This window comes from Alosa alosa, chromosome 2, assembly GCF_017589495.1.
Source record: "Alosa alosa isolate M-15738 ecotype Scorff River chromosome 2, AALO_Geno_1.1, whole genome shotgun sequence".
Lineage (NCBI taxonomy): Eukaryota > Metazoa > Chordata > Actinopteri > Clupeiformes > Clupeidae > Alosa > Alosa alosa.
In genome coordinates, this window is record NC_063190.1 from 26,581,802 (window position 1) to 26,706,801 (window position 125,000).

At 43.2% G+C, this 125,000-nt stretch overlaps 5 protein-coding genes across 19 annotated transcripts in view; 3 read left to right on the plus strand and 2 right to left on the minus strand.

Annotated features, from left to right (window-relative positions):
• The first annotated feature begins 17,492 nt into the window (after nucleotides 1–17,492).
• On the plus strand, nucleotides 17,493–26,922 carry LOC125311143 (FERM domain-containing protein 7-like). The gene is made up of 13 exons (XM_048268917.1): nucleotides 17,493–17,643; nucleotides 18,133–18,286; nucleotides 18,913–19,017; nucleotides 19,139–19,181; nucleotides 19,594–19,672; nucleotides 20,112–20,209; nucleotides 20,725–20,839; nucleotides 21,468–21,615; nucleotides 22,218–22,313; nucleotides 22,590–22,753; nucleotides 23,201–23,269; nucleotides 23,427–23,502; nucleotides 25,025–26,922. Exons 2-13 carry the CDS (start codon nucleotides 18,161–18,163, stop codon nucleotides 26,294–26,296), a joined length of 2,391 nt encoding a protein of 796 aa, XP_048124874.1. The 5' UTR covers nucleotides 17,493–17,643; nucleotides 18,133–18,160; the 3' UTR covers nucleotides 26,297–26,922.
• A 2,703-nt stretch (nucleotides 26,923–29,625) lies between these two features.
• stk26 (serine/threonine protein kinase 26) lies at nucleotides 29,626–41,571 on the minus strand. 2 transcript variants are annotated; one of them, XM_048268899.1, is made up of 11 exons: nucleotides 41,121–41,571; nucleotides 38,410–39,364; nucleotides 37,996–38,226; nucleotides 35,728–35,784; nucleotides 34,740–34,848; nucleotides 33,194–33,351; nucleotides 31,414–31,599; nucleotides 30,842–30,987; nucleotides 30,243–30,360; nucleotides 29,922–30,043; nucleotides 29,626–29,719 (listed from the first exon to the last, which is right to left on the minus strand). In XM_048268899.1, the coding sequence occupies exons 2-11, from the start codon at nucleotides 38,461–38,463 to the stop codon at nucleotides 29,704–29,706; spliced, it is 1,197 nt and encodes a 398-aa protein (XP_048124856.1). In that variant the 5' UTR covers nucleotides 38,464–39,364; nucleotides 41,121–41,571; the 3' UTR covers nucleotides 29,626–29,703. The 2 variants fall into 2 exon arrangements, with proteins under 2 accessions (XP_048124856.1, XP_048124863.1); XM_048268906.1 differs by lacking the exons at nucleotides 29,626–29,719; nucleotides 38,410–39,364 and having other exon boundaries at nucleotides 29,918–30,043.
• A 1,682-nt stretch (nucleotides 41,572–43,253) lies between these two features.
• Nucleotides 43,254–64,245, minus strand: map4k6 (mitogen-activated protein kinase kinase kinase kinase 6). Of its 2 annotated transcripts, none has more exons than XM_048268894.1 (32): nucleotides 63,515–64,245; nucleotides 61,260–61,317; nucleotides 60,815–60,905; nucleotides 60,646–60,710; nucleotides 60,020–60,075; nucleotides 59,797–59,844; nucleotides 59,367–59,409; nucleotides 59,123–59,195; nucleotides 58,307–58,438; nucleotides 57,405–57,467; nucleotides 56,900–56,981; nucleotides 55,530–55,640; nucleotides 55,033–55,111; nucleotides 53,655–53,713; nucleotides 53,500–53,546; nucleotides 53,169–53,204; nucleotides 52,858–52,903; nucleotides 52,253–52,556; nucleotides 51,574–51,686; nucleotides 51,294–51,335; nucleotides 50,829–50,913; nucleotides 50,180–50,259; nucleotides 48,987–49,047; nucleotides 48,635–48,758; nucleotides 46,986–47,044; nucleotides 46,409–46,512; nucleotides 46,104–46,281; nucleotides 45,680–45,748; nucleotides 44,379–44,465; nucleotides 43,893–43,963; nucleotides 43,600–43,655; nucleotides 43,254–43,486 (listed from the first exon to the last, which is right to left on the minus strand). In XM_048268894.1, the coding sequence occupies exons 1-32, from the start codon at nucleotides 63,650–63,652 to the stop codon at nucleotides 43,399–43,401; spliced, it is 2,748 nt and encodes a 915-aa protein (XP_048124851.1). In that variant the 5' UTR covers nucleotides 63,653–64,245; the 3' UTR covers nucleotides 43,254–43,398. The 2 variants fall into 2 exon arrangements, with proteins under 2 accessions (XP_048124851.1, XP_048124850.1); XM_048268893.1 differs by having other exon boundaries at nucleotides 48,635–48,785.
• A 9,157-nt stretch (nucleotides 64,246–73,402) lies between these two features.
• Nucleotides 73,403–95,334, plus strand: LOC125289799 (RING finger protein 145-like). Of its 4 annotated transcripts, XM_048236813.1 has the most exons (12): nucleotides 74,369–74,385; nucleotides 74,521–74,644; nucleotides 75,865–76,091; nucleotides 82,828–82,936; nucleotides 83,114–83,205; nucleotides 84,119–84,354; nucleotides 85,111–85,286; nucleotides 87,936–88,076; nucleotides 88,742–88,924; nucleotides 89,601–89,748; nucleotides 90,120–90,476; nucleotides 93,076–95,334. In XM_048236813.1, exons 3-12 carry the CDS (start codon nucleotides 75,908–75,910, stop codon nucleotides 93,535–93,537), a joined length of 2,088 nt encoding a protein of 695 aa, XP_048092770.1. In that variant the 5' UTR covers nucleotides 74,369–74,385; nucleotides 74,521–74,644; nucleotides 75,865–75,907; the 3' UTR covers nucleotides 93,538–95,334. The 4 variants fall into 4 exon arrangements, with proteins under 4 accessions (XP_048092763.1, XP_048092779.1, XP_048092770.1 ...); XM_048236806.1 differs by lacking the exons at nucleotides 74,369–74,385; nucleotides 74,521–74,644 and adding an exon at nucleotides 73,403–73,578; XM_048236822.1 differs by lacking the exons at nucleotides 74,369–74,385; nucleotides 74,521–74,644 and adding an exon at nucleotides 74,155–74,206.
• A 5,086-nt stretch (nucleotides 95,335–100,420) lies between these two features.
• The window catches only part of LOC125291196 (transcription factor COE1-A), a 151,436-nt gene continuing 126,856 nt past the window's right edge, over nucleotides 100,421–125,000 (plus strand). For all 10 annotated transcript variants that reach the window (XM_048237811.1, XM_048237815.1, XM_048237812.1 and 7 more), the window contains exons 1-6: nucleotides 100,421–101,146; nucleotides 101,747–101,903; nucleotides 102,893–102,956; nucleotides 104,544–104,599; nucleotides 112,905–112,978; nucleotides 118,759–118,827. In XM_048237811.1, coding sequence (XP_048093768.1) covers nucleotides 101,013–101,146; nucleotides 101,747–101,903; nucleotides 102,893–102,956; nucleotides 104,544–104,599; nucleotides 112,905–112,978; nucleotides 118,759–118,827 — 554 coding nt within the window. In that variant the 5' untranslated portion in view covers nucleotides 100,421–101,012. The remainder of the gene's footprint in view (nucleotides 101,147–101,746; nucleotides 101,904–102,892; nucleotides 102,957–104,543; nucleotides 104,600–112,904; nucleotides 112,979–118,758; nucleotides 118,828–125,000) is intronic.

Here is a 125,000-nt window from a genome sequence, read left to right on the forward strand (position 1 = left end):
TAGGATGGATACATGAGGGAGAAGTGGAGGAGCCCAGATGACAGGTAAATGATTCAACTACTGCATGGCTGCAGGTATAAGCAATTGCTACAGAAATTGTCCATTTTAATTAATGTCTGTCCCAGGTAACTTACTTTATAAAAAAGCTACTTTTGTTTTAGTCAGCCATTGTAAACATTTTCAGGGTATGTTATAACATGAATTTGTTTTCAATAAGGCATACTAATGTCTTTAGATTTGGAGTTGTGGGAAGGCTACGATTACATTTGGTTCAGTTTTAGTGGAAAGGTAGTACTGAGGTGATTGTTCTGAATTTTGAATGTTTATTAGCTGCAGATGGTTAGTTGACTATCACATAATGGGCCATTAAAGTGTTTTGAAAACTAGATAACTGCCCATGATAAAGTAAGCAGTGAAGTTTCATTAAATTAAGATACCAAAAAACGAATACACCAAAGTCTTGTCAAATCACCCTACTCAGCTTGAGAGGTCTTTGGGAGAGTGGAGAGCTGATATTTAGCCATTGAGCTGCTGGTCCAGTGTCTGGATTCGGTGTCATCCGAGGGTGTGACAGAGGGCGTTGGTATGCCACGCTGCGGTGACAAGCTGACGACTGGCACTGATACATCAGCTGTGATGGCCTCTGTGGCTGTCGAGTGCTTTCGTTCTCTCCATCTCTCTCTCTCTCCATCTCTCTCTTTCTCCCTCTCTATTTTCTCTCTCTCCTGCTCTTTCGTTCTTCCTCTCCGGTTCAGCCACCCTCGGCCCTGTCGATGCAGACCTTGACATTTGCGACGCTGACCCCAGTTAGAGCGTGACGGATGGGTTTACGACCAGACTGGGCAGAGAGTGACTGCCAGGCCGGACGGGTCAGAATACAGAAGAGGACCAGAGAAGGAGCGGAGGTGTTGAGGTCACTGTCAGGGTGGACAGGCAACAGTTCCATAAACTCACAAGAATTTCAGCTGTTGATCCTCAGATGATTAGATTGCTGTTTGACAAAAGTAATAGCACTCATTAGAAAAATAACAATCAGTATAAATAGATGCATAGAGAGATTTTTTTTAAAAAGAAAGAAAAAAGGAGGGAAAGAAGGAAAGAGAAACAACATTTCACTGGTTTGTGGCGATAGGAATTTTGAAAATACATTGTGTGTGGAGTTAACAGTAGCCATTTATTACTAGGACAGCAGTTTCTGGTGTGTAACACAAGCCTGTCAAGGGCATGGCTTATTTATTGGATTCTTGGCACAACCTTCAAATAAAGTTTGAATGAGTAGAGAACATCAATAAGCCCTGATTATTAAACGTCTCGACTACCTCCCTGCTCAGCCCGAGGAACGTGGCCGCCTTAGCATCTGACTGGGCCTCCCATCATCCCTCTCTCTGTTGTCCCTCAGTGTCCCACCTTCCTGAATGTCCCCCGGTCTGTCTCATTTAGGTGCTGTCCACATTAGGCCGCGTCAGTCTAAATAATTATTCTCCATTTAGCCCTTCCGTCCACATTAAAATGACACTGGGTACATTTGAAAACTCCGGGTTTTCACATTGTAGTCTGTACAAGGGAAACGAAGAGATTCAGATACGATGATGTGCAGTTGCAGACACCGGCAACAATAAACACTTCTATGGCGTTTCAGTGTTCTAGTGTCGAGGCAAAACTTTTGAAAAACGATCACGTGGACCGTGATCGTTAATGTGGACATGACCTTACTGTCTCTTCCCCTCCTTGCTGTTGCTGTCCCTGTCACCGATGATTATATCTCTCTTTCTCTCTCCCTCGGTGACTCCTTCTCCTCCCTCGGTGACTCTGTCACCTCTTTATTATCCCATTCACTTCTATGATCTTTTTCTGCAGGTCCCCCTTCCTTTTTATTCTGACATTGAGTAGCTTGTGGTCAAGGATTCATATGTTGTATTTATTTAAATAGATGTAAGTGTCTGCTAAACATCCCCCTCTTTCTTTTGTAATATTTCCCTCTCTCACTCCTACCCTGTCTCTCCCTCTCTCTTTCTGACTTTCTCTATCCCTCTCTCCCTGCACAGGCACATCTCCATAGCGGTACTCATCACAGACGCTTCGATGTAGTCCTCTGACACAAAGCAGCAGATACACTCCTCTGCTCTCAACCCACTCCACTTTACTGTGCTGTGCTGCGGCCTACGCATCCAGCAATCTCAAAGCCAGAGAGAAAGATCTAGTCAGAGCCTGTGGGGTCTCTCTCTTTCTCTCTCTCTCTCTCTCGGTCGGCCAATAAAAAGGCTGCACGCCACTCCTGCCGACCATGCACTTTTGTTGCCCAACTTGTTTTGCATTACGTCTCTCGCTCTCTCTCTTTTTTTCATTTTTATTTATGCCCCTGCTCTCTGTCGCCTGTCACATTTGTATGGATTCTTGGGACGTGTCCAAGGGGTTCGGCCGCCCCCGTATAACAACAAACCATCAGGGCTGATTTGAGATGTCGTTACAGTAATTTCAACGCAAGGGGCTTGCCAGTTTGTATGCTATAAAGTCAATTATTTGTGTGTATGTATGTGTGTGTGTGTGTATGTGTGTAGGTGCAAAGCAGAGGACAACAAGCTAACGTTACCAGTCGAATGAAAAGAGTAGGATGTTACTGATGCTGCGATTTCATTTGAAACTTGGTGGGTTCATTTTGAAGCAGCCCTAACGCCCCTGGTAACTGACACGCTATCTTCTTGTCGGCTGATTTAAGTGCAAGTTTTTCTCACTTAGTCAAAGAGGGCTGTCAGTCTGAAGTACACTGGATTGGGCCGATTTATCTCGTGGACTAATGTGTCAGAGAGGCTCATGTGGAAAAGGCTCTGGTCTGGGGAAACAAATCAGTCAGAGGCCCCTCACAAATTCACACGTGAATATTTCACACCTAGAGGAAGGGAAGAGAAGGAGGGGTGGGGTTGGAGAGATGGGTGGGGTGGGGGGTCGTCGGATCTAGAGTAATTTATGCTCATTAGGCGCCGAGAGCCCGAATTAATATTTGCGTCTTGACACGGTGTGGAAATGGAATATTACATGACCGCGTGACAAAACGTCATTAAATATTCAGACTATTTTTAATTAGCAGCCCCTTTGTAGGAATGACAGTGTGCTTGCATACGTGTACGTGTGTGTGTGTGTGTGTGTGTGTGTGTGTGTGTGTGTGTGTGTGGCCATGCACAGATGGAGGCGCAGGAGTTTTAATACCCCACCCCTCTTCATCTCCTCCTCCTCCTCTCTTTGGCAGAGAGCGTGCAGGACCCTGGTCCGTCTCGCTACTTTCTTCTTTCTGTGTTTTTCCACTGACTTTGGCCTGCTTAAGTCAATCCATCCGATTAGAGAGAGGAGTGGTTTCCCTTTTTTGCCTTTGCTTTTGAGGAGAAAGCTACGGCGCAGCTTAAAGGACATTATGAAAACACCCTCAGGCTTCATGTAACAGGATTAGAGTCATCCCATCGCCTACATCCAGACTTGGGCTAATAGGCTTTGGGATTGTGCAACATACTTCATTAGGAAAGTATGTGTGTGTGTGTGTGTGTGTGTGTGTGTGTGTGTGTGTGTGTGTGTACACTGAATGCATGCCTGGTCATGCTTTTTTCTACCTGTATCTGCATTAAATGTCACCCTTTTATGTCTCCATTTTTGACGTTGCAGGCAGAATACTGTATGTGTTATGTTTGTATGTATGGGTGTGTGTGTGGGTGTGTGTGTGTGTGTGTGTGTGTGTGTGTGTGTGTGTGTGTGTGTGTGTGTGTGGTGCATCCCAAAAACTTTGAATGTCCTTTCTGTAACTCTCTCTGTTGACCATCTCTCCACAGGACTCGAGTGGCCGTGGCCGTGTGCAGGTGGTGCAGTTGGCCTCCTCGTCCATGACCTGCGTGCCTGGCACCTGTAAGTCCCCTCCTTCCGCCTCCCAACTGCCTGACTGTGGTTTGGGGAACCGGTCTGCTCAGCTATCCCCATGTTCTCTATGTTCTCACTCTAACACAAAATCAAGTGCGTCACTGATGGATCAGATCCATCGGATTGGATGTAGAGGATTGATTCTAATATAATCAATATACTTTCAAAAGACCCATTTTAGACCAATGCACAAATTAGTTTAGTCTTAAAACTATAACAGCAGTTACTGTTTGTGTCTCCTTGAGTCAGTTTGGTTTTCTATTTGAAACTAAAGAGCCAAACCTAGTTTGCTTTCTATTTGGTGTCTATTCCCCTTTTATTTCCAAAGAGCCAAACTTAGTTTGGTTTCTATTTGGTTTCTATGTCCCTATATTTCCTGGTGGTTCAAAAAATGCCTAAAATGACGTAGTGAGTCGATTAATTTGCACAAGGGTGTGTCTGCTGGTGGGGGTGTCTGCTGGTGCATAACTCGGCTGACTTTTGGCCGCATGACTCGGTAGACTTCTGGAGGACAGCTTCATCACAATGGACGTTATACAGACGTTTTAATAATGTCCTGACATGGAGCTTGAGAAGGAGTTTGCACGCACAAATTATCACTGGTCCATTCAGCTTTCACAGGGCTTTTTCCCCTGACGTAGACCAAGTGTCATCTGTAAAGTATGGGTCCATTCACACTTTCACTATTAGCTTGTAGTTCACATATTCTCACTCTGTGGATTTCTTGCAAAATCACAGTAGCTTTTCCATCCCACCAGATACGCATTGTTCCCTTTATTACTGATGGTAAATCTTACTAGGAATGGACAAAATTGTAAGTCATATTTTCCTGAAATATTAAATTATATTTTTAAAAAATAGATGAATTTATATAAACAATTAACATATGCATGTTGATAAAATAACAGTAAATAATCAAAAATATAATCACTGTATGTTTTCAGCTTGGAAACACTTAATGCACATCTCAACTAAACAGGCTGGTCTTCCATATGAGACAATTTTGTCCCAAGACACGCTAGTCTGACTGCATGGTCATAGAAGGCCAGTAGGTCAGACAGGAGTGTCCCCAGACTTTGCCTTAGCTGTCCTTCAAAAAGACCCCCAAATCAATGCCCCACCCCCCAATCGCTCCTGTCATGGCTCCACTTCGCTCCGCTCCTGCGACATAATGATTCCATCATTAACCTCCAGTGTTATTTATGACCGTCATTGTTTTTGGTAACAGTGGTATTATTTCCTGTCTTCAATCATCATGTGTTTCTATATAGACAATGAAAGCTAGTGAGAGGATGGATTACCGGCTGCTTTAGATGAGGGTCCCAGCCAGCCATTGGGATATGAGGGGGTTGGTGGTGGTGTGGTGTGCAGGGTAGGGCGACGGGGGAGGGCGGGGGGCAGTGTGTGGTATGTGAAGGGTAATCAGCGGAACTCCTCTGCCTGGGAGTGGGGATTGAGTGGGGGATGATGGGGGCGCGGGGGCAGAGTGGGCAGCCCAGCCCAGCCCAGCCCAGCCCAGCGCGCTTCCCAGAGGGAGATGGATAGTTGCCGCTCAGCCCCGGAGTAATGCAGTCTCTCCTCAGTGCATTACTCCATGCTGATGCACCTGACACACACACACACACACACACACACACACACACACACACACAGAGTGAGAGAGAGAGAGCTGAAATATACATACAAACACAGTCGATGACACATATCATTACACTATAAAGAACTCTCAAAAGGTGGACCCATACACACACACACACACACACACACACACACACACACACACACACACACACACACACACTCATACACATGCTACACACACTTGCACAAGGTCACTGCGTGAAGAAGGGGCAGAGACATATTGATAGTCTTATGCATATACATTCGTGGAGGCTCTTTCATTGAGGAAAGGGAGGAACACCCTCCCTAAAATTTCTGAGAAAAATCAAAAATATATAAAGTGAATTACTAATCTGATAAATTACTGTTAATGTTATTATTTGAACACTTTGAATGAACAAAAATCGTTCCCCTAGGTCAAAATGCCAACAGCACCCCCTATTGCAATTGCTGTATGGAGGAGCTTCCTCCTCAAGCCCCTCATTAGAGTCAATTATAAACGCCTCAGACCCTGTGAGATAAAGAGTAAAATGAAATCAGAGGACATTGTCCATCTTTTATGGACCCTTTCAACAAGGTAAACAAAAACAATGCTTGAACGTTCTATTTGGGCCCCAATCTACTTCCTCTGCATTAAGATAACATATGGAATGTTAAAAAGGAAGCCTTGTGGGGCCAACTATGATGCTGATAATGGAACTCTCTTGAAAGGGTCCATACATTCAACTACAGTGCGAAGGTTAGGATCAAAGCAGCAGGAAGACCAGTTCCGATGATGCATTCCTTTAAACGTCTTCAATATTTCCGAAAAGTATAAAAAACAACCACTTTAAATAAATTCAAATAACCACATTTAAGGTGTATTTTTTAAATGGTAAACAGTTACATGGTTTTATAAAACAAGTGTCTATTTTAGTATAATACTTTTACTAATACTTTTTAGTATAATAATACTAAAAACTTTTTTGCAAATGTATTACATTGAGCAAAACCTCCTTTCCATAATTTTGCACATCTGGAAAAAACAGAGTATTAGACCTACATATCTTTCCTGACTTCCCAGACCTAAATTTACATTTATTTACATTTACATGTATTAATTTAATAGACACTATTATCCAAAGTGACTTATATATTTCAATTATATACAAGTCCATTGTCCCTGGAGCAATTTGGGGTTAAGTGCCTTGCTCAAATGCACAATGGTGGAAGCCAAGAATTGAACCCACAACTTTTCTGGCTACTGCATGGTAGCCTAGCTCCTTAGCTCAGACCACCCCTAAGAATGTCAGAGCAGCTTTTATAGCACAACATTACCAGTTAAAATACTACATACATAGCTTTTAAATGTCAGGCGGCCTACATACTCTATTGTTCACATATGCAACCTTTGCCACCAATAGCACAATGCCACCAACACCATCACTGACCCTCACATTTGCCACCGACACCATACCAGTTAAAATACAACATACATCACATTTGACACCATCACAACCCTCACATATGACACCTTTAAATGCCACCGACACCATCACAATCCCTCACATGTCTCACATATGCCACCAACACCATCACAACCTCACATTTGCCTCACCTACATCACAACCTCACATTGTTCACATTTGCCACCAACACCATCACAACCCTCACGTATGCCACCAACAACATCACAACCTCACATTTGCCACCAACACCATCACAACCTCACATTTGCCACCAACACCATCACAACCTCACATTTGCCACCAACACCAATCAAGCGCACCTTCCTTCCTCCGTTATTTTTATCACCACCAGCCGCCACTGGTATGTGTGTACACATTTAGACATAAAACAACATTAACAATCACATGCTGATCTGCATCTTTTAGATGTTCAGGCATTTTTTTAACCCATTCACCACACCTTCCCTCCCTCCGGTTACCCCTGTTTGAAGTCGGATCCTTTTCACTCGTGTGATTGTTGGATACTTCATGGAGATGTTTGAGTTATCTATTTGAATTCTGCACAGAAGCCTACAAGACTAAAGCATTTACATATTCTTGGCAACAAAAACAGCTGCAACCGGCACAAATGCCATTGATAATTGGTGTGCACCAAGCTAACTGATTTGGAATGGCTGAGCGTGTTCAACCTTACCTCCGTATTCCCATTGTGTGCCTCCCCACAGGCACCGAGTGGTATGCCACACACACACACACACACACACACACACACACACACACACACACACACACACCACAAACACATGCACACACACGCACACACACATTTGCTCTCTCTCAAATACTTTCTTTCTCTTTTGCGCTCTCAAACACACACACACACACACACACACACACACACACACATGGTTGATAATCTGTCTCTCTGGTGGTGGCAAATGGTGGCTGTGGTTGTTTGGGCCCTAAGCAGAGAAAGCAGAGCATCTCCTCCCTCTGCCCCTTCTCACCACATCCACATGGTTAGGAGAAAGACAATGATTTCCTGATTATTATTACTATTACTATTATTATTATTATTATTATTATTATTGTTATTACTATTATTACTATTATTATTGCTATATTATTATTATTATTGTTGTTGTTGTTGTTCTGTGTTGTGATGGCAATGTCCCCTGTGTCCACGGTGCCTTGGGCTGCGACTCACCTCTCGTCCCGTTGGGGAAGACCCTCTTTTGTCTTCCTTTTCTTTCGTTCCTTGCACCTCTCCTCTCGTCTGTTCCTCCCCCCGTGTCTCGCTGTGTGGCTCCCAAGGCTGCCGTGGGTCTCTCTGAACCGGAGAAAGAGCAGAAAAACAACAGAGAGAGAGAGAGAGAGAGAGAGAGAGAGAGAGATAGATGAGGGGCCTTAAAGAGGTGGCCAACCTCCAGAGGATTGCTTTGGGATGGCTCCACGGATCCCACCCCTGCGACTATTAAACAGGGCAGCCTAAATCCTTTCCTTAAGGCTTGTGACTCGCTGCTTTGATGGTAGTCTTCAGTGCTCACCAAACAAAATAAAAGACACATACTTTGTGTCTCATATGCATACACACATGTACACACACACACACACACACACACACACACACACACCCATGCATACATGGACACACACACACACACACACACACACACACACACACAGATATCTCAGCCCTTATCACAACGGAGAGCTTTTTGTCTTTGTCTCTAATCCTGGCTCCGTGTAACAGAGCACTCAACATCTAGACCCTGAGGAAGCTGACCTACAGCTCTCCAAATCTATAGCAGATTTCATCTCACTGCTCAAATCTGTGGGGTGGACCACAGGAGATTAGCACGGAAAGACCGACTAAAGTGGAGACAGACATCTTGCATGTATCGACCCAGTTTCAGCACAAATCACTGGGATAGAGTTAGTGCTGATTATGAATAGTGTCCTATCCAGCTGCTTTGTGTTTAGCTGATGGAGGTGATGAGATGAGAAATCAGGCTTTTTTCTCTTGCAGAGCCAAAATGTTAAATGGAGGGCATCACTGTCAATGTGTACTATCTGTGGCTCCATGTGACACCAGCTGACATATTTGACAAAAAAAAAGTCATGAAAACTTTATATTTTTTCTGAGTTCTGATTTCTGAGCAAAGGCATGCACTTTATCAGTATCCTTTACTAGTGCTCCCTGCCATTGAACCAATCATTGTGGTCTTGGTTTGACTTATTGCACCAGTGAGATGAGTGAAACGTCTATCATTGGTGTCCTGTTTTGTAATCTCCCGTCGTCTTAGATCTGGTGCACCTCCAGATCTTCTGGCCACAGTTTGAGACACCTCACACCCGTACTTTCCAGATTATACTATATCACCCCCAGCCCCAGAGAGGAACCATTCAAAGGTGAGAATGCCCCCCCAAAAAAAAAAAAACACCCCAACATCATCCCACCGGCCCATTTCCTCTGAGCGTCACCTTCAAACCTTAGCGTTCCGTACCCAGGTCTCGCCTCACCCCTTCTCTTCCGTAAATCAATTCTCCCTTCCCATTGGGAGAAATCAAGAGCGTTGCCCATGGTTACCTCGCAGATGCTGAGACGTCATATATTTTCCCCCTCCCCGGAGGACTTAACCAAGCCTGTCGTCTCTGTCACCTGGCCATCGTTTACCTTTTTCCCTCCCCTCCATCTCTCCCCTCCCTCCATCTCTCCATCCCTCCCTCCCTCCATCTCTCCATCTCTCCTCTAAAGAAGAAAGATATAGTCGGCCCCAGAGTTGGTTGCAGTGGCGGTGACATTCATCGGGCAGGCCGCGCGGAGACATTATCGGCAATAACACTGGTTGATATTGATGGTGGCACGGCGGGCCTGGTGTTAGGCACTTGTGCCATTGATCCCCATTACGCGCTGTCAGGCGCCGCTTGGCTAGCTGATAGTAATTTAGAGGCTGACCTCCAAGGTGACCCCACGCTCCGCACACGTATAAAAATAGCATCTCCAATTACCAGTGTGTGATAGGTGTTAGCGCTTCTTTGCATTGAGTTATACTTGTAGAGATTGTAGATGGATGTGCTGTTTATGTGTGTAAAGCCTAGTAAACATGGCAAGCCCCTTGGCTTTATATTAAATTTAGTAAGCGTATATTAAAGTAAGCTTGAATTGGAATATTGAGATGAGTGGATCAGAGATCTACACTAGTTTTCCCCTGATGTCCACACAGTGCAGGTGAGCATTTCTCCAGCATTCAAGAGAAACTGACTTGGCAGAGAGAGAGTGTGTGTGTGTGTGTGTGTGGGGGGGCATGAAATATCTTCTCCCCACTGTCTGTCAAAGAGACAAAGTCATCAGACCTCAGATGACTCTGAGATGGAAGCCGATCTCTCTCTTTCTGTCAAACACACACACACACACACAGTATTCCCTGGGTTACTGTTATTATTCTCCCATCATCCTCTTCATCTCTCATTCTCTCTGTTTCTTCTGGACTCTTTGTTCTCTCTCTCTCTCTCTCTCTCTCTCTCTCTCTCTCCCTCTCTCTGTACATCTGTGACTGTTTGAGCCTAGTGAGTCTAGCTCAGGTGGGCTGCGCTGGCTCGCCAGTGGACCATCCTTTCTATCACAGGAATGAGGTAGTACTATTTTAATTAAAATGTCAGGACAAGTACTGCGGGAGTTATCCAGGATGAATCGCCAGATAAGGGGAGCAGTCGGCCAGAACAGGTCAAAGAGACAAAGTCACCTGAACAACAGATCCACGCCCCCCCCACACACACACACACACACACACACACCTTGCTCCTGTCCCATCCATCCTCTGAGGTTGAGGACCGAGGGTGGGGGGACATTCAGACTTGAGGAGGGGGGTTGAGTGGTGTGTGTGTGGGGGGCATGACAGGGGTGATTGGGTTTGGGTAGAGGTGTCACGGATGGGGTGGGGCGCCGGCGCGGCACGGTGATGGTTTGGGAAAGATGGACGACACGCTGAGGGAACTTATTATTCTTTTTCCAATTTTGAAAAGGGGGAAAAAGAAAGAAATGTGCCCAACGGGACCCAAAGAGGTGATGTGGGAAGAGGCCCTGTCTGTGCTTTTGAAGCTGTGCATGTGTGTCTGTGCATGTGTGTCTGTGTGCGTGTGTTTGTGTTTATGTGATTGTCTGTTTATGTGTGTATGTGTGTGTGCATGAACTGGCGATGTGCCAGTTTGTGTTAGATGTGCTTGTTACTGTAGAGGTGTGAAGCTGTGGCACGGTGTTACGGTGTATAATGGGCCCGCCTGTATGATAATCTGACATTTCTCACGTGTGTTTTCTCTGTGTGTATATGTGTGTGTTTTGGGGGGGGTGGGGTGTGAGTGTGTGTGCACACCTTATTTGTTTGGCCCGGGTGTTTGGACAACTAGTCTACAGACACGCTTGTAAGCACACACACACACACATTTGTATTTGTGTTTGTTCACTCGTGAGCATTTGTTTTGGTGGAGTAAATGCCATGGGAGGACCCTTTGTACTGTTTCCACTCCAGATGCTCTATGATCGTTATTACCAAAGCATTTTATTTTTGTGTGAACTGTAAGTGCAGGAATCAGTATACCAAAAATCCTTCTGGACAGCATAAACATTTTGAAGCTGTGACCATGTGCTTATGTGAGCATTCGCCCTTAAATGCTGACCCCCTTCTACCACGAGTGAATTAATGTGTGTGTGTTTGAGTGTGTGTCCTGTGTGTGTGTGTGTGTTCGTGGGGCGGCGAGGTGGCCAGTTGATCTTCTTTTTTTTGGCGTAAGTACCGTTAAACATTGAGACCGCCACACCTCTGCTCCTCTCCAAATTAACCAAATCACTGTGCCACCCAAGCCTAGGGGAGGAACACGCGTTATAATTGTGTGACATTTTGGTAATGACCGCACTGACATTTCAGACTGACACCTTTTTTTCCCTCCCCTCTCTTTCTTTGCCTTTCTTTTTTGGGGGCCCTTGTACTTAAAGGGTAACGATACAGAGTGACAGATTTACACTTTGTGGAGAAAAAAGAGGGAGAGAAAGAGCAAGGGAGGAGCGAAGGAGGGGGGGGGGGCGGGAGCAAAAGATGCGTCGGCGGCAAATTAAGCGTGCCTTTTGTTTGATGGCACTTCCGATGGAGGTTGCTAACACATCAAGGGGTGTCAGACAGCGAGGGGAACAGGGCAAACAGTGCTTGAAAAGACAATGCTGCTCAATGTGTGTATGCGTGTGTGTGTGTGTGTGCGTGTGTGTGTACTGGTGTGCGTGCGTGTATACCACAAAAACTAAATGTCAGTCTATGAATACACACAAAGATATCTGTTGCATTGGTTCAAAATGTGTGCAATGATACGTAACGTAAACATACAGTATAGGGAAAAATAATATAAAAAAAATAGTGCTTTGATCATTGTTTTGAGTCTATCAAGCAGTTTTGAAGATAGTGGACAATTAAGTTCCAATGAAATCAGTGAAACACAAAAGATAAACTTTGTATTTTAACATGTGCTGTGTAGACGCTGGGGTGGTAAGAGTGTACCAAGGAGATTGACAACAAGCATAATGGGTTATTCTGTGACCTCTAGCTTTTATGATCCACCTCTAACTCAGCTGACCCCTAGAACCTTTCTTCCTGTCCGGACTCTCCCCTTTTAGATTACAATCTTGACAATCCTCAAATAAAAAAAAGGAAAGAAATGATATGTCTGATTGAGACACTTGCGACACCTCTGATTGCTTCTGTGCCGGCAATGAAAAGAACCAGTGGGCGATGTGTACCATCATGCTGGACACCTCAAGGAAGGACGGCAGCTGCTTCGTACGTCTGCACTGGGCCCAACACAAGCCTAGGCTGGGATTCCTCTATGAAGCTGATGAGCAGCAGCCTTCTTCGCTCCTAAATTCAGAAGGAATTGGTGTGTGTGTGTGTGTGTGTGTCTGTCTTTTACATTTCATGGAATGTCATGTTAGTTCTTCAGTGCTTTTCCACTACTGTAACAGAGATTGTTGTTCTTTTCATGTTGAATCAGCAGAATACCTAAAGGTGGCATAATGGTTACATTACATTTACATTGCGACCCTTACATTTGTGTGCGTGTGTCTGTGTGCATGTGTGTTTCTACAGGCCGAAACACATTTTCTCCGTCAGATCCTCCCTGATGTGAGTTCTGCCCACCCGCCCCCGGCCCTGATGACATCCTCTAAAAGGGAGAGGGGCCCTCGGGGGTGGCCGCTGGCTTCGAGGGGACCGCCCAGACCGAGTTGGGCTCGCCGAACAATAGAGAAGACGAGGACTCCAAGAGCCAACCAGAGGCAACGGACAAGGTGGTGGCAGAGTTGGAGGAGGGGGGGGGTGTTGCCACATTTAGGAAAGGGCCGAAGAGACAGAGCAGGAGGATAGCCCTCCATCTGAAGAGTGGACGTCAGACATGATCACCTCAAAGCTGCTCCTCCCAAGCCACCACCAGCCACCTGCAGCATCATTCATACCCCTTCAGCGTGCAGAAATAATGCCACCACTAGCTATGGTCAGAGACCATCATTTGATTTGATTTGATTTGCATTACGCTTCAAAAAGAGAGAACATGAACACATACCTGTGTCTCTTTCAGTACACATTATCACAGTAGTATTTGTGTGAAATGAAACCCGACACATTATCAGAAATGTTCCACTAATCCAGGGCCAGGACCTCATTTACTAAATGGTTGGTCTTTTACAATGATCTCCATTTTCATGGATGCTGGTAGTTAAGTTGTTCCAGAGTTAAATCACATCTCTTCAGTCACGCCTGGCTAACAGAATAATTGTCATGATACTACATCTTTACTTGACATTGGTTTATTCCAGAAAATTCTTAACTATGAAGTTGCATATTTCATTGTTCATTTCTAAATATCTTCTAAACATTTCATAAAGGTATGAGTCCCTTTTCTTACATATTCTTTTTAAAATGTATAATTCATGTGTTTCCCATTTATGGTCTCATTTTTATTTAATATATTTTCTCAGTAGGCTACTTGCTTTAAACTATTATTATTATTATTTTATTTATTTTATTTTCTTGAAAACAATGCACAGTTCCTCTGCCATGGTGCCTTGAGTTCACCAGAGTTCTGAAATTCCTACCCCCTGATGGATTATTCTTCCTCACAAAGAAGAGATTATGATAGTTCACTCACACGCAAATACTGTTATGAAATGTACAGTAACATTGTAATACTTGTGAAATGCCTTCAATAGACATCATGACAGTCTATTGCAACACTAAAAAAATCCATGTTGATTCAGTAAGGTGATTGCTATGGACTTGGACATTACAGACCTTATACTGTGATATTCCTTTTTCTCAGAAGATACTAGAGCAGCCTCACAACATGACATTGTGTTGAAACATCATTGTGACTAGTTATACTCTTGATGTTAGGCCAACCATTCCTCAAAAGCACAGACCAGTCAGTCCAAAATGTTCTGTTGGAGGATTTGATATAGGATAGGGAAGGAAGCTTAATGTCATCATGTGTAGACTACATACTGTGTGTTACCTTCAAAATATTTACTGAACACTGTGTACTTGGAACTCTCAAACAGAAGTATTATTTATTTACTTTATTTAATTTGAAATAATGTGCATCTTTGGTTTGTGTATTTCATATTGAGTATGAAAAGTTGTCTCAATTTTAACTGTTTATTGTGTCTAATTTGATTCCACTTTCCTTGCCTCGAATCGTCTTGTTAATCATGTAAAATACTGAATATGTGTCTCAGAAGTATTTTGAGAAAAGAATACACAATTTAAAAAAAAAACTTCGGAAAAAAAACTTTAACTGAGAAAAAGGCAAGGTGACAAAGAGCTTGTAAGAAAAACTGTTGTGAAATGGCACGTTGCTCTTGCAGCCAGGTGCAAACGAATCTCCGCATAGAATCGAATATAAGTGTAACGGCGCGCTCTCTGTCGCAGCAGCTGTTCGCAGGTGTGCCGATGTGCCGTGAAAGTTTCCTGAGTTTCCAAACAAACACTTGCAGTTTAGCCCAAACGACAGCAAGGCTGCATGAGAGACTATCGGAGAGAAAGGGGGGGGGGGGGGGGGGGCGTGTGATGACATTTGGTTTACCGTGCCTTTGCAAGGACAGATGGCTAATTATGGTTGCGAACGCGTAAGTCCCATACTCCCGGCTGAGCTCTTTGTTTCTCTGGAATTTGATAGCAGTTCTGTTGAGGGTATTTACTGACTCTGGCGGGGATGAATCGCTTAGGCCCGCAGCAGACTCAGCCCAAGATAGGCAAAACATGGACTCAGCGAGTGCAAACAGTGTCCTTTCAGGTGCGAAGTAGCCCCGATCACATAACCGGCAGCTGTGAGAATGAGAATGACTCAAAGAATTTGAGAATGACTCCAAATAGCCTAGTTATAGCCTAAATTAGCCTATACTATGTCGTCCTCCAAGTTTCTACAGACCGAGGCCATAATCATACAATAGTCTATACAATACCTAGTTAGTTTTGACGCAGGAAAGGACTTACACACATAGGCCTATAGTCTTATTTTAGATCCTGCTCTGCGCGCTGACAGGGTTTCAAATGACTGTTTCCATGGAGCTTTAAGACTGGTTATTACTGTAACTCGTTTGGCCATAGGGTAAATTACCTATGGGTTTCCTGAGATGGTGCTGACCACAGGCTACACAAGCGTAAACGTCACCCATGAGAGTCATTAATCATTAGAATATGTGAAGTTAGGTACTAGACCTAGCCTACTTCTGTATTTTCAATACTTCATAGATACAACATGCTATTGTGGATTAAGTGCGGGCTTAGGCCTACTCTTTCAACCAATTAGTATACAATTGTGACACATTTGCCATTTTCTTCATTTTTTTTTTTTTTTTTTCGTTTTAAAAACCTGACTCATATGCCTACTGTTCATGTGTGGAAGAATCATCTCTCTAATAATTTGGTTATTGTAGGTATTTGGCTGTTTTGTTTGGGGGGTTTCTTCTCTCCTGAGTGACCGAGCCGCTCATTGGTATCATTGGGAATCAATTTTCTGCATGAAGAGTCTTGACATTAAAACGCAAAGGGTAAGAACAGCCACAGGCAAGACACCTAGCGGGGACCGTGCAGCCACAGCTCACAGCAAGGGGCACAGCTGGGAGACTTGGGAGAATGCGTGCCAAGGAACGGAGAATTATGTGACAGAATTCCACACTCTTTTTCTAACAATCGGCCGTGACATGGCTTGTGTGCGTTTTCGCCATCTGATGAATCACGGAACCTCGGTTAATGGCGATTCATATGGTTTGTAATGGAATTGTATATTAATCCTATGCAAAGTTACAGGCCAAGTCGCATCTTCAGAGGAAAAGTTGTTACTTTTTATAGGGCTGGATTATATATTATGGGGAGCCTAAGTTGTAAAGCAAATTTTGGCCAAAGTCGGACAAACATGAGAATGATGATGGTTCTTTTAAAATGACGTCCTTATTTTGGCCCAAAATCTTGAGTTTCAATTAGGTTTTACTTTAAGAAAAGTCTTGATTTTATTATCATGTGCAAAATCTCTTACGAAAATGCGAGCACTGGCGAACGCTGATAATCAGTTTCACAATTGTATCTGTCCTTTCACACAGTAATGCCATTCTTTGGTGTGGACATTAGGCTGCTACATGATGTGACCGCCATCTAGCGAATAATTAAATAACCTGCATCCCCAGATCCCAAATATGTTCGACGTATTTCTGTGTCTCAAACAGCCGTAACTATATTTGGAGTAGACTATTTGTCTCTTTTGACACTGTAAACGTATTTTTATGCTAATTAAATTATGTTATTATGTTGTTAGTTCGCTATGCCGTCAACCTACACACAGCCAATTGAAACTCCATAATCAACATTTCACTTGGCTACCTACCTGCTCCATTAAACTAAGCGGTGGACTGATACCCAACGACTAGCGATCACTGAAATCGACAGTAATTGGCCCATATATGTATTTCTTTGAATTCCCAAGACCACATCAGACGCTGTTGTTGCAGGCCTGTGGCATTTGCTTCGTTTAAAACAGTGCCTTAGTATTGCGTAAACCTGAACCCCTGGCTTGGTCTCTGCGCGTCAATGACTCGATTGGTCTAACATAGCCACTAGAAATGATCAAAGTCTAAACGTTGGTAGTATGTAATAAGAGTAATATTATAATTTGACACGTAAAATGTATTATCACATACATGGTTTTTGCCTCAGATTTAATAGGTTAGCCGAAAATAGATTTCTGGTTGAGTTGCCAAAAGGCCTACTCGCGCGCGCACAGGACAGGGGAAGAAAGAGAGCGTGTGTGTGTGTGTGTGTTTAGAGATAGAGTGGTGGAGAGAGACAGACAGAAAGAGTGTGTGTATGCGTATGTGTGTGTGTGTGTATATGGGTGTGTATGGGTGTGTGTGTGTGTGTGTGTGTGTGTGTACACGTCCACGAGCACGTATGCATCTGGTCATCACTCCTCTGGTAATGACAGAGCGGAAAGCTCGCGTGGTAGTGATGATGTCCTCCTTTCACCTGCAGAGTTCAGTAGAGTCGAGACATTCCAAATCACGTTTGATTTGGATTCTTCACACAGACGCTGAAGACTGTTGCGGAAGCTTTTGGGGAATATGACTGTTATCGACAGGGGAAAAGTAAGTAGGTTATTGCACAGTTTATATTTTTGTGTTGTAGTCTACACTTCTAGCAATTAGCCTATATGATTATGTGGTAGCATAGCTGATTTTGAAATGTGCTGGATGAATGACCTTTTATTATGGATAGAGTAAGTAGCCTACAATGCGGAATAATAATGGGTTAGTTTAATGGCATTATTGCAACAATTTCCTAAATATAAAAATACATTTTCTGGCGCATATTTTTTGTCAGCACTGTCCTGTCCAACAATCTCCTCCATCTTACTTCAGGCGTTACAGTAAAGGCTATATGTGTGTCGCCCTTTCTTAAACTGATGTCCACAGGTGTTGTGTTTTCTGTGAAGTTAATTCAGGTTCCACGACAATTAGTTCAGAAGAATTCAGAAAATATCCAGTCAAGTTAATTTCCTCTTCAATACACCAACATCATTTATCATATGTGTAGCCGTCTTAAATGTTTGATTGATTTCTCACCGTAAATTCTAGGGTGTATTGTCGTGACGAACAGAAGAGGATGAGCATCAGGAGCAGGCTCGAGCCCTTCAAAATCACTGTCAGATCTGAAACCGCGCGCAAAGAGAGCCTTCTTCGCTTGCGTGTCATATTTCTCGATGACAGTGAGCATACTTTCGAAGTCGAGGTGAGACCAAAAGAGCAATTTAGAAAATTGAAACTGTGTCAGCCACTAATTACTGTTATAGTCATAAATAAACCAGTCAATTAATCTATACAGTCGAGATAAAGTTACTCATGATACAGTAGACCAACATTGCCAAAGCCTAGTCTGCTTGGGACAGATCTTAAATGGTGTGACAAGATGTACTTCTTGCCTCAGTTGCATGACAACAAAGGAGCTGCATTGTAAGGCCCCATTTTTTTATTGCAACTATTCTTCACCCCAAGCCATGGGGCTTTTTGTGCATCTTTGCATGAGTGGTGGGACAATAAGTGAATCAGATGGATAAAAGACTCAGCTCTCTCTTGAGTGGCTCAGAATTGAGTTGAAAGACTGACTGGAGGGTAAGAAGTCATTGGTCTGGATTTTAACTCAGTCTGACTGTCCTGGTTTCTGAATGGCCTTGGGGCGCTCAACATAAAGCTTAAACATTTCCCTGGCTACCTACATGTCCTCCTTTAAATCAGTCCATCTCTCAGACAGACGGCAAGGGATTGGTAAAAAATTTAATATAACAATTTAATTTGGAGACTAGTTATTTATAGGATATATTTCACAATGTAAAACACTGCATGCTTTTGTATATGTAGCAAAAGGCCCTTGGAAATGATTTCTACAACAAAGTGTGTGGCCAGCTGAGACTTCTAGAGAAAGAATATTTTGGACTTGAGTTTCGTCACCAGTGCGGTACTTTTGTGAGTGACCATTCGCATTCAAACGACTTTATGACTTTATGAATATATTAATCATAAATGTTAGTATATCCAGTTTGTTTGATTACCATGACAATTAATTACTTTATTTGTGGCACTGCAGGTATGGCTGGAACTTCTAAAGCCTCTTGTAAAACAAGTTAAAAGTAAGTTTCAGGTAATCTCTACAATGTTTAAGTGTTATTTCTGAACGTATATGTCTGAAGGGCCTTGTCAGGTGGTCATCACAAATGTTATTGTCCACAATGTGCTTTGTCGCATACACTATGGCATCTGTGACAATCACCTTCAAGAATATCGTAATACAGTTAAAACGTATCCAATCATAATCAAAGATATTAAAGAAATCCTGAATGAAAATGTCCTATTGAGTATACTCATAATAATTCCACTGCTGATATGGCCTGTAAGTTGCCTGAACATGTGGAGACATTTCTTTTGTGCTGTTTGAACTTGTGAGAAGATGCCCATAGGCTCCATATGTAACTCTATATATATATGCCACATGTGCAGGGTCCGTCTACTGATAAAAATACTTTTTTTTTTCTTTTGTTGTAGACATCAGTGATCTCTCCTTTCGTTTCATTGTGAAGTTCTTTCCACCTGACCCTGGGCAACTTCAGAAGGAGCTCACCAGGTAAGCGGCCATCTTTTTTTTGCCCCATGCAATGTCATGAGCCAGAACGTGGCGTAGCTTCATGACATGCTGTGGGTTCCGTCAGCGTGCGCTCGTAGCCAGGAATCTAAACCTGTTGCATAATGCAGATGCTCACCGTTGCAAAATGACCAATCCTCTCTTAAAACAGGACTATAGTGCATAGTCTTGATGGCTAGTGGAAAAATAGGTGTATTTATCTGCTCTGTGTATCTGTTCTTATCTGTTCACTTGGCCATGTACCGTCAGAATGACTTAGATGATTATGCCAGTTTGCCAACTTGTTAGGTATAAAACATACCCCAAAAAGTGGCAACTTGTGGTATAGTGATACTTAAGGGAGTTTCCAGTTGAATGACAAAACCATAATCCATATGCGCTGTAGCTCACATTTCATACCAATGTGGTTCTTTTTTTGTAGGTACCTGTTTGCACTGCAGATCAAGCAGGATCTGTCCAATGGGAGTCTGACATGCAACGATAACAGCGCTGCTCTGCTTGTCTCCCATCTGCTACAAGGCGAGTAGAGGTATAGCATGCAGTGAGTAATAGTAATTCTGCAGCAAAATAACCAAAGCATAATAATAAAGTTGTGTTATATATTAGCAATTTTCCATAGTAATTTGTACCTTACATAAAGGTACATTTGGGCAGCCGTGGCCCACTGGTTAGCACTCTGGACTTATAACCGGAGGGTTGCCGGTTCGAGCCCTGACCAGTGGGCCGTGGCTGAAGTGCCCTTGAGCAAGGCACCTAACCCCTCACTGCACCCCGAGTGCCGCTGTTGTAGCAGGCAGCTCACTGTGCCGGGATTAGTGTGTGCTCACCTCACTGTGTGTTCACTGTGTGCTGTTTGTGTTTCACTAATTCACTGATTGGGTTAAATGCAGAGACCAAATTTCCCTCACGGGATCAAAAAAGTATATATACTTAAAGCAGGAAAATTATATGCTTATGTTAATATGATACATAAAAACTTTTCTCCAAACATGTTCTAAACTAGTCCCTTTCTTTGGTCATTTGTGAACGTGCAGCTGAGATTGGAGATTTCGTGGAGGAGCTGGACATGCAGCACCTGGAGGCTAAGAAGTATGTCCCCAACCAGGAGTGCCTCCAGAAAAAGATCCTGCGCTTCCACAAGAGACACAGGTGCCCAGTGCCCCAGTTTGATCTGCTTTGACTGGGCACAATGCCCTAGAGAGAAACAGAGAAAAATATGTGAATAAGCGAAGCTAAATATATTAAGAAAAACATTTTGTAGGCACTTTTATTTTAAAAAAAAAGAAACTACAGAGCTAAATCAAATATGTTTTTCACTACTTGAGTCCCATAAGGGAATAGGGTTGTCTCTTAGAATTGCTTATAGACCCTTTCAACAATAAAAACAAAAACAATGCTTAAACGTTCTATTTGGGCCCCAATCTACTTCCTCTGTATTAAGATAACATATGGAATGTTAAAAAGGAAGGGTCTATATCCTACTCCTGCACCTGCAGGAATTTGTTATTTAAAATAAAGAGCTGTTTATGAGCTCAAACCAATTGCTCTGCACTTATAAGGATGGCTGCTAGCTTTTACAATCAAAGTTACAATCTCTATCAAGCAATTCTCAACCTCTGCTTCAATGCAGTAGAGTTAAAGTCAGCCTGGTTTTATTTCCATAGTAGTGTCAGCACTAGGCCCCATTAAAAATGCTTTGGACAAGGACCTGGGCATGAGGAGTGAAGACAGTGCCCCCCGTCATAACTCAGGCTGATGTGCTCTGCCATCCTCACAGGGGTCAGACGCCAGCGGAGGCCGATGCCCAGCTGCTGGAGGTGGCACGCAAGCTGGACATGTACGGCATTCGGCCCCACGCCGCCAGCGACGGAGAGGGCACCAAGATCAATCTGGCTGTCACGCACTCCGGAGTTCTAGTTTTCCAGGTGTCCGCCTCAGGTCACACCTACAGTAGGCCTATTTAAAGCAGCGTCAAGCAGAGGAAGAGAATGCAGCCTCTGTGCCTTTGCACGCACTGTGGCAGGTTCATATGGGCAATCAGTAATTCATAAGGGCCAAATTAATTACTGATTGCACATATCTTTAAGGGGCGCACACCATAAAGGCCAACACCACCTGGTCTTTATATGGCAGCAAATGAACATGTCAACTTCTTAAATGACATGTCAGGTATTCATAGATTTCATTAGCAGGACCCCTGGGTGGGTGAGTGGGTAGGGGGGCTGTGTTATTCTCTACCATAAGTTTAGGCAGTGTAGAAGTGCCTAGATAACTTTATGATGACTTTGGAAATTTGAACAATCACATTATTTGTAAAGAGGATCAGGCAGGGGATCTGTCAGGAAATCTTTCTGTGTTGCTTCTTCTTCTTCTTCTCCTTCGAGTGTGTCTAACCTCACTGTGAGTCTGGACGTAGAAATGGCTACAAATCCCATTACTGAATCCAGTTAGTGTTTGGCACGGACTCCATTCAAGCTGTATTTCTGGCACAGAGGTGTGAGTGTGACCTTTTTTTAACTGTCTCCAGGGAAACCGGAAAATAAACACCTTCAGCTGGGCCAAAATCCGCAAACTGAGCTTCAAAAGGAAGCACTTTCTGATCAAACTTCATGCTAAAATAGTGGTGAGTACATTAAAGCAAGTATATTTTTTGTGATGTTTGTACAGCCTCAATTGATAAAATGTTTCAACATGTTACAGTATTTAGATATTTTATAGGATTATTTAAACAGTAATGTGGATAGCATTTATCTGCTCCAGTTGAAACAATAACGGGAACAGCCTTGATCTGAATTAGTTTTTTTTATGTGCATGTATGTGTGAGTGTGTGTGTGTGTGTGCATGTGTGTGTATATGTGTGTGTGTGTGTGCGTGCATGCAATGCCCATGTGACCTGCAGCCTTCCCATAAGGACACCCTAGAGTTTGCGATGGCCAGTCGTGACGTGTGTAAGGCCTTCTGGAAGATGTGTGTGGAGTGCCATGCTTTCTTCCGTCTGTCTGAGGAGCCCAAGACAAGGCACAAGTCTCTCATCTACAGCAAGGGTTCCTGTTTCAGATACAGGTCAGGACTGCAGGCCATGTCTAATATAATAATAAAACTGTGTCATATTCAGATACGCATGTGCATGACCTGTCTAGAGTTTTTTTCCGTTGGTGTAAATGTCACTCCTTGACTTTTTCTCATCTATACATCTTCAGCGCTACTTTGAAGTAAACAATATGTTTTAAACATACCGGTACCTCTTAAAGTTTATGGTTTATGGGAAACAGTTTATGGTTCCCTTAAAAAAAAACATGATAACTGTCTGCAATATTGAGGTATTTCAATGTCAGGTATGTCAGTTTAAGGGCAGTCTGTTAGCAAATGCATTGGAAGTGCACGACTAATGTAATGAAACAATATTTTAGAGTAAGCACTAAGCAGTTGTGCAGCCTGCAGTGCCCTCCGGTTATCAGTCAGCTGTGATGCCAGTTGTGTCCAATCTGAAGTCCTGTTGTTGCTCCTCAGTGGTCGGACCCAGAGACAGCTGCTGGACTGTGTAAAGAGAGGGGAGAGGAAAAACCTTCCTTTTGAGAGGTGTGTGTGTGTGTGTGTGTGTGTGTGTGTGTGTGTGTGGGATGGGGAATCAAACAGTGATTTTTAAACCTTTTTTTAAACTGATGTGCTGATTTAACTGATGTGCATTGCTGTGCATTGTGCTTTGTGCTTCCTGAGCTGTGTTTTCACCATACAGGAAGTACTGTAAGGTGCACTATGACACCCGGCAATGCAGATCCTCCCCTGATCTCCTCACAGACGTCTCCAAACAGGTATCCTCTCCAACTTCAGTTTGGTATATCAGTGTGATGACACACAGTACTTCTTGGTATAGAAATCAACAGACCCCAGGCTGAGAAATGGACAAAATATGGTAAAAGGGGCTTTACCAGTAATTTCGCAGCCATATGATTTTTAATGAAATTTCGTCCATCTGCAGAATGTCAGGTAAACAAAAGCGAGGGGCTTTTTGCGAAGGCTGGTCATATTTTCAAACAGCTGGTGCCATCCTTCCCCGGATTTTTCCAGGAACTAATCCACAATATGACTACACAGCCACACCTTTGGCCAGGGGCCAAAAACTCGATTTGATGCTCCCTCCACCAATGCGACATGGCAAATTCAATCTGTGAAACAGCCTCTCTCTCTCTCTCTCTCTCTCTCTCTTTATCTCTCTCTCCCCTTCAGTCCGCTGTTCCTCCTCTATGTGCCTCTTTCGCTTGCCCAGCACAGCCCCGCCTGGTCCATCACTCTCTGCATCACCTCCATTCTCCTAATTGGCCTTCGCGCGTCGCACTCCACTGCCAACGGGGTTATTTATTGTCACAAGCTTTCGACACCAACACAAACATTTACCATGTACACGCCCCCCCCTCTCCACACACACACACACACACACATGCAGAAACACATAAACAAACACACACACACACACACACAAACACACAAACACACACACACACACACACACACACACAGCCACTCCTCGACTGCACTGTGTCCACTCTGCTAACAGAGTCTACTCTTGTTAAAGACTTTAGTGAGGCGTTATGAGGCGCCGTTATCGCTCAGCCTGCGTTCGGCGGGCAGATTAGACCGAGGTTGTGCTTTTAATGATCACTCCCTCCCATAAACCCCTCTGCGACCTGTCAAGCAGCAAGCCTTTTAAAACAGGAACCAGTTCTCCAGTGGTTTTAAATGGAATATGACTAAACGGCAAAGTCACTTAACATTGACACACGCTGTCATATGTGCTTGTGGTCTCCACAAGGCTGCATCACCAGGTCCATTTGCCCATGCATGCTCGTGAAATGGTGGCTTAAAAGCAGCGTTGGGTAACGCTTCCCAGAGTCCACTTCCTCTTTGAAGTCTTTGTAATGCATTAGGCAAGAGTGACATGGGTAGACTGTGAATGTCATCATACAGTAGGTTACCAAGATCCATGTGTTTTGAGTCACTGCAGTACACGTTATAGCATATGTAGTGGTTTACATTATGAGCCGCATAAATAATATTTCATATTTTTTGCTTTATACAGACAGATCATGGTTATTAAAATATAAAAAATGTAATTGAAAATACCTGGACAGAGCATATTTTCTCAGCACGATGAGGGGATTTGAAATATTTAAAAAAAAAAACTTTGGATGTCATAATGCATGATTCCAGATGTATTCAACTAAAAAAACATTCTAACTAGAACATTACTCAGTGTGATGCCCTAGCTGTGCAGTCTCTGTTTTCCTGGCAGAATTGCATTGTGGGTGAATGAGTGTACCTCTCTCTGTCCTGCAGGTGTATGAGCAGTCCTGTGGCTTCCCCCACGCGGGCTGCGCCCAGAGCGCCATGCGGAGCCAGTCCGCCACGGAGGTCCTGCTCTCCGCAGACCTGGACCGTCCCCCGACCCGGACTGCTGACCCCTCCCTCTTCGCCCAGTTCCGCTCGTCCTCCTTCTCCGGCGTCGAGAGCACGTCTGCGTCCACGGCCGCGTCGGCATCTGCCGCCCTGCTCCCTGGCATGGGCATGCTCCCTGGCATGGGCACGTTCCCACTGCGCTGGCAGGGGCAGGAGTGCCCGGGCCGCCACCACCACCGAGGCTGGGGCCCTGATGGCGGGGTCCCTCAAAGGGGCCGTCTACTGGGCAACACGCAGCAGCTGGTGCTGCTCTACCCCAACCCCCACAGCCACCCCCACGCCTGCCTGGGGCTGCCCCCGATGCTGCCCGTCCTACCCCTGCCCCTGCCCGCCCAGGCGGCCTTCTGTCTGGAGCACGTGCCCTGCGTGCTGCCTCTGCCCCCTAGCTCCTGCCACCACGTCCACCATCACCACCATCACCACCACCATCATCTCCACCCGCCGGCACCTGCGCACTCCCTGATAGCCGCCACCGACGACGTCATCCGCTCCTCCAGTTTCTCCAACGCCGGCACGCTCTCCCCCGCCAGGCGACAGCTCGCCCCAGCTTTCGGCTTGCCATCGGGGCTGTTTGCGGTGACCAGCTGCGGCGGCAGTCCCGGCGGGGGACGTGAACGCGGACGTGGACGCGCCGGCAGTGGCAGCAGAAGCGGCGGAGGTGGCGGACGTCTTGAGTTCCCCCGCGAGGAGCTGGGCCACTTCAGCGACGACTCCAGCTACCAGTCGGGCCTGCCGCGGCGGTCCTGGAGCCAGTCTGACATGAAGCTCCTGCGCCAGCCCGCGCCGGCCGCCGAGTTCCGGCCCCTGGGCCACTACCCGCACCTGTCCCGCCGGCAGGGCCCCGTGCGGCCCACCCACCTGCCCCTGCGCTCATCCTCAGGCCCTGAGCGTCCCACTTCCGTGTGCTTGCTGGGAGCTGGAGGTAGAGGTGGCGGTGGCAGCCACGCTGAGCTTAGCCTCAGCGACTCGGACTCGGAGGTGATGTGCCCGTTCTACTGCCCGGCACTGGCGGCTCTGGGCCAGGCGGGACCGTTGGCACGCATGAGCATCTCCTCAGGCAGCCTGCAGCTGGACGAGGAGGAGGAGCATTCGGCCAGGGTGAGGGAGGCAGAGGGGGCAGGGGCAGGGGCAGGGGCCAAACAGAAAGCTTGACGGGCAGGTCTGAGATGTCTCCTGTTGGAGCAAGGCTCAAGAGCACTCGAGCACAGCCAGATCAGCGTGAAGATGAGTTTTTGTGATGAAAACCCTAAGACACTGGTTTTGTTCGACTGGATACTGGTCACCTCAGATAACTCTCGGGCCAGGTCATGGCCGGTGTTCCTGGGCTGTGATCTGTTAGATGCTCCTTTCTGAGAACACGGAGATGTTAAGTGTTAAGTTCAGATGCTATTTGCATTGCACTGGGTTATCTTGATTTTGCTACTCAGAAACCTCAGTAAATATTGTATTTGTTCATTAATTGTACATGTCTGAATTGGTAAGTGTGTAGTTTGTCTGTAGGAATATGAACTCGTTGGGAATAACATTTGTCTGATTGAAGTCAAGGCTTCTGCAGGTTATCCAGCAGGGATAACAAGTGCTTGTGCAAATAGATATAAAAGATTAGTTTCAAAAAGACTAATTTAGAGAGCTGATTTTTGGTGCAGTGTACAAAAACTCTGACTAAATTATACAGTAGGAGAAAATTGTCTCACGTGTATATTACAATGTGCTCTTTATCTTGGGAGATGAATAATTTAAAAAGGTTATTCAGAACAGAACATTTCCACTAGATATCATTGTTTTATAACGGTTATGATTAAATTATCTTTATATAATGAAATAAAAATGTGTAAATTGTTCTTTGGAGAGAACAGTTTTTCCCCCAATAAAGGTCTTTTCCAGGGGCCAGTGCACCAAGAAGAAAACATAATGTAACTGTAGAAACCAGATTCAGAGTATCTCTCTGATCATTTATGCACAAAGTCATATGTGAACTATAATTTTTGCATTAAGCATATTGTGGCCAAATCCCAAATCAATGATTTCAGTGGACTGGTCATAGGAATGCTTTTCAAGTGTGTAATGATGTGAAAAACATGGGACATGGGAGACCTGCAGAGTACAAGAGAGGTAAGTGTGACAACTTCATAATTTACATTTTTATTTTCAAACCAAACTAAAAAGCTCTTTGTAACAGTTGAAGCAAAAACAACCAAACAAAAAAAGCCTATTGATACAGCTTTGCCAGATCCTTGTGCAGCAATTTCATTTAATATTTACTATATAAAAGCTCTGATAAAGAAAATGTACAAAACTTCAGCATCAATGAGTTGTACTAAAGAAATATAAAAATATTATACCAAACATCGGATTGCTCAAACCCTCCAGCCACTCTGGCAACGTTACGGATGCCTGTTAAAGCATTTTGAAGATACAATGACCATTACAAATATATCGAGTGGAACGATAAATATTTAGGCACTATGGGGTGTTAATGTCGGCATTTTTTTCTCCTTGCCAACAAGTTCCTCATCACCATCACCACCCAACCACAGATGGCACCCTTTAGTTTTTGAGCTTGGCGGAACAGTCCCTTCTCGAAAGACTTCTGATGTTAAAAAAAAAATACATAAAATAAAAATAAAAACATTGCCCCAACACATCCAAACTATAACTACACAACTACAACCTGTGTACCAAACTTACTATATACCCCAAACTAGAGCTATATATGCACTTCTGCTTAAGCGTGTCCAATCTCCTTTTGGTTCCTTTACTGCAGTGTCTTGTACAACGTCGCACAACTGGCCAGACAAAGGACACTCCCCCCGAGATCTACTCGAAGAGCGGGGGAATGTCTGGAATCTGATTTTTTTTTAAGTATAAAATAACCCCACCCGCAAAAAGTGTACGCAGTGCATATTTCCTTCAGAAGTACAGTATATCCCCCATGACTCCCAGAGAGAAGAGAAACTAAAGAGAGAGAGGGAGGGAGGGGGGGACAATGGCGTGAGAGGAGGAGGCAACATAGTCATCATAGAGTTCCATCAATGCACTTCTGCACAATTACAAAGAACAGAAAACAAAAAAAGAATTAAAACAAACATTTACACTAGTCTCCCACTGTCCACATCCAGCTGATGTGTTTAAGTCTGCAAAGGTCTGTCTTTCTGGTTGGTTGACTGTGGATACATGTGAGACTACCTTAGCTATTAAATACTTATCATAAATATTGTTGAATAAGTTGTCACCTGCAACTTTGCACTCAATGTACTGTAATTAGTTTTGGATTGACCAGTAACCAAACCTATGATTATGTTCTACATTTCTATTTACCAAGGCATTAATTAAGCGTGCTCTATTACATGATAGATTCAGGCATCAAGGCCTGTGAATGACTTAAGATTTATGCATTTTCTAATACTCAATTCAGACATTAACCTAAACACTTTTTGCACAGCAAAATATCACCCTTCTATTAAGACATCTATTATCAATGATCTTGAGACAATATAAAGGAAAAATAAAAAAAAATAGAAACAAAATAAAAGAAATACATCTGATGAAAAATCACTGATTATTTTGCCCCCTCTCAGTGTTGGATTGCTTGCCTTTGTGTGTGTGTGTGTGGTGTTGTTTGTGTGTGTGTGTCTGTGAGGTAGGTCATCCATATTGTCTGACGATATGCATGTCTCCCATACAGCAGTTGTGTAATGCTACAAGTAACAGTGTGTAAAGGGGGGGGGGCTGCTACAGTCAAACAGACAATAACTAATCTCTCTCAATTTACATATACACCTGTGGCCCTAAATATATATTAGGGCCAAAGAAAAAGAAAGATAAGCTATTTGTGGAATAAAAACCTACTGGATGCTCCTTATGCTATGCAAACCTTTTCCTGTGATGTGTACTGTACTGGAAAAGCATCCCATGAGTTCAGTTAAACTATAAAACAGGATATGTCTTCCGTATGATTTACAGGGAAAAAAATATATTATTGTAACACTACAATATAAAAAGTTATAGTAATTAGAGCATTATACATGCTGACATCTTGGAAAATAATTCCCTATTCTTGTTAAACCCTATTTTATGTAATTAAAACGGTCTTAAGAGCTGACTCTTAACTCCCAGTATCTTTTGTCAACAAGTGACTTAAACAACAGAGGAAAAAGAGAAAAGATAAATACACGTCCAAAAAAAGCATATCTTTGGGAGAGAAAAACTGAATTCCTTTTGGTAGTATGGTGGTGAGCCGTGTCCTTTCCTATGAGAGCTCGGAGGGAAGACGGGGTTTTGATATGACGGGGCGCAGGATCAGGAGGGAGACACTGCAGCATCCTCTTCCGGCCTCCTCACCGTGGGTGCAGCACGTGCACATGTGGAGAGTGAGTGTTTGTGAGTGAGTGTGTTCTCCATGTGGCCTGTGTGCAATCAAAGTGTGTTTGTGTGTGTGTGTGTGATCATGAGATCTAAGTGTGTGTATTTATTTGTGTGTGTGTGTGTGTGTGTGTGTGTGTGTGTGTGTGTGTGTGTGAGAGAGTGTATCTGTTTAGTAAAACCATCTGCACATTGCATTAACTCACAGAGAACCTACAGGGTAAGACAGACAGAAAGACAGATCAGGATATTTGCTGTCTAGCGAGCTACCTGTAGAGACATCAAGAGTAATATTTGGGTCAGCATGCTATTTGGGCTGGGGAACAGCAAAAAGATCACCCCCCACATCTAGAATGGCCCCTTCACTCATGATCCACATTTCATAGCAGAGGCCACTGAGCGTCCAGCCCCTCACCTCTTCACCCTCTCCAGGATGTGGTTGACCATCTTGTCTGTGAGCCCTGGGCACATGTCCTCCGCAGCCTGCAGGCTCCTCTCCAGCTCCTCCAGCACGCCTGGCCTGTGCTGGAGCTTCAGCTGTGGCACGCACATGCGCAGACACACACACACGCACACACACATGCGCACACACACACACACACACACACACACAGACCCAAACATACATGCAGACACAAACATTGTTACAATTAAATACACAATAACCCAACCTTACCGAGTAATGATGAACGCTGGTTAGTTACATCAAGTACATGTGTATAAGTAGTTGTTTTACCTCAGCTAAAACTCGGCTCACTGTCCCATTGGTCACTTTCTTGTCCGGTTTCTTCTTGCGGACGGTGGTGAATGACCATTCTGGCTGGGAAGAGTCATTCTCCTTGTTGCTGGACTCCCTGGTAACATGGACAGAGACAATGAGGTGAGTTCAGTGTGAAGCTTGATGGTTGGTGGTAAACACAGTCCCATGGTGTACGTGCCCCATAAATCACTTGGTAGCAACGTCAGGGCCATCGTAGTAATGGGCCCATTGTAGTAATGCTTGTTACTGTATGACTATGCTTTCTAAACCCACCCTAGATTTTAGAAAGTTCATAAATAAAAAAATAAATGAAAAATTATATATATATATAAATATATATATATATATATATATATATATATATATATATATATATATATATATATATATACAGAAACTTCATAGAAGAAAAATGTGCAGTATGGGATATGATACAAAGACTACGGATTAAAATATTTATGTGCATCTGGATCTATAAAATGGCTTTTGCACAGGCAGTTGCTGGGATTAACCACCAAGTCAAACCCTGAGCTCCCATCTCACGCGTGTTAGGGCCCTGTGATGGAAGCACTCACGAGTCGGAATCCGAGCTGGAGTCTCCGTCGCTGTGTCCTTCTGCCTTCCAGCGCTTCAGCCGGTCAATCAGCTCCGTGAGGTAGGACGTCTTCTTGGCGTTCTTCACTACGAACTTGTGCTTCAGGAGCTCTTTGGCAGTGGGTCTCTGCAGACAGAGAGAGAGAGAGACAGAGACAGAGACAGAGACAGAGACAGAGAGAGAGAGAGAGAGAGAGAGAGAGAGAGAGAGAGAGAGAGAGAGAGAGAGAGAGAGAGAGAGACAGAGACAGAGACAGAGACAGAGACAGAGACAGAGAGAGAGAGAGACAGACACTCAACCTACAAATCTGGTACACCACAGCATACTTAGCCCTACAGTATCCCACACATATAGTGACACACATATGGACACACCACTCTAGAGTCTTTTTACATCAATAGAAAAAAGCTCAGAAAAGACTGTGAGCTAAGCCAAGGGGTCTTGTGATTTGCAATCAATCACAAGGCATCAACGCATCCCAAAAAACATTACTGTAGGATTTGTGGCTAATCATCTCCACCAGTAATGAAATCTTCATAGCTGCATACTTACAAATGCAGGGTCTTTGTTCAAACACAGGTCCACAAACTCCTTGAAGGTCTTGGAGAACTCGCCGTTGAGGGTGGGTGGGGTGTTCTTGGGAATGTGGAAGAGGACGCGCATGGGATGCATGTCCGAGTTGGGGGGCTCGCCCTTGGCCAGCTCGATGGCTGTGATGCCCAGAGACCAGATGTCAGCCTGGGAGGAGGCGGGGGGGGTTTAGAAAGGGGTTACACTCAGAACAGTGCATTCACCTAACACAACACAACATAACATACAGTACCCTCCAGAAATATTGCCACCTTTGCTAAAGTTGACTTCAAACCTGTATAACACGTAATCTGTTGGTGATCTATTGTAATCTCACAATGTAAAAAAGTAGGAAAAATACAACTTTGAAGGGAAGCAAATTTATTTTGAGAAAAAGGAAAATCTCATAAAGAAATAAATATTTCACTTTGCTCACAATTATTGGCACACCTGCATGTAATACCTTCTTAAGCCTCCCTTTGCCAATAAAACAGCTTGTAATATTCTCCTATGACACCCTATAAAGTTGGAGAATACAAAGCAAGGGATTTTACAAAATCTCCCCAGATCGTCTACACTTGTGCATTCTCTTTGACTCACTCCACTGTTTTTCTATGGAGTTTAGATCAGGGGACTGATATGGCAGTGTCTGGAGCTTGATTTTGTGTTCAGCAAACCATATGTGTTTTGATCTGGACATTTGTTTTGGTTCATTGAACTGATGAATGATCCAATCATAACCAACTTTTAGTGTCTTGGCAGAGATTGATAGATTCTTTGAAAATGTTCAGGTTTTTCTTGGTGTTCATGAAACCATGCACCTTAATTAGGTTCTCAAGGCCTTTAGGAATAAAAACAGCCCCACAATAGCACAGCCCCTCCACCATAATTCTCATTAGGTATGGGATTCTTTTCAGTATAGTCATTCTTCTATGTATGCCAAACACACCTAAAGTGTTTCTAGCCAAAGAGCGCAATTTTCATTTCATCTGACAATAGACCACACTTCCAGACAAAGTCACTGTACCATTCAGTAACTCCTGCCGTTTACATTGGTAATTAAATGACTGGACAGGCTTTTACCTGGCATGCTCTCTAAATAATCTATTAGCAGTGAGGTCACTTTTGAAGATTTTTTGGGGGACTTGGTGACCCCAAGATGATACCTTTGTCTGTAACTCTCCAACCGTGGTTCTTATGGACTTCTTTGCCCATCTTACCATCATCCATACTGTACGTGGGGGCAAGATAACCATGGATCCTTGTCCAAGCATAGTTGTCACATTTCCAGATGATTAGAACCTTTTAATAATTGTTTCAACTGTAAATATAGGCATTTTCAACAAAGTACCTAGTTGTCATAGACATTCTCTGACTTACCAATGTCAACACACTTTCTTTTAAAGTTTTTAAATTTAGTGTATTCTCTTGTCTTTCTGATGAAAAATGGCTAAAGGATTTAGTTTCTGTGTGACTTTATATTCATACCATAGTGGAAAAGAAATTCATGAACTACTTCTGAAAGTCCACAGACACACTCTGATTAACTTAAATAAATTGAAATTAGATAGGAAAATGCTTCTGTTAGGTTTTGTTTATAAGATTTTTCAGGGGTGCCAATAATTGTGAGCAACGTGTTTTACAACAATAATCTAATCCCCGTCAATGTCTCAGTAGCAGACAGTCATATGAACACCTGACCTTAGGTGAACCAGTCACTCCTTGTTCACTGCCCCAGTAAGATTAAAAACGACATGCTTACCTTTGAATCATAGGCAGACTGCTGGATGACCTCAGGAGCCATCCAAAACGGGGTGCCCACAAACGTCTCGCGCTTGATCTGAGTATCTGTCAGCTGCCCTGCCACCCCGAAATCAGCCAGTTTCACCTCGCCAGACTCGGACAGCAGGACATTGGCCGCTGGAACAAAATCACACACACACAGATCTTCATTTATGCTGCAGCCATGGTAAACATGAAAACCTACCCAAACATGGGCCTCTCTGGTGGCAGTGGTAACAGCCAAAACATCCTGGATACTGCAAATTACCATTACTGATTACAATTACTGATGCTGTGAGTGTGACTTTCTGTGTGCAGGGCAGTTTTATTCCCATGATGTGAATGTATCCTGATTCATTTTATCCAGACAATCAGCCCGTAACAACCATGGCCATCCAGAAAAAAAAAATTTCAATGTAGGCAACCAAGTTAATTCTATTGCACAAAAAACAAGTCAGGCGAATAACAATGCTGAAAGAATGTCACGGCAATGTTATTGTACTAATTAAGGAGCTAGGTGAAAGAAGCTTTTTAAACAACCAAACAGCTTAGTGTAACAACATAGCCTATGCTATTAGACAGCTTAGAGTCAACTGCTGTATTTGGCCAAAAATACCCCAAGTATGAGCATTACTTTGTGCGCAAGTAATGAGGCACAATGTAAGGCTGTTTGCACAGCCAGTAGCCTAGTCTAACAAAAGACAGGGAGCATGCATTCAGTCATACAGAAACAGGAAGCTACAGGGTGCGACATATCAAGTAGGCTGTCAAACTGACCCCAGTAAATTGTTAAGTCTTAATTTCAACTAAATAGTTTAAAATGACAAAATTATTGAAATTATTAAATAAATGCTAAATCATTTTAATTTGTTTGGGTTTTTTTTTTTAACAAATATATGAATGCAGGCTATTCACTGTGATTGATTACACATGGTGACAAAAGGAAAGAGATAAATCCTTATAATGGATAAAATGAACAAAATGACTCAATGCTCAATATAACACCAAGTCATTTCACACGTTGGAACAGACCAACTGCCTGGACTGCTCCTGCCTCACTACTCACTGAGTCATATGGACTCCATTGTGTTTTTATCTAGTAGGGTGGTGCCATGGGTGAGGATAATTATTAGACGAAACTACTGTAATGATGACAGACAAAAACATGCGCTGGCCTACACCATCCGGTTTATTTACAGTGCCAGTGAGGGACAAGTCTCATACACTGCGAGGCACCATAAATACAACAGCACTCAAATTTGGGTGGCCCTGCAGTTTGTAGCTAAAGACGTGAAGATGAAATGTATATGACGGGAATCGTAAAAACAAGCACAGCTTAGTGAAGCACAAACATCTGCCACACCAACCGCCACATGACTGCTCAAAAACACAAGGCTGCTCCAAATTGCATCAAATAAAAAACTCAGACTTACAAACGCAGACTATTACAGCATGAAGCGTACACACACGTGCACACACATGCACACACGTACACACACCTGTCGTACACACACGTACACACACACCTTTGATGTCTCTATGGATCTTCTTCTCTGAGTGTAGGTAGTCCAAGCCTTTGAGAACTTCCTTTAACATGGTGGCTATTTGGATCTCATCAAAAGGACCTGCTCGCAGCTGCAAACACAAACACACACACACAGCATTTACCATGGGAAGAGGTTCCTGTAGAGGAGAGACTTATATCTGTATGTGCTTGCCTCCCCCAAAAAAGAGCATTTGCTGCAACACATCAGCTATAGTGAAAGCACTATGGTGCAACAGGAAACCACAACAGTATCATGTATGATCTTCATGCCTTCCATATAACCTCTGGATGTAGCACACTGTAAACAGTAGTGGTTTTAGTTTTAGTTTGCCTTTCCTGATGGCTAACCCACTTAACCTGTTAACATATCATTGAGCAAACAACCTCAGACTCAAACACTGCAGAATTACACATTTTCTGTCCACATGAAGTGAAAATATATTAGTTGTGGTTTTACTGTATCTAAAGTATATTTCAGTGTGTGGTCGCATATTCCATTCTGTCAGATGCCAACACTTCACTAAGCACCTGACACATCAGATGTTAAACAGCTGTGCTTATGTCTGAGGAAGTCCTTTATCTAACCTTTAGGATAAGGACGGATGTCCACCTAGGAACAACATGGCTTTGAAATTGGTGTAGTCTGGATCTTACATTTGACCTCAATTGCTACATTTAAAGAATGGCTGAGAATTGTGTTGAAAACTGGGTTCCTACAACCATTCCTCAAACAACTAATGGTTTAATTTTTCACCCAACAGTTTCTCCAATTGAGCTGACCACCAGAGACCTGGGCTGGTGTAATGTATGAGGCGATATCTAAGCGGTTCTATTAGCCTAATTATCTCTTTAGGCCTAAATGTTAAGACTGCCACAGATAGACTGATAAATGAAACATTAATGAGCTGAGCACACACTCTCTCTTACACACACACACACACACAGATGGTTTTCACACCGGCTCTTACCAGGTCTAGCGCTGATCCACCACCCAGATACTCCATGATAATCCATAGTTTGCTACCCTGTGAAGGCAGATGGGCAGAAGGTTACTCTTCAGAAAGCTGAAAATGATTCATTTAAAGGAACCGTATGTAAGAAATGTATTTCAATTAATCATAAAATGGCCCTGATATGTCACTAGACATTAAGAAATCATGTTCATTTAAAATCCTTATATCACTGACAACAGTAGTCCGGCCAGGATATTGTCATTTAAAAAGTGAAGTTGCAGCCCTCAACTGATGTTGAAGTTGTCATATTGTGTTTTGGCCTGATGCGCCACCCTCCACATATCTACTAATCACAAAGTCAATAGTGTTTCGGCATGCCAGCTCTGCCAGTCAGAGTGGAGGGGAAGGGGATACACCGCTCTACAGTAATTTGAAAGTGATTGTAGTATCAGTTTTGACCACAATCTTACATACGGTTCCTTTAAAAGAAACAAGTCTGCATACTGATTTGCATCTAAGTGCAAAGAGACATTTCTATATAGACATTTGCTTTTAAAAAGGAACTTATTGTGGGGTCAGGAGGGGTGTGGGAATCGCACAGTGGACAAGGACGCTCGGTCTTTAAATCAAACATTCCAATGAGATCCCCACACTAAAGGCTGGGAGGAATTAGCAGCAGCAGCAACAGCCGCAGCAGGGGCTAGGAAAGGCCTTCACGGGCAGCACAGAAGTGGCTGAACCTGACTGCCAGTGCAAACAGCACACTTGTCAGGGCCCTGGCAGAATTCACCAGGGTTAGTCACATCCCTGCGCCCTTCTGGAAATACTGGTATAGTGACATAGCAGAAGGACGCGGCAAAAGAGCCACCTCTACTCATAATGTCTGGATTATGCTGGAGGAGATGCAACAGGACATCTTTTGAACTACCCTTTAGCAGCACTATGGAGTTTTGGTCTAAAACTAGCAAGCTAGCTACCGAAAAGACATTCAAAACCTTGCAACCACCCCCCAGAGGCTTACTGGCACTGCTAGAAGCTTGCTAACATTCTAATAGGCGGCTTTCGGCGATATAGTCAGAAGTGTCGGGCTGCATTTTTTGCAGTGTGTTCCTACCCAAAACACAGAACTGCATAATGCACATCTTGAATGGCTGGTGAGAATGACACATGTGTTTATTTGTCGTTTTTTTTTCTTCTTTTTTTTAAAGGGTCACTTTAAGTCTCTCTTTAAGCATAACATAACATTTGCATAATGCCTCCCAATCTCTCAAGACAAGCCTGTTCTAAAGGGCTTCAAATACACTCAAAGGCCACATTAGGTAAACCGAGTTGGACCCCCTGTTGCCTTCAGAACGACATTAATTCTTCATGGCATATTCAACAACATGCTGAGAACATTCCTCAGATTTTGATATATATTCACATTACAGCATCATGCATCAGACTCGTCAGCTGCACATACATGATAACAAAAATCTGTTTCACCACATCCCAAAGGATTGGGAATCTCTATTGGATGAGACCTGAGGTGCGTTCAAATTTGGCGAACGTTTGTAGCTAGGTTTTCTCTGGACAGTTACATTTGAATGATTTGGTGTAAACATTCCATTGTAACTAACATTTCTCCCCACGTCCAGCTCCACTGTATGTTCGCGGAGAACTACCTCCGAGTGTTCACAAACGCTCGTCAAAAACTCAACGCAAACAGAAACCTGTTTGCAAGCGTTCACCTATGTTTTGGCGAATATGCCTCTGGTGACTGTGGAAGCCATTTGAGTACAGTGAACTCATTGTCATGTCCAAGAGACCAGTTTCAGATGATTCAAGCTTTGTGATATGGCGCATTATCCTGCTGGAAGCAGCCATCAGAAAATGGGTACACTGTGGTCATAAAGGGTGCACGTGGTCAGCAACAATACTCAATTAGTATGAAGAGGCCCAAAGTGTGCCAAAAGATCGCCCACATCATCAACATCCTGAACCGTTGATACAAGGCAGGATGTACAAATTCTGACCCCACCATCCTAAGGTCAGTTGTAGCAGATATCGGTGAGCCGCACAAATTGTAGTCTCAATTGCAGCCTCAATTGCAGCCTGCCATTTTATTGGCTGATTAGATTTCTGCATTTATGAGCTGTAGAACAGTTGTATCTAATAAAGTGGTCGATAGCAAAACTCCCTGATCAGAGGTCCCTCTACAGACATGGGGATTACAACAACAAAAAAAAAGCCACAGGAAGTTGAAGTTCAAGTGGGTCTTCCAACTCCAATGCAGCACTGTACCTTCAGGTAGGAGCCGTAGTACTTGGTGACGTGCGGGCTGTCGCACTGACTGAGTACAGTGATCTCCTGCTGGATGTCCTCGATCTCGTCCTCGGCCTCCTCCAGGTCGATGGTCTTGATGGCCACCACGTTCTGGGTGCGGTGGTCGATGCCCTTGAACACCTCACCGAAGGAGCCCTTCCCGATGCGCTCCAGCTTGGTGAACAGCTCCTCGGGGTCGACCCGGCTGTTCTGTGAAAGGGAAGAGGGGGATTATGGGAAGGCACAGAGCGGGAGACACTGGTATAGATCAAATATTTATATCTAACAGGTGCAGGATATACAGTATGGCAGATAATTGGCTTTTGGCATACTAAGATAATAAAAACATAAAATAATAATAATAATAATAATAATAATAATAGATTGTATTACATGTGGGCAATGTGCAGCTCTTTTGTTGTGTTGGCAACAGAGAAAGAAGGCCATTGTGTTTGAACAAGAGTGTGTGTGTGTGTGTGTGTGTTCAATGCTTATCTCTTTGCAGGCAGGTTACAGCAGGTGTGAAGGACATGTAACCGACCATAACTGAGGACCGCTGCAGAGAATTTCCTAAACACTCTGCAAATTATTAAAAGACCTCCTTGCACAAAGCCGTCATTGTTGCTAAATGTTCATCATAACACAGCTAATCAAATGCCTGGCTTCATACTAGAAGGCATGCACAGGGAAAAAATGGTTTTCCAAAATCTAAGTATAACACAGACAACACAGCAAACAGTGTGGCTTCAAATAAGCCTTCAGTGTCAACATTCAGTGCCTAAAGAACTAGAAAGCAAAGACATTCTGTCCTTTTATTTGGAAGGAATTCTAGCCCAGGCCATGATGAAGTTCGACTACCAATCCCAACCCCCACTCCTCCTCTCATTCCAACACCTGGCTACCCTCACAGGCCCACTGTTACCAGGCAGCCACCTGGTGCCCTGTTATCATATCACCACAACAACAAGGAACCAGCTCACTGGCCTGCCACTCCCTCCAGCTGCTGTGGTTACCATCTTGTCAACGCAGACCTGGGATCAGAGCTCGACTGCTGTTCGCTAGCCATACTGAAGCCTTAGCGCTGACCACACAAATAATTAGCCAGTCTTCAGATCAACTGTAAGTAATGACACTTTAAGAGGCTACATTGAAGGCCTTTTTCTGTTGCCAACGAGCAATGCACAGCAGGGCATACGGATGTTGTGGTGAAATGCCAGCCAATGCTGGTAAGTGGCAATGGCTAAAAGTCTGTTAAAACTTCCCCCGAGCGAGCCAAGGCTTGAATATTTTTTTCTGTGGCAATGACTGGCTGCATCCTGCTTCACTGATCATGCAGAAGCTTGTTCTTCTGATAAACAAAAAAAGGGGGAAGGGGGAGCAATGAAGCTTGTAAATTTGTCTTGCCGGCCAGTCAATCAACACATTTGTTAATAAACGTGATGCAACAAGTGTAATTTCAGTGGACACAAGCCCTCTAGCCTGTTTTGTTTTCTTTCTTGTTGTGTTGCTTCAGCATGTCAACAGAGAAGCAAAGGTCTGCTCATATGGGTATAGCGCACTGCAGTAGGCAACACGTTGACACAGAACTGGTGATCGATCAAACACTTAGTCACTTACACACACAGAGACGTCAGAGAGGGGTTTCCAGTTTCACTGTGGCAGCTGACACTAGGTGCGAGCTAGACTCAGGTGTTAGCCAAGTTATCAAAGGAAGTGAGTATAAAGAATACTTCCTCCATGACCACACCCTGACTGTGTGGGGCGAGATAGAGAGAGAGAGAGAGGTGTCTGTAGGCTGTGCCTCAGTCTGTCAGTCGCTAGCCTACCATACCATTACACCTGCCAGTACTGCACTTGTCACACAAACTCAGACTTTGGACCAGATGAAGCGAACAGGCTAACCATTACTCTCAGACCTCAAGGGTTGTAGAAAATTAGCCAAGATGTGCCAGCCTCTGGTTGATATAACCTCTGGGAAACCTATACAAACAAGATTTTTTTTTTTAAAGAGAAAGAGAGAAAAGCAACATGACCAACAAGAACTGGCTTGGCATAATACGGCCCACATCTCGTCGTTCTTGAGTTCTCAGACTTGAACTCCATATGGCTTTGTCCACTTCAAAGTACAGTGCTGATAAAATAAGGCTTGGTTATTTTCGTGTCATGCTTTTCCTCAAACGAGATTCAAGGGTAGGAGCAGGAACTCCCATGCCATATGATAACTGTTTTAAACTGTATTAGCGCATTATGTGTGCAGTAGCAGAACTCAGAATAACATATTTTCAATAATTACATCCATATCTTCGTCCGACACGGCAGAAACTTGCCTTTGAGTCCCTCGTTTAAGGATTTAGCCTAAACAGCCTGACGGCACCTTAGCCCGTGACGTCAGGAAAAGGACTGGATCGGTCCTGCAACAGCACATTAGGAACTTCCCATGCCGACTACAGTGGACTGTTTGCTAAATCGACCCTGTGATACCACAGGGCGTTTCACAAGCTGACCACATTACTGACAACATAGCGTTGAGTGTTTATAGTTAGTTACACTGACCACAACTAGCAAAAATGCTTGGTCTCTGCCTGTTCCCACGTAAACATGCAGATGTCTATCAGAAACTTTGGGTGTTACGTTATGTTTGGACCAGGAATAGCTCGACTGTCTATTTCTGAGCCAGTAAAATGATAAGGAGCACCCCATGAATCCTGAAATGGAACCATAGGACGTGTAAAAATAGATCCAAGAGTTAACCATGCTATCTTGGGGCTTTGGACCACAGAGACTTGCCAGATCTCTATAACAGCTGTACAACAGACAGTGGGACCATGTACACAAAGTTAACATACTTGACTTTTACGAACGCATTGTAACTTCAGCTAACGTTATCCTCGCTAAACCCATCGTAACTGACGTTAAAGTGAACTAACCCAACAACAATCACCCCAGTAAGTACATTACACGGAAAAAGTCAGCATGTACACAACGCTTCTTCTCCTGTTTCAGGTCATTGTGATAATTACAAATACCACAGGCACTGTATGTTATGCTTAATATATGTCGAGCTGGTGTTGATAACAGCAAGTCGGAGGCCTTCACTACCTTACCTGCATTCCAGGGACTTGCACGGCTACCGGTGACTGGGCCATGTTTTGCGTCCAAACAACTGAACCAAACAGCTAACGGCAACTATCAGAATCAAACTATGACGACGTCAACTAATAAAATTAAGTCTTAACTAAAAATATATACGTATATTGGACTAAATAGGCGTAAAATGTACGTATGTGATACAGGTTAGCACCTTGACTACCTAGCCAGCTGCATAGGTAGCCGGCCAGCTAGCTAGCTATTTCACCAAAGCACGCTTTCAAACTTGCTTGCCGGAGTATTTTTCCATGTCTTCGGTATCGACGAAGCCCACTATTGAATACTGGGTACACGTAGAACAGTTAAAAGTTCTGTTACATACTTCTTCGGATCGACAGAGCAAGTTTACGAAACTTTCATGAGTGAGACACAGACGCCATGCTCAACCTGCGCTGACTGCAAAGTTGTTTTCAGCCTACTTGGGTGGAGCCGAATATAGCGAACAGGCCGACAACGCTTGCGTCACTGGTGCCTGCTGCACAAAGATATGGTAAGCCTCCTAACTAATGATTCTTGAGTTTACCAAATCGCATTGTTGCGCTTTTGTATTATTTTAATTTAAAAAATCAAAGAATACAGAATAAATATATTCACTGCTCATGTATAATTGTTTTAACAGATGATGTCAATTTAAAGACAACTATTCATGCTCAATTTATGAACTGTTTCCTGTTCATTATACTTTAGGTCAAGGTGCACAAGTTAATTTAGTTCCATACGATCTATCTTCAGTCTTTAGTCTAAACGTAGATGCCTCTTCTGTGTTTGTTTATAATGCCCCCTACTGTTCAGTAAACCTACAGGAACGCCAGTGATGAATACAAACTAAAAGAACAAGTGAAGAAGGAAAACATAATACTCATGTGAACTCATAAATATCACAAAATAAGTCACAAAACATTCTTGGAACATAGATGTTTATTTTCGTTCTTCATCTTTGGCAACCAATACATTCTCAGGCAATTTGCTTTGTGTTTTCTATCGCTCAGTTTTACAGCCTTTTGAAAGACTGTATTTGTCTGAGCCCATGAATCACACAGTTGTTAATGGAGAGGTTCTTCCTTCACACTACCACAAAATAATCCCAAACTCTCGCTGGCTTACGTGACACTCTAAAAAAAGACAAGTCTCTTGAGGTTCAGCCCATTTCAACAAAGGGAATGTTGTATCAAATCTTTGGAACAGTCCCCTTTCCAAACTGAGGAGTGATGTCATAGGTGGCTAGCTGGCTGGTCTACCCCATGACAAATGAGCTCATAGCGCAAACAGAGGAAAGTTTCTCCCCCTCCACCCTCCATACACCTAAGATCTCAACAACTTAATGATCTACATTCTCGTCTGTTTTCCATGGCGTTAACATGTCCATGGGATAAGCAGTATTTACTTATTTGAGTCGCTAGTCTGTTCGTAATGACCTGTGCTCCAGTTCTCACACATTTCCAGAAAGGCCTGAAGTAATACAACTCATAAATATAAGTCACTCACGTGACCACAACATTGCTTTTTGGTTAGCATTTTGCTGTTCCCAGGCAATGGCAAATTATGTTCTATTACCCTTTGAGGGCAGAGTATGCTGATAGCTCTGCGGAAGTTGGCATGTGCTAACGAAAGGTCAGGTGACCGATTCCATGGCATACGTGTACATAACCATCAATGGTTCACTCAAGTTTTCTGCTTGACTGGGCTGGCTGCGATATGAGCCAGAACGTCTTTCCTCTGGCGACCAGTGAACATAATGAGTGGAAAAATCCCAAGAGCTCTGGGCGTCGGTGACCAGCCAGCAGTGCTCCTCCGGACTGTTTGCTTGCTTGTCTTGTGGCTTTTCTCAAGGTGTTGTCCAGCACCACACTTTCTTCTTCTTCTTCTTGAAGGAATCATTCAAGTCTCCCGACACCACAAGCTGCCTTTCTCCATCTTTGCCCACAGAGGGCTTTCTCACCAAAATAAATTGTTTTAAATAAATAACAAAAACTGACAAGTAAGTCAAGTCAAAAAACTCAACTCACTACACAACACCAGTCTCCTTGCAACCTTCTGCCAGCCCTCTCAACTGACCCTAGGTCAGCTAATGGGAGCTTTGCTCTGGGGATCTCTCTGCTGTAGCTCACAGCGTTGCTCCATCACTATCCCCTCTGCTTTCTGAAGGACGACCATCTAAGGGCTGGTCTTCATATCCTCCGTGGGTGTGTGGAGACTATGTCCCGGTCCCGAGTCCAAATCCCCTGTGTGTTCCTCTCAGTAGCTGCTCTCATGGCCTGTGAGGATGTACAGGTTGCTGGCAGCGGATGGATCCTCTGTGGGTGTGCTCTGGAGAATGATGTCCCTGCATGGTAGAAAGCGGTGTGAGGTTTACATGTTGGCCATCATGCGGAGGCTGAGTAGGTGTGTATACTACAATAGATATTAGTGTGGATACCAGAAGTGATGATAACATACCTATTTGTCCCTAAGACTTTGAATATGCGACTTTTGTCTGTTATCTCCTGCGTTACCTGTAGTAAAAACAAACCAAACAAAAAAAATATTAACATCAAGTGGCCAGACTCTGGTACAGCATGGGGAAAATACTGTTGAGATGTGGCTTGCAGTTTAATAAGTAATATGCATTGAACAATCTTTCAAATAGGCCGGTATAGTGAGAGGCGACAGAGGTGTATCCAAGACCCCTTATGTCAGTGTGCTTTCATTAACTTGGGTTTCACTGGAACTGAAGTTTCAAATGACATCACCTCATTCTTACAGAGGCTCCTCCCACCGAGTCCATGTTTCCAGAAGGCAAGGGCACTGTCCTGCAAACACACTAGAGAGCAAGAAAAGCCTTTTTACTATAAGACATGACAAAACATAGCAGAGCATTCCACTGTTTGAACATTTACAGATGTGGTATGTTAAAACCAAACTACGCGCCATCATCACTTCATATTGGGATCTGGGAGTACCAGGGACACGGTTGATGCATAGTGCTGCAAAACTGAATCTCTCCACACCAAACACGACACATTGTACAGTCTGTATTCATTATTCATATGGGGACAACGACAGTTGAAACAACATTATTCCACATCCTCTGGTCTGTGTAGCAGGACATGACATCTAAAAACACAATTCCCACGAGACATTACAAATTTGGCTCATAAAAAATATAAACAAACAACAAGAAGTAAGCATGCATGCGCGAGCACACACCACACACACACACACACACACACACTCACCCAAAGTCTCAATGGAAAAATCAAAGGTGAGCGCTGAGGCCATGTTTTTGATGGGACATCCCTGTAGATCCACAATTTTCACAGTTTCTGTAGGGAAGGGGCACAATACGAGGTCAAAACTGTAATATGGTTACGCAAAGTCATTGTATAAACAACAATGCAATAATATATCTATAAATAGATAAATTATTTTATAATTCAAGCAGAGTTGATGTTTTAACAAGGATTAGAATTGAAAGGGGCTGTCTAATAACTCCAAACTCTATTCTACTCTACTCTATTTTGTTCTGCATTGTTGCTCTCAGCAGCACAGAGAGTTCTCCAAATGCAGACACCCATGTCTATTCCTGTTCTAAGCCATTAGACAGAGCAGTGTTTACATACACAGACAGGCAAGACCGTGGTGCTAATCTCCCGAACTCGGTTTACGATGTGCCAATCCATCCACACAACCCCACAACTATGTCAACAATTGACACCTGTTGCACTTGATGTAAACATGGTTTATGCAGGCTGTTCTCTGAACAGCACTATGTTCTTAGTGACGGTTGTTCCCGTAATCCAAGCCATGGTCACAAACTCAGTAAAGTCCCTAACTGCTATAGGATTTATTTTAGGACCATTACCACCACTGGACACAAGAGGGCACTAACATGACTATACACAGATATTCCACCAAAGGCACTACATACTGTATTTAAAACAAATACATTTCACATCTGTGACTACCTGAAAATCTTTGTGCAAGGTGAACTACTGCAACATTTAGACAGAACAGAGTTCATAAAGAAATTATTATAATCTCTCTTAGGGTCATATATTTAAACAATTGCTCTTATCAGCAGACCCAAGTAGAAGCCTGATAAAGTCATATGTTTCAAGGATCAGCATAGTTCACATCAGAAATGTTAGGCTACTCTCCATATACAAAATGGTTCAGGTCAGCAAACCATTTGAACCACTTTACTTCACAGAATCAATCCATCTCAGTTTGCATTATGCATTATAAGTGCTGAATTTTCGTAAAAAATGAAAGAAATTCACTCAGATGACTGGGATCTAATGTTAAAGTTTAAAGCACTTTGGGTCAACCCTGTTGCGTTAAATGTGCTATGTAAATAAATTAACTTGACTTGATTAAAAGTGCTGTGTCTCATAATTCTGCCTCAGTATTCACAGCTTACAGGCTTCCTCCATGGTGTGCTACGCCACCATGGAGGAAGTCACAGGCAGTAATAGAGAAGGGTTGGCCCTCTTCCTGCTTGGGGCAACAGGAAATGAGGAAATAAAGATGAACTCACTTTCCAGTGCAATCAGAACGGTGTCTCTGTCCAGCTGAGTTACCTGCTGCACACTGAGAGATTCGCCATCTGTCAACACACACACACACACACACACACACACACTATGTTGCAATTTTATTCAAATTAGAAGGATGGATCTCTTTAAAGCACAGTGCTGACAACACAATGATGAATGAACTGAAGAAGAACACTATGATCATTGGGGAAAAAATAATTTGCATAGTCTACCAAACCAAAGCACCAACCTCCTCCACATTCCCCTACCAGGCTTTTTGTCATCACTGATTTGTTATGACTTGTGACTAATGACTCAACATTTTCAACAGGAACAACATTCTGAACTGACATCAGGAGTGACATGTTTGTGCAGCACAATAGTAGGGCCTAGTGGGACCATACACAGGTTCCGTGCATTCAGTACCTGGCTTGTCCTGAGGGGTATCGTCCAGGCGGATGAGGTCAAACTTCAGCTGCCCGTTAGTGTGTGCTGTGTGTGGCGAGTGACCTTTGACCCCTATACACAACAGCGGCAGCTCCTCGCTCTCCACCACCAGGAGCTCAACGATGGGCAGCGACTCGGGCAAACTCATCGCTATGTGCTGGGCAAGGGGGCAGAGATTAATATTTAGTCAACTATCTACACAGAGCTTATCTCTGTGCTTCATTATTGCTCTCGTGCCTGTTTGTACTGTTCCACAATACAGGTGTCTGTGGGTGGTTGCTTACCTTAAGTTGCATAAACTTCTGCAGCGGATCATACCACAAAAGAAGAACTAAACCAGAAGGCACCAAGGCACAAAGGAAGGTGCTATCTGTGTAGGGGTTACGCACTGAGAGAAAGAGAAAGAAAGAGAAAGAGAAAAGAGAGAGAGAGAGAGAGAGAGAGAGATTGGTTCATTATGGCATTGAGGGCATTGAGAGAGAGGACAGAAAGAGAGAGAGAGAGAGAGAGAGATATTGGTTCATTATGGCATTGAGGGTATTGAGAGAGAGAGAGAGAGGGAGAGAGAGAGAGAGAGAGAGAGAGAGAGAGAGAGAGAGGGAGGGAGAGAGAGAGAGAGATTGTTTCATTATGGCATTGAGGGTATTGAGAGAGAGAGAGAACAGAAAGAGAGAGAGAGGGAGAGAGAGAGAAAGAGAGAGAGAGGGAGAGAGAGAGAGAGAGATTGTTTCATTATGGCATTGAGGGAATTGAGAGAGAGAACTGAGAGAGAACAGAGAGAGAGAGAGATACAGGTGGTTGATGATGGCTGGTGTTTAACAACAAAGGCTCATTCTTTGATCCACAGACGTGCTTTCTCACCTACACGACACCCACGGCAGCCTTTAGTGTCTGGTATCTTCACAGACATGGAGTACTTCCTGCAGGGGCAGAGCATGCCACATGTCAGTGTGCACCTAACAGTGGTGGAATGTAACGAAGTACAAATACTTCGTTACTGTACTTAAGTAAATTTTCCGTATTACGTATTTGTACTTTACTTAAGTAGAATCTATAGTGCATACTTTTGACTTTTACTTCGTTACATTTTGCAGCATTTATCTGTACTTTTACTCCGCTACATTTCTACACCACCATCGTTCCTTTTTACATTACATTTTATGATCAGTTTTTTTTTCTCTTTGACAAACACGTTTGTTTCACCAGGGGGCTGGGTTGCTAAAGATCGTGCTACGTGCCCTGCTTCTAAATCTTTGAAACTAGTCTAGACCAGGCAAAGTGTGAGCTGGTAGCCATCTGCATTTGGTAGGCTATATTCACCAGACCCATGGCTATACTGGACATGCAACTGTGTTCTGTGCCCTGAGCATATGCTTGCCATTCTCTGTCTATTATCTGGAGCAGGGCCTCGTCTCCGATGAGATTGCGAGTCCGCGGAGCAGCGAAGTTACAGGCTATGCCCATTCGTCTGTCACACGTCTGATCATTTGCGGCACAAATAAATGGTAGACTATAGAACCGATGTCCAAAAAAAACTAAACATGTTCCGGATTAAAATATTTCTTAATTGTGTGATCAAATAAAGAGGCATAGCCTACATTTGGGGGGTAGTAAAGTGAGCGCTCATTCAATGTTTATGCGCGTCTGCGCAAGTGAAACTGAACCTTATCATAAAGACACCTTTCTCAACAACTTTTCTCTTCAATCTGGACCAGCAGAATTGGCATTATGATCCACTGGACGTTTCCCTTGTCTACCCCGATAAACTTCAGCCTCTCGTGTTTTGCTGAATGATACTTAACTCAGCAGATCACGATAACCAGAATTAGTCTCCAGAATTGTAAGTCAGAATGTAAACTGGGCCACGGATGGTAAGCACAATTACATCAGCTTAAAACTATCTAGCCTAGTATAACCTAAAACAGCTTTATTAAAATGCCACAGCTCATAGGCTACTGATTTTTTTATAGGCCTAGATTTTAAGATAATAAATCATTATGCAAGTACTTTTACTTTTAATACTTAAAGTACATTTAAAATCAGGTACTTTTTACTTTTACTTAAGTAGGGTTGGCATTGTGGTACTTTTACTTTTACTAAAGTAAATATTTCTCTGCTTATATTACTTTTACTTAAGTACTGAGTTTCAGTACTTCCTCCACCACTGGCACCTAACTACATTTCAGTGTGCACCTAACTACATTTCAGTGAATGCATTGAAGATGCATTTTCTTGAAGATGTTAGGATGGCCCGGTACAAAACTGGCTGACTATCTGGCTGAATGATTTTTTTAGGAAAAGAAACAATTATTTAAAATGAATTACTTGATGGTCCCTTTTCTTATGTCTTAACCTAACATATGATGCATCACATTTAATTAGCTTAATAACTCAATTTGTCAAAAATGTTTACCTGTACAATCTGTAAATGAACAGTGGCTACTACTACTGGTATTCTCTGACTAATCTCTGTGTATGGTGTGTGACTGTGTCCACGTGCGTCCACTCACTTGGAGTTGATCCTGGTGCTGAGGCGGTGTGCGTTGATGGACAGGTGGCCCTGCCTCCTCTGCATGTTTCGCCGCTCATCGAAGAGTGCCGGGAGGCTGTGGGAGGAGAGCTGCGAGGACTTGCCTGTGAACCAATCAGAGGCAAGGTCACCTGGGGTGAGGTCAAGAGGTGATACAGTCTGTGGCCTCTACTTACACAAAGTCTGAGTTTCGAATAACATACACAAGCTCAAACTTCAGCACAGAGCCAAGAATGACTACAGACTGAAAGCATTGCATCCCATGGGGCATTTTCCCTATATATTTTCATAGTGACACAAAAATATGTTGTCTAAGCAACGAGAGGAATTACCTGCAACAGACATCAGCACATTGTTCATGACATACAGCCAGGTGCATCTCTGGGGAAGGAGCTGTATCACAGGGCATACATGTGCACTGGTCACACATAATAACTACCCTATTACAGTCTTTGTCTTTTGTAAATGGACCCTTTCAACAAAGTAAACAAAAACAATGCTTAAACGTTCTATTTGGGCCCCAATCTACTTCCTCTGCATTAAGATAACATATGGAATGTTAAAAAGGAAGTCTTGTGGGGCCAACTATGATGCTGATAATGGAACTCTCTTGAAAGGGTCCATATGCTCATACAATCAAATTGGAACACTTCATACAGGCACATTAACTGTCTATTAGAACATAATTTGTAATAATAAAATGCAATGAAATGTCACAATAAAATGACAAATACAGTTAGGCTCATACGTTTTTGAACCCATGCTAAAGTTGACTAAAAAGAGGAATATAAAATCATCTTTTAGAAATTGATCTTAATGCCTTAAGTAAAAAAAATGAGGAAATATCCAACCTTTAAGGACACCAATTTTCTTTGTGAATGAATACTGTCTCATAAATATGTATTCGCACCCCTATATTAAATTCAAATAGAGGCAGGCAGATTTTTATTTTTAAAGGTCAGTTATTTCATGGATCCAGGATACTATGCATCCTGATAAAGTTCCCTTGGCCTTTGGAATTAAAATAGCCCCACATCATCACATACCTTTCATGGTGTTATTTCAGCTAGCCTATTAGCTGGTTTGATGCTCATTGAGCTCAATGCAAATCAAACCAGCTAATAGGCTAACTGAATACTTGTGAATATTTATGACCCCTATATTTTAAGGGAGAACATTTATTTAATTATGATTTTAATTATGATTAATTATGATTATTCCTTCACAAAGAAAATTGGTGTCCTTAAAGGTTGGAGTTTTCCTCATTTTTTTAAATTAAGGCATTAAGATCAATTTCCAAAAGATTATGCTTTAGCTTTAGCATGGGTTCAAAAACATATGAGCCGAACTGTATATACCTAACCCTGTGTGCTTACATACGTATGCCATATAACATTATTAAGTGAGGCTAAACTCCATACCAGTGACAGAGGGATTTAATATTTTTAATAAAAATATAGACACTAAGGTAGTTTGACCAGGGTGGCTTCAAATTGAAGAAAGTATGCATGAAAAAACGCTGTACCTTCTCCATGGTGTCCTCGTGGAGCTCGTGGAGGTTGAGGGTGTATATTCCCTCCTCTGCTCCCAGGATGAGGTACTGATCTGGGCACAGAGGAGGAACAACCACCACATCATAAACACAGTGGGAACTCATCTTTGTATCTCTATGTACTGTATGTTACTAAGTATAAGTATATATACTCTTTTGATCCCGTGAGGGAAATTTGGTCTCTGCATTTATCCCAATCCTTGAATTAGTGAAACACACTCAGCACACAGTAAACACACAGTGAGCTGCCTGCTACAGCGGCACTCGGGGAGCAGTAAGGGGTTAGGTGCCTTGCTCAAGGGCACTTCAGCCGTTCCTACTGGTCAGGGTTCGAACCAGCAACCCTCCGGTTACAAGTCCGAAGCCCTACTGCTACTGGTTATACACATGACCCAGACGGCCATGGCTACATATGTTATAGCCGTGTTATGACCCAGACATGATCCCTGTGTAATTATTATTATTATTATTATTATTATTAATAGTTGTTTTTTTATAAGATACTACAGGAATGCATTTTGATTGATGGAAAGATTGTATGGGTCTTCTGTTATCTAATATGGGAGTTACTGTAAAGTAGATGAATATAATGTTTTATTATTTCCTTCTTGGTGGAGTTTACCTTTGGTCTTTGGTAAAACCCACGTCACAGCACAATGGGTTTTCAGGGGACAACCGTTGAACACCTTAGAGAAACAGGCTCCCATCTAGAACACAGACACATGAGCTTTAGGTACAGTTCACTTGCCCTTATCAATACCAAACACAAAACACAAATGGAGGATGTGTTATTCATGTTGAAAAACTAGCACAATGAGTGAATATGATTATAAATCATTGAAGCTGCTATCAGCAGTAAGCATCTATTGCATTTCACTGACAGTTTGAAATATTAATCAGTGACTAAAATATTCAACAATGTCTCGTTGTATAACCAGACAGGGATCTTTTATAGACATGAACAATTGCGCTTGACAGTAATAATGCATATGCTCTGATAATGGTAACTATCAAAAATGCAGGTCTCACAAGCGAGATACTTTTGCAGTTTTGTTGCGAGTATTTATTTCCATAAAAGATGACTAACGTGCACGTGGGGTGTAGGGGGGAGCCCGTGGGAGTCAGACCTCTGTAGAGCAGAAAAAACATAATCACAACGTTACAACACTTAATCATAACAAACAATCAAACAAATAAACAAAAACAGACTTATTGCACAGCCTGTGTTTCTCAGCACCACAGAATTCATTCAATCCCTGTATTCTTAGGTCAGTGTAACATTTTGTATGTAATATTTAAGGTTTCTTTCATTTATTTATGTCTTCCTATTATTCCACTGGGAATACTTCCTGCGGAGTCCCACTCACCGACTCCTCGGTCTTCCTGCGAAGCGTGCTCCATTCTGGCGACAGAGGAGGCTGGCGAGTCGGAGGCGCGTCCCTCCCCGTTTTTCCCCCCGGCTCCTTGGGAACACCGCCCCCTGGAGGCACAAATGTGTCACTGCAATCCCACAGTTTCAAGTCTCCCCCACGCAAGCAGGGTTTAGACATTAGAGGGGGAAGGAATGGAAACACTCTGAGGAATGAGCCAGTCTTCTCTGTTCTGACCACAGCGGCATGCTCGATAATCACCCCTCTGTACCCTCCACTTCACGTCACTGTGGGCCAGGGTTGGGGAGTAGTTCAACTCCATGGCATTAGTGTGAGCAAGATTTTAGGATCAGACTTGACTGAATGTGAATAAAGCTATGGTGAAATGGAGTGTAAAGCAACAATGAAGTAATGAAGGACTGTTATGGAACTGCTCTATGATGCTGTGCAAAATAAAACAAACGATCACACAAGACCTAACCCTGCTTTAGACAAACATACAAAGTGGAGAACATCTTTGGAATAAACAGCTCAGTTCTAACCACCATTATTGTGCAATATAATCAAAGCCTATGCCTAGCATAGGGAAGGCATTCAGAGGAGGAGTGGGAGCACCGCAGTCACCGCGGTGGACGTGGTGACCAAGATGACCATGGTAACCATGGTGGTGGTTTACCTTCCGTGGGGGAGGAGAGCAGCGAGCTGAGACTCATCGAGGACTCGGAGAAGAGCGCCGAGTCGGAGAAGAGCTCCGAGCCGGCCAGCAGCGAGAGCGAGAGGTCACAGAGGCCCGAGCCACCCAGGAGGGGCGACTCGTCCAGGAGGGGAGCCGGAGCGCTGCCCGGGGTCTTAGCGTTGAGCGGGGTGGAGGAGATGGAGGTGATGGAGGAGGAGACGGAGGACGTGGAGGACAACTCTGACACCACGGTGCCTCTCTTCACAGTGCCATATTTGTCCTCATCATCAGAGCCTGGGGAATCCTGGGTTATCAAAAAACAGATGTGAGGAGTGTTGCTTAGCCTTTGAGCAGCTTGTATTTACTGTACTGGATTCACTCATGCAATCAGCCAGTCAAAGACGTTGTTCTAACTCCTATGTCTATGACAGAGTTTATTAATGTTTGAATGAAGTACCACAATTTCAGTAATTTGAGTTAAACTGCCAACGATAACTCTGCATAGCACCGTACTAAGCCTGCTAAAGTATCCAAATATCCTCCAAAGGTCAAATAAGTTTGACATTGTTTGTTTGTGTGATTCCTACCTACAGCCACAGACTTACATTTGCATTCCCTCCAGCAGGCAGAGCCCTCTTGATGGTTAGACTTCTGTAATTAAAATGCAATGCTCAATAGACATGAAACAACTACAGACATTAAATACAACATTTGAATGTGTCAGTGACTCAAAGTAACTTCTACTGAAGTATTAGTTAAGACTCCTAGTAGTCAAGGGACGTCATAAGTTGTTAAACATAAAGGGCCTTGATATACAATTATATATAATACTACAAATAAATGAAATCATAGCGGAAACTTTAGCTTTAGCACACTGACTCGTAGGATAAAAATAATGGCTTTCTGGTTTTCTTACCTCTGCAATGCCTCCTCAACACTTTCCAACAAACTCCTACAAAAAATCCAAATAGTTTAGCTTCATCTATAAACCTTTATAGGAACCATAAGAGAATATGTGCATGTACACACACACACACACACACACACACACACACACACCAGGGTTGTGCAAAATTCGAATTGCAATGCAGGTGAAATTGAAGAATTGAATTGGAATTTAAGAGCCAGCTTCAATTCAATTCTGGACTTTTGCACAACCCTCACACACACACACACACACACACACACACACACACACACACACACGCACACACACACTGACAGACAGACAGAGAGAGAGCACTTACGGGGAGTCCTTGCTGACCCCAATGGTACTCCATTCATCATACAGGGCCTGTTGAGAAGTCACACAGTTAACCTGACTTTCCTCCTTACATTCTCTTTACTTACATATTACTTTCAACAGAAAAAAATACCACAAATAATAAAACAAACATCCTACCAGGTCAGGGGTGGGATCAGTCTCTTTCCTTATGGGAGGTCCAAATTTCATGTGATCAACTAAAAAAGACCACAATGGAGAATTCTTCCATCTCATTTCATTGCTCTTACAATAAATACATTTTTAAAAATCCATTACCACAGTACTAGTAACAGACTGTATAATCAGGGACTTTGAACAGGCCCAGGACATCTAAAACGGGCTCAAATGTTTTCAAGGTTCAAAAGTAAATACACATGCACAAACAGCACCCTATAATTGCTCCCCTCAAGGACTTTCATTTTCAAAAAGATCTGTATGAGTATAAACCCTGTTACTTCTCCCTGGTAAACAGGAACTGAGCATGGTGCCTAAGTCTTTGTACTGCGTGTCAGAAAGCATGTAAGGCACGCACAACAATACAAGAGCTTTGCAAATGGAGAAAAGACTAGGAATGTGGCGCAGAGTGTGCTAATGAATGAAGTACCAACAGACAATAATTACTGTTAATTGAAAGCTTTAATGTATCTTTTGTTGACAAAGCTATTTTCATTTTTATCTTATGAGAGGTGTTGTTCATTCATTGTTCATTAAAAAAGGTCATTTCTGTTGTCAGGAAAACACCTGGCTAATGACTGCAATGTTTTAGTCACTATGCTTTGCTCACCATGCAGTCACTTCATACAGGGCGTAGCCTCTCCGGAAATGACACTTTCACACTAAAAATATCCTGTTAATGTGTTTTATGACTGCAGTTAATACAGTCCTGTACTACACCCCCCACACACACACACACACACACACACGCACACACACGCACACACACGCACACACACACACACACACACACGCGTGGCGCATACGCACACATAGCTGTCAACACTGCCCTCTTTCATGTTTTCTGGAGTGGCCTCTCATTGCTGCAGTGGCTATGGGTGCCCTTCTGGAACTGGCGTGGTTCCATGCCATTCTGGAACCCAGAGCAGTATCCAAACAATAGGCTCTCAGTGGCCGGCCCTGTCTCCCTCATCACTGCTGGGGTGGTCAGATTTACCAGAGAGCTCAGGGGCGCCAATTCAGTCAAAACTGCAATGCCAATACACTGCAGCACGAGCCAAACCAATAAAAGTGTAATCAATATGAAAAACAACCACCTCTTTGCTATGGTATTAAATGCAAAAGAATGGTGTTGTTGTCATGACACCAAAATAAAAGCAAGACCACTAAAACCATGAATGAGCTAATGTAGTCAAAGTTCTTTTGACATGCTTCCAATCCCACCACATCTTGCATCAACTTCACGTCATGCTATATTCAGCATACAAAATAAACCGGCTGAGGTTTTTGATGTGATAAACAATAAACAAGCAGCAGACTAGAGATGAGCCCCAGTACTTACACTGCTCCTCCGACTGGGTCCTCTGGACAAGCAGGTGTTTCCCCAACGACTGGATCTTATCCGGGAAGGCACTGCAGGTCTGCATACACACAAGCAGTACATAGTGACCATATGCATGGTATTTACACCAATATGTGTTTATGTTTCCAGATTTGTTGTAGATGAAATACTCATAAACACATGCAGATGAGTATGCTCATGTACTGTATGTATGCACTCATTCACACACACACACTCACACACACACACACACACACACACACACACGAGTGCTGTGTTTCATACTGCCAAATAGGGCAGATGCTTAAGATGACTTGCCAACAGTCCAAACAAAAAGTTGTCCCTGAGGGCTACGCTAGTTCTGACACTAGTTGGAAGCACTTTGTTTACAAATGCCTCTGTTGATAATCCAACATTAGCTCAAAGGCTTGGGAATGAGTTCTACTGCAGATTGTGAAAAAAAGGAGCAAAGTAACAGACTGCCGGCCTTTACTTACCTCAAGGTCACTTTCGTCCATGGTGAGTGTCGTCTGCAGGTCAGGGTTGTTGGCCATGTCCAGCAGCTCGATGGCCAGGGTCCGAGTCAACAGCTGAGTGACAAATGCATGCTGGGAAAAGAACACATTCACCAGGACAGGAATGTGTCCGAATCAACAGAGCGGGGCTTGAGTCTGCTGTATTTATTCAGTTACAAACCACACTTCCTTCCAAGTCAAAGTCACAGGCCCATAACTCAACAGTAAAAGACATCCCAGGGACATGGGGCTTGACTGCGCTTACATTTTACTTTAGAGAAAAAAAAGATAATTTTAATAAATCATTTCATGACAGTAAGGTAATGTTAGATATCAATCTACATTCAGATTATAAAGCTTTTATTTATTTGGTCTTTTTATGAAAAGATTTTCATCTATTTTGTGATCATGAATTATCAGTAATCAACAATCAGTAAACTTATTTAAATGTCCCTTGTGGGTTTCCCCAGTCAAGGAAAGCTCACTCGTCTCATTTATTCTGTAATTCTTGAGGCATCTGATCATTCCAAGATAAATTAAATAAATGTGAAATTTTGTCACACCACTGGCATTTGTGATGAACATAAGGCTGCTATGGTCTGCAATGTACAGACCAAATGTTTGTTTCAACACAAATACTGTATGTTCACTGCATTGGAGACTGCATCTGTTCCTGCTTATAAAACAAACATGATGGCAGAGCTTTTTTTGAGAGACATTTGACAGACCATTATAAAACAAATGTTCTGTTCACCACAAATAGAGACACACACACACACACACACACACACACATTTACTGTCCACAGAGGGGCAATTTCACATGAATTCTGATTTATGCAGAAAAAAGAAGGTCGAAGCAATTTACTTCCATATTAGAGTTTAATCTTCACGGAGGATGGCTGATGGGCCACTATTTGTGTATTATATTTCATAAGCATTGTCACGCACCACGACACCAGAGATTTAGAGGAAAATGAGGAGCTCATGCACCATCATGCTATTATCTTAAGAGCAGGCCGTTAGGCAGGGATTATGGGGCCTACTATATGAAAACAAAGGGAATGGGGGTCGCGCTGCATAATGCTGGCACGCTGCCCAAAGACTGCAACCAGAACTGTCCAGTTCATAACACTGGAAACATTTAAAAAAAACATTCTTTTAAAGTAGAGATCAGATTAAAAATGATTCCAAAACTTTCCATTCACACTGCCCTAAAAGTGATACAACCAAAATGCTCTGAGTGACTCCAACATGCATGATTAAAAGCCGAACGAGTTTAAACGTATATTTAGCACATGTGTTATATCTGCCATATATATATATCGGCAGATATATGTAATGTGCTGTTACCTGTAAGAGTTTTTCGGCTGTTGGTCTGCGGCGTGGGCTCTTGGTCAGCGCCGCCTTCACAAAATTATGAAACTCAGCTGACCTGAGAAAGCCATTTGGTGAGAGATAATGATGCAAGTCATCAAAACAAGCTTTAGATGAAATCACTCTAACATGTCTGACATCAGTCAGTCTTTCAACTAGGTCATGGTATACCAAGAGTATTAAAACAACATTTTCATTGCTACAGTATGCTGTATTTGTTGCTATGAAGACAAAGGGATAATTAAGATACATTTAAGCACGTTCTTCTTGCTTATATTACCAGTACTTCTCTATACTGTAGAGCATAAAAAACTAGTATCCACATCCACAATCCACATTTTCATCATTCAACATCAAGGAACAGCTGACAGTGTTTCACCCGTAGCAACACATTGGGTTCCCTAAAAGTTATGTGTCAGATGTGTGCAGAGGTCTTTAGTAGGGAGAGTCAGTGTGCTGGCATATGCAGTAGGGACATTACCATTTGGTCTTCTCCTTGAGTTTGGGTGGCTGGAAGCTGCTCTTGGACATGACCATTAAGGCTCTGGAGGGAGATGAAGGAGATATGTCCAAACGTATTAGGACATAACACCATTACATGGCAAGAAAACAATGGCTGACCTACACTTCCTCCATTTACTGATGCAAGAAGACACAGTTGTTGACACTATTATGTCAACCTCAAAGGAGATCACTTTGTATGTACTGTATAATCTTAGGTATCCCTGTGGTCTTACTTTTTTGCTTTCTCCCTTAAAAGCTCATGTTCCCATGTCATTCTTACAGGTCAGCCTGTTGGTTCAGTGCAGACAATTACAGAAGAATGTCTCACAGTAACTGGCAGACCGAGTGACGCGACAGCACACTTACACTGTTGACCCTGTCCCACTCATGACTCATACTGTACGTGATCCATATAATGACCTTCCAACTTCCTGTGCACAACATTAACTTCCTGCCCAAAGCACAGGACTCTTCTGGCAATAGGAGTAGTAGCAGTGGCAAGAGACATAACAGTAGTTATAACGTGCATATGCAGGCAACAGCAATAGCCTGCATAAACAGAGTAGATTTTAGATACACCTAAAAGTTTGTTGTTTATGGTGGCATTCCAAAACCTCTGCTGTCAGTAACACCATGTCATCTCTAAACTGAAAGGTCATTTTAACTCCAAATACATTAAATGATCTCTCCCTTTTCATAGTAAAGTAAGGACAAGCCTAACCCTTAGAAAGACCTTTGACTTCATTAGGTCTACTGAAATAACCTAATAGTCGATTACATGCAGTGTGCATGCATTGCTACCGGCCTGAAACGGCAGGCTCTGGAGTTGGGCTAGCTTTAGCAACAGCGCTAGCCACAGCACCACAGGCTCCAGCTCACCTCATGGGGTGCAGGTCGAACATGGGCGGCTGAAGCTCGGCCAGCTCGATGGCGGTGATGCCCACCGCCCAGATATCACACAGCTGGTTGTACCCTCCCTTCTTTTCCACTGCAGCCACCTCTGGGGCCATCCTGAGGAGAGACCAGCAGGAAGCTACTGAGCAAGTGAGGAGTCTTCCGCACATGTGCACAGGCTCATTGACTGGCTATGCAGAATTATATATACAGGACTACAGAAGATGTTTTTTGATAAAGCATAACTGGAAATAGGGTCATTGATAATGACAATGGCCTTGTCACCAATTGCTCATATTATTGGTTAATAAACTGTTTATGAACTGTAAATAATAATAAAAAAATGTAATTACAATGGTATGAGACTGTCGTTGCAATTGTTGTTAGCTTTGTCTGAGAGTTTAAATTTCTGTGCTCATAGAAAAACCGAAACGTATAATCTGTACTACTAAAAACAAAAACCATATCTGTCTCATTTCCCATCTCTTACAAAATAGAAGAAGTGATGTTTTGACCTGTTCTGTTCCTCCTAGAGCATACAGATACATTTGTTTTCATTTGTTCAACACTTTAGGTGGATCTCAAGCATGTACTTTCATAACCACTATGGTCTCTCAATGCAATGTTTCTGTTGAAGAACCTGGAAAAATGGCTCTTTTTACTACTATACCACTAAAATGTTACTGTTGATGTTAGAAATGTAATTGTTAGCTCATATATGTAGGTATGAATTTAGTGTGAGGCAGATATGGATTCCCATTAGATGATTTAGTGAATGCTAAATCTGCTAAGACTGCTTACCAGTAGGGTGTCCCAATGAAAGACTTCCTCTTTGAGACCGAAGCATTAATCTCAGCTGCTACCCCAAAATCCGCTATGTAAAGCAAGAAGATTCAAGAACAAAATCCGAAATGATCATTTTAAGAATGTGTGTGTGTGTGTGTGTGTGTGTGTGTGTGTGTGTGTGTGTGTGTGTGTGTGTGTGAGAGAGATTGAGAATGAGGGAGATTATATTTATTCTGAATGCAAGGTGAGTGTTACTGACCCAGTTTGACGTCTCCTCGCTCGGTCAGGAGAATGTTAGCTCCCTGCAATTGACACAAAGTGACACAATGAGCGCAGACACCACAGCCTCACATGAAGACAATTACATCTCTCTCTGCCTCACACACAGGCGTGAACACACACGCACACACACGCACGCACACACACACACACACACACATGCGCACACACACACACACACACACACACACACACACACACACACACACACACACACACACAGACACGCACACACACACACACAACCATTCTATATAAATTAAACCATTGAGAAATTACAAACTATACTATAACACGATTTTAACATTGGCCCAACGACAAGGTCAAATACTGGACAACAGGGTCAAAAACTGGACAAGATAGTACTGTAGTATTGTAGTGTGGATATAATAGAATGCTTTGACCATTACTTTAATGTCTCTGTGCATCTTTCCCATTTGGTGCAGATAGTGCAGCCCCTGTTGAGGGAGAAAGCAGAGGTAGAAATCCCCAATGAGAGATGGCAGACAGGAGAAGAATGATATCAAACAGACAGACACACAGTCGTGTCATAGTACAGCTAAACCTTTGTGTGTAGAGATACAAAGGCGCCTGTGATGCACTGTGTGTGGGTCGTGGGGTTTACACACCCACCTGTAGTGTTTCCCGACTCACGTACGCAATCTGTCTCTCCTTCAGGGGTCCAGTCACTAAGAGAACAAGAACAGGGAGCAAGAACATGGAACATTAACAACATGGAACATGAACAAGAACAGGAACATGACTAATAACGAGATAATGAACAGACTCTAGAACAAGACTCGATTACTCTTTTTTAAATTTAGATTAGATTTAGATTCAACTTTATTGCCATTGTGCAGAGTACAAGTACAGAGACAACAAAATGCAGTTAGCGTCTAACCAGAAGTGCAAAAAAGCACAAGTGCAATGTGAAAAGTATAGACAGGTAGTGCAGAGTAAACAATATATGACATATAGTGTAGTGTGGACAGTATTATATACAGTAAAGCAAGTGGCATGGTTCACAGTAAGGTTATGTGCAGTGTATTAACAGTAACAGTAACTCTGACTTATTAGACAGACACTGGCAAGAGACAGATCAAGATCAGGCCCAGACGAGCCATCTGCCCCGTCAAGATATAAATCCTCATTACTATCCATTTACTAACAGATGGACAGATCCAGTGATACTTTCGATCCCGATTGGTGCCAAAAAAACAAAACATGTAGGCTAATGGGTCAAGTTAGGTCAAGCATACCGTGGTAAATGTCTTGCAAGGACCCTCCCCCACAGAATTCCATGCAAATCCAAAGCTTGTTGTTTCTGTCACAAGAGAAAGAGAGAAAGAGAGAGAGAGAGTTTTGGCTTTATTTGGAATGGGAGTCTAATGCAGATGAAGCTACAGTGCTTTCTCAGCAAAACCCAACCTGTGATAGCTGCCAAAGTAGGCCACAATGTTCTTGTGAGTACATTCCTTCATCATGGTGATCTCCTGCTGGATACTTGATAAATCTTCCCCTGAAGGAAAGTCAAAGATCCATTAGAAGCACAATAGTGTCATCTGGCCAAACTAACACATACAACAACAAATGCTGTTCCCCAAATCCATAACTTTGCCTACGAGCAACATTAAGCACTATCCATCAATACAGAAAGCAGATCAGTTGCTCACACCACATGATTGTTTGCAGTCTGTGCTACTAAATTTATCGGGCTGAGGCAGCCATTTGCACAGTTAGAAAACACCACTGTCTGTCAGATTCTATGCACATGCATCGTCATCTTAGGCCAAACTACCACAAAAATGTGGGTTTTGGGCATAGTGCAAAAGAACCTCTAAGGCACAAGTTTGAGTAAAGCATGAGAACTCACCAGGATCAAGCTTGATGACCTTGATGGCTGAAATGACAGATGTTTTGACATCGCGAGCCTTTGAAGGTTGAGAGAGAATAAAAGAGAACATTTACCAAATCATCTCTGACCACCAGAAGCCTTTAAGCAGGCTAAAAAGGATTCATCGTAATATGCAACATTCATGTTACTTCAATCTAACCAAGAGTATGAACATGTAAACAGAGCCGCCTTAGGCATTGAACGCTTCATGCATTCTGAATTTAGTCAATTCTGACAATTCCTAGAGAAGTGTTTGTGAAAACCTGTGAAAACTAGTGCTTTTTTTTTAAAACACATGGATACACTTTACTTTTCTCAGACGTTAAAAAAGTACTTTCTGTACACCAGTGTGGCCTACATCTTTCAATGGGGCTTTGTTTTCAGTACAGTTAGAGGCATGTGCTTTCATTTCCTGCAGGAGGCTGAATACCAGTGAAATTAAAAGGATTACAGGCCCACAGGCTTGCTCTGAAGTAGCTTGATTGGGGGGAAGCTGCGGATTCTGCCACCTTTGTCTGAACCAACTGCAGTTTCAGTTCATTTCCTGTAGATTTCACAAAGCCACTTGACATCATTCCCGAGACACTCTTCACAACATTGAACTAAGTGGAAATGCAATTGACTTTTAGGCTGGAGAAGGTTAGCCATTCAAGGCTATCTATGTCTTATTGTTTATCTAGGTGGGGTTCATCTACAATACACAGGCTTTGCAAACATTGATTGTATGCTTGCATCCAACCATAGGCCTGTTGCAGAATCATTTCAGAGACTTGTGCCCACACCTATGCTAGGACCTGTTTATTTCTAACCAGTTGGCTGCTGAGAGATCACTTCACATGTCATTAGTCTGAGTTACTGCTCATCATGGCCAGTGTTGCAATAACCTGGTTGACATTTGAACAGGGAAACTGGCTGGATGAGCAACAATTAATTATACAGTCAAAATCTTAGCAAGAAAAGGCCAAACAAATAAGATTAATATTTCAGCACAGCAGTCTTTGGGGTTCGCCATTCTGACTACCGTTTCCGTGGTGAACGACGCAGACACAGCCGACGCAGAACTTCGAAAGTTCACGCCGGCGTCGAGGCAACGCTGTAGTCATTGCGAAGTTGACGCAGAAACATAAATCAGCCTTAAGACATGACATGCACTCATATGCTCTCACGAGCAGATACATTGTCACTTCCTCTATTTCTACAGTACATGAACCTTACAATTATATGTTCTACAGTTTACCAGGAAATGTGACATGATAAGAGACAAACTACTCTAACTTGGCATCAGATTTGCTTAATTTTGGATTAGGCCAACTCTGTATGTTTTCAACAATGTTGTGTTGGTGGCCTTGGCAGTTGGTACATGCCCTTGGAATGAAATATTGTTTAGCAGGTTACTATGCTGTTGAGTAGAGGCCATGATATCAGAAGGTAAAGATGGCAGCAGACATCTTTCTATAAAATGCAGACATCTTCAAAGTCAAGGCTACATAAAGATGATAAGAGACTAGCATATAGGCTAAGTAAAACCAAGTTTGCGAAAAAATGTAACCCTCATTTCCTGTTTTCTTTCCTGTAGTACCCAAAAGACATCCTGTGATGATGAGACACTGTTTCACTGTGAAATCACAGCATACCTTGTAGACCTCATCTGTCAATGACAAGTTAACTGGCAAAACTGAGGGTGTTGAGAGACACCTTGCCAAATCATACAATGCACCAAAGATGAGAATGAATTGAGAATGATATAGCCTAATATCTGTTGACTTTCACAGATTGTGTGTAGTTATCTCCAGGTTGTTATATTTGGCCCTCCAGTAAACATGAAGTATCTTCCTGTGTGACTGTCTGACTTTGTGTATGTGTGTGTTTGTGTGTGTGGTACTACTTTTGTACAGTTACAGTACATTACAGGCTCATACGCAGGTCTCATAGCCTACTTTAAGGTCAGTGTGAGATTACAATTTTGATGTGCAATAACTCAACAAAACGTGCATTTGGACAAGGCGTTCTAATCACTCTTAGCGATGCTGATCTGCTCACAAAATGGCCTGATAATAGTGTATAGCCTGCCCTATACATTTACCAATGGTAGGTAACGTTAGTTGTACCATGCACAGCGCTGGCTAAATTGCCAGCCTGTTTTGCAGAGAATACAGAAAAGCTGCCATCAACCGTCTGTTGACTGCATAAAGTTTCACAACAAGGACATTGAGTTTTAAAACCACATAAAATACCTTGAAAACATCACCGTATGTCCCACTCCCAATCCTATGGATCAGTTCATAGTCGTCTAGTGGATTCGTATACAAGACCCCAATAGCATCATCCATGGTAGCTTCGGCGTGGTTGTTCGTAGTGCTCACCATAGACATGGTTCTCACGCCTCGGGGAAGCCTTGTGCGTCTCAAACGATTGGTATCCGAGTGTCAGCACTTCCTCAACCTCATCACGACCGAAACCGATAAAATGGCAGCTATCTGACCACCCTTCGTGCTGCAGCGTAATCCAAATATGCTCTGCGATGGCACTACGATTAATACTGCAGAATTTAATCTGACGTTGCCATCATTCTCAGGCTGAATGCCAAAAATGTCTGTAGCCTATGTGATGAACGCGGCTGTGTTGTTTTTGTCTAGACTGACTAACTGACCGACTGACACCTGCTGAAACAAAAACATTAAAAACCATGTTTCACATACATTAATGTAGCTATAAACACTGAAGTTGCACCACTACTAGCCACATTTCGACGATTCTGATCGTAGTCGAATATAATGTTACTAGGAGACTGGTTAAGAGCAGAGCACATTCTAAAATAAAGGCACTGAAATGTAATAGCTGTAAAAAATGTAAAAAGATGAATGGTACCGATAGGAGAATTAATGGTACAAAGAACAATGCCTTTACCACACTATCCCACGGGAGATAACGCTGCGATGCAAGATAACCTGTCCTATTTTGAAGAGTTGTCTGTCACATCGCGCTGTCACTGGTTGGTCGGATGGAGCCAAAATGTTATGAGCCAATCAGAATGAAGACGCAAAGTACACTCTAACATCCAATCAAAGGCAGCAATGTACTCTGTTAAAATTCCAAGTGTAGTTATCACTTAGGCTGCAAGTGCAGACTTTTGCTTTAACAGTGGCGGGAGACTGACTGGTTAATATCAATGGCACTCAACTGCAACTATGTACAACACGTCCTGATGAAGCCTAGAGATGTATAATGTGAGATTTAAAGTATTTCTGAATGCTATTTTGGGAAAGCTAAATCACAACGGTCATTGACATGGATAATCAATGTGTGGATCAAGCCCTATAAAAACGACATCATGATATCATATCAGCATGAAGACGAACAATTTAGTGATTTATCTCTGCCACCTAGTGGTTACATGTCATAAATGAATAACTTCGAACATAATATACCAGAGATATGCTGAGAAACGTCATAGAAATTTGGTGGATCTATATCCAAAGTAATTTACACCTGTATTTGTATTTACAATCATATATGGTTATGTAATTTAGCAGACACTTTTGTCAAAAGCGACTTACACTGTGTTCCAAATTATTATGCTAATTGGATTTAAGTGTCATAAACATGTATTTTTTTGTTTTTCAATTAAACTCATGGATGGCATTGTGTCTCAGGTCTCTTTGGATCATTGAAATCAATCTCACACCTGTGATAATTAGTCTGCCAGGTGAGCCTAATCAAAGGAAAACTACTTGGTTATGGTTATGGTTATGGATTTAGCAGACGCCTTTGTCCAAAGCGACACATAAATACAAAACAACATAATAATATTTAAAATTGAACAGGGAACAGATTAAAATGTAGGTCAAATATAGTAAGGAGAATAGTTGTAGTACACAATAATATCAATTCAAGCAATAGCCTAATAAAAAGCAATGTAAAAAAGGGGAAAGGCAATAATAAAACAATAATGTCAATTCAATCAATAATATAAAAACAATGACATGCTAAGACTACATTAAGGAGAATATCAATAATAAACAATAATGTCAAATTAATTAACAGCCCAATTAAAATAAAACAACATTATATAAACCATAACACATAAGCTTTAAACAACTAAGTATATGTTGAATAGGAATGTCTTTAGACCCCTCTTAAACGACCCAAAACTACCACAGGAACGGAGAGCACTGGGCAGTTCATTCCACCAACATGGAACCACTGAAGAAAAGAGTCTGGAATTAGACCCAGTTTTCATGACTGGTTGACACAACATACGCTCACCAGAAGACCGCAGTGGGCGGTTGGGGATGTAAGGCTTGATTATTGAATTAAAATAACTAGGAGCAGATCTAGTTAGTGTCCTATAGGCCAAAGTGAGAGATTTAAATTTAATTCTGGCTACTATAGGGAGCCAATGGAGAGTAACTAGGAGAGGAGTTACATGTGTCCTCTTTGGCTGATTGAAGACCAGGCGTGCTCCAGCATTTTGAATCAGCTGTAATGATCTTGTTACACAAGCGGGTAAGCTAGCTAATAGTGAATTACAATAGTCCAGCTTAGAGATGACCATGGTCTGAACAAGAAGTTGTGTGGAATCTTGTGTCAGATAAGGTCTGATCTTCCTAATGTTGTAAAGCATAAACCGACATGATTTTGCAATAGAAGCTATATGCTCAGAGAAGTTAAGTCGGTCATCAATTACAACGCCCAAGTTTCGTGCCGATCTAGTTGGGGTCAGTGAAGTTGAGTCAAGCTGGATGTTAATCTGTTGGGGAATAGCTGTTTTAGCTGGAAACACCAAAAACTCTTTTGAGAGATTAAGCTGAAGGTGCCGATCTTTCATCCAGGCTGAAATATCCTTAAGGCATGCAGAACCGGTGGGAAACACTAGAGTCATCAGGTGGGAAAGACAGGTAAAGTTGAGTGTCGATCTGCATAACAGTGATAGTCAAATCCATGGGAGCGAATGGTATCACCTAAGGAAGTGGTGTAAATAGAGAAAAGCAAGGGTCTAATACTGATCCCTGAGGGGCACACCTGTGGTGAGGTCATGAGACTTAGATACCTGTCCCTGCCAAGACACGTTGAAAGAACGCCCTTTAAGGTAAGATTCAAACCAGTCAAGAGCTTTTTTATACTTAAGAAGGATGTTCCACATTATTAAGCATGCCACAGGTTTCAAGCAATATGGGAAAGAAAAAGGATCCTTCTGCTGCTGAAAAGTGTGAAATTGTGCACTACCTTGGACAAGGTATGAAAACATTGGATATTTCCTGAAAACTTATGAGTGATCATTGTACTGTGAAAAAATGTGTCGCTGATTCTGAGCACAGGTGGGTTTGTGCAGTCAAAGGCATAATAAGGAAGGTTTCTGCCAGACTAAAGCAAACTTGAAGCTGCTGCGCTGGAGTCCCGCGAACCTCAAGGTGTAGGATCCTCAAGAAGTTTGCATGTGCATAATATTAGGCCACCCCTAAACAATGCTCACAAGCAGAAATGGTTGCAGTGGGCTCAGGAATACATGAAGACCAATTTTCAAACGGATTAGTTTACGGATGAGTGCCGTGCAACCCTAGATGGTCCAGATGGATGGAGTAATGGATGGTTGGTGAATGGCCACCATGTCCCAACAAAGCTGAGACGTCGGCAAGGAGGTGGCAGAGTCATGTTTTGGGCTGGAATCATGGGGAGAGAGCTGGTAGGCCCCTTTGGGGTCCTTGACGGTGTGAAAATGACCTCGTGTATATAAAGTTTCTGACCGACCACTTTCTTCCGTGGTACAAAAAGAAGAACTGTGCCTTCCGTAGAAAATCATCTTTATGCATGACAATGCACCATCTCATGCTGCAAAGAATACCTCTGAGTCATTGGCTGCTATGGGGATAAAAAAGAGAAACTCATGGTGTGGCCCTGCCTCTTCCCCTGACCTCAACCCTATTGAGACCCTTTGGAGCATCATCAAGCAAAAAATCTATGAGGGTGGGAGGCAGTTCACATCCAAACAGCAGCTCTGGGAGGCTATTCTGACATTAAAGCAGAAACTCTCTAAGAACTCACAAGTTCAATGGATGCAAGAATTGTGAAGGTGCTATCAATGAAGGGGTCCTATGTTAACATGTAACTTGGCCTGTAAGATGTTTTTGATTGAAATAACTTTTTTTGATTTAATTTATATGATCTCCTAATGCTGCAAATTCAACAAATGACCATTTTTAGTTCTTTAAAACTATAAAATGTCTTTGAAAAAAATACTGTTATCAGTGGAAGGTTTGTTCAATAAAATTTGAATTATACTGTAATGGTTTATGACTGGAAAATTATGACTGTCATTTGCATCAACTATTTAGGAAAATCTGAAATATCATTTTCATAATTTGGAAAGCTGTGTAACACTGTGTAAATATGAACAGTAAACGGGTTTAAAAGTTGGTAAGACTACATTAGGGAAAATGGTAATAACAATGCAATATCAACAATCAATAATGAAAATAGCTCATAAGAACCACTTAATTGATTAAGTGTAAACTGAACATATGTCTTTAGATTTCCTCTTTCAAGTCAAGTTTATTTATATAGCGCATTTCATACACAGAGGTCATTCAATGTGCTTTACATAAACAAAACCAAACAATAATAACAAATAAAAGCATAGAAAGGCAATATAGTCAAAGAATATTTAAAAGGTAAAGATCATAATAAAAAGAAAACATAAAACACAAGGTAAAATAATTTAAAAATAAAGAATAATTAGTAAGCGAAAAACAAAGGCAGAAGTAGTAAAAAAGTAATAATAAAAGACAAAGAATAATTATCAAGGCAGATTCAGAATTTGTAACTCTGCACAGTTAGCAGAAAGCATCTGAGAACAGTTTGTCTTAAGTCTAGATTTAAAACTGGCTACAGTTGGGGCCTTTTTGATGTCATCCGAAGTTGGTTCCACAGCTGAGCAGCATAGCAGCTAAAAGCTGCTTCACCATGTTTAGTTCTAACAGTAGGTTTTACAAGCATGTTTTTCACCTGGGACCTGAGAGGACGAGAAGATGTGTACTGCTGAAGCATGTCTGACAGGTATTTAGGTCCTGCTACATTTACTGATTTATAAACAAGCAATAGTGCTTTAAAGTCAATTCTGTGACCTACTGGAAGCCAGTGCAAGGACTTAAGAATTGGAGTAATGTGGTCAGTTCTTTTAGTTTTTGTTAGAATCCTAGCTGCTGCATTTTGTATCACCTGAAGCTGTTTAATAGTCTTTTTAGGAAGGCCTGTGAACAGTCCATTGCAGTAATCAACCCTGCTGGAGATAAATGCATGAATGAGTTTTTCTAAGTCATATTTTGACATCAGCCCTCTGAGTTTGGCAATATTTTTGAGGTGGTAAAAAGCTGATTTAGTTATGGCTTTCATGTGGCTGTTGAAATTTAGATCACTGTCAATTAATACACCAATATTTTTAACCCTTCAACCCTTTTGTGTCAAGGAGAGTTGCAACCCTAAGTCTTTCTTCCTTTTTACCAAATATAATTACTTCAGTTTTTTCTTTGTTCAGCTGAAGAAAAGTTTGAGACATCCAGGTGTTGATTTGTTCTATACACTGACACATAGATTCAAGAGGACCATAGTTGTTTGGTGACAGAGCTAAGTAAATTTGTGTGTCATCTGCATAGCTACACTGTAAAAAGTTTAACGTAAAATTTACAGCAACTTGCTGGCAGCAAATAACCAGCAAGTTGCTGTATTTCACTCTACAGTACACCTAATGTATATGAAATCACAGTACCTATGCCTGATACTGTAAATGCAAACTACAGTAGTACTACCAGTGCTGTAATGTATACAGTATTGAATTGTCTACTGTATTTTTAATCACAGTACTTATGGATCATACTGTAACTTAGTACAGTAGTAATACCAGTGCTGTAATATTATATACAGTAATTTTGGGAAATTCATATCCTGCTTTATCTACAGCCAGGATAAATTTGACTAGGCCTAGGTATGGTTTAGGCTACACAAACTTGCATAAATAACCATTGACAACCTGTTATCAGTTTGAAAAGCAAGTACATTTATTCACTTTTTCCGCTTTTAGAAATTCTCGCGGTGCTGCATCCTAACGTTAGACCAATGGTTGCAGTCAGCCTGATCCACCACCAGTAGCAGAGTGAAGCAGCACCCAGCAGAAATAGAAAAAAAAAGATAAACAGTGTTAGATAACAATTTTCAACTGAAACTGAAGGCTACTTACAAGTGAAACTTTAGAATAATCATTTATATATATACTGTATGTTTTTTGAGTTTACTGTCAAAATGCCAGGCTGAAGATGGTGTTAGCATAACTCAGTTTCAAGAAGGTATATTTAGCTGCTAACGCTAGCCAGCTGGGTGAGCTCATTGATGATGTTTGCTTGCAGCAACACATTTGGCAGCAATAGCCATTCGCTGTTCATCCGAACAACGGTTAATGATAGTCAGATGTGACTTAAAGTTAACTTATATCAATATTGCTAAAGTTAGCCTATTAAACTCACAAAACCGGGCATACGATTTCGATGAGTTAACGCTACATAAGTTAGCTGGTAGCAGCTAAACCTCCACGCTAACGCGTTAACCAGCAGCACATCATCTTCAGCCAAACATTGTGACAGTAACATACTAGGCCTAGCACTACTAGCTTAATGTTTTATATAAAATTATATGAATATAATAAACTGTAACTTACTGAGAACTAAGGTAGGCCTAATATAAATGAGACTGCCAAAACGTTAACGTAACATAAAACATTAACGTTAATGCCACCTTCACAGCAACAGCAACTATGATAGCTAGCCTAACGTTACTTAGTTGATCCAACAAGAATGGATGAGTTTGTGTTAGACAGTACAACGCATATAGACTGTACACATGCCCGAATTTAATGTAGTACAATTTCACAATGAAACATTAACGTTACATAAATAAATGCTTGCTTACCATTAAGGTGGAGCTGCGAACTTGACAGTGCTGAACACCGCTGGTCTGACTGACTGAACTGTTGCTCAAAATGATCTACCGCCGACAGTTCAAACGCCGCTACGTACACGTTTCAATCACCACGCCAAAATTTCCCAGTAAAACCATAAATTCATGACTTTTCAATATCTTTTCAAAATGATGATTTGATGGAAAACAACATAATATCAATGTCACCTTGCTATCTGGGAGCTTAACTTTGTATTTATGTGCAAAAGAAAACAGAAAACCCCAAATGATTTTCTGCCATGTTTTTTCAAATTTTCAAAAAAGCTGACAAGTGAGGGAGGAGTCAGATTTATTACTGTGTTATGATTCGCAGCAAATTTTTATTACTGTAGTTTGACCATTTTGACCATAATTCATAGCTTAAACTACAGCAACATATGTATTCACAAATACAGTACACATTTTTCTCAAAAACAGCAGTGATGCTGTGAAAATCACAGAATCTTGTTACAGTGTATGATATGAAATCAAGTTATTTTGGATGATTTGTCCAAGTTGGAGCATATAGAGGTTGAATAATAGTGGCCCCAAGATCGACCCCTGGGGAACACCACAGGTCAAGGACGTTGGTGTTGAGGTACAGTTTCCGATGGCAACAAAGAAGCTCCTTTCTCGTAGATATGATTTTAGCCAGCTGATAACTGTGTCTGTAAATCCAACCCAGTGTTCTAGTCTGTGTAGTAAAATATTGTGATCAACAGTGTCAAATGCTGCACTAAGGTCCAGTAGCACTAGGACTGATGTTTTACCTCAATCTGTGTTGAGGCGTATGTCATTGGAAACTTTAATGAGAGCTGTTTCAGTGCTGTGATTTGCCCGAAAACCAGACTGAAAGTAATCAAAATACCCATTTATTGTTAGGAAGGTGGTTAATTGATTAAAAACTACTTTTTCAATATTTTGCAAATAAAAGGTAGATTGGATTTGGGCCTGTGATTGTTTAGCATGGAGGCGGTTATTCTTCTTGAGAAGTGGCTTTACAACAGCTGTTTTCAGTGACTTAGGAAAAGTGCCAGACAGCAGTGATACATTTACAATTTGAAGGACATCCGCCGCTATGAGATGAAAAACAGTTTTGAAGAAATTGGTAGGCAGAGTGTCTAAGACACATGTGGAAGAGCTGAGATTCTGTACCATTTTTTCAAGTGTTTTGTAGTCTATCAAGCTGAACTCTGACATCAAGTTTAGTTTCCCTCTGTTTGTTGCTGGAAGTTCAGGTTGTTGAATTTGTAATTGAGCAGATATGTTTAGTCTGATTTTGTCAATTTTACCTTTAAAAAATCATTTTCAGCTGGTTTTGAAATTTGGACTAATTTTAACATCACTTTTCCACCTTTTTAAATATATATTTTTTATTTATTTATTTGTTTTGTTGTCTGTCTTGTATGTCTTGGTGTCACGGGTACGCTGGCGACTACGCCGTCCCGTCCGGCATTTTTTGTTATTTTTTAAATGTATTTGTCGTGTCTTGATGTCATGGGTACGCTGGCGACTACGCCGCTCCATCCGGCATCTTTTGTCTTGTTGTTATGTGTCAGGTGGAGCGCTTTGGGTTGCACTATGTGCATGTTAAAAATAAATCTGACTTGACTTGACTTTAAAAAAGATGAAAACTCATTGCATTTATTAGTTGAGAGAAGTTCAGGCGCTAATTGTGAGGGGGGATTTGTTAATTTATCAACAGTTGAAAATATAATACGAGTGTTATTTGAGGAGCAAGTGAGGAGGAGCAATTTGAACTTGCCAAAAATTAACTGTAAAAAGTAAAATGCATAATGGCAAAGTTTCTCAAAATGAAACAAGAGAAAAAGTGTTTAGATGCTGTCTTTATATTTTGTTCTTTAAGGCATCTCAGAAATAATGTATTTTATTTTATTATTATAGAGAGGATAGGATTACATGTGTAGTCTTCAAATAGATAACATTATATTTTAGCAGAATCCATGACTTCTTAAGGTAAATTTAAAATAAGTATTGTATGGAAAGTATGTGATTTTTTCTTGTTGTAGGAAGATGACCACAAGATGGCAGTACATACCACATAGTATCAGATCCTGCATCGGCATGGCACGAAAAGGAAAGGTAACCTATTGATGAAAATTAACTTTGTTCTTTGGTCATTTCAGCCATTAAAACTGCACACTTGACACAACCTAGGCCTACATGGTAAATTCTAAACAAAGAAATGATGAAATGTTTTACCTGAGAACTTATTCCAATCCAAGTTCATTCTGTTAAATTATAGCTCAACAAGTAGGCTATATTTCATTTACCAGCTATTTACACGACAAACTCAATATTTTCCATTTCAGAGACAAAACATGGCTATCACTGTATGAAGTACATTCCTTCTCCACAATGAATGATAGCCTATTCTGCCCTTTCTCATAGGCTGATCATGGCATCAGTCTTCTACCTATACCTATACTGGCAGTGCTGACTTGGTGCAATAGCAGTTTGGGCTCAGGTCCTTTTTTTTTTAGATTGGCAAGTTTGCTTGCCCTTTGCAGTTACCCCTTCACCTAGCCCTTCTATCTAGACTAGACTAGACTGCCTTTCTATCTCAAATTGCTCTCTTCAAGGCTATTTGTGGTGGTGGCTTCTTCAGATAGATGGTCTTTTTTTCCCCATGTATGGAAGCGAAAATTGTCCATGAAATATGTTGTGACTGACTACATGGCCAGTATTTCAATATCAGTCTTAAAAATGTCATGAGATTGCCTTATTGTTGATTAGCCTACACTAATCTTGGGTGATAGAGAAACAAAGATGTTTTATGTTAAGATTTTTTTGTTGTTGTTTAACAGTCCTAACTCGATATGTATCTGAAGGTGATTGAGGATGAAAAAGAAGGCTGTTGTGCAGCCCTAGCATAAAATAGGCCTACCATTTTTTACTGTTATTAAGATTAAACCAGGGAGAAACATGGGAAGGCTAATCTGTCTGGCCCAGTCTAGATCAAGAGTTGTGGATACATTTGGCTCTGTAATGTTATTTCACCTGGGAATATATATGAATAACTAAAAACAATTCAACACAAAAATAGAGGCGCTACCAACTGACTGCTTGTCTTTCCCCTCGAAGCAACAACCGCTTCGATACTTTGCACATGCTCAGATTGACATCATTCTTGTAATGGCTCCTAGGCTAAATGGGTGAATGCCAACGTTCCGCTTCTCGGTGGATTTTCCATCACCGATGTCAAATGTAGCCGAAAACGAGTTACAATGGTTGATATTCGGCCGAGGTAGCAGCGCGAAACCAAACTTAACGGCACAAAGTGAATTAATATAACGTATGTATTTTCATTTTTCTGTTTTACGGCGTTTAAGGAATAACGTTACATACAGCTAGCTAACGTTAACCAACTTGAGTCTTTTAAGGCCAGCAGCACTAACGTTAGCGGTTAGCTGAAAGGATATTCTACAGTACTAATGTTACTAGCAATCACGTTTTAGTATGTTACTAATATTTCATTAGTGTTGCACCATTGCGATGTGTGTAAAGTAATTGTAGGTTAACATTAACTTTACTTTCATACGTCAACTCCATTAATCCATCTGGATGTAATGTTAGCGTTAGCTACAGCTAACGGTATTAGCTACCAGTCTCAGCATCAGCGAATTCAACAATGCAAAGAGTGATGTAGTCAGTCAGGTATTTTAAATTGCATCTTCAAAAAAATGTTTGTGTTTCTCTTTGTATGTGGACTAGCTTGTTAGTCTGCGAGTAGTTTCACACTTTTATCACAGCTAACACTAAAAGAAGTGTGTATTGGCTAACAGCGCAATGTGAACTTATCTTACAGTCGAATAGACGATGGGGTTACTAAAGTTCAAAGCTAGTGAGGCTGCTGGCTAGCTGGCTGCTGTTAGCGTTTTTGAACTGGGTTTTGGTCTGGGTGTGATGCTGCTGTAACGTTAGTGAGTAAGAGGATCAGTTTGCTAGATTATCAATTATTGGGGTTGTTAAATTGATCAAATTCTACTGTTTGTTGAATATCATCATAGTACATTCTGATAGAGTTACCGCGTTTAGCAAAGGGGATGCGGTCAATTTTGGAAGCGCCAAGACGGTGCAGAGGATCCGACGTTATGTAATGGTAACGTTAGCTGCGAAAACAATCACGGGGCCATGTTAGCAAAATGCATGGCTCTATTATGATTTCATCTAACTTTATTCATTAGTTTCAAGATGTTGTATTACAGTTTGTTGTCTTTGTCATTTTGGCTGTAAGCCTGTCAACACGTTGGAATGTTTTAGCTCCCCGGGATGCCAAACAAAAGAAACGGCGCGTGGTTCCCCCGTGTTTGTTGATGGTGGTGAGGGTAATCGAACGGCTTGGTCTGGAGTTTCAACAGGTGACGTTAGAATAGAATGTATTAACGTGAGCATTGCATTTCTTTACGAGATTATTCATATGCTGGATGACAATACTTTAGTGGTCAGCATGTATTTTTTCCCCTACACTGGCATTCTGTTTATTTTGCTAACGTCAGGCTACATACGTTCTAGACATGTTGGTTTGCCTCAAAGTAAACACGATGAGAGAGATTGACACTGAATGAGTCACTGGTGAAAATGACTGGAATTGGGTCTGTTGCATAAATGTACTATATCGGAGTGAATGTTGCGATAATATGGACAGTCTTATGGGATACGTCGAAACTAATCACATCTGACTTCTAAGCTGTGTGATGTAGGGCAGTAAGTTTGGCATTCGAATTGACCCTTTCAAGAGAGTTCCATTATCAGCATCATAGTTGGCCCCACAAGACTTCCTGTTTAACATTCCATATGTTATCGTAATGCAGAGGAAGTAGATTTGGGGCCCAAATAGAACGTTCAAGCATTGTTTTTGTTTTCATTGTTGAAAGGGTCTATATCAACCTCTACATGATCAAAACGCTGTGCTCTTAACTGAACTTTTCTGCTCTTTATGGGATGGTTTTTGTTAAGTCCACGTCTGCTTGGACAATGGACATCCAAGCTTATAACTTACAGATATATCTGATTTATGGTTGTACAGAAAAGCTGTGGAGTACGTTTTAGGATATAGATAGCTCATTTAGAAAAGTTGTACTTGGGTTTAACCCATTTCATACGAATAGTAATCTATTTACTTTACAGCAGAAAGGCGCTCTTAGCAGAATTAAGTTGTTTCGGTTTTCATCTGTCTTGTGTGCCTTTTCCTAAAGTCTTCAAAAGCGCTGCTATGATATAATGGTAATATGAACATGCCTGGACTTGGGTGGTGGCCTTCCAAGAATTAGCTTAAGAATGCTTAAGAATGCCCACCTTCTTTTTTTTCTTTCTGTTGCTACAGCTCACCAATCCCTGTAGTTGGAGAGCAGGTCACCTGTGATCTCACTGTCTTCAGCGTTTACACTGTCCCTCCCCTAGTAAAAACCCTCAATGTGCTCTGTACCTGGACCCATTCAAGTTTACAGGTGTCTATTTCTCACAGTTCTGCTGAACTGGAGCAAGGGAATTGATCTCCTTTTTCATCTCTTTCCCTCTCTTCCTTTAACCCCCCCTCCTCCTCCGCTCCATCTGTGCTTCCTTTCCTTTCTCTCTCCAGTGTTGCTCCGCCCGGCGTTTGGTGGGAGAACCTTGGCAGGGCGATGGCGTGGAAGGAGCGCCTGGAAGCGATGCTGAACGTGGGGCTGCGGGTGCCCAGCATCATGCTGCTGGAGGTGCTGTACCGGTGGGACGTCAGCTCCTTCTTCCAGAAGATCCAGCGCAGCAGCCTCAACAACAACCCCCTCTTCCAGTACAAGTACCTGGCCCTCTACCTGCACTACGTGGGTCAGTGTCTCCCGTGCTCACTCCTGCTGTATTCTCTTCTGTTTTAGTCTGTTCTGTGTTCTGTAAACTGGGTATTATTCCATTCTTCTGCACTTTTTTTTAACCCCCCAGTTGTTCTTTTTAATATGGTGTCCACTTGCGGTCTAACTTTTCCTCTTGTTTTCTCTGACTCATAGCTTCTACTTGTGTAAAACTTTTATTGGGTAATTTTCCATATTGCCGATGACAATAGATGAGTTCAGAGTACAAAGGCTTGTCTGGTAGGGGACACAATTGTGCTTCTGTTGGAATAGAAGCAGCTGTAGATCTTTCAAGAAATGTGGAGGAGAAAACAGGGAGCAAACGTAAGACTTGTAGCTGTGTCTTCGCAAACAGGGGGAGGGAGTGAAACGTTCAGCGTTCACTCGTGCGATGTTGAGTGTAAGGCCTGATTAATAGTCTACATAAGCTATGTGAACGCATCCAGCCAAGAAAGGTGGGTTTGGTGTGTACTTGCATTGGCCAAATGTGTTGTCCAAATTTATGTAGCACGAGTGCCATGTCATGCACATCGTCTGCATTGCTTGCATGGACTATGATGAGTAGGCACTTCAAAATGTGTCAACTGTTGCGTTGTCAACTGAGGCTGCATCTACACTATGTCGGATATAAATGTATCGCCCTCCCTTCCACATTAGATCAGCGTATCCAAAGTGGAGCAATTTGGATCCGCTAGAGACCCCGAACTCATTTTGCTCCGCAGTCTTATTGGACGAATGTGGACTGTGTGTGAGTCCGCATTGCTGCGTAGACTATTAACTAGCCCTAAGGATCACTTGAGGAGTGTTGCCATGGGTGGAGAAGTGCTCTCGGCTCAGGGAACAAGTGTTTGGACCACAGAGCACATTATACCCTCTTGCCCGGTGTCTCTTGCCCCCACCACCCCCTCTTTTGTTTCTCTCATTCTTTCCCATTCACACAGTATCCCAGGGCAACTGCCAGGGATAACTCGTTTTTTTTTATAAAGAATGTGGCATTTGTTGGAGAAAAAAAAAATACAATTTGTCAATCCCATAGTTCTGATCCAAGAACAGATTGGGACTTCCCTGTGAAAATGAAAAAAAAACCCTCATGATATAATTAAAACATCTGTTGTGCAGATTCCAGTGTGACTTTGAAGCCAGTTATAACATTAGGTCATAACTGAATTGTTTGCCGAGATCTAGACACAGCCATTTGTCCTTTTAAAGTAAGATGTCTTACTAAGCCTGAATGTAGTAGCATTATCTTGCCGTCTATCATTTTTATTGAATGGGAGACATTAGGGCCTTGGGAGGCAGTTGCGCTCTTAAAGGTAGTAAAGATGAAATCTTTCCCACAGAGTGCCCCTTCAGAGAATAGTGCTGCCCTCAGTGTTATGTCCTATTTATAGTCACACGTTGGTGTAGATCCCATTTTATCTCACTTTGATGTCTCATAAAAAAAATCCCTTTTTCCAGTGTTGTGTGACTAATGCGTCAACACAGAATGTGTGTCTGACTCTGTGTTGCTATAGCGATGGCATCATGTGCTGTGAACTTAACTAAACAATATTTGGCCTAATATTTAGTATTCAGTCATATGCAGGGCTGATTTGAGATACAACTATCTCTAAATGGTTAACTATACCCTAAGTGAAGTAGTCAAATTAGATAATAAGCCTAATAAGTAGGTTATATGCTTGTGGTCTGGATGCCAGTTGCTTTTGAACTGGTACTGCTGGTTTGGAAACTGGAAATCAACAGTGACATTGACTGGGTGGCGTACCGAAGGCCATGCTATGTCTTACTTTTAAGTGATTGAGTCGTCAGCCTTCATGGACATTGTGGTATCACATACAAGTTTACTTGGGTAAAAATAACACCGGTGTTATGCTGTTTTTACTTTGTCTTTTTTGTAGTTATGTGTTAACATAAAGCAGGAACCTTAAAGTTTATCCTTCCATTTGTGTGGTGTAGACCTGCCTCTGTAAGTGACATTTCAGTGTTATTCAAATACACAAAAGGAACTTCAAGCATCATAAAAAAAATAGGGCAAAGTTGTAAGTAATAATGACCATTCTGTCAACAGTTTATTAAGATGCAGCTTCTGACGCAGACTTCTCAAGGGGAAAGTGGCGGCCATTGTCCTGCTGTATTTCTTCCTCTGGGCGTCTTTCTCAGCAGCTGAGCGTCGCTTAACAGTGTGCTAGTGTGTCTGACTGTGCTGTGCAGGCCTAATGGAGTCTCTTCTCATGTGGGCTACTCCGGGTTACTGACCCATGTAATAGAGTGCAGGGAATGCTGAGTCAGGACATGCCCTATGGTGGTCGAAAAGAAGGGGAACAGTGAAGCATGTGGTTATTAAAAATAACGATTAAATGTGTATTGTGCTGTAATTTAACTATCGCACGGGCTGAGGCATCTGTTGGAAAAGCTGTGTCCTCTGCCTGCTGCTGCCTCCTCTGCCTCTCCCTCTCGGCCAGCCGGAGTCGGCAGGCTCTAAACGAAACGGTTTTAATCCCAATTTAATTACCAAAATGTGGAAAGCTCTCGTGTCTTTCGCTTTTTAACCTTTGTTTTTTTGGCCAACTGGGATCTGAATTTTCACTAACAGATGTAGAATCTAGATAATAGCCAGTGCTCTGGTATCTGGTATGATGGCCATGTTTGTATGAACCACACTTGTTTAACTTAACTGTTACCATGTTGTTAGTCGCTTTGGTTAAAAATGCGTCAGCCAAATGTAATGTAATGTAATGTAAAATGTAACTCGTGTCATAGACCTGTCAAAAACCCTTACAGCGCAAGTGTCTGCATTTGACTGACTGTGTTGTACCGTGTGAAAGCTGAACATTTTCTCATCCCCTGGAATGAATGGCAGCAGTCAGCCCTTGCTGCAGTTGTTTATCCTACATTGTTCCTCTAATCAGACACACCATTACTATTCAGTAGCCTGTATCCTAATGAGGAGCATGTCCAGATCTCTGCCACCCAGCTAGCCGCCATCCAGATCGTGCTACAGGCCAAACCCCACAAACGTGCATGCATATACACACAAGCTCATTTACACGCACGTACGCCCATTCAGATGAGACAAGTGTGTGTTTGTCGGGGCTTAGGAGCAGGGCTTATGGCTGCAGTGGCTAATGCAACCCTGCTATGTGATGAGGCGTAATGATATATTGAATACGAGTGAATTAGTAGTTAAAGAATAGTAGAGTATCAATTGGGATATGTTACACACCACTGAAGGCTCGTTTTGTTCCCCTGGACCTCACAAGAGCTCCATCTAGACCTGTATGTATTTATAGACCCTTTCAACAATAAAAACAAAAACAATGCTTGAACGTTCCCAATCGACTTCCTCTGCATTAAGATAACATATGGAATGTTAAAACGGAAGCCTTGTGGGGCCAACTATGATGCTGATAATAGAACTCTCTTAAAAAGGGTCTATAGAGTCCCGAAGCCATGACGTAGCGTTGCCAAGGCAGCAATTTCACTGGATCTAAACAAATCAATCTAACCATTGAAATCGCCATAGCGGTGGCTTTCTTAATCTATTTCAATAATTTTACAACGTTTTTAAGACGTTAGTATATTTTTTACACTGTAGGAATCACATACTACAACATATATTCATACCAACACTATCAAATTCGTGACTACAGAGTTTTATTTTAGCATGGGTTTCCTCTGTAAAAGAGACCTGCATGTAACTTCACAGCATGCGGTTAAAATCCTTAAATTCACGGACGTGTTTTGGCTTTATTTTTTTGGCAAAAAACGTCGCTCTTAACAGCCGCCAGTCTTTGAGAAGACGTGAAATATCCACTGGAATTTTGTTTCTTTCTATTACACCTGCCAGGGAATCCGTGTTATGTGGCTAAGCTGCTGCCTAGCAGGTAAAACACGATCAAATGGATATATTTATTTTTATTAGCTAGAAATGATGCCACATGTCTAAATTTAATGCTATTTATGCCACTTCGAAAGTTTGTTTAGATCCAGTGATTCTGCTGTCATGGAAACGCTACGTCACACTTCGGGAATCTATTCCTTTCTCTCTCATCCTGTCTGTGTCTGATCAGAGTGCCCAGATCCAAGGGTGGAACGTGAGGGCATGGCTGACTCCGTGGCGTTGGCCATGTACACATACTGGCTGATAGTCTCACTCTCTGGGTTTTAAGCACTCGCAAGTGTTGTACGCCTGGCTGCGAGACCATAGCAAACACTGGACCCAACACTGTGGGGGAAGTCAACGGACGTTATCTCCTCGCAGCCATATCGGACGTCTGTTTGGGAATGACACGGTAGGCCAGATAAGGCACACGTCCTGATAACCGCGGAGAGGCTGAATTTATAGCGGAACGCAGAGTTGACCACGGTCCATTTGCCTCGCCTCCTCCAGCTTGCAGTAACCTCAATTCGTGAGCCGTTGGTTTCTTAGCCCTTACTTGTGAGTTGCTGCCTGTCTGTGTGAACTTTTTCTGTCCTTGAGGAACAATGTGCGTTTGACCTCGGGCTCCGATGAGATCACATGGCTGGCGTCATGCGGATCAGTTTTCGCCTGATCTCCGTCATGGCTGCAAGTTTCCACTATTTCACTACACTTTTCTCAGGACTCGGGCAAGTCCTTATTTCCATCACAGTGAGATCGAAGCTGACTCTCTTTTATTAGAAGGAGGGTTTGGGATAATGAGGTTTTCTTGTTCTGACAGGCCCTCTCTGGACCGTGCTAATTGCATATAGTGTGTGAGTGTGTGTGAGCGAGAGAGCGCATAGAGAGTGTGTGTGTGGTTTTTTTTCTCCCCCTGTACTTGGCCAGTATTGGATTAAAGCTCACTAATGAGTTTGCTGTGGAGCTAAGATGCAGAATATAGCTCTGCAGGTTATATAAGAGCCATGGCTGGTATCTTTTACATTGCTATGGAGGAAGTTGGATTGTGTGTGTGTGTGTGTGTGTGTGTGTGTGTGTGAGAGAGAGAGAGAGGGAGAGAAAAGGGCAATGATGGGGAAATATGGGGGTTGGGTGGGAATCTATCCCCTGTAAAGATTAAAACCCCCTCTTGTCACAGTCAGCCATTCAGAGGATATTCTAGATGTAAACACACACACACTTTCCTCTTGGACACACAAACAAAAACACATTGAAACGAGTGGTGTTATTGTCGGTCACAGCCGGACTACACAAGCAGGCTGCCTGGCTGTGTGAAGGGGAGCCGTGTGTGTTAATTGGAGGAGCCAGGCAGGTAGGGGAGTGTGTTTCAGGCCTGTTTTGTTCTCCCGTCGGAGTCACAACACCCAGTCCCTTATTTTACATGTCCTGGGGATACTGTTGCTTGTCTACTCCTCCTTTTCTATGTTTACCTCCTTCTCCTGTTTATGCTTCTCTTGTAGCTCGGCAACAAGTTCTGTGACATGTTTAGATGTTTTCATAGTCATTTCAACAATCCAAAGCCTGGACCGGCGCCAGTTCAGGTTTGCCCGACTCTCGGTTGTGTGATTTCAACAGCAAGGATGTGCCAATTAGGAGACAATGCATCCGTTTGCCACAGAGAGTGTGCAGTAATATCATGGCGTTGGTTCAGCCCTGTGTTATTGTTAGCCGTGGCCACATGGCAGCGGCGATGTGGTAAATACGCTGTGGCCTGTGTGAGCCGTGCCCTCTGTCCTGTTTCACCTTTATATGGGTGATGATGACTCCTCTCCCTCTGGCGAGTTCACAGAGTGTGTTTCGCGGCTGTCGTGACACCCTCTGTCCTCGTCATGTGGCTGGGTTACCCTGGTCTGTGGCCACATGGCTTACCACGGAGATGGGGGGATTATGGGATGGACGTAGTTAAGTAGACAGGGTGTGGTGTGAACTCGCTCAGTAGCGCTGCGTATGCCTTGATGCTCCACTCTCCTCTAAAGCACCCTGAAGCAGACGCCCTAAGCGCAGACTGCAGTGTTTCAGTGCACCGCTGTTCAGGAGCCGGAGCATTGTCCTGCATTGAGAACATCCGAGGTATCTCTGCCCTCTAAAGTCCGCCCTGTGTCCAGACATCTCGTGTTCTGCATGTCAGGATTACCGAGAGGCGAAGGGGGTGGTTGGCTAAAGACTTGTCAGCCAGCAGCAAGACCCCAAGATGTGTGCCCAAGCTGCTTTAGTTACCCCTGTGTCAGTGGTTTGATTTGGCCTGTGGGGTTTTCTCTGCTGCTCACTCTGAAAATTACTAACCTGTCACAGTGGAACATTCTGCTAGCCAGGCAATCTAGACTGAGTTATTGCTGTCATTTTCACAAACCTGTCGCCATTTTCCTGGGGTAGATGGACACTTTGCATATTAACAACGTAGGCTCGATGTCTATAAGATAATCTCCCCTGGGCTTGGTCATCTGTCTCACTGCTCAATTAATGTATTGTTAGTCTACTACTTTGACTTGACTTGTGTAGTTCCTACACAGGCTATTTGATAAAGTCATAAACTCTTATTCAAACAGAAGCCACCGTACAATTCAGCTGTGCTGTTCTTTTGTGTTGGGCTTGATGCTTTTTTCACAGGAAGTGTGATGACTGTGGTTTTGATGTTCTGTTTTGAAAGCGTTTGTATTTCCTGTGGTCATAAATTCACACTGAGAAGCAAACTTGTATAGCAAGTAAAAACCTTCATGCTACTTCTGCAAGTATGCTACTTCTGTTTTGTAATAATATTATGTAATTTCTAAATGTACCTTGTCTCTTTTCCCCCCAGGCTACATCCTCAGCCTGGTGTTGCTGACTCTCCCACGGCAGCACCTGGTACAACTCTACTTGTACGTTCTCACCGCCCTGCTGCTCTTTGCTGGTCACCAGGTCTCCAGGTGTGTGTGCTCACACCCTTTCACACACGCACGCACATGACCCATGAAGATGCCACTTCTACTGCCATCGTATAATCCCATCAGTTGTAAAGGACTTTTTTCGGAATAGCTTGAGGTGAGGTGTTGTTTCAGTCCTCCAAACTGCAGGACGTGTTCTAATTCGCTGTGCCTTTGCAGGGATTATGTTCGCGGCGAGCTGGACTCGGGCTACGAGGGACCTCTCTATCTGGAGCCGCTATCCATGAACCGCTTCACCACAGCCCTCATAGGTGAGCGCGAGAGCACTGTCTGCCCCTGACCGCCACATCCTTAGCGGAGACAGATGCCTTTTGTCGGAAACCAACCGGTAGATCTTAGATGATGTGGAGACAGCCTTTGTAGTGAGACTACCCAAAGGGTTTGTTGCTACTTTTAAAATGCTTCATATTCACTCTGGATCACCCTTGTGGGCCAATGCATTCTTCCACATACAACCACTGACAAAAGTCTTGTCACCCTTTTAGAAATGTTGTTTTTTAAGCAAAATACACACACTTTTGGATTTTTTTTTTTTTTTTTTTTAAACTAACAAACCAGGACCATTTCTAATGGACAATAGACTCAAGTTTACACTCACTTTACATTTCTATTGGTTTCTATGATGTTTTCTCCAAGAATGTCCAAATATTTGAATGACTACACCTACCCCTTTATATGCAGCTGATTATCAGTGCCAGAGGATGCAAAATAGGCCTAGAGCATCACCTGCCCATGGCCATGCTTCACTTGGTGTACAACATGGTGCACCTTTTAGGGTATTCATCATACTTCCTCATCCAAGCATACTACTGTTCAATAAGAATGAACAAAACAGAATACTGAACCAAAGCCATAAATGAGTGACAATAGGTTTGGTGGTTAATTCTATGTGGTTAATTCTAAACTGTTTGGTGGTTAATTCTAAACTGTTTTTGTTACAATTTTTGTTAAAATGTAACAATTGTTGTTTCAGGTGTGTCGAACTATTGAAATGGTCCTGGTTTGTTTGTTTTCTCAAAAAAACTCAAAGTGTGTTTGCTTAAAAAAACTACATTTCTAAAGGGGTGACAAGACTTTTTTGTGTGTGTGCGCGCGCATCATTTACACTGCTCACGTGCGTGTGTATTGATGCTGGTGTGCCGTGCTCCACTCTGCCCCCTGCAGGCCAGCTGGTGGTGTGCACGCTGTGCTCGTGCGTCATGCAGACCAAGCAGATCTGGCTCTTCTCGGCGCACCTGCTGCCCCTGGTGGCGCGGCTCTGCCTGGTGCCGCTGGACACCATCGTCTTCATCAACCGCTTCGCCATGATCTTCACGGGCCTGGAGGTGCTCTACTTCCTGGCCTCCAACCTGCTGGTGCCCTACAAGCTGGCCAAGACGGCCTACCGCGAGCTGGTCCAGGTGACTGACCCCAACACTGTGCATGTCTCAGGGTGGCTGGGAGGGTGTGTGGTCCTTGTTAAATAGACAATATGCACCGGTTTCTTCTCTTCCCTCTTTGGTAGAGCAACATGCTAACAACACAAACCCAGACAGCATACACACACACACACACATGTCGATATACTTCTACGCTATATATAATGCATGCAAGACATTTTAGCCAGACATTTCAATATATTGTTAACATGTCTGGCATGTATTACATTAGCATCAGGTTTTCATCTCCTCTCTCCCTCCTCTCTTCACCTTTCAGGAGCGTACTGTCTTATCTCTCTCTCTCTCTCTCTCTCTCTCTCTCTCTCTCTCTCTCTCTCTCTCTCTCTCTCCCTGTCCTTTGTGTTCCAGTCCAGCAAACACACACACTCATACATTTTTATATCCATGTTGCCATCTCCTCTATATGAATAGACATAAAATCTGTATGCAATCCTCCTCTAACTGAATTCATGCAAATTTGAATTCTCACTCAACTCCAGTGGTGGAGGTGTGTGCTCTTTAACAGAGCGTGAAGCACTACAGAATAGGGCACGTGCATTTCCGTTTTCTGTGCTAGTGGTTTGACTGTAAATGGCAAACGCCTAGCGTGCGTCAGCAAACGGTGGCGTTGTGTGCTCTTTAGCACGGTGTGAAACTACCGATTTCTGCATTTGCATTTCTGTTCCGTGTGTTGGTTTGAGGGCGAATGGCTAACGGTCAGCGTGCGTCTGTCCGTAGGTGGTGGAGGTGTACGGCTTGTTGGCCCTGGGTATGTCCCTGTGGAACCAGTTGGTCCTGCCCGTGCTCTTCATGTGCTTCTGGCTGGTGCTGTTCGCCCTGCAGATCTACACCTACTTCAGCACGCGCGACCAGCCCACCTCCCGCGAGCGACTGCTCTTCCTTTTCCTCACCAGGTAGACACACACACACACACACACACACACACACACACACACACACACACAGACGCGCGCACCAGGGTTTCCGTTGTCCGGTAATTACCGGACATTGGCCGGGGAAAAAAATGAAATGTCCGACAAAATTAAATCTCTCCGGTCAAATTGTCCGATTGAAATTGGCTAATAATCCCGTCCCCTAGCGCCAATCTGAATTTGAGAATAAGCCTTAAAATGTAAGCCTAAGCAATCCGTCCTCTGGCTATGTTTTTAAATGTACAGGCTCTACCGTTTGAAAACTATTAAACAACACGCATAGCCTATGCTGCATTTCAAATAGGAAACATTTCAAATAGGAAGCGCACGCTTAAAACGTCCATGTTAAACAACGAACAAATGAGTGAGGCGGTTCAAACCTGGCCAGGCCCAGGCACACTAGCCTTAAAAGTTTTTTCAGAGGCCAGACGCGATGGATGATAAATTGGTAACGCCTGAAGCCTCAGATGTCCAGTCAACTCCACCGTCAAGTCAGTTTATTTATATAGCACATTTCATATGGCATACATAGACACAATGACACCACCAGATAAAAAGCAGAAGTGTCGGGCGTATCTGTCGGAATCATGACGTTGGAAGTGGAGTTGCGGGGTTGCGGCCTCTCCAAGACACTGTCATTCTCTGTGTACACTGGACATGCAACATGTGTTCTGTACCCAAAGCATACAGTAGGCCTATGCTTTCTATGTCTATGATCTGCAGGGTTAGGGCCTCCTCGACGAGGAGTTTGCTGGTCCGCTCACAATTAAACGGTATCATTGAACCGCGGACCGAAAGAAAAAGAAACTAAACATTTCCCAGAATAGGAAACATTTCTTAATTTATTGTTATCAAATATATTATAGCCTTAGTGGTGTGAGCGCTCATTCTTGTGTTTGCGCATCTGTGCTAGTTAAACAGTGGAACCACTGGAGATAACGTGGGTAGCAGCAACAAACAACGTAGCCTTTTTAAAACAATGAACGAAGCAGACTCTTGCTGTTAATGAAAACATAGATACTGGCTAGATCTTGTTAGGCATGTTTAGGTAAGATAGGCTAATGAACATGTTGCATTCTATTCAGCCTGATTATGTCATTCTTTAAGCTACATGGCCTGTCTCCAGTTTTCCTCAACTTGACTAATTAAGAAGCGATAATAGGATATTTGACCGGTGTATCATCAAAATGTCCAGAAAACTAAACCTCTGTCGGTCACTTTGACCGGCACCATTTTTTTTTCTAGCGGAAACTCAGGCGCACACACACACACACACACACACACACACACGCCCATGTGCACACACACACACACGGCGTGCATGTGCGCACACACACACACACGCTCGCACACACACACGCATGCACACGGCATTCTTTAACTCGGAGAATAGAACAGGAAAGACTCTGACTCCAACACTATTTGTGTGTTCTACATAGTATTCTTAAGAAATATTACATAACACAAACACTACCACTGTACTTGGCACCCTTGCCATGTAAGGCATGACAAATATGTGGGGTGGGGTAATTTAGTTTTATATGAGCTATTTTTATATGAGGTATTTTAAAGGTTTTATATGAGCAGCTGTGTCAGCAAAAGTGACCCTATAGGCTAGTGTCCATCTCGTACTGTGCAGCTCATTAAAGATGATCTTATAAATAGCTGATGCATGAACCATATATACAGAGCCTCATATATACAGAGCCTCTTAAAACATCAGAGATGCAATTGGATGTTGTGGAGGTTTCTAGCCTGGGTGCCATTCCGAACTTAGTCCCGCCCCACGGGAAGTTCGGTCTGGCATTGCTCCATTGTGGGGCAAGTATGCTCGCCCTAAATCGGGCGGACCAATCAAATCAGGCTTTACGATGATGGACAGGTGAGCAACAGCGCTTGGTCTATCACGTCATCTGAGCACGCTTAGATTAGGCTTATGTTTAAAACAAAAACGCTGTGGCTAGAAGGATACATGGCTTTTAAGACCCCATATGGAAAATTCATATTATTTAATGAGGTTGTATCACTGAAAACGATTATTTCTGAAAACTTTGGCCCAAGTTGAGATGTGGGAAAACTGGTGGTTTCACTTTCATCAAGGAAAACAGCGCTGTTGCATTGCGACATGTTCCCTCGTTAGTTTGAAATCTCTGATTGACCACCTGTTCGAGGATTTGCGACAGCCTTTCCCAGCTGTTTAACATGTTTGTAGCATATCAGTGTTCAACAGAATTATTTTTAAAAACGGAGGGGATATAGGAGCAGAAGGATGGTTCGTGTGTTTTCTTCCTACACCTCACGGTAAGCTGTATTTTGTTGCTCTGATTGGTTAGGTCTATCCAATTGAGTGCAAGGCATTCCCCCCCTGTATCGGTTGAAGCACGCCCCATAATTACGTCCCAATGGAGCAGTATCAGACTCATATTCTGACTAGAATTTGAGTATGACAACGTCAGGCTAGGAGGTTTCATCAAAAATCCTTAAAAACAAAAATCCTTAATTATATAGAGACATATTTACGACAACAAAGGTTCTGTTTTGAAGTTGGATAATTAAAATGATAACTTGATCTGTGAACTGGTATTCGTGTCTTGAATGCACTCAAGAATTTCTGTGTGTGTGTGTGTGCAGTATTGCAGAGTGCTGTAGCACACCCTACTCTCTGCTGGGGCTGGTCTTCACTGTGTCGTTTGTGGCGCTGGGTGTCCTCACACTCTGCAAGTTCTACCTGCAAGGCTACCGAGCCTTCATGCACGACAACACCATGCACCGGTGAGAACCACGGGGGTCGGGGGGCATTTTCTGGCTGCACTGCAAATGTTTACCCAGAGTTCAGGAGCCTGAATGTAGTCTAGCTCAGTGGTTTTCAAAGTGGGGGCCGCGAGGGGGTGCCAGGGGGGCCTCAGGAAGTTGAAAGGAAAGCAAAAAATAAATACATTTGGAAACTATGAGGGTTGTTATACAATGCCATTATAATAATGTGAGGCATATCTGAACATTATATTTCCCATGATAATGACTGGGAATAATAGTAGAGTGATAGCTCTCATATAGCAGAAAGCCCCAAATACAATTTTTACACACTGTATGCTCCATCGCGAAGTGCTTGTGGCTAAAATAATTATTAGGATTAGCTTAATGTATTTTTACATTTGCCGTAGTATTGTCGATGGGTTTAATAGGGGGGGGGGGGGGGGGGGGGGTCACATCAAGGGGTCCTTGGCTAGAACCTAGTGGTATTTGGGGGGCCTTGTCGTGGAAAAGTTTGGGAACCCCTGGTCTAGCTGCTCTGTGTTGTTTGATATAAGCGCTCTAAAACTCATCTCAATCTCATCTCTCTCTTTCTTTTGTCTCTTTCTTTCTTTTTTCCTTTCTTTCTTTTTCTTTCTTTCTCTCTCTCTCTCTCTCTCTCTCTCTCTCTCTCTCTCTCTCTTCAGTGGCATGACGGAGGGCATCACGCTGCTGATCCTGGCCGTGCAGACGGGCCTGATCGAGCTGCAGGTCATCCACCGGGCCTTCCTGCTCAGCATCATCCTCTTCATCGTGGTGGCCTCCATCCTGCAGTCCATGCTGGAGATCGCCGACCCCATAGTGCTGGCACTGGGGGCGTCCAGAGACAAGTAAGGGTGGGGAGTACACATGTACTCTTACGTTAACTACCGTTAATTGAGTTGTGATGACGGAGGATGCACATGCAGTTGCCGATGTAGACTTTTGAAACTTCACTGAACTTGCAGGCTCTTATCACTGCATACAAGCATACCAGCTCAGACACACATACACACACACACACACACACACACACACACACACTCCTCTTGAACACATGATCCTAGTCCCGCTTTAATAGGGTCACCTGAGTGAAACAGGAGATTTTGCTTTCACACTTATTGGACCTTATTTATCACGTTTACTCTACTGTAGAATTCGACTCCTGTAACCTGATAATACATGTAAACTATACGAGGTGGCAGGGTTATCTTTGCTTTCTCCTTCTCATCTACTAGATAACACGTCTCCGATAACACACCTGTAAACAGAGTGCTGCGAGAAGGATTTGATAAATGAGGGCTGGTATGCGCAAACACTGGACCAGCCAGCTTCTCTTCTGCACTTAACTGTTTTTTTCTTTATTTCTCTCTTGTGCTCTTTCCCTCCCTCCCTCATTCTTTCATTATCCGTTCCAATCTGTTTGTCTTTCTCTCTTTCTCGCTTCTTCACTTCCCTTCTTCACCCTTCTCTCTCTTTATCTCTCTTTCCTCCGTTCTCCCTTGACCTCCCTCCGTATGTGTGCAGGAGTTTGTGGAAGCACTTCCGTGCGGTGAGCCTGTGTCTGTTCCTGCTGGTGTTCCCGGCCTACATGGCCTACATGATCTGCCAGTTTTTCACCATGGACTTCTGGCTGCTCATCATCATCTCCTCCAGTATCCTCACCTCGCTGCAGGTACACGCGCACACACAGACGCGCACACACAGACACACACACACACACACACACACTCTAGGGTAGCACTAAAAGGCATAAGGCAACTGCGTTCCTGTACAGCCTATTCCATCATTGCATTTTTAGTGTACCCAGGCCTCCACCCACTCACTCAAGCTTTGACCTTCAGAGAATCCTGCCTTCTGTCACACTGTTTCAAACATGCACACGCAGGCCTGTGCTCAAAATAACCTCCAGGTCACCTCACCTCCATCCTTCATCGTCATCCTCTCTGATCTCTCTCTCCTTCTCCTCCTCCTTCTGCCTGTCCTCTCCTGTCTTTATTTCCTCCCTTCATCATATCCCCCTCTCTTCTCTCCTCTCCTCCCCAGGTTCTCGGCACGCTCCTCATCTACATCCTCTTCATGGTGGAGGAGGTGCGCAAGGCGCCGGTGGAGAACATGGACGACGTCATCTACTGGGTGAACGGCACCTACCGGCTGCTGGAGTTCCTGCTGGCGCTGTGCGTGGTGGCCTACGGCGCGTCGGAGACGCTCTTCGGCGAGTGGACGGTGATGGGCTCCACCATCATCTTCGTGCACTCGTACTACAACGTGTGGCTGCGCGCGCAGCTGGGCTGGCAGAGCTTCCTGCTGCGCCGCGACGCCGTCAACAAGATCAAGAGCCTGCCAACCGCCTCCGCCCAGCAGCTGCTGCAGCACAATGACATCTGCGCCATCTGCTACCAGGTACGGGCACAAAGGGGGTGTGCGTCTGTCTGAATGTGTGTGTTTACGTGTGTGTGTGTGCGACAACATGGGTGTCTGTTAGGGGTGTGCGTGTGCGTGTGTGCATATACCTTTGTGTATCTGTGTAGATATACGTTTGTTTGAATGTGTGGCTGTGTGTGTGTGTATGACAACATGGGTGTCTGTTAGGGTGTGTGTGTGTGTGTGTGTGTGTGTGTGTGTGTGTGTGTGTGTATGTGTATGTATACCTCTGTGTGAATGTGTGTGTAATCATGGGTGTCTGTTAGGGTATGTGCATGTTGAGATTGTGGGTGTGGGTGTGGGAGGAAGAGATGGTGAGAGATTACATTATGTCATCGTGTGGTTTAACGACACGCTCCTCTCTGGTGCAGAACTTTGGCCGGGCCCGTCACTGGCTGATTTCTCCGCTGATGGGTTTTCTGACCTTGTTTGATTTCACAGTAGCTGAAGTAGATAAACAGCGTTGGTGGAGAATGTCCGAGGTGATGGGTGTCCACTTTGGGCTTGGTAACGCAGACAGCATAGTTTTACGATATTGCCAATTTTGCTCTGGACAAAAGTGAAGACAGAGGAGGGGAGGAACGCTTATTGCCGAGGTCGGAGAGGTGGCCGTGGGCAGTTTTGTGGTGCTTGAAGAAAGTGTTTAATAGTGAGGAGGGAAGAGGGCTTCGGAATTGCTCTCCTCAATTATTGATGACGAGGGCTGTAGCTGGAGCCTCTTTGTGCTGAGAGGGGCATTTCTCTGGTGGTTGAGGCACTTGGTGCAGACAGGGAATTAGATAGTTGAGCTTCCTCTGCTGCAGGTGCTGCTGGCACTTGAGAGAGCACAGGGGTTTTTTGTTTTGGCCTGTGTGTACATCCAGTTTAGACTTATGAGTTTCCACTAGTTTGTATAACTCTGTTGAATGAGAGGTACCTGTGGATATTGCAGTGGCACAAGTGTTCAATAGGATTTTCATAGGAGTTTCGGCTGGGCGTCATAAATGCACAGGTGTTAGACCAAGAGCTTTCTGGTAACATACATCAGTTTCACATGGTGCTTACCACCTGTCCTAAAACTTTATGAAGTTATGGCTGTTGATGACGTCTGTTGTATGTCATGTCATGTGACACGTGGCTAAGCCTAAACAGGATGGCTCTTATTGCACCATATTTCTTACAAATACCCATGCACAGTGTCTTGTGAAGCACAATCCTGGGCCATTGTGTACAGGCCTGCTTGCTCCAGCTGGGCGAGGCTCCCTGTAGGTATTGACCAAGTCAGCAGATTAATTATTCAATCAGCCACAGAATCGTGATTGCTGCTGATGAGAAACGGGTGCTGTAAACCATTCCTGTGGAACGTGTTAAGTAGACGAGGTGGAGCTGTCGATAAGCCCCCTAATCACACGGTTGTCTTCCAACCGCACGCTGTGTTAAATGGTCCAGCGATGCTGGCACAGGGACTTCTGTAGATTCAGTGGTTTCAGTTGGAAGAGTTCTGGTTCATGCTACTGCTCTAACACATATCATGGAAGAAGCTGTTATGGCTGATCAGAATCAGCATTATCACACACACACACACACACACACACACATTATTCGTAACATATTAAAGAGTTAGAGTAGTGAACTTGGAGTGTAGTCTAGTTTAAAACAAAGGACAGAATGGGATGCCATACATTTTGCCACAAGTCTTTGCCATCATTGTTTTCCAAGGAGAAATCAAATGACATTAGTCTTTTTGAAGGAGAAACTGCCCTATATTTAACTGTGACTCATTGCTCACTCTCAGGAACTGCTGTGGGTTGGCACATGTCGAATAGCCAGGACTTTGGAATTAATTTGGGTGAAAGAAAGTGCCTTTGATCCCTGTAGGCAGACCATGTATGTAGTTTTTCAAACAAATCAGCTGTGGTTTAAGGCATGAATGAAGTATAAGAAGAGAGATTTGATGCTTTGCTAATAAGTAGCTTGAGGTGTGGAGCTAAACCGACACCATGACTGACTGGAGTGCTGTGGGCTTGTTAGCGGAATACATGTCAAATTAATTGTATTCTGTTGTCTTACTGTTAAGAATGACAGTCTGCTCAGAGTATCATAAAATGGCGATTTTACTCACAAAGTACTATGGAACACATTTCTAATAAGGTGCCACCACAGACCGAAGTTCTGGATTTTATTTTATTTTTTAATCAAATGTAGCTTTGAAGACTCAGTTTTATCTGTCATTCTTTGTTTGATTTAATCTTAAATTTAGATTGTTTTATTATACCTTTTCTTCCTTCCATGATCTTCTACTAAAGTTGCTTTATTTACAAAATAAATAACCATATCCAGTATTGATTGCATTTTTGCTTCATTAAAACATCACTGTACATGTATCATCATCAGTCAAGAGTTCTCATGTTGGTGATTCTTGTGAAGCCCTTGAGCCCTCTTGTGGTTGGACAAAGACATTACCATTCAGTGATATCAATTCTGAATGTAATGAACTTACCTGACACAAGTTGTCACTTGTCAGTTATGTATAGGGAGATGTTGAAGAGGATATTGACTTAATATCTGCTTTCTTTATGTGTAATTGTTGTCCAAACAGGATATGACATCAGCAGTCATCACCCCCTGTAGCCACTTTTTCCACGCTGGCTGCTTGAAGAAGTGGCTCTACGTGCAGGAGACCTGCCCCCTCTGTCACAGCCAACTCAAGAGCCAATCACAGCCTGCCAACCCCACTCACAACGACGCACCAGCCAATCACAATCTCGCAGAGGTGGGCCAAGGTGAACCCTCCCCTGCTAGCCCTGTGGCTCCGGAGGGCACCGGACCTGCCATCGAGGCAGCCAGTCCAAAGCCAGAATCGCCAGTCGGACAAGCCTCCACCTCCACCACCACCACCACCACCACCTTCAGCCCCACTCTCCCCAGAGTGGGAGAATGTCAGGAAAGCAGCTCTCGCTCTGAGCCCGGTGGAGATGACGCCCCATCGCCCGTTGAGGACCAGAAGTGCCAGGGTACCATTCAGCCCCTTGCCATGTCTGCATCAGGCATCTCTGCCTGAGCAGAAGGCAGTGGTGGCCGCCCACACCACCACCACCACACATTCACTCTTGTGAACTTTCTCCTGATTATCCTACGCAACTGTGTTGTGGCCAACGACTGATGACTTCTCTTAACTGTAGATGCTGGTTCCAAACCGTTTTACCATTTCAACCCCTGCAATGCATACACACACTGACACTTGCCCAGGTGCGCACAGATGCGTCCGCGCACACACACACACACACACACACACACACACACACACACACTCCCCCACCTGTGCATGCAGACAGACAACACACTCACACTGACACTCAAAGGTGTGTGCAATCTCCTTAACACACAAGTATAGACATCAATCAGTTCATTCATGTTTTTTTCTGTCTTATGGTTTTAAATCTGACTTCACTCCATGTTCACAAATTTTCACTTTTTTTTTTTCATGAGAACAATTGTGGACATGTTTGATAAAGACACTGGCATTGGGGAAAAGTGCCAAAAGAAAAAAAAGACATGCCATAATCTTTCTAATAATTTGATGCTGATCATACCTCTGTTCCATGCAAATTTTTCTTGTTGGAAAATCATGCACCACTAAGCTGTGACGTTTTTTGCAGCACTGATTCAATTTGGAATCGCGTTGAATTGTTTCAAGGCTCTTCTGCTGTTCTGCTGCCTGTCTTCGTCCCCTGAATGTCACATTTGCTTAACAGAAAATGTTCTCCGGCTATTTTGTTTAATTTCCTGTTGGTTCATTTAATCGGGTTCTTCCTAACTGACATCACACCACAGTTCCACTTAACTCACTATTAAGCTCAGTATGGTTCGATACTAATGACTGTTACAAATAGGAAGAAAAGAAGAGTCGGGTCGCAGGAACAAAGGAGATTGTCCAGATTAGGTGGGCAAGAATACAGGCAAATTTGCCTAGCATTTGCTGTAGAGGCTGTAAGGTGTCTTAGGCTAGCAGGCACCCGCTGCAGATATGTCCTCTCACCAGTAGCCTTCTGTGGCCCAGTTTTCTCTTTCTCCTTTGTTCACTGGAGATGCTCGAAAAAAAGTCGCCTCGTCAGGTACCAAATAATTGTGTTTGAGGAAGACACCCTTATATAAGTGTGTGTGTGTATATATGTGCATATATATATTATATATTATATAAATATCTGTATCTCTGAAATCTGAAAAGTTTTTGATATGCCGTACAGTGTTCAAGGCTGCATCTGCATATATGATGTGACCGGTAAGCTTGTGTGAACGACTTCAATGCCCTTTCAAAGGTAGAAGTTAGATTGAGCGGAAGGTCACGGATTGCACGATGCCAGCGTAGCTAACAAGTTCCGAATTTCAACCTTAGTTAACAGTATTACTTTGTATGTTTAAGTATTATGGCAATTCTCGACTGTGCTAAGCATGAACACACAGTGGGACTGTGTGGGACCCCACAGATAGAGAGCCATGTCTTACTTTTATTTGTAGTGGCTTGATTGCATTTGCACATTCTTCTTGAAGGAAAAGGAGAAATGGTAGACAGCAATGGCTTGCAACACCCTAACTAGTCTTAATCCAACCTTTTTTGTTTGATTATTTTTTTTAAGGGAAAATAAGTATGTCCTTGAGGATGTGCTACATTGGTTTTGATTTCTATATATTTTTATTTAATTTTTTTGCATCTTTTTTTTTTAATGCCACAGTATACTTTGGTCTACTACAGAAAGATGGTTGCATCGAGAGATGGGAAAAAAACTCCATCTGGAGATGATCCTTTTGTTATTTTACAGAACTGAATGTCAAATAAAAATTGGACTGGTTTTAACAAGAATGTCTCTCTTGGGTGTTTGCTAGCAGGAGCTACTGCATATACAGTACATTTATATAATTCCTATAAATTCCTTCCGCTGTTGGATTTAGTTGAACCTGGTAATAACTGAGTTGAGCACATGGTGGCACTATTGTACTTTTTTTAATAAACAGTATTACAAGGCCTCAATCCAGTTCACTATCGATGTACATAAATTATTACACTCAGCCCTGGATTTTCTATGCAAGTTAAGTATATGTTCAACCCAGCAAACCATATGCTGTATTTCACATAGATAATGTAACTAAAAAGAAAAATCCCCTCACGTTTTTTATTCGTCTCAAGCTTGCTGTCATTGTGGAAGTGTGCTTACATTCTCACAAGGGGGAGCCCGTGGTCTGCCAAAGAGCGAATAACTGGGCTATCTTTACCGGGCGGTAATTAGCCGAGGGAACGTCATTTTTTAAGATATAGCCTACACGCAAATGTGTGGGCCTGTCTTTGCAGGATTTATAAGCGACATCAGATGAACAGGGACTGCTTGCAACTTTTTAAATTCCACCCAACCCTGCTAAACTTTTATGTTATGTACTATTTTTTTTTTTTTTTTTACTGAATAGGCATTTGCATTTTACATACATTCAGACTTAAATGTCCTATGTGATTCAGGAAAAAATGGAAGGGAACTCACTTTCAGTAATGTACCTCCAAGTAATCCAATATACTGAGAAATTATATAGAGACATAGAAACATTTATATTTAGCAAGAGTGAATATAACCTGAACAAGTTGAATAATCTGTTATTTTATGTTATTTTCTGTTATTTTTGAACATTCAGTGTGAACAGAGCAAGCCTACAATAATTTGATTAGCTTGATCTGTTGGTTGACTACATCTGCGCATTTGCCACAAATTGTAGTTTAGAAGGCCACGCTATGTTATACCAAAGCAGTGATTCTGACAGGGCACCAGTCACATTTGAGCAGCCTATCAAGTAGCCTAGAGTACGAATGTTATTCTGTGACATTTCCCTTTGCAACGGGAGTATTGACTTGCTCTATAGATTTATTGACATTTCCGGTTGTCTTCACCACATCTGACTGGTCAGACACCGGCGCTTCTGTCGCACGAACATGTTTAAATTTTGTTTTGGTGCCAGGGCTAATTTCTAACTGCCTTTACGTACTCCCATGTGAGGAATGAACTTACTATGATAATGTTTAGAATATTTGTTATTTTGGTAACGAATAAGCTTTCGCAAAAAATATTGGTGCGCATCTCGTTTTAAATTTAGCATGCTATGGATTGGGCCTAGTGTTGTCAGTTTTGTGTTTCTTTATTTCTCTGATAAATGGCCTCTGGGAATCTCTTAAACTGGCGGTTATTGCTGCAAGCGTGTTTGCCATTGAATGTGGTTCTTTTATAGTGCCCAATTTCCAATGAGCAAAACCAGTAGGGTTTTAAACATAGGCTACAGTGTTAAATGTGGGTAATTCTCTCAAGACATGCTTTGCTTCGGACGTCGCAAAATAATATAAAAGGCTGCATCAAATGGTTGAAGGATGGTGTGCCGTGCTTGCGCAAGCTTGCGAGACTGGAGGAAAGAAATACCCGCGCGCGCACATAAAGCACGCTCTCTCTATATTTCCCTAGGTTGCGCATTATGTCAATGAGTGGTCTAGGCTAATAACAGTACATTCCAGACAGTATTTATAAGTTCCTGACCTAGATAAAGCGTCGTTGGTTGCTCTTTGTAAGTGACAAGAAAAGAAGTAATTCAGCAACATGTTATTTTAGGCCAGCATCAATGTATCCTAATTCGTTGTTTGCAATACTGATCTGTATGTAGCCCACTGCCCACATCATTTAAGAGTGATTTAGTAAGATGGCAGCTGAAATTAAATTTCCATGTCATCCAAGTAGTCAATTTCAAAGCAAGACATTTCAGTAAACTATAAAATAGCCTGGGCCCAGAGAGAAGTTTATTTGGTCTTGATAGGAGCGACGTCCTCCTACATTTCTCAAATGCATGGACGAAATACAGTTGTTTGGGACCGATAAGAAGCTGACGCATCTGACAGCCCTAATACCGTAAGAGAAAAACATGTATCTTGCTGACACACAACAATCAGGTATAAATAAATGCAAGCCTATATAATAATTTAGGCTACACTGACTACCCATGCATTTTTTTTACAAATTAGCCCTTAACGCAGCCAATTATTCTTCTCTGCCTATATGGCTGTTTTACATGTACCATTTGATCAGTAGGCTATCTTCTGAACTTCATTCTTGTCGTTCAACCTCTCTTCATGCGTCTTTTCTTTTCGCGCCCATTTGGAACCAGGCTTAGCGCACGTGTTGTCTGGTGCAGCCCTCTGCGCGTTTCTGTTACTTTAGCTAGACCTACTTCTCTCCTTCACCTCTACGCGGCTCTCTACCTTGCTATAATTGAGTGCATATAGGGATGGGGAAGTGGAGGAGAGAAGCAACAAGAACTGTGCAAACGAGCAATCACTGGAGAGTTCGCTAGTTAAACATCAGCAAATTCCACGTCGGTTTTTTTTTTTAATGAACTGAGTTGTATGGCCAGTAAGTGCTACGAGTTTTCCCTCTGCTTCCACTTTTAATGAAAGCCTCGTTTACATGTTTTTATGTATGAAAGTGTCCATCAACTCGTCTACATTAGAAGCTTGACTATATTACAGGCACATCACTCCAAAAGGTTTAGAAATAAATGACAGATTAATATTGGGGCTGTTGTAGGGTTTTGTATTGTAGTAGGCTAGCCTAGGTTACACACTATACAACGGAAACACAAATAGCCTAGCCTAACAAAAACAGGTGAGAATTATATATATGCAGGTGACCCAAATATAGGGGCCTGGGTCTGGTTACAAGACCCTTACTTCATAGGCTACTTAACTTCTTGCAAGTATGAAAGGTATTCCATTATATCTGCCTTCTTCTGTGACTCAGATGTCAGGGATGCAGCGGAAACACAGCAGACACACAAGCAAGGGAGCTTGTCTTGAGATGGGAAAATAATTATAGATAGGCCATGCCATTGTTATTTTGAACTAATTATTGTTTATGCCATTGTTGTTTGTCTCTCTTCACTGTCATTGGTGGCTGGATAGCCTAGTCTGTGAAGACTGTTAGATTGCAGTCACAGACATGGGCATGTTTTAGTTCTGAGGGCACTGTAAATCAAACAAAACAATAGTCAAAATAAATCAAAGAGACAAAGACACAGAGTAGTCTACTCTTTGAGGAACACTTTCAAATGCTCCACTGTGCAGCCTTTCACTAAAAACTAAAAAGAAACTAGCCTACTCTCTTTGAAGTCATATGTTTGAATGTTATAATACATTTCGAAAGACCCATTAGAGCAAAATATAGGCCTACATACTTCTAACAGAAGCACAATCTCATAAACCTATATCCCACATGTTAATTTCATGTCTTAAATGATAAGTGCCACCAAGCACATATTGACAGTGAAGGGAACCCCTGTATGTTTCAGGGATGGTCAGAGGTGGCAAATATGATGTGTTGCCACAGCAACTTTTGTTGTCTTTCCCTGGGGATGAGCAGCAACTTCAGTGGCATTAGTGCAAGCTGCAAGATCATTCAATCCTTTGCATTTTCATTGACATTATCAGTGCACCTACCTTACCAAAATAAGGCTACAGAAAATTGACATATGGATTATGAATGTTGGCATGAATGATAATTTGATAAAATTAAACAAGAGCAAAGTTTGGATTTGTTTTGCAGTGGTGCCTTATCTTATAGGCCTTATCTATAGTGAGATGTGTATTAAATCTGAGACAAACTTCACTGACAGCTACATGTTGGCTGGGGTTACACTGAGAGATGAAGAAGGGACATAGCTGCCTTTCATATTTTGGTATGGCAAACTCTTGTTCTCATGGTTTTGGAGTTAGCAAAGAGAGTGAGACACCCCTACTTTTGCAAATCGTGTAAATGTCACTAACCCAAGTGATAGTTTCACTTCTCAGTTCTGATGAAAAACAGGTAGACCTATTTGTTTAAGGAAAATCTTCAGTGTGGGTTTTGAAGGATTCAAGGTCAAGCTGAACATGAAAACGCCCCCTCTAATAACAGTTGTTCAGATTAAGTATGATTACTGTCAAAGCATGTGTTCAAACGCACAGCTCCAGTCTTGTATCCGTTCCGCCAGATAGTGTAACCCTTCGTCGTTTCCGTAGTGGAGCTACGCCGAAAGCATGGTCTAGGCCGGGGCTACAAGATGGGCAAGCGCACCTTACCATCGTGGACCGAGTGTTTAAGGCAGAAGAAATGTTGTCTACATGAATCAGCGAAACCAGCCATATGGTGCATAGACCTGTCGCCAAAGGGCATGTTACAACTGTTTTTATAAAAATGTACATTTATAGGCTATCCAAAGGTCAGTAGTCAGTCAGACTGTCATTTTTCTTTAGTAAACGACACAGGCCTACTGGAGGTATTTAGACTGCTATAGTGCACAGAGATTATAGTTTGTGTATTAAGTCGATGTTGACATATCCTAAACAGTTTGTTACACGCATGTCTTCCCATCTTTTTTGGACCAGCAAGTGCGCGTGATCTAGCGCTACTCGCAGCTTCTATCATATGTCCTTCAAGAATAACTTTGAACATGTAATTTCTGAAAGACTTCCCATTAGGCATACATAGGCTACATTTGTCTGGTTGCTTTGTTTAAGCTTGAGATTGGTGGATGCCAAGTAGCTACATGCTATAGTGCATGCAGACTAGTTATCCTGAAAAAAGGGAATCACGTAACCACTGTGTCAACATAGGCGACAAGAGATAAGTTGCTGTCAGTAAAAAGGTTCTCTAAACCCACTTATCTGGACTATCATCACACATCCTGTGATTTGATGTTACTCTGCCGCGGACTGCGTTGTGGGTTAACGAGGAAGGGACTATCTTAAATATGTAATGAGCCTACGGCTATCGTGGTTGGGCGGATCTGACACTGGGCTTGCCTTTGTTCGGGGGCGGCCCGCCTCTCTCAGTCACTCCCTCTCTCCTTTTGGGGGCTATAGTGTGCTTGTGTTTAGTTCGCGCAGATAGTCAAATAGGATTCCTTTGGGAAAGGACACAAATCACTCCCATTTGAACAAGGGGAGCAACACGGGATCAGCACCCACAAGGGTCCTCTTCTTCTTGATTTCCAATTTCTATCTTGTTTCTCTCTGAGAGGGAAACAGGGGGAAGTATACGAAGGAAAAAGGGCATACACAAAAGAGAAAGAAAGAAGAGAAAGAAAACTTGTCAGGGGATGATGACATTTGATCTAACGCTGTCTGAAAGCTCTATTTGATCCTCCTCTTTCTTAAACTGACACTGGAGCTCTCTTTGTAAATCTTCTGAATCCAGAGGGGACATCGGCATAAACCCTCAAGTGAGCTTTTCCTCGTGTGTGCGCTTCGTTTGAATTTTCGTCGGTCTATCGGTCTTATTGACACCTGGATATCCTCTGTTTGCTTGTCTGACATTTTTATAATAACGACAATACGGTATCTCGTGTCAACGAGAACGTCGCTTTATCTATTGTGGTTTGCGCTCTGTATTCTCTCCTTTTTATCGCTGGACAGCAAACACGGGGTTTGAACACGTCTGTTAACCCGCACCGACAGGGAGTGCGAAAGATCCAGTTTTCATGTTTGGAATTCAAGAGAGCATTCAAAGGAGTGGGAATAGCTTGAAAGAAGAGCCTCTCGGATCCGGGATGAACGCTGTTCGGACATGGATGCAAGGTGCCGGGGTGTTGGATGCGAACACGGCCGCTCAGAGGTAAGCCCCAGGCAAGGTCCACCTCTCAGCGCGGCGGCTCCGTAGCGGTGTGTGGACTGCTCAACGCACAATTCCGGCGATGGGGAAAGTCCTTACGGATTTTATGGCACTGCTACTTTAATGATTTTAGCATTTCACTCCCCACACTTCGAAGATGTCCAGTTTCCTGTCAAACTTTTGATATAGCATGTATTGTTTCTTAACAGTTTGCTTCGTGGATGTGCGAAGCGGCTAAACCATAGACTATCTCAGTCAAAAATACGACTCAATTATCAAATTCTGAATAATAAACGACAAAAGACAATTGTTGGATTGTCTAGGCTAATTTTAAATCAAAACGTTTGACGCACGGAACAGGGTGATGGTTAGGCTACTCACCGTGCAGAAATGAGGCTGTGCAAGTTATTCCAACTCTTTTAACCAAATTGGCTAATTTATTTAAAAGCTACTAATCCGCTACTGGAAAGGCAATCTCAGAATCACCGTGTTTGTGCATGGTTAAAGTGTTCTTTTTTTTTTAAAGCACAGACATAATCAGTGTTAGATTAACCATGCTTGAGGATGTGTTAACACGAACACTCTTTGCGCATTTGTCCACAGTGGAGTGGGTCTTGCCCGAGCACACTTTGAGAAACAACCGCCCTCAAACCTTCGGAAATCCAACTTCTTCCACTTCGTTTTGGCTCTGTACGACAGGCAAGGACAGCCTGTGGAAATCGAAAGGACATCTTTTGTTGGATTTGTTGAAAAAGACAAGGTAAGGTTTGCGCTGTGTTTCTTCCAAAGGGACCAGTCTAAAACACATACGAATAAAGTTAAGCATATAATGATGAAGGGGAAATATAGTTTTGCCAACACTCCGAATTTACCAACATACTTTCCTTCTGGTTCTCGTAGAATAACTGACTTCGCCAAAATCTAATTAACATTATTTGCAATAGGCTAACAATGCCGGTAAACAAAAAAAAAAAAAAAAATCAGCCACGTCAATACACTATTTTTAATCACCGTTGTAAATCTGTGTGTAATTATAATTATAGCAATAATATAATTTACTATCTTAGCCAACAATAACAATAGTGCAAAAATATAGACCATATTATAACAGTAATAATAGTAGCCAAAGCACATTTAATTTTCTTAATTCACTCAGTATACAGTGTAGTTTTTATGATAAGTGTTGACAAGTGCATTTTATTTTATAGGGTTTTATTTTCATAGCCTATTTATCAGTGCCCGAAATTATTTGAAAGCAGGAGAGGTTCTCAGTAGCCTACCAATGTATTGCTCTCCAAAACGTTTCAGAACAAGGCATGTGTTGACACTTAAATTGCAAGGAAAGCTTTAGCTCTGCCCGTGTTTGTTTTTCGATGTGTTACAGGGAAAATTTAATAATGTTTATTGCTAAACATTCCCACCGCTCCACTTAGCCATAGCACGACCTTTCATACTACATTAGTTATATTTATGTCCCAACCACATTTTCCTTAAAAGCAATAAATCAACATACATTTTGTATCTCCGATTACAGTAAGATTATTAAGTAAAAACATTCAAATTTTCTCTTTTTGATTTAAGTTGGATAAAAGATAATAATGAAATGTCCACAACTGAAAGAGCGCCATATAGCCTGATCATTAAATTATTTGTCAGCAACTGTAAATTAGGTTTGTTCTATCAACAAACTTTTCACTCTTACATCCTGGTACAATGTTCTAACCGTTACACTGTCGTTGTCCCGACTAGGAATGCTCCGGAGAAAAGACAAACAACGGGATTCATTACAGACTCCAACTTCTTTACAGCAATGGTGAGTTGCATTATCTCTCTACTTGGCTGCTCCATTTACGCACGCCGTGGCTGCAGGAAACGGGCGCTAACCAACATAATTTGCATTCGATTCTCTGAAAATACATACGCCGCACTTGGTGGCCTACACCAAATATACTTGTCAAACCTTATTCTAGAATATGAGCAAAATGATACCTTTGGAAAAAACAATTGCCTGCAATCAGATATTTAAATGTGATGAGCTATTTTGTGAAAATAAACTTAGCATAAAAGGTGTAATCTATTTAAAATCATTATACAGTAGCCTAAATACACTCAGCATTATTTTATTATTTTCGAGATAAATAATTCCTCTAGGTATTTGACCGATTGCACATAGCCTATCCACTAAAGCGTTGGAAACAATAATTTCCCACGTGTCTATATCAATTAGGCCGACGCAGATTATTTGCTGTAACTGAATAGGCCTAGCCTACCAGACATGAACATTTTTTTCCTATCAGAATATTCACCCTAATGTGTGTAAATGTAAGCAACATAACTCCAGTCCTTGACTGGAACTGACGGCCTGTCCATCACTGGTTCAATCAGCGGGTCAATTATCCTGTTACGTGCTATTTGTCTCCGTGCGTGTTAGTTTAAGGATCGTTTCATAACGGGTCGCCTGTTGGCTAAATGGGAAAGCAGGCAGGCCTCGAACAGGCTGTGCATAGCCAGTCCACATCAGCTGAGCCTTTAAAATCTCTTATCCGGTTGGTTTCTTGATAAGTCAAGACTAGTTATAGCGCAGGCTCCTCGGTATCTTCGAGAAATTATTATAAATTGTTGTGGGTATGTGATGTAACGTTGAGCGGCAGCTCAAGCAATAGACACGTTAGACAATAGTTTGTCTAAAACGACACACGTTTTAGACAAACGTGACAATTTTTTGCAATTGCATTTTTTATTCCAGAATAATTGTTTTTATTATTGCAGTTATGAAAAATTTAATTATCTCCTGTCTTTCAAACAGACTAGCCAACAACGGGTTGGTAAATATTATTTCAACTGTTAAGACAAAAATGAAAAGTGTCTTTCTGAGATTCATTAGGTACGTGATTTTGAAAATTCGGCAGCTGCATGTTGGGTTGTCTGTGCACATGCTCAGATTGCAATACAGTGGCAACAGTATGAAATGGATTGCTTTGGTAAAACAGTCTCAGCTATTTTTAGCTGATGGCTGGCTAAAAAATGAGTTGAAATGCCATGGGATGAGGAGACTATTGAAGCAAGCTGCATGAAGCATAATGGTTTGTCACTGATATTCTTCTTGGAGGAGGGATTTGTTGAGAGTTTTTGAACAGAAGAAGAGGTGTGTATGTGTGTGTGTGTGTGTGTGTGTGTGTGTGTGTGTGTGTGTGTGTGTGTGTGTGTGTGTGTGTGTGTGTGTGTGTGTGCGTGTGTGCGCGCGCGAGAGCATGTAGGCCTGTGTGTGCGTGACAGTGTGTGACTGTGAGTGTTTATGACTATGGGGAATCTGATTGAGCCATGAGAATAGTCCTTACTGACTTTGTCATCTGGTCCCCTCTCTCATTGTCTCTCCCCCTCCGTCTTCTGCCCTCCACAGGCATCAGAACAGAACAGGATTTTTATGTGCGGCTTATTGACTCCATGACCAAGCAGGTAAGTTGCTACTTCCCTCTTTTTGTCCACTGGCTACACAAGGGTTGTGAAGACTGTGGTTGAAGATTATGCACTAGGACAGAGAAAGATAAAAGAAGAGAGAGAGTATAGCTGTGATTATGTATCTTTGTCTGCAAGCATGTGTGTGTGTGTGTGTGTGTGTGTGTGTGTGTGTTTGTGTGTGTGTGTGTGTGTGGGAACATACGTGGGTCTGTTTGGGTTACCGAGTGCATTTACAAACTTTGCTGTGGCCAGAGTAGCCTTCAGAGATGACCCTATGCTTTGGGATCGTATCCCCTTTTTTTGAGCGAGGAGCAGCTGACCCGCTGCGGGGCCGTGGAGTTGTTTTGGCCTGTGCTGTATGCGGTATGCGAGTGTGTGTGTGTGTGCTTGTGTGTGTGTGTGCGTGTAGCAGTGAGAGTGTGACCCTCATGACCGCCCCAAGGCTTTGTTTTTTCTCTGATGTTTTATTTTTATTTTTCGTTGGTTGCTTTTTCTTTGGGCTTCTTAAAATGGACAAATAAAACAACAGAATTACTGAATGCGAGGCCATCCACACCCCTGTGCAGGAAATAAGCTCGAATCAGGAGAGGGAAAAAAAGAAACAATTTAAAAGCAGATTCCCTCGTGCAGGATGTTGCGGATGTTGTCTGTTTCCGTCACTTGAGCCTCGTTTTGGAGGCAGCGAGAGGGGGAAAAAAACACCCTGCATATTTCATGCTTGGCTTCACCTCCCTTAAATGTGTATCACTCGAGAGTGGTTTATAGCAGGTAAAAACAGCTCCATTAGTGTAGTCTGTTTCCTGATGAGAGAGAACTTTATGAGGATGATGGGTTGGATGGAGGTGTGTGTGTGTGTGTGTGTGTGTGTGTGTGTGTGTGTGTGTGTGTGTGTGTGTATGAGCGAGTGACTGGGAGAGAGAGAGAGAGAGAGAAAAGAGAGAGAGAGAGCGTGTAAGCTAGTAAAGAGGTGTGTGTTTATGTGCGCAAGATGTGTGTGTGAGAGAATAAGGTTATTTAATAATAAGATGTGAGAAAATATGTACGTTTGTAGGTATGTGTGTGTGTGTGTGTGTGTGTGTGTGTGTGTGTGTGTGTGTGTGTGTTTTGGGGGGGGGGAGGGGCAGGTCGAGATGAGCTCATTAACCAGTGCTTTGTGATGGCGCGCGGCACTGTGCACAGACACGGACCTCACACGGCGGATCGTAGCACTTCACGTGCCACTCTCGCTCTCGCACCTGTGGGGTCCCACGGACGCCTTTCGCACGTGGAGGCACGTTACGCCCACCCACCCCACCACCCCTCCCGTGGCTGCCAGGTTGACGGTGTGAGTCTGTCAGCTTCACGGCGAGCCAATAAGCCCAGACTCACACGTCTCGTTCCTCGGTGTGTGGCAGTGCTCCTGTGCGCGGCTAATTCCACCCTCGCTAACAGCCACGTCCACTGAGTCATCTTCACAGTACAAGGGAGGATTTTACAAAAGAAAAATCATCCATAAAAATGTTTTGACAGGTCTTCTTCGACAGTAATCTTGAGCTAGAAATAATGACGCAAGCAAAAAATGAATTTGACTAGAATGGGTGTTTTTTTCCCCCTTTCTTCTCTGCTGAGAGATATAGAAACTCCAAGGTGTAGAGGCGGCTTGTACAGAGTTATCCCACAAAATCTCCTAATGGCTACTTGTAGTATTGGGTGAAAGATTTATGACCCTTACTAGGCTAGGTACATTCTCGGAGGCTGGCGTGTGTGTGTCTTTGATATCCTGAAATAAATGTCGTAGCCTGTAGAGCTGGCTACACTTAAGCTCCAGGCTTTGGATGTTGGATATGTCTTTTTTTTCACCCTCGCCGCTGAGTAGCCACCACCGTGGGACCCGGCCAACCCATGCTGCCGCAACAAGAGACGTGGACTTTTAATGCCTCTGGCGTTTTTTTTTATTTTTTTTTTTTTCATTTTTCCAGAATTGGAATAGGAAATGGAACCTGGGCCCCTGGTTCCTCGAGCCGTTCTGTGTGATGATGTCTTGAATTGTAGGCTTCTAGATTCCAAAGTGGAGCTGACAGCAGGCGTGATGATTGTGGCCCTCGTACCTTCCAAGATTTTTTTTTCCCTCTCTCTTTTTTTAAAGTTCCTCTCAGGGGATTCTCATTTAAGGTTTCTTCAGATGTTCTCTGTCCATGTGTCTTAACTTGGGAACTATTTGGGAATTCTGTGATTTATTCATTATCATAATTCTTTAAATAATAGAAAAACCCCGCCTCAGCTGTGATTGTTGGGGAGTTCACTACTCCTTTTTTCTCTCGCTGGAAAAGGCGTTGCGTGCCGAACTAACTAGCTTCACAGATGAATCGGCTGCAGCGAGCCGCTGGCTCTTCTCGCGGCTGCGGTCGTGGAGGTGGTCAGGCCCGGCCTCGCCGACGATCAAGTGTGGTCGCTGTTGGTCGACAGTAGCTCCTGGAGGCTGCGAAACAGCCGTCGCAGTTGCTCACCGCAGCAGATGTGGCCCCCTCCTTGTAGGACGACGTGCCGTTCCGAAATCCCCCACGGAGCGACGCGATGATTACATCGCAAACAAGACCACATATATATTTAGGCTCACTGAAATGGCATGGCGATAGTGTTACACGTCGAAATGTGTAGTAGAGCACTTTGTTATGGTTACAGTAAATAATACAGGGGTTAGTCATACTGTTATGCTCTCTGTTGTGGTGTTTAAGCTGCCATCAGAGTAGCTCGTAGTCATTTTCATGGGCTAATCTGTTATAGTAAAGGCAGCTACCTGTCTGCTTTATTATAATGCGCCACAGGCTCCGAGCACGTCGGAGCTGCCACACGATTGCCAAACTGAGTCTTAATAGTGATAAATCAACTTGCATTATGAAGAGAAGTATTTACCGGCTGACTGGGCAATGAATAGCTCACCCCCAAGAAGAAGATGTAAATAGGCTGACAGACTGATGGGCGCTCTGATAGCGAGGGAGTGAAGAGAGGAGACAGATACAGAGAGAGCGCGGCCCCAGGGCACCAGGCTTTGGAGCTGGTTCACTGATCATCCGCTTATATATATATATATATATATATATATATATATATATATATATATATCAACTTATATATATATATATATATATATATATACTGTCTTATATATATATATATATATCTCCCTTTCCTCTGATAAAGCTGATGGACACTTCCCTGCTTACCTACCAGCCTCTCTCTCTCTCTCTCTCTCTCTCTCTCTCTCTCTCTCTCTCTCTGTCTCTCTCTCTGTCTCTCTTTCTCTTTCTCTCTCTCTTCTCTCTCTCTCTCTCCTTCTTTCTCTCTCCCCTGTCTTCTTTCATCTTCACTTTCTTTTAACATACAGCCAGGTTTCACTCTGTAGCAGTGGATGTAAAGCGTGTGATGTGTGTGTGATTGTGTGAGTGTGTGTGTGTGTGTATGTCTGCACAGATTGTTTGGGGGGCAGTGATTGTAAAAGGGGAAATGCTCTAAGAATATGGCACCTCATTTTAGAAAGTCGCACCACCGCCCAGGAAGAAAGGAAGCCGTGCTCCTGTCACGGGCGCTAACAAATGATGCTAACGGAGGAAGAAGGGTGCCCCCCCATGTCTTTATAGCGACTTGTTTACAAGCCTTACATTTCAGCCGTCACATCAAAGGCGCCCAGGCAAACGGAGAATGAGATTTGAAAAGTGTTCTCGGGGAGATGAAATATGTATTAAAAGGCAGATGAATGCTACATGCTTATTTATGCGCCCCTGTGCTTGCTTTGGATGAGGCTTTAGCTAGCTGGGTATATTGGGCATGTGTGACACAAACACTGTGATAGCATACCTTGTTTTTTGAGGGCTGGGCTGATTTTTGTCTATGTGTGTATGTGTCTGTGTGTGTGTGTGTGTTTGTGTGTGTTTGTGTGTGTGCTCTACGGAAGGGTGGTTGTTGGATTCGGTTGGAAGGCCGCAGGAAATGTTTTTTTCCCCTCTCTTCACATTTCAGATGATTAAGAAAAGTAGCCATTTTTATTTATTTTCCCCTCCTGAGAAAACTCACACTGTAAACCAATGCTTATCGCGTTATTAAAACGTTGGCTATCAAGAGCCCGCTGACAAAATATTTGGTAACCAAATACTTGAGCTGCATAAACCAAACAGACAAAGGGGTGTATTAATCTCCTGTATGGGACATTTCCTGTAGTCTGGGGGCTGATAGTGCGCACTCAGGATCAGGTCGAACTAATTTGTCAGTGTTGAGGACCGTGCGAGAGGAGAGAGTGACTGTAAATCAGCACTGTTCCTCAGGAGCGGACCGGTGGTGTCACTTTGCAATTTCATTTTTTTCCCCATTTAAGTTGAAAACGTAGAGGAAGGGGAAAAAAGTGGTTTTATTAGAAGTGAGGTCCAGGTTTGTTCTCTCGTGCTATCTTTTTTTTCTTATGAATTTGTTTTACATTACCTTTGCTTTTGCATGTCCTTTTTCGTTGTTTCTAGTCATTTTGTATTTGTGCTTTCTCACTCTGAAACACGTTGTAAACGCGCATGGAAATTTCCACACGCTGGGAGTTTCTGTTCAAATGAACTTCACTCCACTCCCATCCCATGTGAGCCGTTCTGGAAAGATTTATAAAATGTAAGACGCCAAAATATGGATGAGAATCAATGGGGAGAAAAAGATGCCAATGATATGTGGTGATATTGATGGAAAACAATTCAGCTGGCAAACCTTACATGCTCGAAAAACTTGTAGTTTTATTTCTTTTCCCCCCCTTGAGGCACTGCCATTAAAGCCACACCAAGTGATTTCATTCCTGAATTACATCAGGGCATTAATAATAAACTCGTAGCTCTCGTCCGCCCGCCTGTGCCGTGAAGACAGCGTTGTTCTGGAGGAGGATGGAGTGCGAGGCCTAGTTGTGCACGAGAGCTAAGATAGATAAGGGCTACGAGCGCCAGCGCCAGCATGAGTGTGGTGCAGGAAGCAGGGCTCTCTCTCCAGACTCCTGCCTGCCAGCGGTGATGCATGTTGGGCACATTTAGAAGACCTTGGCCCTCATTCCCTCAAAGTGAAAACAAAAACCCCACGGAACAAATGTCCGGGGGCAACGCCAGCCACAGCATTGGCAATAAAGGTATCATTTTTCCAAGGGGGGGGGTGTGGGGTGTGGGGGGGCTTTTGTACGGACAAAGTACATTTGAAAGGCACCAAACAATAGTGAGGTTTCGTGCCTTTGTCCGGTTACATTGAGAATATCGTCCGATTATTGTGCTCAGCGGTGATTATAAGGTGGAGCATCTGTGGTGACTGACTGAATGTTACTTACGGGGACAGTCTCTGTGGCTCTGCTCCCAGTCTTTAATAAGAGTCCACAATGACAGCCGATCTTTGAGCGATGTGACTCCTTAGTTTGTAGATCTATTCACTGGCATAGCAGGTGAACTAGCCTGATGACAACGGCTGGACTGGTGACAGTCTGAGTGAGAGGGAGGGGGGAGACTATAGGTAGGGTGGAGTTGAGACAACGCCTCATTGGAATGGCATTGATGGTGCCCGTGTGCCAAGTCTTTGCACGTTGATGGGAAAATAAAAACACTTGCCAACGTTGGAGGACGCGGACACAAAAAAAGCAGAAACAGAAAGCAAACATGGCGTTTTGTGTTGGGGAGGGTGAGAGCAAAGCTGGGAAATTTGGGAATATATGGGCGTTGGAGCCAGATGGCGTGCCATGATCCAGTCTGGCATCCCAACTGCTCTCCGCACCATCTCCAAATGCCCCCCCACCAAAACCGAACTACCCCGTTTACCTTCCCTTCCACACCCCCCCACCCGCCCCCTCCCTCTCCCCCTCCCTTATTTTGCTGCCACAGCACGACACGCATGCTTGTTCTGCAGCCTTACACACTAGAGTAGGTAGATGCCGAACATGCACAAACTCTGATGCCCCGTCTCCCCTTCAAGACACACACACGCTTGCACATAAACACACACACACACACATACACACACACACACACACACACACACCAGCCTCACCGTGACAGGCATCCAGAGGAAGAGCAGAGAGCCACTCAAGCTTTCCCTTCCCACTTCTGAAACAACTGAGAAGGAAAATGAGGAGAGAGAGAGAAAGAGAGAGAGAGAGAGGAAAAGACACAGAGAGACCAAGAGAAAGAGAGAGGGGACAGGGGTATTGAGTGAGAGGCATAGAGAGAGGGATATAAAGAGAGAGGGAGGGAGGGAGGGAAGCTTAGAGCGAGTGTGGCAGAGTGGAGGAGAGGAAAAGAGCCTGAGAAAAGCACAAGCTTTCCAGTATTTCTGAGATCCTCCACAGCATGAGTCATGAATATTTAAGTCCTGAGAAGAAGGGTGGAGATACAATGCTCTGAACCCAGGAAAAATATGATGGCATCCCCCCTCTGACAGTGCCTCATGTAAAGGAAAAAAAGGAGAAAAACAGAAAAACCTCACACGTCCAAGTGCAGGAGAAGTGTTTTCATCATTTTTATGCAATGAATCAAACATTCCTCCTCTGACATTTCCACACTCCAACCTCGGCATGACACACATGTGGCCTATTAGTCCTGCCTCCATTTCCCATCACCCCCCTCTCTCTTTCTCCTTCTCTCTCTCCCTCTCCCTCTCTCTATACCCCCATCTCTATCTATCTCCCCCTCCCCTATTTCTCCTTCTCTCTCTCTCTCTCTCTCTCTCTCTCTCTGCTTGGTGTAATAATCTGTCAGCTCAGAGTTACAAGCGCTGTAATAACATTGTAATGACTCTTGTAAACTAGTGTTAAACTTCACATAGTGGGTTTTTGTCCCACATGTCACCTTCCATTTATTCTAATTAAGATTCAGCCAACAATGACCAGGGCTGATGAGCTGTAATCACAACGCATAAGCAGGCGGATCCTGTGAATATGTCCAGTGAATGCAATTTAATCGGTTATCAAGTCGAAAGCCACACAAACTGCTGGACAAGACCCCCTGTCTCTTTTCTCTGCAACTGCTAGGTGAATGAGCAATTAAAACCCTATTCCTCAGCCACATTAGCCTATGGTAAAACCCTATTCCTCAGCCACATATTAGCCTATGGTAAAACCCTATTCCTCAGCCACATATTAGCCTATGGCATTGCCAGCTAAAGGCCATCAGGATGCCTGTCAGTGAATGGGTTGAGGTTTTGTTGCAAGATGGACTGTTACTTTACGATACACCACACCTCAGCCCATCTGGTAATTGCAAAGCAGAACAGAGCACATGGCACAGCACAGCATGGGACAGTAGAGCCTGCAACAGTGTAGCTCCCATGTCACTACACTGTACTCTCTTCTGCTTTGTTTTGAAATGTTGCCCCGTGCTTATGTAAGTGGCCTGCAGCGTTGCACTGTTGAGCTCTGCTCTGCTCTGCTCTGCTCTGGGCTGTGGCTGGGCTGGGCTGGGCTGGGCTGTGGCTGTCGGGAGGCAGGGCCGCGGATGCGGCGTTCCTGGCCAGCAACACACACACACTGGCCCCGTCCCACCGATTTCCCACGACACACACTGCTATTCATCACACATCCCCCAGGCCAGAGGCAGTAAATGGGCTGCTCTGTGTGTGTGTGTGTGTGTATGTGTGTGTGTGTGTGTGTGTGTGTGTGTGTGTGTGTGAGAGAGAGATATATAAAGTATTTGTATGCATTTAGAGAGAGAAAATCAGAAACCTATAGAGAGATCAAGAGTTGGGTTGGTTGGGAGGGATTGTTGCTGTTTATGTATGTATACATGTTTATGTATGTATGCATGTAATGTATGTATGCATGTATGTATATCGATACACAGATAGCTATGTCAAGTGCCTTACTACACATATAAAAAAATTGTCAGAAATCCAATAGTGAACCAAGTTACACGTCTTGTCAAATATGTACCATTTGTTTACTGCAAAAGTAGAAATTATTGACTGTGTTGATGCAAATGCAGTATCCAGCTGTTCCCAACAGTAATCACAAAACTGCCCAGCCAACTTCCCTCAGTCACACATTAAACAAGGCAAATGTGTTATTTAATGATGTCATGAAGCCATTAGCTGGAGGCTTACAATCAAATAAATGATTATATATTTCCACAAATGCAGGCAATTATGGCAGTATTGAGTAATTGGTCCAAAACTAATTTCACCCTGCTGTTTCAACTGTTATGTCTGAAACATAACAGATTTTTCAAATGAACCATGTCATGCTGACTGTATTAACACCAATGAAAACACCATGAGGACATGAGGACAAAGTATGAGATCTAATGTGTGTGTTTTCAATGTGTTTGCATAGGCAATCATCTATGAAGGTCAGGACAAGAACCCCGAGATGTGTCGAGTGCTGCTCACACACGAGATCATGTGCAGGTGAGAGGCAGCTCTTTCTCTCATACACCGAATCTCTTCCTGGTATTTCCCACAATGCCACAGCAGTGTTTCCAACAGAGTTGAATTCTATTTGTGGTGGCAGGTTTGCAGAATTAACTTGAATGCAACAGTTTTTAACAAATCAGCGCAGCATGGTTATGATGCTAACCAGATTTAAGCACAATTTAGTACAACCAGGAAAATCATTGTGTGGTGGTCAATGTTGATATTGTGGAAACACTGCACAGTCTACCCATGATCCTCTGCTCTTCTGCTGTACGTGTTCTCTGTCCTACTCACAATACCCTGCTCTGTTGTTATGTGAGTTCTCTGTGTTACAAATCGTACTAGGCTCCTCTATTTCAAGCATTTCCTGCTCTGCCCATAATGTTGTTTTATCTGTTCTCAGTACCCAACATGCTTTGCTAGTTTTTTCCGGAATTATGTTTGTGTATCATAGCGAGGCATCTTAAGGGGAAGTGAAATTGGCTGAAATTTGCGCTAAGCAGGTCAACCCCCCTTTAATCCTCTGGTGAACAAGAAGGGGGCAGTATAAAACAGCAATAGAGGAGGACCGTGGGCTCTCCTATCAAAAAGTGTGTTTTAAATTAAAATCCAAAGATGAATTTGTTTTAAAACTAGGTTGTGATGATAGACTCAGGCCTATTTTTTAGAAGCATTTTAACTGCCCCCACCCTTCCCAGCTCCTGCCTCCCCACGCCAACCCCCTTAAATATATCCTGCTGATCCCTGGTTAATTAGGACAAGCAGAAAGTCATTACTCAATTTGAATTTTCCTTTTCGTCTGGTTACAAATGTGCCTGGCCTTGCACACTGACTATGAAATATATGCAAGGGCTTCGCCAGTCACATGGATGCTACACGCTCAACTTTAAGACACACAATTCCTTGCACACACTTAGACACACCGTCTCACATAAGCACACATTTGCATAGACACAGATGCGTGCCTGTGCACACATGTGCTACACGAGGTTGCCTACACACATTTTCTCTATTTGTACACATAATATTCCTTCACCATGCTAGCCGATTATGAGAAATTGATTATTATAATTAATTTAAATGGTAATTTGAAAACGTATTACACCATATAAGCTACATATCCCTTTACCAATGGACTGTGTTTACTAAAATCATAAAGCTCAACAGACAGACTTAGAGAAGGATTTCTCTTTTTGGAGCCTCAGACAACCGATGATTATTTAACACTTTCGCCCACACACACACCCCCACACACACACACATATACACACAAACACAGGATAGATACGTGCTGAATCGACAATGGGGGTATGTATCTTTGGGTGACTGTGAGTGTAGGGGTGTAGGTGGTGGTGTGGGGGGGTTGGGGGGCGATTCAAACGCAGCCTCAATTATAAGCAGAAAATGAGTCTGTTCTCCATTAATCAGTGGCACTAATTGCCACACACTAACACCAGCCATATGGTGCCACGCCAGCTTGTAGGCGCGGGACAGAAGTGCTTAGTCCTTTAATTTCACAAAATGACAAAAACCGAGGGAGAAGGGGAAGGACTTCTCCCACAAACACACACACTCCTGAAAAATAATGGGGGATAAAAGTGTTATTGCATTTTTTTTATTGTGGATAGTCTATATACGTGGTCTGCATTTGAGGGAGGATTAATCTGTATCATTAAAATGATCTGGGGTTGCGGAGTTCAACGGCAGCCATGTTCTTGAGCAGCAGAGGAGCATCTATATGCTGTTAATTACGTGAAGGCGATTTAGATTTAATTTCTTCAAAAAAGGAGCCTCACTAGGAAGGAAGCATGGAGATTAAAGATCTGATTTCCTCTCTGCATGTCCTACGGGACGGTCTTGAAGTTGACAGGAAAGGGGGGGGGGGGTGGTCGGTAAATCCCCCTCAGCCCCCTCCATACACACAGGCATGTACCATGTACTAATTAGCATACTTTGTGTGATGGTGGAGGTGGACTTAGTGTGTGTGAGAGTGTGTTTGAGTGTGTTTGTTTGTGTGTGTGTGTGTGTGCGTTTGAAGGAGAGGCAAGGGGGATAGGGAGGGAGTAGAGAGAGGGAGAGAACAGAGAAAATGAGAGAGAGAGAGAAAATCCTGTCTCCCATGGGCGTCCCATGATGATTAGATTGTCGGGAAGCTGCGAGTCATGCGTCTTGGTACAGCGGTACACACTACCACACAAACACAGGCAGGCATACACATATAGACAGACGTGGAAAATAAGACACCTCCCTTCACACACAGACAAACACACATAGACACAGACACAGATACAGACAGACATACACACACACACACATACACATACACACACATGCACAAATGCACAAGCACACACATGACATACACATAGACATAAACACACATACACACACACCTACGCACACAAATACACACACACACACACACACACACACACACACACACACACACAGACGCGCACACACAAACACACACATACACACACATACACACACCAGCATGGCACTTAGTGATTCCCTAGCCTTGCTCTTGCTCTGATCCACAGGGACGACACTGACCCAGTTCAGAGAGCCTCACGGAAGCGGGTTTGTGAGAGAGTGAGAGGCCGAAAAAAAGAAAGAAAGAAAGAAAGAAAGAGAGTAGAAAGAGACTCAGAGATAGAGACAAAGGGTGAAAAGATAGAGGCTAAAGAAAAGAGAGAGGAGCATTGTGACTCGGTAGGAGCCGATCCTCGGGAAGCCAGCGATAATATAGAGCCCGCTCAGCCTCTCCTGCTGCTCCGGTTACGTGCGGCCACACAGGGACTGTTCTCAGGTCAGCTCACGCCAGTGAGGCTCCCAGCTGAGCTATTATGAGCCAAAAGGAGGGAAGTCACCCCAGACCAGCTGTTAAAAAGGCATAATGCACCTACCTCGCTTTCTCCACCCTGCATTCACAATGCTGCAGGTAACCAGAGAAGAACGTGACACAGAGGACTTTGCATCTCACACAAGTGTATTTTCTATAACTCAGTGTGTGTGTGTGTGTGTGTGTGTGTGTGTGTGTGTGTGTGTGTGTGTGTGTGTGTGTGTGTGTGTGTGTGTGTGTGTGTGTGTGTGTGTGTGTGTGTGTGTGTGTGTGTGTGTGTTTCCAGGCCTATGTGTGTGAATGTGACGGTATGTGTGTGTTCCCTGCATTGCACTCAAGCCATACATCATAAACTCTATATCACAGTAAGCTAGGAATGAACGATTGATGGAGCCTATCGATCAATCTGTGATTGATGTGGCATGGGTGAAAACAGGAGAGGAGAGGTGGATGAAATGACAAAGAGGGTAGTAGAAGAAGACATGGAGTGGGAGTGTATATGAAAGAATGAGAGAAACAGAGAGAGAAAGAGAGAGAGAGAGAAAGAGAGATGGAGAGAGTGTTTCTGTGATATTATTAGATTGCAGCATTATATCTCATCGATGTAACAATTATGTCATCCCAATAAAGCCGGCTGAAATGACTTTATAGGGGATGAGGTAACATATAACAGAGAAAAAAAGATGAAGATAGAGAAAGTGAAGGAGAGAGAGAGAGAGAGAGCAAAGAAGGGGGAGAATTGTGTGTGTGTGTGTGTGTGTGTGAGAGAGAGTGAGTGTGTGTGTGTGTGTGGGGTGGGGGGGGCTCCTTCGGGAAAAAGACAATGCCCAGGGTATCATGTGACAAGCCTGTCCCCATCCCCATTGAGCGAGCCCACTGCCATCTGTGCAAGGGAAACGTGAGCCTGGCTACTGCTCCTGCCGCCACTACACTACAGGCCCCCTCCTCCACTGCCACCCCAACCACCCTCATCCCAAAGCCCACACACACACACACACACACACACACACACACACACACACACACACACACACACACACACACACACACACACACACACATATACTTATGCAGATACTCATATACTACATAGTTACACTCACACATGCACACAGTGTACACACACACACATATATAGTTACACCCACACACACACACACACACACACACACACACACACACACACAAACAATCATACATTACACATACATGCTTATGCATATGCATATATGTCTCATGTATTACACAGTTACACATAGAGTATACACACACATAATCACATTCATACTCACACACACGCACACACACCCCAGTGAGAGAGAGAGAGAGAGAGAGAGAGAGAGAGAGAGAGGGAGGGAGGGAGAGAGACACACACTCTTTGCTTTGTTACGGAGGGTAAGGAGAGGTCAGAAAGGCACACCAGAAGAAAAAAGGTCAGATAAGCCATGAATACTCCACTCTGTCAGTAAAGCTAAAGAAGTGAGCATGGCGTGTTGGCCAATGTCTGTCCATACGTCTATACATGAAGTGTTTGTTTATGCGCATGTCAGAGACAGACTAGAACAAAGACAATGTGTTCATATGTAGACATATGTTTGTATACGCGTCCCTGTATGTACACATATGGTTGTGCACGCGTTCATAGGTACACATATGTTCATATAAGTTTTTATTATGTAGACATATGTTTGTATAGATGTTCATATACACATATGTTTATTTGAGCACACTCTCGTACATACCAGTGTAAATGAACTGAGTGAGGTGTTAGCGCTAGCAAGAACAGCTTGTGCCACATCAGTTTGCAGCCGTTTATCAGTCCCCACCTCCAGGGCTTGTGTCTGCAGCAGGTGCCCCCAGGTTAGCCAAGCCACTTACCCCTCCTCATTTAGACCCCTTTGGTCCCATTTACCCCATTTGTCTTCTCTCAACCCCCCCCCCATTCCCTCCCCCTGCCTGTCAGTCACACACCACTGGATGTGTGTTTGAATGCTCTTTTATTGTGTGTGTGTAGATGTGCATTGTAATGCGTGTGTGTGTGCATGCCTGTGTGTGTGTGTGTGTGTGTGTGTGTGTGTGTGTGTGTGTGTGTGTGTGTGTGTGTGTGTGTGTGTGTGTGCATGCGTGTGTGCTTGCGTGTGTGTGTGTGTGTGTGTGTGTGTGTGTGTGTGTGTGTGTGTGTGTGTGTGTGTGTGTGCGTGCCTGTGTGTGTGTGTGTGTGAGTGTGCGTGTGGGTGTGTGTGTATGTGTGCGTGCGTGCATGCATGCGTGCGTGTGTGCGTGCCTGCGCGTGTGTGTGTGTGTGTGTGTGTGTGTGTGTGTGTGTGTGTGTGTGTGTGTGTGTGTGTGTGTGTGTGTGTGTGTGTGCGTGCCTGTGTGTGTGTGTGCGTGCCTGTGGCAGCAGTCCGTCCATATGTGAGCTCCTCTGCTACGTGGGGACCTGCTGTTCTTGAGTGGAGACACAGGTGTCATTGGGCGGCCCCTCACTCTCAGACCTCCACTTACACACAGCCTGCTCAGCCTGCTGCTTAATTGCTACCTTCCTCCCAAAGAAGAAGAAGAACAAGCCTCCTTGTTATTGTCGTCTGTTGTATATCTCTTTTTCATCCTCTCTTTTTCTCTCTCTTTCTCTCTCATTAGATTAGATGAGATTAGATTCAACTTTATTGTCATTGTGCAGAGTACAAGTACAAAGCCAACAAAATGAAAGCTCTCAGTGCTCATGCTCTCAATTCAGCTCAATTCAGTTGAATCCAATTCAATTCAATTTAATTCAATTCAATGCAATCCCTTGCAGTTCAATTAAGCCAGTTTTCCTTTTATTGTAGTATAATAAAGAGTATTGAAAGCTGATCATGAGTGTGTATGGGCACTGTGGTGTGGTTCTGTGCAGTATCTGTGTCTGATCCCCTCCTGTGTTCCTCCTCAGCCGCTGCTGTGACAAAAAGAGCTGTGGGAACCGCAACGAGACCCCCTCCGACCCGGTCATCATCGACAGGTAGGAGAGACACTCTGCTCTGCCGTTAACCGCCCCATCAGCTGTCATTGAGCATATGTGTGTGAGTGTGTGTGTGTGTGTGTGTGTGTGTGTGTGGTTGGAACATGAGAGGTAGGGGTGGGGGGATTAATTAGTGTGGATAATTGTCTGTGTGTGTGTGTGTGTGTGTGTGTGTGTGTGTGTGACCTCCAATATTACGCCCCCACTGTTTCCTGTAAGACAATGAGTCACCTGTGTGCGTCATCTGTTGTTTGTGTGAGCTTGGTGTAATCATCCTCATTATCACCACTATCTACCAGCAAGTGAACCATGCTATTTGTGTGTGTGTGTGTGTGTGTATGTGTGTGTGTGTGTGTGTGTGTGTGTGTGATTGTTGGTGTGTGTGTGTTTGTGTGTGTGTGTGTGCGTGTGCGTGTGTGCTGAATTGTGTGTGTGTGATTGTTGGTGTGTGTGTGTGTGTATGTTGCTATATTTGTGTGTGTGTGTGTGTCTGTGTGTTTTTCTTCCTGGCGTTAACACTGGCCACTGCTGTTGTCGCCGCTGTGGTGGTGGAGCATGAGGGTGATAATGAGCCTGTGGTTGCCTGGGAGCAGCCTGACCACTGCATAGTTCCCACAATCCTCTGGGGCAGTCCGACTCTGACCTTCCAGGGCCTCCAGGCTCAGTGTACCCTCAGCATCCACAGTGTACCATCTACAAGACCCTAAACAGTACTGCTATATCCTTATGGCATGGCCTAGGTTCACATACATTGAGAGCTCATGTATTTTCCTTCTTTTGTTATGTCCTGCGGATTATGGCGTGACAGAAAGATTAGTTACTTGTTTTGTTATAGTAGTTTTAGTTCTCCTAAATACACTGCCACTTCTCCTCAAACTGTTTCAACACATAACAATTCTCTTAAGCATGGTTGCTCGCAAAGTTTCAAAACATCTAGTCTGGGACCAATGCAGTGAGTTGCAGCACTTAGGAAATAAGTACGTGATACCTGTTGCTTCACTCCCCCGGCAGACAGGATGTGCTGTCAGAGATTAGGAGGTGCTGGTCAGAGCTGTGTCCAGTGTGGTTAGAGCTTTCAAGATAGTTTATGTGCAGTTTGAGTTTGGCTGGCCAGTGGTATCATTTGTGGTTGCGGGTACTTTCTTAGTAATAGCGGACTCAGCGGGACTTCCTGGGAGACTAGCAGATGGTCTTAACGGATGATACACTAAATGCTCACATACGGGAGAGCTGTGGCACAAGCAGCTCCAACGTCCATGCCACATTCAGGTCTAGGTGCCAAGGGGAACCCGGGTTCAAGTCCATTAGTCCAACCTGCAGTTGTTTTCGGATTACACCCTCCCACCCCTCCCACTCTCTCTCTCTCTCTCTCTCTCTCTTTCTATATATATATATAGACATATATACATATATCTGTACTATTATATATTAAATGAACAGACATGAACTAAATAGGGAAGTACATTTGTATTGTAATATATTAGATGGAAACATAAAGCACTACCAGAAGGTCTTCCAATTCCAGCTACCTTTGTTGTCATACATTGTAAGCACATTACTGACACAGTAGTGCTCTAATGCCATTGGCTTTAGATTTGTGTGGAAAGGAAGCCTTGGAGTAAAGCATGTAATGTAGGCACCTCCCAAATGTGAGCAAAGAGCCTTTCCTCCTTTCAACTCTCCTTAATAAAATCCACATGCATAATGAAGTATGTGACAATAGTAGCCAGAGTGCCCCAGGGCCTGTCTTCCCTCCCTCCCTCACTTCTCCCCTCCTTCTCATCCCTCCATCCCACATCTCTCTCTCTCTCTCTCTCTTTTTCTCCATCATGCCCTCGTCTAACCCCCCCAAGGGCACCCAAACACAGCCCTTCTCTCTTTCACCGCACGCTCGCCTCTCCGAGGAAGAAACCGAATCCACCCCGTCTGCATCTCTCATGATTTTTACAAATGGCCCACTACTGGAGCTGTGGCACTTGTAGTAGCTGCTGTTCTTTTTGTTGTTGTTGTTGTTGTTGTTGTTGTTGTTGTTGTTGTTCTTGTTGTTGTTGTTGTTGTTGTTGTTGTTGTTGCATTTGCAATTTTTTTTGCATTTGCAACAACAGTGGAATTGGCCATCCCAAAATGTGGACGTAGCTGCCTCTGTTCTTTATTTCATGCCGTGGGTTTTAGGACCGGCACCCCCCAGGTTTCGTGGTTCCTGTAGTTGGAATCTGTCCAACTGCCTTGTGGTCTAATGTGGAAGCTATTACGGAGGAACCTTTACACTCAGGGGTCACTATTCTCAAAAGTGTCTCCCTCCTGGCAGCCCGCTCGCCTGTTCTCTTTCCCAACCCATGTGCTGGGATGCCTTGAGTAGATTTACTGCCCTGGGGGATGGGGGGCGTGAGACTCGTAGGAGAGGCTGGGGAGATGTGTTGTTTTATGCCCCGACACGAGCACTGGTGGTGGGCCTTGGTGTTGCGTGTCATTATGGCGAGAAGTGAGCGTAAGTTGTTCTGAAGTGTGCCGTCTGTGATTGTGTTTGTATGCAGAGCAAGGTCAAATGACAGCTTCGAGAGGGGCTCGGCTGTGGAGACAGTTACATGATGGGCAGGTTGCTCTCACTCACTGTCTCTCCATCCCCTCTCTGTATGCAGTCTGTCTTTTCCCCTCCCCTCTCTCTCTCTCTCTCTCTCTCTCTGTCTCTCTCTCACTTTGTTTCTCTCCCTCTTTATCACTCTCTCTCTCTCTCTCTCTCTCTCTCTCTCTCTTTTTGTCTTCTCTGAGAGGTAGCTGACAGACGCACTGACCTGTATGACTCTGCACACAGTCGCAGCTGTGGTTCATCTGTGCCAGGCCTTTCTCCCCCCCTCTCTATCTCTTTCTCTCTCTTCTGTCACTCTTACCCTGCCAGCCTCTGCCAGGATTGTGCCAATATAGCCCGTGGTTCACCTATATACCTGACACACGTGCCCAACCCCTCCCTCCCTCTACAGCACAATACACACAGACACACACACATCCTCAGCAGCCTCTGCTTTCTGCTTCGTTGGGCTAGAATGGGTCAGAACTCCTGGGGGGCAGCTGGAGTCTCTCTTTAACACACACACACACACCACACACACACACACACACACACACACACACACACACACACACATACACACACACACACACACACACACACACACCTTTAGACTCCAGTGAACAAACAGGCCTTGTGCATGGACCACTGAACAAACTCGCTTGCATTAGGTACACTGTCTCGCGTTCAGTCGTGTTGAAAAAAAAAAGCGACCAATAAAAAAGTATTGTGTGTTATTCTGCTTTTGTAAAATATTCCTGGAATATAAAGCTTCCATATGAGGATTGATTAATATATACCCAATGAAATATTGCATTACTGTCAGGGCGTTCCCCAAACATCATACTAAAAAGATATTTTTAAGGTAAATGAGGAAGACAGCAACTAAAAATCATATCACTTGAAGAGGTCAGCACTGTCTTCGTCCACCAAGGACACATAATTCCTCAATACCACACCTTTACACGTCTTCTGTTATCCCTGTAAGAAACCACAGGGCGTCTTGACATGGGTGGAAATTTTTATTTGATGCTATAATACTCTCTCTCTCTCTCTCTCTCTCTCTCTCTCTCTCTCTCTCTCTTTCTCTCTCTCACCTTCTCTCTTTCTCCCCCCTCTTTCCCTTTTTCTGTCACATGCTACTGCAGCACCGGAAAATGGGTCATGTGAGAGAAAAAAGCGTGTGTAAAAAAAGAATGAAAAATAACCTCATTTTGGTCTGAATATGTTCTTGGCAGTGTTCTTTTTTTCTGGATGCCTAACAAACAAACAGCTTGCTCAATGATACCGTCTCAATTTCAATTTATTATTGCCCCGGAATACATAATAAAAAAATAACAACCCAGACTTCTATCTCTTTCCTTGAAGTTATTTAGTTCAATAAATAAGGGCTCATTAACGTGCTCTTGTTTCAAAGAGTTGATTCGATTTCACTGCAGTAATTAGCCTAGCTAGCGCTAATTCTCTTGGCTGAGGATTGCAAGCAATTCGTTAATTAGCTTTCTCGTCCTAAGACACACGGATCGACTGCAGCAAATCCCGCACACTGGAAGAAATACTAATGATCTCTTATTATGCAGTTAAAAGAACAAATCTCATATTTACTGTGGTTTATTCGCAATGTTTGTAAACACACAATAGCTAGAATCTGGCTTTCTGTGGGGAACAATTTTGATTGCCTTTAAGTTCAGAAAATTGCCCCGTTAATGCTATTATATGCTCCTGGTGCTGCTAACTAATATACTTGTGTGTTTTTATATATATATATATATATATATATATATTCATATATAATAGTGTGTGTGTGTGTGTATGAGTGTGTGTTGTGTTAGAGTGGGTATGCGGTGGTAGTTTTACAACCTGCTGCATTATCGGGTGCTGGTTCCTGCTCTGCCATATGGTCTCAGTCAAGCCCCTCGAACCCCCACCCACCCCTCTCACCCTCGCTCCTCTTGGTCCCGCAGCCTAAACCTCTTCTGTGTGTGTGTGTGTGTGTGTGTGTGTGTGTGTGTGTGTGTGTGTGTGTGTGTGTGTGTGTGTGTGTGTGTGTGTGTGTGTGTGCTGCAGCCCTTGTGAGGCTTAGTGAGATTACTTCAAATGGCCCTCATTGACATGGGCACAAAGGGCGCCTGACATCTCATAGACGCCTCTTCACTTTCTAGACCCCCTTCACCGTATGTTTTAATCGCTCGCAGATAAACCCCTGCCTGCTCAACTTCTTCACACACACACACACACACATACTCACTCACACAGACAACACAAACACACACACACACACACACACACAATCACACAGACAACACAAACACACACACACACACAAACACACACACACACACACACACTCACACACAGCGCCACTCCAGCCCTGTTAAGGGGCTCCATTGTTTGGTAGTTTTCTCCGATGTGACCCCTCCCTTTATTTTCCGGGTGTGTTTTCATGTCTGGAGACGGGCTGAGGAGCACACACACAGCAGTGTCCCTGAGTGAGCTCTGCATGGAACACATGGGCCCTCACGGGAAAGCGACGAAGGGGATGCACTCAAGGGCTTAATGATAGAAAAATGGGATAGTGCGATGTCAAATACATACTCACATACTCTATACACACACACACACACACACACACACACATGAGCTCTCTCATAACAAAGCCCAAACAACCATGTAAACCCATAGATGCGAAAACAAAAACATAAACATAAACACACACACACGCACACACACACGCACACGCACACGCACACGCACACGCACACACATACTCACACACTTGGACACTGCCGTGTCAGAGCATTCACCAGATCCCCTCTCGTCGGCTCACTTCAGGTGTCTCACTTTACACGGGCCTATTATTCCTGTGATGGGAGATGTTCAGGCCAGGAAGGGTGTGTGTGGGTGTGTGTGTGTGTGTGTGTGGGAGAGACACAAGATACAAGGTAGACAACTGGGTTTCAGATCACTGCCAGGCATTGTGAAGGACGCCCATCAAAAGTTTATCGATAAGTTTACCAAGGATTCTATTTTCCCACAAAATACACCTCACTTGTCCTCTTTTGCTAATCTCCCTGTATCTTACACACACACACACACACACACACACACACACACACACACACACACACACACACACACACACACACACAACCCTGTCCCTGTGAATTGTGTGTTATGGGAGATTTTGTTTTGTCTTTCTGAGTGTGGGTGAAGGAGTAAAGTTAAGGAGGAGGTGGGGGGGGGGGTAGTTGAACTGGCTGGTGTGAGGCTTTCTCCTGGGAATCTAGATTCCCTCCTTTAATCCTCTAGTTCCTCCATGTCTCCGCTCCTCTGTTCCCCGTTTGTCCTCCTCCTTCTCCTCCCTACTTCTTCTCCTCTTTTCTCTTCCTTCTCTCCGTTTGTCCGTTCGCACGTTCGCTCGCCTCGGTCCGCCCCTGAGCGCGCGCTGGGAGATGTCAGGGCTGTCAGGGAGCCCCTGCGGAAGATGGAATGTGAGGGGTTCCCGTGGATACCGTGAGACTTCCTGTGTTGTACACCCCCTCATCCCCTCCACCTCCGGCTCCATTCTCAGCCCCCGGCTGGCCAGAGCTGGATGAGTAGCTCAACA

What these genes read in the sequence shown, in the direction of transcription:
- LOC125311143 (XM_048268917.1), top strand. Translation starts at nt 18,161, where the DNA reads ATGAGCATCAGGAGCAGGCTCGAGCCCTTCAAAATCACTGTCAGATCT. An exon ending in AGCATACTTTCGAAGTCGAG is followed by an intron (nt 18,287 to 18,912) that starts GTGAGACCAAAA and finishes TTGTATATGTAG; the next exon opens with CAAAAGGCCCTTGGAAATGA. An exon ending in TCACAGACGTCTCCAAACAG is followed by an intron (nt 23,503 to 25,024) that starts GTATCCTCTCCA and finishes TCTGTCCTGCAG; the next exon opens with GTGTATGAGCAGTCCTGTGG.
- stk26 (XM_048268899.1), bottom strand. Translation starts at nt 38,463, where the DNA reads ATGGCCTTCTTTCTCTGTTGCCAACACAACAAAAGAGCTGCACATTGC. An exon ending in ACTACGGCTCCTACCTGAAG is followed by an intron (nt 35,785 to 37,995) that starts GTACAGTGCTGC and finishes CTGCCTTCACAG; the next exon opens with GGTAGCAAACTATGGATTAT. An exon ending in TGAGCCGAGTTTTAGCTGAG is followed by an intron (nt 30,044 to 30,242) that starts GTAAAACAACTA and finishes TGCGTGCCACAG; the next exon opens with CTGAAGCTCCAGCACAGGCC.
- map4k6 (XM_048268893.1), bottom strand. Translation starts at nt 63,652, where the DNA reads ATGTCTATGGTGAGCACTACGAACAACCACGCCGAAGCTACCATGGAT. An exon ending in CTGATCCCACCCCTGACCTG is followed by an intron (nt 53,547 to 53,654) that starts GTAGGATGTTTG and finishes ACTTCTCAACAG; the next exon opens with GCCCTGTATGATGAATGGAG. An exon ending in CTGCCGTGGGTGTCGTGTAG is followed by an intron (nt 46,513 to 46,985) that starts GTGAGAAAGCAC and finishes TCTTTCTCTCAG; the next exon opens with TGCGTAACCCCTACACAGAT.
- LOC125289799 (XM_048236806.1), top strand. Translation starts at nt 75,908, where the DNA reads ATGGCGTGGAAGGAGCGCCTGGAAGCGATGCTGAACGTGGGGCTGCGG. An exon ending in CTTCACCACAGCCCTCATAG is followed by an intron (nt 83,206 to 84,118) that starts GTGAGCGCGAGA and finishes TGCCCCCTGCAG; the next exon opens with GCCAGCTGGTGGTGTGCACG. An exon ending in CTGGGGGCGTCCAGAGACAA is followed by an intron (nt 88,925 to 89,600) that starts GTAAGGGTGGGG and finishes GTATGTGTGCAG; the next exon opens with GAGTTTGTGGAAGCACTTCC.